A 144,179-nucleotide genomic window follows, 5' to 3' on the forward strand; every position below is an offset into this window, starting at 1 on the left:
TAAAAATAAAAATTGAATGTTCATCAGAGGGGTCCAAGACCCTAGGACTTTTGTCGCACTTGAACCACAAATACACACCAACATTTTTTTTAATGGATTCAAAGAGTTTTGTGGTTGAAATTTTTAAAAAGTAACAAATCCTTCCCTCACGGGTCAATTTGACCCCCTTAGGAATGAATGGAATGCGAGGAATGCTTCAGTACACATAGAAAACCTAAAAATGCTAAAGAACTACCAAAAAAATATTTTATAATGTCTGCATGTGTATCTGTATGTGAATGCATACTGAAGAGAAACTGACTTCAGGACCCAGCGGAACAGCTCATCTGCTCCATATAGAGCTATAAGGCAAGAGTATATATATCATGGCAAGAGTCATGAAATATCATGATATATTATTTTATTTCCACAAGAGGTCGGCAAAGACACCCAATGTAAGATATTTTGAGCTGAATTATTTGGGTTATGTATGAAATGGTGAGGAAAGTGTTTAAATTACTATTTATTTATTGTTTATTGATCAAATCTAGTAATTCTATGGTAAATAGAAAAATAAAAATAGAAACAAATATTATCAAAATGAAATAAAATTCATTTTATAAAAAATAAGTATAATTTTTGGCCTTCGGGTCATTTTGACCCGTGAAAGAAAGAAAGAAAGAAAGAAAGAAAGAAAGAAAGAAAGAAAGAAAGAAAGAAAGAAAGAAAGAAAGAAAGAAAGAAAGAAAGAAAGAAAGAAAGAAAGAAAGAAAGAAAGAAAGAAAGAAAGAAAGAAAGAAAGAAAGAAAATACAAATACCACAATTCTGTTGGCGTTCTATATGAACATATGCATATTATGGGGAATTCTGTAATAATCATGTGGTTAGTTCAAGATTGCTTTATTAATAATCTTCCTGATCAGTTTCATCATCTCAGCATCCCAGATAGCTTAGAAGAACTCGATATTGCGACAGAAACTTTAACTTGATCTTTTCCAGCACTTTAGACACAGTTGCTCCGTTGCGCTTAAAGAAGATTAAAGGAAATAGTCCAACGCTGTGGTACAACGAGCACACTTGGGCCCTTAAGAGAGCAGCCAGAAAAATGGAGCGCAACTGGAAGAAAACAAAACTAGAGGTATTTCGCATCTCATGGAGAGAGAGCTCGATTGCATAGTCTTTCCCCTGTGAAGGCCTCCTTCCCTTCCCTTTACCTCTTCTTTAACAGATAAAACGTTGTCGGGATAATTCCGGTTCACATGGATACGTGGAAGTGATGAATAATTCTTTATTATACATTTTTAAGGCCAGACAAGTAGTTTGTTGAGGGTTGGTTTGTACAGAAGGACTACACGCCTGCGCACATATATATTCAAATGCGCATCCCTAGACTAAACACGTGATGCGCATGTTCACGTCGTCAGCGTTTTCGCGGGTTTGCGTTTCTGAGGTTTGCGCAGAGATAACTTTTTTTGTTTCTCTCAAATTTTTCAAGGCTTGCTCCTTGAAACCTATTTCAGGGTTTGCGTTCTCGAGCCACCAGGCACTGTTGTTGTGCGGATGAGGGGGCCGGAGCGCGTTGAGGGTTTTCTGTTAGAGCGGTGTCCTGTTAGCGGCCCCTAAGTTAACTAATGATCTTCGCAACGGAAGTGAATCAATCAATCAAAACTAACTTTAGTTGGACAATAACTTTATTCTAGAGCTGCTATAAAGCCAAAACAATCTCTGTTACTGTAATTTCCTATTATCACTGTAAAGCTGCTTTGAAACAATCTATTGTAAAAGCGCTATATAAATGAAGATGACTTGACTTGATTTGATTTCATATAGTCTGATATATTGAGCGGTGGTACAGGTTCTAGTTAAGTCTTTGTCATGCTCTCATATTGTTTTCATGGAATTATCTGAAGAGTCATCAGTGAAAAAAAGGTTTTCATTTACATTTATGTGTTTGCCAGCCATTTTTATCCAACGCAACATACAATGCATTATATAAATATTTATGTGGTTTTCTTAGCCGTAAATCATAATCACATCAGATCGAGTCACTTGCTGAATTCAGCAACTGTTCCAGAGTCTGTTTGTGAGTGTTAGTAAAGGCCCAGCAGTGCACTTTGACCTATGCTGTTTTTTTTATATATATATAAAAAATTATAAAATTGATTCAGGGTTTAGACTAAACACGCTGTAAATACCATATATTCTGTGTTGAAGTATAAAATAAAATAAGAATAAAATAGTGAAAAGAGTGAAAAATTCAATGAAGATCATAAAAAATAGGTTAAAGATAAACAGAGAAATTCTGAAAATAAGTCAGTAAGGAAACCGACTTCAGTGCGTTTGTCCAGTGCCAGTAACAGCCAAATCAGACTCCAGGCAAAAGCAATATTACCTGGTCAACAAGCCCATTCAAGCCTATTTAGTCCAGTCATTTTATGAAAAAAAGGTTGAACAAATTGCAACAGAAGCAAACTCAACTGATTTTGTATCCTCAATATGTCCTGAGTAAGGAAAAAAAAGTCCCGAAGAATCCCAATTGGGGGAAAGTTTTTAAAAAGACCCAAATATAGCCTATGCATACGCCTATTCATTCTTTTTCTCACGTGAATAGCGTAAAAAATGTAACCTTTAGATATCACCATGAAAATTACTGAGTTGATTAATTAAAAAAAAATTGAAATTGTTTATTAACATGGACAAACATAATCTAATTACATATGTGCTAATTTGCATAAATACCACAACAGATCTAAACATTGGGTAAAGCCAGGTGAATATGTTTTGTAGAATCTTGATGACTATAACAGTAAAATACTTAATGTTAAGGTCTGAATGGAACCCATTTAGGCTACCCATGAGCATTAATACATACAGCCAGGAAGAAGTACTTTAGAAACCAGCCTTTATTCATTATTATTGCAGAGATGGGGTTTGGGCCTGGGTCCGTGGGACTGTTTCTGGGGGATGAGTCTGAGGGAAGAACAGGAGACAATGGTAAGGAGAATGCAGAAGACAAAAGGTAGGTAAAATAAAAAGTGAATCCCAGAAACAGTCCCACGGACCCAGCCCCAAAAGGCATATTGAGGATACAAAATCAGTTGAGTTTGCTTCTGTTGCAATTTGTTCAAGGTTGACCCCATTTTGGTGTTGACTGGACTAATTCTGGACTAATTCTGGACATGACTGGACTAATTCTGACACAACAGAATGACTGCTTTCAATTTACTGATATCAACAAAAATCTGTTAATTGCATAGCAGAAAATGTAAGGTACATATTTCTATATCATCGTTAGAGTTGCTGAATAAAACGTTACGTCAGGAAATACACTTACATTACCCAACCAAAATTACATAAAATCTATCAAATCTACCCAGAAAAAGGTACAGGATACACCTTATTATAACTATATTATGCAATGTCAAAAGTGATTGAAATGAAGCAGGAGAGTTGTGCCCCAGTTCTTTAACATTTCTAATTAGCTACTCAAACTGCTGTAAAGCCACTTCAAACCGGCAGAATGACAGCATCACTACACTGTGCCTTTAAGGAAACTCGTCACTGTGTTTCAGAATGACGGAAGATCAAGTCCCAGCATGCATCACTCCACTTCGATAGTATAACCTGCGGCGGGTATTTCCATGCGACTGTGTGTATTCAAACAGTATAATTTGTTGCATGCTCCGGTAAAGTTTTTGCCTATTTTACTGACTTGTATTTTTGATATTCGCGTTTTTTGTTCTAATTTGAACACCTGAACCGCTGAGTTTAGAGAGAAGCAATAATGAAAGTAACAGCAGTGACTGTGCAGCTCGCGCGCCGTGAAGTGTGTGAAGTGGAGCGCGTGCTGTAGGATGAGACACACACACTGACTGCACATCATCACTGCTGTCACATTAGTTCGGTTCAGGGGTGTGTGTGAGAGGCATGTGGCGGGAGGCTACTGGAGAAACCGGCACACACTCACTCGGCATCTCGCTACGAATAGTCTCATATCCATAACTTGAAACATCTGTGTGAATAGAAGAGCTGTGAGGATGGTGAACGCTCGTGCTCTCGCGGTGCTCGTGATCCTCACATCTGCGTTCATCTGCAGCTTCACCAACGCTGCCAAACTCAACATACCTAAAGTTTTATTACCTCTTGCCAGAAGCACAAAAATCAATTTTACACTGGAAGCAACTGAAGGATGTTATCGCTGGTAAGTTCATTAAATATAGCATTTGTAAAGTAATAAAGAAATACTGATGCATTTCTAGTGTAATACTATTGAATACCTTGCCCGTTTGTGACATCAAACATGTTTTTGACATGTCAAATGATAAAGAACATTAGACCATATTAGACTTTTTTTTAAAAGAGGAACTAGCCTATAACAATAAATGTATTGTGACTGCAACTATTTTTTACAGTCTATGGACTGCAATGAATGCAGAAAGCTCAAGCACGTGGTGCTGTTGTGATGTGTTTCTTATAGTTGCTCAAATCTCAATTTTTCAATTTGTGTACTTTGTAGATAAGAAAATATTTTAAATCAATGTGATAAATGTCATATGCTAAATACTAAGAGGTGCATTTTATTTTAACATTATTGCACCTTTTTTTTTGCACAGCTATCTCACTCATTTGTATCAGTTCTTTCTTTATATATTTATAAGTTTAGTTTATTATTAATATCAGATTGTACATTGCACTTTGCTTGCTAGGAAAACTCAACTACTGGTAAAATGGCGACACATTACAATAAGGTCAATAAGGTTTTACCTCCTCTTCAGTTTATATTCAACAGAATCATTTTCAAACAGGCAAGGAAAATGACTCTGGACCCTTTCATGCAGAATCCGAACCACTTCCATCTGGTCGGCGTTTTTCTACCTCCAGGATTAGATACAACCGCTATACAAAATCTTTTATTCCTTAGGCAACAAGACTGTTAAACTCTAGTGCGAAGGACACGACTGTGTGATTGTTATTGGTGTGGCTATCTTGTTATGCAGCTTCATTTGTATTGCCCAAAACAAATTTCCCTTAAAAGGGACAAATAAAGTATTATCACGTCTCATTAGATAAGTTTAACTAATGCATTAACTAACATTGTCTCACAAAGAGCAATATTTGTTACAGTATTAATTAATGTTAGTTAATAAAATTACAACTGTTCATTCAGTTCTTGTTAGCTCAGGTCCATTACATAATATTAACAAATACAACTTTTGATTTTAATAATGTATTACTAAATGTTGAAATTAGCTAAGATAAGAAATGCTGAAGAAGTATTTTCATTGTAATTGAAACAATGTAGTAAACATGGAACCTTATTGTAAAGTGTTACCGGTGAAATGTGTGTTACATCCTGTCACAATGCATAGACTTCTAGAACCCTAGGTCCAGGGTTCCCACGGGTCCTTGAAATCCTTGAAAGTTTGTAAATCTGAAAAAGAAAAAAAAAGTCAAGGCCCTGGAAAGTTTTTGAAAATAAACTTACATAGTTTATTACATAGTCGTTGAGGATGATGCTGGTGTGGCGGGAGGGCTGGGTGGAGCGGGCCTGCAGGAAGTGCATTAAGGTCCTTGAAAGTGCTTGAATTTATAATTTGAATTTATAAGTGTTCTGGAAAAAAATCCATATTATTCCCTCTGGACCGCTAATATGTTATTTCATCAACACTTCGTGGCCTATGCACACTAGCTTGCTTAATTTACGTTAGTTAGCTTGCTTAATTTACGTTAGTTACGCACATTTATGTGTTACGTTGTGTTTCCCACATGAGGTACTTTGTGTTGTACGTTGCCATGACGTTCACGCACGCAAAACTGTAACAATGTATCTTACAAGGTAACACGATGTAACCTTGCTCTCACTTGAAGTGTGTCCCCACATTAAGTCCTTGAATTTGAGGGTATTGGACCTGGAAGGTCCTTGAAAGGTCCTTGAATTTGAAGTTAACCAAGGTGTGGGAACCCTGCTAGGTCCCTCTCCGGAGGTGGTGTATTATGTCGGTGTTAATGTGTGTTTTGTCCTCAGGTCCTCCAACCGGCCGGAGGTGGTGTATTATGTCGGTGTTAATGTGTGTTGTGTCCTCAGGTCCTCCAACCGGCCGGAGGTGGTGTATTATCTCGGTGTTAATGTGTGTTGTGTCCTCAGGTCCTCCAACCGGCCGGAGGTGGTGTATTATCTCGGTGTTAATGTGTGTTGTGTCCTCAGGTCCTCCAACCGGCCGGAGGTGGTGTATTATCTCGGTGTTAATGTGTGTTGTGTCCTCAGGTCCTCCAACCGGCCGGAGGTGGCCAGCGTGGAGGCGGTGGAGGTGGACGAGCGTCAGTGCTCTCAGAGGGCCGTCCTGCAGGCCCGCTCCACCCAGCCCTCCCGCCACACCAGCATCATCCTCGCTGAAGACGTCTGTGAGTCACACACACTGGCTTTCTTATTGTTGCTGTAGCTGTGTCATTCCTTGTTAGTTTGTAATCTTATGATTGATAATTACAGAGACAATGTGCTATGCATTCTGCCAGAAACATAATGAACACTGCAATAATGATAAGCTCTTGTCTATTTAAATCCAAACAGTCCGGGCAGTGTAACTTTGTGTGACGCAAATTAAAATAATTAATTATTGATAATCATCCACTGCTATTGGATCATTAGAACTGGATCAGTCTGATTTGTGAGCAACTCCTTCAGGGGTGCGTTTCCATCACAGATTTGCGCAAAGCTTTTGCGATATTTTCTAAATGTCGATAAAAAAACTATTGCAAAATGACGGTGTTTCCATTAACCAATGTTATGCAACTAAAACATCATTTTTTTCCTCTCGCAATAAGTCATCCCAAAAATCATGGCAACGGATGTTAGTAGGTTTACGTACAGTATATCTCAGCCACCGCACTAGCCATTATTATAATGGAAGGAGACATAGACGTGTTATCCAAGCATTAATGGCAAGGAAAGACTCTTATACTGTGAGCGGCTCATATGAGGCGTTTCTGGGTGTTTCTCACCAATGTTGTTTTCGTCAACGATGACGATAACGAAATGATTTCGTTGACGCACCTTTTTTTTATGACGATAACGCGAGGATGACTAGCTAAAAATGGCTCTAAGGTGACTAAAACATGACGAGACGTTTTCGAGTTTTCGTTGACGAGACGAGACGGAACGAAAATGATTATAAGTCTGACGTTCACAATGCATGTCATTTCTGCCTAATTTGTATGAAATCTGTCTGTTTTGAGCTAAAAAAAAAAAAAGTATCAGCAATGCTGCAGCTTCCTATCCTTGTTTTGGGTACGCCCACCACCCGGCTGCCTATGCCGCGCACCAGATTCCACACAACAACAACACACCTGCGGCTGCGGCTAGTCACGAGTCGCCACACATCTTCGATATGAGGCGCCGGACTGGACAAAAGCGAAACGAACTGCGCGAGCGAGCGACAGTGCGCGAGAGAGACCGAAAGTGCGCGCGAGAGACCGAGTGTGTCTGCGCGCGAGAGACCGAGTGTGTCTGCACGCGAGAGAGACCGAGTGTACGCGAGAGAGACCGAGTGTGTCCGAGCATTAGTTTAGTGGGCTAATTGGTACAAAGTAATATATAATTATATAACTTAGATTATAACATAAATTATTATTTAACTAATTATATAAAAAAGCCACAATTGCCAAAGTAAGAATGTTTTTATTCCTGGCTTTTTTTGAGTAAAACAGTGATTCCATGTTACCACTTTATCTGTGTGTAATGTTGTAGTAGCTCAAAGTTTTTTGCTGTTTAAACTGTAAACCATTCCTTTATTACTGTGATTACTGGTGAAAATAGCCAATGTGCTGAAATTTTAGAAGAGCATCAATTCATGGAAAAAATATATCTTGAAATATGGGGATAAAAGGTTTCTGCCCAATGCAACAATGAGGTACAGCTTGGCAGCACTGCATCTCCATCAATGAGAAAGTCTAGTTTATTATGCAAAGGTTTTAAGGTTAACTGTTGTTTTATGAATTGCAACACTTGCTACAGTACAACCTGTCAAACCTAAGCCCATTTCCAATACTTTTTAACCTAAATTAATTTGTTAAAGACTACTTTTTTTTTTCTTTTTTTTTTTTACAAAAATTGACTAAAACTTGACTAAAACCTTTTTGCGTTTTCGTCGACTAAAACTTGACTAAAACTATCAAGTTTATAAGTGACTAAAATGTGACTAAAACTAAAAAGCATTTTCGTCCAAAAGACTAAGACTAAGACTAAAACTAAAAGGGCTGCCAAAAACAACACTGTTTCTCACTCAGATCTGCTTCAAGCTCTTGATAAATTGTGACATTTCTTTGTTGTTTAGAATCCAATTTTCCCATAATACTTTTGTCTTTTATGAGTTTAATAAAGGACTCTGTCTCGTCTCCTGTCCAAACACACCGTGCCTTCTACGTCAGGTGACCTGTAAATGCTCAAAAACTGGTTTGCGAAATATTCCTTTTCCGAATTGCTTGAAAAAAATATGGGAGTTTTTGCCAAATTGACGTGTTTCCATTGTGCGTATTATTCAATACCCAATTTCAATTTGCACAATTTGAAGGGTATTGGAAACACGGCTAGTGTAACTTGCTAATTAACTCTCATATACGACGCATCATTGGATGAAGTAACCAACAAGTAACGACTGTCTCCTGATAACTGTAGTAACATGGTCACACCTCACCAAATTAATGTGTATATATATATATATTAAAAAATAATGAGAGCTATGTAATGTACTGAATGTTAGCTTGATTATTGTGCCCAAGAGCATGATCCATTTAAGTCAACATGTCATTGAACAAGAAACTATTCTTCTAAGCACAGCCTGAGAGCTGTAGTTCCAGCCATTAGTTTGCCTTGCTGTTTGCATTGGGACTATGGTTTTGGGTAAAGCCAAATCATTGAAATGTTGTTAACAACGGAACTTTCAACCATAATTGGTTAACAATAAACGAGACGCTTATCTCATGAGAACGAGAAAAGATGAGATTTTTGCACAATATTTTATAGAAATCCTCAATGACAAAATTCATGTCTGGAAAAATAGTCTGCAGGTGCATTTTGAAATGTTTTACCTAATAATCTTGTAATTAATGTAATTTGTGATGGGAGGAGCCAACGACAGAGGCAGTGGGTGTATAAATGGGGAATCTGGTGTCCTCGCTGTGCTGGGGCGCGTGAAGGAAAGGGAGTATTAAGACGGGATGGTCCAGGTAAAGCAGGGGTGGGCAAACTACGGCCCGTGGGCCACATACTAGGCTGTTTAATCCGGCCCGTCGAGTATTTAAAAAATTGTCTTAAGATCGCATTCATTTAGCCTTTTTCTTGCAATACTTTGCGTTATATATATATATATATATATATATATATATATATATATATATAATGCGTTGCATATATTTGACAATCGGAATATCAGATATTTCATGCCATAGCCAACAAATGTAAAAAAGGAAAAATGACATAAAAGCAGATCATCATTCATTCAGCGCTGTTGTGGCTGCGGTGTGTCACGTAACAAGCAATGACGCGTCACCATGGAAACCAAACAGACAGCGACTTAAGCGCATAGACTTGTTGCACGTTAATGTTTTTTCCTTTTTTGGAAACTCACAGAAAAAAAATGTTTGGTAACCGCTTGCACACCTATTTAGTTTCTTTGCTCCTCTGGATTTGTGGATGTATCCTGACTGATTCCGTTTACCGACCTTTATCGCCCGGCTTTCGGCTACGCTCCCCTGTCTGCCATGTAGGCTACAGAACCCGGTTTTGTTCATGAAATGTTCTGATCTGCCTTTGCTTTTTATGTTTTATTTTATTATACTTAAAATAAATTTGTATATTCGTTTATTTCGTTTTTTTTCCACAAATGTATGACTTTTGGAAGTGCAAATTGATTGCCATATGCAGTTTTAATAAAGTTGAATTAACGTCACCTTCTGTAATTTTTACTCTTCTAAGTGTACACTTGCAGGTGTTTTGTTTCTAATTTACTGTTAGGCCCATTAAATAATAATACGGATAAACAATATTTAAAAAGTATAGGCTATAATTATATAACATCTAACTAATTAAAAATTAACCTCAAAACATAACATACTAAATGGGGGATATCTAGCATAAAAAATGTATTGTCATAATGTCGTCTCTCAGTTGTTGAATTTCATGCAGACGTTGCCACAACGTAAATGTGTTTGCTCAGCCCGATCTCATGAAAGTGTGAATACCACGAATTGTATTTGTAGTGCTTATGATACGCAGTTTTCGCGTGCATATGATACGCACTTTATGGCGTGTAATAGGCACGCACTCCGCACCCCTAATCCTAACCAAGGGGTTTACAGTTCGTAGCATATGCACGCAAAAAAAAACATTTTTGGCGTATAAATGGCACGAGAAATAAAATTTGTGGTATAGATACGCACTTTCATGAGATCGTGTTTCATAATCTGTACTGGGCCGGCCCTCTGTCAAATTTTAAAACCCAGTGTGGCCCTTGAGCCAAAAAGTTTGCCCACCCCTGAGGTAAAGGGTCCTGGCAGCCGCACGCGCTCGCCTCTCCGGCCCGAGTGGAGTGCAAACAATAAGTGCAACCATAATCAAAGTAGTCTCTATATCAGGGATGGGCAACTTCGGTCCTGGAGGGCCACTGTCCTACAGAGTTTAGCTCCAACCCTGAAAAAATTACCTGCCTGTAATTTTCTAGTAATCCTGAGGACCTTGATTAGCTTGTTCAGGTGTGTTTGATTAGGGTTGAAGCTAAACTCCGTAGGACAGTGGCCCTCCAGGACCGAAGTTGCCCATCCCTGCTCTATATATTAAAAAAGTACAAACAGAGACCAAAACGACAAACAAAAAATCCTCCGATCAGGTTACTCTGAATGGAAATGAGCTGATATAATTTATAGTGCCTAAATAAGAGTTTGTTTTCCTATTACATATTTCTGTTGTTTGACCATATTAGTTTCAGGGTGATTGTCCTCCTGTGTAGAAGGCTCAGTCCTTCTGTTGATCTGTGTTCAGTGACAGGACAGGTGCTACGCTGTGATGCTATAGTGGATGTGATCAGTGAGATCCAGATTGAGTCCACAACGCGCGAGCTTCACTTGGAGGATTCTCCACTGGAGCTGAAGATCCATGCGCTCGATTCAGAGGGTGAGTCTTCATGCACACCGGCTCACTCCTGTTCTTCTTTAGCTTGTATCGCCTAGCAAAAACAACACTTTGTCTGTTTTATAAGGTAATTGTAACTTAACATCTATAAGGATTTAATTTTGTTGCGCTATACCATTCCTGTTTCACTTTTGAATGAAATAGTTTTCATTTTATGATAACTTTACATATCCTAAAGTCCCCCTGTAGTAAATAAAAAATGTTTAAATGTGTCATTTTGGTAATCAAAGACGAGTTTTAAGGATCCATGCCATAAAATATCTTGAATGTAACTCTACACCCTTGCCTTATTTAGTATATGCGGTTCTTTGAATATGCAAATGAGCCCCGCCTCCACTCACTCACAGCAGCTCAGAGATCCACTCGTTGATGATCACACGTTGATCTGATTGGTTACAAGGTCGTTTGTGACGTCAGAAACACCAGCGATTTCAAACCGTGTTTTTGAGACTGTCTTTGGTTCACTGCAGTTTTAAAGGATTAGTTCACTTTCAAAAAAATGTTTGCTGATAATTTACTCACCCCGATGAAATCCAAGATATCCATGTCTTTCTTTCTTCAGTCGAAAAGAAATTAAGGCTTTTGAGGAAAACATTCCAGGATTTTTCTACATAGAATGGACTTTAATGGCAACCTACTATTCCAATGTTCAAAGAAGGTTCAAATGTCCGTCTCAATGCAGCTTCAAAGTCTCGACACAATCCCAGTCGAAAAATAAGGGTCTTATCCAGCTAAATGATCGGCCTTTTTCCAAAAAAAAGATTTATATATACTTTTTAACCACAAATGCCTGTCTTGTACCATCTCTGAGATGCTACAAGATGAGATTTGTGATGACGTATCACGTTGGAAAGGTCACGAATTTTTTTTAAATAATAATAAATTAAAACAAAGATGTCGGACGATTTTGAAGTTGGAGGAGAAAATGAGATGACATTTTTTGCCCTTCCCGACCTTTTTGAACCGGAGTACACAGACAAATAACTTAAATAGATGACGTGACGCGTGACCTTTCCAACGTGATGAAGCAATGCGTCGCACATCTCAGAGATGGTACACGACGGGCATTTGTGGTTAAAAAGTATATCATTTTTTGAAAAAATTTGGAAAATGACAGATCGTTTCGCTGGATAAGACTCTTATTTCTCGACTGGGATCGTGTCGAGACTTTGAAGCTGCATTGAGACGGACATTTGAACCTTCTTTGAACGTTGGTATAGTTGGTTGCCATTGAAGTCCATTCTGTGTAGAAAAATCCTGGAATGTTTTCCTCAAAAACCTTAATTTCTTTTCGACTGAAGAAAGAAAGACATGGATATCTTGGATGACATCGGGGTGAGTAAATTATCAGCAAAACATTTTTTGAAAGTGAACTAATCCTTTAAGGAGAAAATACTCAGCAATGCTGTCGACTTACGAATTTACACATGGTGTGTCTTAAAGCATATTAAAAACACCACATAGACATATAAACAACATTTAAATTTAGATTTTCACCACTGGGGGACTTTAAAGGGATAGTTCACTTTGAAATTAAATTTTGGTATGTTTTAGCTTACCTCAAGGGCATCCAAGATGTAGGTGTCTTTTTTTCCGCAGTAGTTTCAATTTTTATATTTTTAGGTCAAACCGTTCTTGTCTGTCAGTCATTTAATGCAGGTCTATGGTCACTGCCTCAAAGAGCATGCACAGAGTCCAAATTAAAACAATTCCCCATCGTCCAAATTAAACAATTCCCCATCGTAAGTACACATTGATGGCCCAAGACACGAAACAAGCCGTTTGTGTGAGAAAACGAACAGTATTTATATCGTTTTTACCTCTTGTACACAGCCACGTCCAAGTGATCTGAGAGCGCGGGCGGGTATAGATATATACAATAGAAGTCGCCTTGGCTGCAGTTTATTGGAACGAAACCGTAGCCAATGCGACATTACGATGGGGAATTGTTTAATTTGGACGATGGGGAATTGTTTTAATTTGGACTCTGTGCATGCTCTTTGAGACAGTGACCATCGACCTGCATTATATGACTGACAGACAAGAACGGTTTGACCTAAAAATATAAAAATTAACTACTGCGGAAAAAAAGACACCTACATCTTGGATGCCCTTGAGGTAAGCTAAAACATACCAAAATTTAATTTCAAAGTGAACTATCCCTTTAAAATCAAGTGTGCATTGTAATAATACATCTGTCTGGATCTGATGAATGATTTTATTGCTTTCAAATTGTTGGAGGATTTAAGATTTTACAGACCAAACCTTTTTCCAAACCGACCCAGGTCAAACCTCAAGCTTTCCAAGCTGTACATTTACTTATCATTTGTATTCATCCTATTTAAGTTAAAGATGTGAACAAGTTGATTACAAAACTAACTAATTCAAGATGTGTTTTTTTCTGTATGTAAATTAGGTGCAATCTACAGTAGCTGAAACAAGATGATTAAGTCTAACATACGAATTATATAAATATTTAAGACTAATTGTGATACACTTACAGTATCATTGTTTTTGGCATGACTTGTTTATTTAAAAATACTTGTAAATGTAATTTATACATATAATGATTGGAATATACCAATTCTATGGTTAGCATGCTTAATATTTCTTAAATTAAAATTCAAACTTGTTTTGATATCATAATGGAAAAGTGCATCATTATAAGAATAAAACATCTGAAAACAAAATCTTACGTAGTTTGGTATAATAGTCATAATAACACTAATTCGTCATTGACCACTATACTACACTTGCATCGTTGTTAACTACTGCAAACATAAACTATTTGAAGCTTCCAGGATCACTCTTACAGTGAAGAAGGACTGTCCTCGTGTCATTCATGTGCAGTCTGGGTAAAAGTGTTCCTCATTCTGTCTTCAGGAAACACCTTCAGTACTCTAGCCAGTCTGTTGTTCGACTGGACTATCGTGAAGGACGCTGAAATGGCAGGTTTCCCTGATTCCTACAACACCCTACAGTAAGAGCTCACGTCTTTTACTTCGTAGTCCTGTTTTATCCCATTTCCTCATGTTGGAATATTTCAAATTGAATTTTCTTAAGCATCACAAAACAAAAACATGAATTTCATTATAAGCTCTGAAGAGTGTTTTTAATCCCTTAGCTGGGGTAAACACAATATTTATATGGATAGTTCATCCAAAAAAATAAAAATAATAATTTACTCATCCTCAACTTCTATATTAGATATTTTAAAGAATGTGTGAACTGTTTTTGTCCACACAGTGGAATTTAGTGGGGACTTCATTAACACTCATTGTATAGACAAAAAAACACCAAAATATATATTTTTTCTTTTCTTTTATGGAACAAAGAAAGTCATAAAGATTTGGTACGACACGAGGCTGGGGAAATTATGAATGATCAATTCTTAGTGAACTATCCTTATAATTATATGTGAATGAAAACAGCCTGTTCTGTCTGGATTGTAATCTGTAAAAACATTCCTTGTAACAAATCATTAGACAACCAAAAGATAGCACCATTTATTGAAGTGAAGGATCTATCCTTCACATCCTCATTTTACATTCATTAAAATGTTATATGTCGTCTTCCACGACTGCGCTCTGTTCAAGCTTGCCTGCGCGTGTAATGTTGCCGTGTGTGTGTGTGTGTGCAGGGTCCTGAGGTTTGCGGAGTCAGCGTACACTCCTCCAGCGTATATCTCTGAGATGGAGCGAGTGGGACATCAGGGCGATATCATCCTCGTTTCAGGAATCAAAACCGGCCACGCCAAACTCAAAGCCAAAATACAAGAGACAATCTATAAGGTCCCATGTCATTTTATACTTCATATGAATAGTTTTGGGAATAAAGATGTTACGGCATAGATATGAATATGTTAGCAATAGTCCTGTTGTCCGCATGAGTGTGTTTTTCTGATCGTGGCACACTTCTGGTTGACTGTTCTCAGGATGTTGGTGCTGCCGAGGTCAGATTGCTGATTCTGGAAAACATTCTCTTGAGTCCTGCGTATGATGTTTATCTGCTGGCTGGCACCTCCATCACATACAAAGTCCAGAAAATCCGGCAAGGAAAGATTACAGGTAAGCTTATATTGCTTTATCAATAAATTATTTTGTCTTTGGTAGGGGTGTAACGATTCCCTTATGTCATGATTCGATACATATCACAATATTGAACTCACAATACAATATTATTGCGATACTGCAAGACATAAAAAAAAGGTAAACAAAAAATGGACTGTTGATTAAAATACAAAATTTGGTATTACATTGAGTGTGTAAATTAACAGGCTTGGACTTGCTGGAAACCCAAAGCACAGGATAATAGTGACACCAGAATAACAATATTCATGATTATGAAGCTGGAAATACAGAATTATTTTAGATGAATATGCTTGGACTCTGTCACTGACTAGATATATTTAAAATAATGTAGGCCACTTTTAGACATTTGACATTATCAGGACCCACAAATATTCCCCCATTGTTTTATTATACATTATATTCAACATTATATATAGCAGTTTAATGTAGTACTGATACTAAAACAAAGTAATTCTTATTTTGGGTGAACTATACACAATACACTATCAATGTCACTATCCACGAATTGTTGCATTTTTGTATTACGATATATTGTGCCCCTACTCTTTGGTTATTACAGCGTGTTTGAGATTTTTGGCCAAAAATAACAAACGAATCAGGCTATAATCCATTACCATTGTATAATAATGGGTCTAATAATGTAAGTTAAAACTGCACTATGGCCTCTGTGTTGCCATCTAAACCCTGTAGGAAGGCATTACACATGCTCTCTCTCTAATTATCAATACATTGATAATCACTATAGTTTTAACTTAAATATTGGGAAAAAATCTAATGGACCCAAAATGTCCATATGGGTTGTCCATGTTGGGTTTTACACCAGTGTCTGTGGCTGAGTGTGTCGTCCTCACTTCCAGAGCTGTCCATGCCCTGTGATCAGTATGAGCTTCAGCTTCAGAACGGTGTGGTCACCCCTAATGGAAACCCTGAGGCTCCTGTCGCATACCTGGACCAGAGCAGCTCGACAGTCTTTGCCCTTCAGCATGGACACACCAACATTGTGCTGGACCACAAGAGTATCCTTAACACTGACCAGAACACAGGAATCTGTAGCATGTCATGTTTAGAGATGATGGATTGTGTTTGCTGCAGTTGATTTGATCAGTTTACTCTGAGGTTTCCTTGATTCTGGACGCCAAGGTCTCGGGATGCAGGGCGTTTCCCGACTTCCCAACAGCACCATCTATGTTGTGGAGCCTGGATACTTGGGTTTGTCTCTTCATTAGCTTTGCATGGAGAAAAATGTCAGGAATTTTGACAACTTGTAAATTGATAAGTAATTTAATATAATGTTTTAGTATAGTTGATTGACTATGATTGACTATAATTGATTGAAATTTTTTTTTTAATTGTCTTCTCTGCTAGCATTCAAAATTCATCCTGAGGATCGCTGGGTCCTTGAGACAGGGAGGCAATATGAGATCTTCATTGAAGTGTTTGATAAGTCAGGACACAAGATTTATCTGTCTGATGTAAGTTGAGTTTGGACTTTTAAAATATGTCTTGTTTTTTATTCTTTTCAATATCACTAAATGCATCTGCTCATTATGAGTAGAGGGATATCTGAAAAGTTCATAAACAATTACTAAATCACTACACTTGCTTAAAGGGTTAGTTACCCAGAAATAAAAGCATTGTTCTCGCCTGACACACAAGCACGTTCGAGCTTCTGTTTGCCGTATTTGATGTGCTTTAAGTACATTTGCTGATCGGTGTTTATATGATAATAAAAGCCTGAATTACATCTGTTCATCGCATAAAGTTATCAGAAGACTTTTCAATGTTTTTTTTGTACTTTTTAATGCATGAAAGTTTTGGTTGCGTTGACTTGTGGGTTTGGAACGACTTTAGGGTGAATGACAGAATTAAAATTTTAGGTAAACTAACCCTTTAAGGTGGATCAATGTTTTATTTATTATTAAAAGATGCACATAAACTTTGATGAAAACATAACTACAGAATAAAGTACAGCTGCGCATCAAAAAGCTCATTTGACTTCGACTCAAGTCAGTGGACTAATTAACTCAGATGATTGGCTGCTATGGCAAGTAACTTTGGCCGCGGGCCAATATTTTTTTTAGCCAGTCGATGGCGGGCCAGCTACACGGAGTAGGCCTATGGTAGGGCTGGGTACAGAGTTCGATACTTTTTAGGTACCGACTGAATTGCCTCGATACTATCGAGTATCGAAAAATGACTTGTTTTTCGGTACCAGATTTCGATACCTAAGGGGTTAACTCGTCAACGTCAGTGCTCAAACAAATACATATGAAATGCACAACGACACGCCTAAAGTCGCTCACGCACATACACGCAAACTCTACACACACGAGACGCGCGGAACTCTCCGCGCACATACTCATGAGACGCGCGCGCGCGCACACAAACTGTCCACGCACACATTCTCATATGAGACGCGAGCACACACACACAAACTCGCGCACATACTCAATGAGACGCGAGCACACACACTCACAATTCCTTAAAGATGTGGAAAAGCCGATCAAAAGTGTGGCTACATTTCTCCATTCTCGATGCCAAGCGTGCGATGCAGTATTTGTGGTAAAATAATTGCTGCAAAGACCGGTACCGCGACAGATATGATGAAGCCCTTGACAGTGCACGGAGTAAACATAAGAGCAGAAAGTTGCTCCGTCTTCGACTGGTAACTGAAGAGATACCTGTTGATCACTCTGACAGTGTTTATATTGCAATAATGACCTACTGAATGTACACTGCCGTTCAAAAATGTGTTGGTCAGAATTTATTTTCAGTAAGGATGCATTAAAGTTATCAAAAATGACCTTAAAACATGTGTAATGTTACTAAAGATTTCTTTTTCAAATAAATGCTGTTCTTTTGAATTTTTTTATTCATCAAAGAATCATGAAAAAATGTATCATAGTTTCCAAAAACTGTTTTCATATTTCTGAAGGATCATGTGACACTGGAGTAATGATTTTGAAAATTCAGCTTTGACAACACAGGAATAAATTACATTTTGAAATATATTCAAATACTATTTTAAATTGTAATACTATTCCACAATATTACAAGTTTTACTGTATTTTTGATCAAACAAATTCAGGTTTGGTGAGCATGAGCTCTTTATAAAAAAATATTTTGTTCCTTTGTGCTTTTTTTTTGTTCCTTTCTGGACTGACTAAGGAGCATGAGTCAAACTGAAAAAATAAAACCAAAGTTTTTCTGAGGTAATGTGTTATGTAATCTTGTTAAAATGGATTTCATAAAATTGGTATCGAAAAAAGTATTGTTCAGGAACCGGTATCGAAATCAAGGTATCGGTATTGGTATCGAAATTTTTTGAACGATACCCAGCCCTAGCCTATGGATACAAATTAAATACTCTTAATGAACTCTGTCTCACCTCCCATTTCAATGTTGTGAATAATAAATTTGTAGCTTACAATATTTTGGCCAATCATGCCTCATTCGCTTACAGTCCGACTTTCGAACTTTATTCCTTTTTTAAATTATTATTATTTATTTGGAACTCACACATACACACCTAAGGTTTAAGGAGGTCTGCGCAGGACTGTTTTTTTTTTTTCTTCGTCCCGCTCCCACAAGGTTCTATTCAGCAACCGCTTAAAATACACTGTGTTCACCCGCTTTATTTCCCGACCTGACGGGTCCGCAAAATTTAGATCTCGTTTCCAGAATCTCACATTCAAATGTCTCTAACTGAAAGAGAGAGATTAAGTAGCCTATAACAATTATAAATGCTATACAAAAATTGTGTTCGTGTCAATATAAATATTATTTTAACATTGTACTGTCAGCAGAGAAAAAAATGTCACAGAAAAAATTTATGAAATATAAATAACATAAATTAACAAAAGCCTATCACTCAAATTTCTAAGCAACATAAAAAAAAGCATGATTGCTATTCATACACTTATTAAAATGGCTGTAATCTGTTACCACAATAGTAGGCTACTTGATCTGTTTAAAATGATTTCATTGGTAGCCCAGCGGTCCCCAACCTTTTTTGCGCCACGGACCGGTTTAATATCAGACAATATTTTCACGGACTGGCCTTTAAGGTGTGGCGGATAAATACAACAAAATAAAATGATACGACCGGCATAAAAACTGGGGTATTTTTTAAATATAATAATAAACGTGAATCCAATGTGTAGGCCTACTCGCAACTTTATTAGCAGGGTCCTCGTAACATCGCGCCTAAAGACAACTGAGAAAGCCTGAACACAAACAAAAATGCCCCCCAAAAGAAAAAATCGACATGTTTTCGGTGGTGACGCGTTCATGTAACATGTAAGGCTGGCGCTGCCAATAAAGCACCTAAAATCTGTTACAGGCAGCGAACCGGCAAAATGAATGATTATGAATATGTTAAATACAGCAGGAGACATTTTTACTGTTTACTAATAAACCAGTATTTTTATGTCAGTGTCGGCTGGAAAGATGAAGTTGACGATGCTGACTCGCGATCTTCGCAGTAGTGAATGCGCAATGAGAGAAATGCACATTTCATACGGATTACATAAGCAGAGAACAGTCTGTTTTCTTTCGTTTTGAATTGTTCTGTTTAAAAGTAGACATTTCAAGCTTTATATATGTCTCAGGTCTGTGAGGCAAGTAGGCTACCTTATACGCTGAGTTTCGGTTCATTAATGAGACGAGCTCCAGGTTCACACGCCGGCGCCTCCGTGTCGTGATTATCTATTTTCTAATATATTTACTTCTTATTTATTAAATCCAGACAATTGGTTGGTGAAACATTGATTAAAATTAAGATACAATTAATACAAAACAAATTAAATTTAAAGACAGGCTTTGTGCTTTCTGTTTGAGGAATCTGTGAAAGTTTTAAAGCAGTCTTTTAGTGCCGCTTTCAGAGCGCTCATGTCCGTAACGGAGAACTGTCCCGTCCGTAACATTTTTTTTTATTTAAAAAAAAAAAAAATTTCTAAATGAATGCGACTTATAGTCCAGTGCGACTTAGGCTATATGTTTTTTCTTCTTCATGGCGCATTTTTTGACTGATGCGACTTATAGTCCGGAAAATACGGTAAGTTATTTATTCTTTCTGTGCGGCCCGGTACCAAATGTCCCACGGACCGGTACCGGTCCGCGGCCCGGGAGTTGGGGACCTCTAAAAAGGTGTTAAATTAAAATTCAAAATTCAAATTTGTCTAAACCCGTTATTTTTTCTATGTTTGATCTGAGCGCACAATCAGAAAATCGGAAAACGAGTCGTTATTCGTTTTTTCATTTTAGTTCAGGAAATAAATAATGGAAAAACAAGTCGTTTTTCTTTTTCTTTTTTTTTTTTTTTTTTTTTTTTTTTGAAAAAACGATTGAACGAATGATACTATTTGTAAACCGTTATTGTAATTTAAAAAAAAGGCTGATTTAAAAAAAAAAAATTGCCAGAAAATATTGCTGCCGGACCAGTTTTGGCCCGCGGGCTGCCTATTGCCGACCCCTGGTTTATGGTATACTCTGTGGTTTTTGAATGTGCAATCTAAACCACATAAGTAATTTATTACATTTAATTTAAAAACAACAACAACAGTGGTTTCCTCAAAGGCTAATAAATGTGAAGTGATGCTTCTATTCTTTTGAACATATGAGATGGAAATGTTTCTTTATTAACCAATTGGTTTTACAATATTTTTTTAGTGTAAATAAAATTCAAAACTATTTTATTAAAACAATTTATGAAAACTCCTATTTTCACAGAATATCCGTATAGAAACCACATTCCCTAGCGAGTACTTTGTGGTTCTGGAGTCGTCTGTGAATGGATCTTACCACCACGTGAAAGCTTTGAAACGAGGTCAGACCGGCATCGATGGAACACTGAAAGCAGTCGTTGATCAAGTAGGTTTTTGTCTTGTTACAAGGTGAACATTTGTTTTCTTAAGCATTTAAAATTGTATAATTTAGCCCAGTTACTAGGTTCTTCCCTGTGTTCAGTGTTGGTTTGTCAACGCTATTCTAGTTTGTTGTACCCTCATGTGTGTCTTCAGGCAGGAAGTGTCCGCGCTCTCTCTGTTCCTGTGCGTAATGAGCAGGACGTGGAGATCTACGACCCCATCGTCCTCGATCCTGCCATCCTCACATTCCCATGGCAGCCTAAAGAGGGAGCGTACCAGTATACCATCCAGGTGTCTTATGGCTCTCTTTTCTTTTGTCAGACATTAATCATTTAGCATTGTAAACTTCAAAAACGCATAAGAGGAAATATAGTTTGAATCTATTCTTATGTGTGTGGTGTGTAGTCTGTGCATTAATGTGATGATGTGTCTGTTTCAGGCGACTGGAGGGAGTGGGAACTTCAGCTGGTCATCCACTAACTCGGCAGTCGCCACGGTTACAGTGAAAGGAGTGATGACCACGGTCAGGGACGTCGGGGTCAGCGCGATCTACGCCCATGACGTGAGAAATCCTCTGCACTACGGAGACATGAAGGTGAGGCCAACGCTCATGCTCGTACAAATCAAGATGTGTTTTAATCACTCTTCTAGATTTATCATTCTTGAATTTATTTATTTTTTATTATTCTTTTTAAATAACTGATTGTGTTTGAGCTTAGAAATTTTGAGCTCTTCTCTTAGATAATCTGCTTTATGTAAATTAAATGATTGTAAACAATGTATCAAAGTAATATTGTAATCATAATTATTTGTAAAAATTGAAATAGTTGATTGCCATGATATAGCCTTCGCTGCTGATATGGCGTTAAATCATTAATTAGTGCTGTGCAACGATTAATCGCATCCAAAATAAAAGTTTGTTTACGTAACGTGTGTAATGTGTATAATTATTTTGTATATATAAATGCACACACATGCATGTATATATTTAAGAAAAATGTTTTATTTACATATAAAATATTTTTATTTATTTATAATATAAATTGTTTAGATATATAAACTGCATATACATGCAAATATTTCTTAAATAAATATATGCATATGTGTGTATTTATATATATATACAAAATAATTATACACAGCACACACACTCATAGGGCCCTATTTTAACGATCTGAAACGCAAGTATCAAGCGCGAAACGCAAGTAACTTTGTGGGCAGATCTTGGGTGCTGTTGCTATTATACCGGCGGGATAAATTACTCTTGCGCCCGACGCAAATCTAAAATGGGTTGGTCTGAAGTAGCTTCTTTACTCATAGGTGTGGTTTGGGCGTAACGTGAAATAAACCAATCAGAGCGTCATCTCACATTCCCTTTAAGAGCAGGCGTGCTTGTTCCATGGCGGGTTGCTATTATAACGGCGGATTTGCCAGGCGCGCGCCAGGAGCGGTTCACAGCCGAGGAGACCGACGTTCTCGTCAGGGCTGTAAAACACTGAGAAGTGACATTGTATGGGGATGGAGAAACATACCCAAATTAGCTTCGGTTAAACAGGCATATAATAATTTTGGTAAATGTGTAAGCTAGATTTATGCCTATTTTTTTCACATCTTCATGGACACAACAATGATTTCCCTCGTGTGTTAATATTTTTCCTTGTAATAATGTATGGTTTTCTAAAAATGAGAACTGATGCGTCTGTGTAGATGAGATAAGCAAAGTGCATGCGCGCTGTGCACACACTACATTTATTATGGACAAGCATGCGTCCTTAAAATAGCATATGAATAACATGCGCAACGCGCCACTGACTTTAGACTAGGTTTTTCATATTCCTATTTAGGAATTGTTTTCTAAACCTGCAAAATAGCACCAGGGAACGTTTGTGCCGGAACACGCCGCCTCTTTGCGCTGAACCGCCCCCGGGAGCGCAAGTTAATTTCCTAATTTACTGACGTGCGTCTGTGGAGGGAAAAGTCCGCTGTGCGCGGGTGCAAAATAGGAATGATGCATGCGTCGGTGTACAAAGTCAATTGCGCTGGTTGCAAGATAGGGGCCATATTATGTAAACACAAACTTTTATTTTGGATGCGATTAATCGTTGCCCAGCACTAAAATAAATGAATAATGGATCTGCTCTGTGTTGTTCCTGCAGGTGTATGTGATCGAGCCGGTGGGCATGGAGTTCAGCCCGTGTGCAGTGGAGGCCCGTGTGGGCTTAAACCTGGACCTGCCGCTGCGAATCTTCGGTCAGCTGGCCGGAGAGAGAGTGACGCTCAGTGACTGCTCACACTTCGACATGCAGGTGGACATGGAGAGTCACGGCGTCTTTCAGCTGCTGGAGGGTGAGTTGAGTTCATGCTAAAAGAATAGATTCTGTGTCTTGCATCGTTCACCCACAAATTAATCTATTACTCTCCCAAACCTGTATGAATTTCTTTCTTCTTCTGAACACAAAAGAAGGTATTTTGAAGAATATGGGTAACCAAACAGTCACTGTTTACTTTCACTTATGACATATATACAACTGTTTACGAGGAGATTTTGACATAATTTTGTGTATCTGTCCGTTCAAGCGCAAGAAGACATGAAAGAGAACTCCATTCAGTATTCATGTACTGAGGCTGCTTTTTGTGAATGTGCTCAGAAAACAGTGCGCGAGTGCCGAATTGAGATCTCTTTCATGTCTTCTTGTGCTTAAATGGTTTAAAACTATGGAGCTATTCTTGTGCCAATAAAAATGAACGTAGCTTTTCAAGAAACTAATGAAAATATAAATTGAAACTAAATAAATTATCTCTAAAACTGAAAAAGAATAAATCGCAGGCAAATTTTTTGACTTCGTTTTTAATACACTGCATGTTTTGCTAACTATTTCTCATATTTCAATCGCTGATCTGAACTTACAAATGCGCTCCCAGAGTTTTCATTTACGCTTCTGAAGTTTTCGTTTACGCTCCCAGAGTTTTCGTTCGCCGTTCTGACACATTTCTCTCGTGGGGGCGGGGCTAGTAGCAGTGTGTTCTCATTGGTTACTGAGCTTTTGATTGATAGCTTCGTGACCTGGAAGTGAAGACGTCAGTGGTGTGTTTATGTGTGGATGTGAGCGTCTGTAATCGCAGCTTTCTATTTCATTTTAGTGATAAGTTATGTTTGTTTTTTAATTTTATCTGTATTTACCTGCTGCTACTACTTAGTTACTACTACTTACTACTACTCACAAGAGATCTATTCAGTCTATTCAGGTGTAATTGCACATTAAAGTACTGTCTGTTTATAATACTTAAAATATTGTAGTGTCCAATGTTTTCGGAGAATATTTGTTTATTCCTGATGATTATTTTGCATGTTAGGCTCTGATTAGGTTCAGCTGTTACAATTTAAACAGAATATTAGCAAACGTGTGTGATATATTCAGCCGTCAAGAAAGTCAAACTTCAACCAGGTAATCAAGGTTGGCAGCCATGGCCATCACACTACTCATTGTTAGCATGATATACGTTTACACCATCAAAATTAATGATCACTTAAATAAGAGGAATTTAAACAATATGAAAATTACAGTCGTGGCCTGCTGTCAGATACAGACCTCAAAGGGCATTTCATTGCATATGTCACACAAAGAATGTTCTTGTTGCCATTTTTTTAAAAATAGATAATTATATTTAGTTATTTCATTTAATTAACATTTTCATTTAATTTAAATATATTTTAACAATCATCAACCGTTTCAATCGTGACTTATACAACCAGTTAAATTAATGTAATTGAAAAAATGAATTCAAATAAATGTACATTCTTTATTGTCTCTAAAGCATACACACAACTATCAGAGTGAAGGTCTTGGATGCAATTATGTTGTGACAGGAAAGACCAGAATCCACAAAACATTAACTGCATAATATACATGTAATGCACAGTATTCTGATGATATACATTACTATACAAAATGCACAATTACAAATACAGAATACATTTTAAAAATTCATATACATTTTAAATGTTGCAATGATTCTTTAAACAGTTCCTGATGCAGTACAAGTAACAAAGCAGTGACTGGACACAAGCAGAACAAGGATAGTCCACCCAAAACATGAGCATTCTCTCATCATTTACTCTCCTTCATGCCATCCCAGATGTATATGACTTTCTTCTTCATATAAACCTGGACAAAGAGTTTTAAGGAAATAATCCTTCTCTGTGAGTCCATAATACAAGTGGATTGTAACCCATGTACGTAAGATTTTTAATAGTTAAAACAGTTTACATTATTATTATTTTATCTAGCCTATTGTTTGACTTCAGAAGGCATTGATTCATCCACTGAGGTCGCATGGATTACCGTCACGCTCACTGTGTGTGGTTTTTAAAGCGTCTTTAGGACTCGCAGAGATGGATTACTTTCCTTACAATCTTAATTCGTGTTTATCTGTAGAAAGAAAGTAAAATGCATCTGGGACAGCATGAGGGTGAGTAAAATAAGAGAGAATTGTATTTTTGGGTGAACTATCCCCTCAACATTCATATGCTGTTGGTATGCTAATCCAAGATCAGCATAGTTTAATAAGAATAAAGTGAAACCTCTTGTGTACTTGCGAACTATGTTTGTTTTAATCTAGAGGAAATTTAAATATTTGCTAGTTTATATTAAAATAAATCAGGTGTCTGAAGATCAAGATCCCAGTCATTCAAAGGTGATGTGTCTGAACAAAGTAAGATTATTGTCTGATGGGGACAGTGGATCTCTGGTACTATCACTCCATCCTCTGTGTCAGCATCAGAATTTTGTTTATGGAAAAGTTGCTCCACTCCCTGGAAAATGAGAGAAGAAATGTATTATAATCTAACAATACAAACTGCTTTGAACTCCCCATACAGTAACAATTTGCAGACTTAAAATATTTATTATATATATATTTAAGGGATTTTACAGTACTAAATATTTACCTCGGAGTCAAGCAGCATTTATCATCTGTAATACTGTTGTGTAACCAGTAGATGGCTGTATTGCCCTATAAACATATGGATGTGTATTCCCTAGTTGCTGGATGTTTTCAGTCATAATTACTTGCATGTATTAAGTTTTTAATGTGGACATATATTTATTATTAAAGACTATTAAAGATTTAACATTTGTCAAAGAAATGTTCATTTGAAGTGCTTTTTTTCATTATTATTAGTCAAATATGGACACAGAAAAAGCAATTTGTTACTCATACTAGATACATATAATAGCTTTATCAGTCATCTTTATCACACAAAAGTAATCAGAATAAATACTGCGACCAGGGCGATACTTCAAAATAATTGAGTGTTTACATATTACGAACAGAGACGTGGTCTGTGGTCAACTCGTGTCTCTCCTCTTTCAAAAACTTTGCATCACAAATTAATCAGCAATTGAGAAATTCAGGTTTAAATAGCTTTATTGGCATGGTAAAAAAGGCTTTAGATTGCCAAAATTGAATCAGGCAGTGATTGACAGCACTCTGGTCCTATGGCATCAGTCATTGACTGATACAGTACAGATAGGCTACTGTACAGTACTCTAGCTCAATGTTGTTTGGGGTGGCTGGGGGGAAATATGATCTAATCGAAGCAAATATGATCTAATCGAAGACTGTAACCGAATGTAGATAAACAAGTCATGTAATGATTGGGCTAACAGTTAAATCAAGACAACACAGCTCAGCTGTATAATGTTATGGGCTCTCACTGAGCTCTAAAATGCCTCTCCACCTGAAAAAAAGCCAGTACTGTATTATAAATAGTATTAGTATAGTATAAAAAAAAAAATCAGTATCCTCCTGATATAGCGACGATGACTAATGATAAATATCATTCGTCTGTAGGCTACTATTCCTTCTATAAGAGATCATCTCAACAATATAGTGTAGCAGCAAATAATTACAGATATAAACTTAATATCACTAAAATGAAATAGAAAGCTGCGATTACAGACGCTCACATCCACACATAAACACACCACTGACGTCTTCACTTCCAGGTCACGAAGCTATCAATCAAAAGCTCAGTAACCAATGAGAACACACTGCTACTAGCCCCGCCCCCACGAGAGAAATGTGTCAGAACGGCGAACGAAAACTCTGGGAGCGTAAACGAAAACTTCAGAAGCGTAAATGAAAACTCTGGAAGCGCATTTGTAAGTTCAGATCAGCGATTGAAATATGAGAAATAGTTAGCAAAACATGCAGTGTATTAAAAACGAAGTCAAAAAATTTGCCTGCGATTTATTCTTTTTCAGTTTTAGAGATAATTTATTTAGTTTCAATTTATATTTTCATTAGTTTCTTGAAAAGCTACGTTCATTTTTATTGGCACAAGAATAGCTCCATATAAAACCACAATAAAATGTGCACACAGGAATCGATGAGAGGATTTGTAATTTTATAACTAGTATCTGATTCCTGACCTTAAAGGGATAGTTCACTTTGAAATTAAATTTTGGTATGTTTTAGCTTACCTCAAGGGCATCCAAGATGTAGGTGTCTTTTTTTCCGCAGTAGTTTCAATTTTGATATTTTTAGGTCAAACTGTTCTTGTCTGTCAGTCATATAATGGTCACTGTCTCAAAGAGCATGCACAGAGTCCAAATTAAAACAATTCCCCATCGTCCAAATTAAACAATTCCCCATCGTAAGTACACATTGATGGCCCAAGACACGAAACGAGCCGTTTGTGTGAGAAAACGAACAGTTTTTATATCGTTTTTACCTCTTGAACACAGCCACGTCCAAGTGATCTGAGAGCGCGGGCGGGTATAGATATATACACAGGGCCGGCGCGTGCACTTCTGCCGCTCTAGGCGAAAAACATTTGTGCCGCCCCTAGGGCTGGTCCGAATACCATTTTTTGAGCTTCGAAGCTTCGGTAGTAATGAACATCGAATATTCAAAGCTTCGAGAGGGTGCTGAACATCTTCTCTAAAAAAGGCAGGAATCTCTATGTGTCTATAGCCTATGTCCGTTTGCATTTTGATTATTTCGAGAACCGTTCATCCAATCGACTTCACAAGGGAGTGCAGTGTAGCATTTGGTGGTGCAATATAGATGGACACGCGAGACACGACACGTTCAGAATTAATAAACTTTTAGTAAACTACAGAACACCGCGAGCGGGAAGCGGCGCGCCTCAAGGGGGCAGGGCTTAAATACTTGACGCGCGCTGCACTAGCAATATAAAACGCACACACACGTCTAAATTAAGCAATACTTTAAGGTAGTCTATATTTTTCTGACTAACAAATTACTGACACAGTAAAGGGTAGATTTAAATTAAGAAAAACAAAATTTCAATAAAGAAAAACAAAATTTCAATAAAGAAAAACAAAATTTCAATAAAGAAAAAAAACATTTAAATAAAGAAAAAACAAAATGTAAAATTTAAATAAAGAAAAAACGAAATTTAAATAAAGTAAAACGAAATTTAAATAAAGAAAAACGAAATTAAGTTAAATTAAAATCGAGATTAATTTAGATTTATAATAACGGGTAAAAAGGCTAATAGCCAGGGGCGTTTCTAGGTTTTAAAAACACCAGGGGCTGAGCCAAAAACATCAGGGGCTGGGTAACAAGATAACATGATTCGATACAGAGAATAATGTATATTTTAGGCCTATATGCAGGGGGCAGACTGGTTAAATTCAGTCCAGGCCATATTACCACACAGACACACACATTCAAATGTGAGGTAGTTAAGGTGGTTCGGGGGCATGCTCCCCCGAGAAAATTTTGATTTCTCAGACCTACATATGTGCATTTTAAGGTGTTTGAAGGCCAACATTTTTTGATAACAATAGCTTTAAAAGCATGTCAGTGGGTCAGTATTTGTCAAGCAGATAACAGATTCTTAAACATGAGAATGAGGATAAATGTTGAAATGAATGATCCACACTATATAATGTAAATGCAAAATGTTTCTGCTTATTGTTGACAATGCCCAATCACATATTCCAAACAGGAATGGCCTTAAATGAGAAATCTTTCAAGAATAATTTTGCATAGATGTAAACAGTAAACTGCATTTGCGTGATTGAAGAGTGCGCGCCGCGAGCAAACGGCTGGCACGACGTAAGTAAGTTCGTTTTTCTGAGTTTTACTGACATATAGCCTGACAACATCTGGTGTGACTGAAGACTGTGCGGCGGTGCCGACTGCGTTATTTTTTTTAAACCGGTGCGGCGCGTGCGCCCCCGAAGTTCATCCGTGAGAAACTTGAAACCGGTGCTTGAACTTGAATTCAGGTGACTCATTAACACTCGCGCTACTGTCCACGCCCTGCTCTCACGGCTCGTGGACTCGTGCTGCTTGCCACTTTGCCTAATAATAATTATCAATAAATAAAAAAAATTGAGATCCGGGGCTATAAAAAAAACATCGTCTAACGACGCGCCTGCTAATAGCCTATATTTTGTTTCTATTGTTATATTTTCCACAATGTCAAAGCAACGCAGCTTAACCCAAAACACAAGCTCAGGCATGCACTTCTGTCCATACAAACTCCGCTGTTCTGCGCTCTAGCCAGAGAACACTCCCGTTGCAGGAACACTTTAGGCCAAGAGGAAGCAAATATATACATATACTATAGGTGGATGTGATCGGGGATTTTGGCTGTGTAACATTTAAAGCCACTTAAATTAACGAAATGACTCAAATAAAGATTTGTTCATTTTTATGAACGAGATCGAACAAGAGAGTCAGTAAAATTATCCGAACTTCCCATCACTCAGTCATGAGTCATGACTCGTGAGAGCAGGGGGCGGGGCGGCGCGGGGCGGCGCAGCGGCAGCTCAGCAAATCATATAGCCTATTTTGTGAATTGTTCATTCCCGATTGGCACACATTTTGCCGCCCTTACAAAAGTGCCGCTCTAGGCAATTGCCTAGTTCGCCTATATGGACGCGCCGGCCCTGTATATACACTAGACGTCGCCTTGGCTACGGTTTCGTTCCAATGAACTGCAGTAGCCAAGGCGACTTCTATTGTATATATCTATACCCGCCCGCGCTCTCAAATCACTTGGACGTGGCTGTGTTCAAGAGGTAACAACGATATAAATACTGTTCGTTTTCTCACACAAACGGCTCGTTTCGTGTCTTGGGCCATCAATGTGTACTTACGATGGGGAATTGTTTAATTTGGACGATGGCGAATTGTTTTAATTTGGACTCTGTGCATGCTCTTTGAGACAGTGACCATAGACCTGCATTATATGTAGGGTTGGGTATTGGTTGGGTTTTATCCGATACCAGTACCTACTCTGTATTTTTCAAACGGTTCCAGTGCTTAAACGGTTCTTAAACCGGTACTTAAGAAAACGAAACCGCACACACTTTATCAAAAAAATAATACCTCTGTGTGTTTATATATATTATATTACATATTATATATTATAGACTTTTACAAAACAGAGAAATATCTGACACTGGGCAGAAATATTTAACACACATAGTATAGCCTCATATAAATATACTTGATATACTTCATACTTGATATGCAAGATTTGCAGTTGGCATTAAAATACTAGACTTACCCGAAGAGGAACACTGCAGCTGAACTTGAACTTTAGTTTTTTTTTTTACAGATTATGCTCATCAGTGGTTGTATATCAAGCAGGGACACTTTGTGTGCATTATATGTTGTGATTTCACCAGAACGAATAGATATGAGGCGCCGTCTAGGGCCTAAATCGAACTTCATTCACGCACACATAAAACGCTTGCATACACATATACTAAGTAGTCACACATACATGTATACTGCTGAATGCTCCAACTATATGAAATGCACAACGTCACATCTAAAGTCGCTCACGCACACACACGCAAACTCTACACACACGAGACGCGCGGAACTCTCCGCGCACATACTCATCTGAGACGCGAGCACACACACACACACAAACTCGCGCACATACTCATCTGAGACGCGAACACGCACACACAAACTCTTCGCGCACATACTCCTATAGACGGCGCCTCATAAATAGATCGATCTCTGCAACGTATTGAAGCGCGCGTCCGAGTGAAGAAAGTGCGGTGTGCGCGAGCCACAAGAGAAAACACTGTATCCGTGCCACTGATCGCAGCAGCAATGAGCACTTTGATCACTTGATTTAAAAAACACAGTTCAGCGCTAGATCGTCTCTTATTTAACAAACGAACTAAATTAATGCTCTGTTGGTTAACTGGATATGTTTTGTTATTGGATCATTCGTGCCGCGAGATGTTTTATAGGGCGGTGAAAAAAGTCAGGCACCGAAAGTTTCGTTCTTATTCGGTCTCGATACTACCGTTTACGTCGGAACCGGTTCCCAACCCTAATTATATGACTGACAGACAAGAACGGTTTGACCTAAAAATATAAAACTTGAAACTACTGCGGAAAAAAAGACACCTACATCTTGGATGCCCTTGAGGTAAGCTAAAACATACCAAAATTTTATTTCAAAGTGAACTATCCCTTTAAGGATCCGATTCCGGGTTTTTGCGTTTAATCACTTGTTTTAATCATGTACATCTCGCTCTTTATTTTCTCATTCGTGCATTTTTTTCGATTTATCACTCTAAAGTGTCAATGATTTTAGTACTGTGCTATGTGGCTATATTTGCATACCACGGTATAAACAATACAGAAAAATCTCTAATGATTATAGATATCGTCATAACTCCCAGCTCTACCTGAAATACAAAGGTCAATTTTTTTTTTTTAAACAAAAAAAGACACACCTAACCTGCATACTAATGAGAACATTTTTCACAGCAGGCGATTTGAAGTCCTGCATTAATGGTCTTCAAATGCGAAAATTACAAATAATGTCTTGATTTCGTTGTATTAATATTGGCAAATTTAACAGAAGCAAGCAAAGTGTTAGTGTGTGTACAGTTGTACTCTTGCAGTATTTTTTGAGTGCGTGTGTTTGTGTGTCTTCAGGTAGACTTGCTCCAGGTCAGGGCCACTGCAGCGGGGTTCGCGTTAAGGCCTTGACACCTGGTTACACCAACCTGTTGGTCAGCTATACCCATAGTAATGTTCATCTCAGTGCAAAGATCACCATTGCTGCCTACCCGCCTCTCAAGGTAAGATGTGTGAATATGCTTTTAAAGATGGAGGAGTGAGCAGTGAACTGTAGATGACCGTGCCTCGTCGTCTTTGGCAGCCGGTTGACCCTGTGGCTGTGGCTGTGGTGACGCTGGGCTCCTCTAAAGACATGTTGTTTGAAGGAGGCCCGAGGCCCTGGGTGCTAGAGCCATCCAAGTTCTTCCGAAACCTGACAGCTGAGGACCACAGCAGCGTTGCGCTGTCTCTGCTGGGCCCCGCCTCGCGATCCTACGCCAGACATCTGGTCAGAGCCACATGCAGAGCTCTGGGAGAACAGGTACAGGTCCCTATAATCTCATGTCCTGCAGGGGTATTCAAATAAAGGTCCAAGGGCTCCGGTCTATATATCTCCTTCCCAGCGGAGGTCCGGACTATAATTTTTTGGAACAGTTATACATTTCCATCAAGGCAGCCGGAGTACTTTGTAAAAGAAAAAAAAACCTTGACACTCAAAATAGTCATCAAAGATGAGAGTCTTGGCCCCAGAGAGCCAAAAGACTGACTTTCTTTTTACCAAAGATTTACCCAAAAGAGTTAATATTTCTTCCAAGTGGATATGAATATAAAAAGGTTAGCTCAGCTGTATGCTATTTTTATTTATTTATTTATTTATTTTACATTTAGACACCTACGTGTATGGCACATAACGAAAACATACTGGGGGTGCAGGGTTTACATCTTAAGAAAAGAATGGGCCATTTTTATATTTTACTCAAAGCAATAAACTATTAGATTACGTACATTGTTTGTTTTTAGTAATCAAAACTCTTATCATGAGGACAAAACAAAGTTAACTAGTAATTTATAAGTTTTTTTGTAAATGCATTTAAAATAGAAAAAAAAATTCTCTAAATCATTTTCCAAATTCTAACATTGTTTATTATGAAATGCTGATTAATAATGCTAAATGTATTAAAAAAAATTTTTAAAGACGCCACTTCAACTTGTCAAACCTTGTTTCGTTAAATGGTCAGAGTAATCTGTGTGACAGATAAAAAACACTTTCTGCAGTGTTTTAGAGACAGTCTCTATTTTGCTGCTCGCCGTGTTTCTGCTACTGTTGTTAAAATAACCGCGTAGCTGCAGCTCTCAATGTGCCCGCTTTACGTTTTTAGCGAGGGAAAGAGAGAAGCAATGTGCACGGAGCGGAGAGGGCTTGAATGAAGCACTTTTGGCTCTAGATAAAAATATTATAGATAAAGCTCCGAAAGATCATTACCATAAACAACCCTGAGTGCTTGTGGTGTGAACCGCTCCAATGTTTTGACACGCTGCTCACTTTAATCTGTAGAAAGTCAAATGGCGCAATTATGTCCCGCAGTCCGTCATTTTGAACATCACTGGTCTTAGATTTTCCACTAGGAATGTAGATTGATATGTTTGAAATGTTTGCAGATCTTGGCAGTGACTGTTGGAAACCAGCCCACCATGACCAACCCCTTCCCTGCTGTGGAACCAGCTGTTGTGAAATTTGTGTGTGCTCCTCCATCACGCCTCACACTGACCCCCATTTACATGAGCCCACAGCTGGACGTGTCCTGTCCTCTGTTGCAGCAGAACAAACAAGTGGTGAGCAGTCCAGTGCTCAGTGTGGTCTTAAAGGGCTCCTATAATGCCCTTTTCACAAGATGTCAAATAAGCCTCTGAAGTCCCCAGAGTGTGTATGTGAAGTTTTAGCTCAAAATACCCCACAGATATTTTTATAGCATGTGAAAATTGGGTTGGGGTTAAAAAAACTTTTTACATTTAAAAAACTTTTAGCCTTTTATGTTCAAACCGGAGTCGGACAATGATGGAGAGACTCAAGAAGAAGTGACAACATTTAGAACGCAACAGGACATTTCTGAATTGTTAGTTGATGAATTTTTGTAGCTGATGTGGAGTTAACTATCTTCTAGTCATTGATTAGCATATGTCTATATGTCATGATAATCTATAAATCGTGTTCCCGGGGGCGGGGTTTATGTAAATATTGGGGTTTGTGATGTCACTAACCCGTGAAGAAGCTCATGTAGTTCCTACCAGCCGTTTGTTGTAGTCCTTAAAAAAACGATTTCTGTAAAAGCAAATATCTCCCTTTGCTTTGAACGTTGAGCATCGTAACTTTGCTGATGTTGTTTATGCTCAAACAGCAACATTACACACTAACTAAAGTTAGAAAAGTGAAATCATAATCAAGCTCCCCTTTAACATGACAGGAAGTTCAGTAGCGTGTGTGCTTGTTCTGCAGGTGCCCGTTTCAAACTATCACAACCCGGAGCTGGATGTGTCTGCGTTCGACCAGCAGGGCAGGAGGTTTGATAACTTCAGCTCTTTGAGTATGATCTGGGAGTCCTCCAGAGTTTCCCTGGCCAGCATCGAACCGACCATGCCCATGAAACTACACGTGCACGAGGACGACAGCAAGCAGAAAAAACTTCACGGTACCTTATAATGAATACTGAGGTCATTGATGATTATGAGGTACAAATATGTATTAGGGAAGGATGGTATGGCAAAAATCCTAACACTGGGTAATTTTATAAATGCATATATTATATGGCATATATCACAATGAATCAATTAAAAAATTTAAACATGAGCATAAGATTAAAGCTGAAACAAATAGTTGATAATATTAACCAAAAATACCCAGAAAGCCCAAAATGTCAAGTTACCTTTTATTTATATAGCACTTTTTACAGTACAGATTGTTTCAAAGCAGCTTTACAGAGATAACAGGAAAAGTGTGTTTCTGCTGTACAGCAGAGCTAGAAGGAAATAGCGTCACAGTCCAGCTTAAGTTAGTTCAGTGATGGTTCATTTTTGTTGTAAAAAAGTTATTAATTGAGTTAATTTATATATAGCTGCTCTGGAGAAAACCGTGATGTCATCGTCCAGCTCAGTTCAGTTCTCTATAATGGTGTCAATGCTGGCAGATCAATATTATTGTTGAGTATTAAGTGTCACCAACTAAGCAAGACAAAAGCCAATGGTGACATGATAGCAGTATCAAAGTATGAGAAAAAGCATAATTGCGTACATAAAGTATACATTTTGACATGCCTATATAGCACATAACCATTATAAAAACAGTAGTACTGAATTCTATTTTTCTACATATTTAATCTACTGGTTCACACACTTCTACTGTCACTATACCGTCATACCGCTCAGCCCTAATGTGTGTGCTGCATATACAGTATGTAATATATGTTTCCCACAGGTCATCAGACAGTGCTGGTGCATCATGAGTCGGGTGTGGCAGCGATCACTGTGAGCGCGGTCGGCTATCAGACGCCTCACCTGGAGCACGCCGCGGTTCCCAGTGGAGTGAGTTACTCTGTGCTCTTCTTTCATATGAACCTCAACCAAATCCACAATAAATCGACTCCATTTACTTCAGATCAAAGCATGGTCAGGAATAGAATTCAAAGATTGTAGTAGTCATTTTTTGTGGAATGACTCGTTTTTAAAAAGTTGAACTTCTTTTTACTTGAGCACCAGGTTTTTAAAATGCTGTGTCATGGGGTAGACGTGAACGCAGAGGTCAAACATCCGTCTGGCTAATGTAACAAGAGAAAAGCTAACAACTTCTTTAATTAATTTATCTAATTATAACTGTCAGGTTCAGGGCACTGAGCGCCCATCATTAGTTCAAAAAGCTGCTTGGACAGCAGAGTTCAAGATAAAAATAATAGCTAATACACACAATGCTTGCTTATTAATGTGTTTATTCTTGTTGGCAAGTTTTTTTTTTAAATTAGGAAAAATTTTGCTAACCAAATTAATATTTATTGTATTAATATTGCATGGGTTAAATTGCAAAGCTGGCAGGGAGGTGTATGTAAAGTGTATGGTGTAAGGTGTATGTTGTGTTTGTTTTTTCTTTGTTTTTTAAGCATAAAAGGATGTGAATATCTGATATCTGGTGGATATAGTCAGCAACTAGAGTCCATTCCTGCGCTAGAGCCGACCCTGAGCTGCCAGAGCCGTTTGGCGGCAGGGGGATGTGGGTTTGGTGGATCTCTGGTTTAGATTGAGCGATCAGCATCAGAGACAATACAATACAATACAATACAATACAATTTTATTTGTATAGCACGTTTAAAAACAACTGGTGTTGACCAAAGTGCTTTACAAGGCCAAGAAGACAAAATTAAGATAGAAAACATATAAAACAGTAAAAAAAAATCAAGATATATTAAAAGTTATTGAAAAAAAAATACGTTTTCAAAGTTGATTTAAAAATTGACAAAGTTTGGCCGGATCTGATGTAAGCCGGTGGGCTAGCTTATAGCTCCATAGTTTAGGGCCGATGACTGCAAAAGCACGATCACCCCTATTTTTAAGTCTAGTTCTAGGGACAGATAGTAAATTAGAGTCCCCCGATCTGAGTGATCTTGACACTGTGGATGTAGTAGTTCAGATAGGTACTGTGGAGCCTGGTTCTGCAAAGGCTTAAAAACAAATAACAAAACTTTAAAATCAATTCTATATTTAACCGGTAGCCAATGAAGCGAGATCAAAACCGGTGTAATGTGTTCATATTTACGCTTCCCTTTGAGAAGCCGTGCAGCAGCATTTTGAACTAATAAAGAGTTACAATAGTCTAATCGGGAAGTTACAAAAGCATGCATAGCAATCTCAAAGTTCTTTGCAGACAAGAATGGCTTAACCTTGGCTAAAAGATAGCACTTATCTGTTTATCATGTCATATTTCATATATCATCAAACCAAACCCCCAGATTTCGAACACAGGTGGTACTGTAAGGTAACAACGTTTGGAGATCAAAATCATGAGTACTGCACTTCTGGAGATCATGAGCTGCCTCGTTTCCTCAGCAGGAAATGACCAGCTCTCTCTAACCACACACATCACCCAACAGCATCGCCACAGTTACCGTTGCCAACAACAGAGCTAACAGCACAGGAAGCTGAAACTGCACTCGCTAGCTCTGTGCTAACGCCTAGCCAGCAGTTTACAGCGACTGGCTTGCTAACTGAAGAGGAGCTTCAGCTTAATTTCAAAGGCTCTTCTTGGCAGCAATAGTCACACATTAGCGCCACACATAGTTTTAATTCTATTCCTGTCCTGATTCTCCTAGCATGTTGCTAAGATAACGATAAGGAAAAGTCCTCTTACTGGTGGTCCACCAATATATCACCAAGACGATATATCAGCTAATTTTTGGTTTTGGCAAGTTTTTCTGTTTGGCCGATTAAATGTTGTGAGCTGGACTTTTATTTTGACAGTGTTGAGAACCAAGACACCAATTCTGTCTTCATTAGTTTGCCATCTTTGTTTAACAGATTTGGCTAATAATAGATAAGCAAACTTTTTATATATACCGTAGCCATTCCGAAAATCAGCATTTATATAATTTAAAGAAGTCTTTAAATACCTGTTAAACATGTAATTCCACATGTACTCCCAGAGCTCATTGTAACCCGTTTACAAACGCATATTCCCTGTCCGTGAGATTGACTGAACCTGTGTGAATCAGATGTGCACAGGAGAGACCGGCTAGGCACTGGACACGCGTTTCTTAATTTTTTAAAATGCCATAGTAAGATTACAGAATCAAGTAGTTGCTATCTAAAGTATAAATCAGAAATCAAACATCTCAGATTGATACATTTTCAAATAAATATTATGCAGTAAATATTAAGTCAAATAAATCTAAATATAATTGCAATGCTTATGTTATTTACTATTGTTAAAATCCCCCTGTGTTAAAATCAAGCTTTTAATGTTGTTTATATGTCTATGTGGTGTTTTTGAGATGCTTTAATTGGCATCAGCCAGCAAAAAAATCCATATCTGTGGATGACTGCCTTTTTGCTCATACATATTGGATCGTTTTGAACTTCAGTGTTAATTGGAGCTCTGATTCATGTGTGTTTTGTTTACATGTGTGTGTGTTAGTTTGATCCTCTGAGCCCCGTCTCGGCCACGCTTGACCTTCTGTTAGTAGAGGACGTGAGGGTGACCCCCGACACTATCACCATATACAACCATCCCGATGTGACGGTGAGATCTCTCTCACACACACACACACACGCACGCTCTGCTGTGCCTGAAAGAGCTTGTCCAGTATGCTGACACACCCCTCTCTGCAGGCGGATCTGACTCTTCAGCAGGGCTCCGGTTATTTCTACATCAATGCGAGCGTCGGTGGAATCGCAGAGGTCACGTTTCAGGAGTCCCAGGGAATTGCTCAGGTAACATTTTACAGGACCGTTCCAGGTTCAGCAGAAGATGAGCTCTGTCAGGGGGCTATTGGTGGTATTGGTGGTATTTTGTATTGCAAAAAACAATTTCAGCTGAACATTAGGGTTGGTTATCGATTATATTCTAGCGATTCCGATTCTGCTCATCGATTACCAGTTTCGATTCCAATATGGTAAAAAATCAGTCAAACATTTAGATATCAAACATACATTGTGTCTTTTTGCAAAACATTCTGGTGCAGCTGAATACCATGAACAAAAATCAGCAGCCTAAAGAACAACTAACTAATAAACTAGACTCAATTTCAAACATTGTTGAAGACAAGTATACAGTCAGTAATACAATAAGAACAAATAAGCAAATTAGCAATAGCGGGATCCAGGATCCAGTACACTGTTACACATTGTTTACATTCACTTAAGACATAACTTGCTGTGTTTATGAGGATATTTTGACATAATTTTGTGTTTTAAATTTGTACATTTGTGTGTTTGTCATAATTTGATATTTGTCCGTCCAAGCGTAAGAAGACGCAAAAGAGAACTCAATTCAGTATTGATGCACTATATTACAAATCACCCTAAGAAAAAGAGGAATTCATATTTGATCCCATGGGTTTAAGATATCATTGACCTGTAACTGTTCCATTCCAATTAAACAAGTATGTTCTTATAAGTGTTATTGACAGTGTCTTAACCAGGAGAGCCTATACTGAACATCTGTGCTCTGGACGACAGCAAAGGTGACTTATTCAGTAGACTCAGGCCTGGTTTCACAGACAGGGCTTAGATTAAGCCAGGATTAGGCCTTCGACACATTTATAAAAGCTACTTAAATGCTCTAATTGAACTTAGATAAAAACATTACTGGTGTGAATATTGAGACAAAACAAAGGCACTGATATATTTTAAGATAGTAATTGTAAAGATAGTAGTTGCTTTCAGTTAAAACAGCTCAAACTGTTCCCATACCAGGGGTACAAGCCTTGAATGGGAACGTCTCAGATTAAATTTCAGCTTGTGAGTTTTGTGACAGTCGCTTTCTGGTATCCTTCACTTGTGAAAAATAAGTGTGTTTTATTGTAATTAATGTGCACTTCAGTGTAGTTAAAGAGAGTACACTTTCATGTTTGTTTCTTAACACACTTAAGTCCACTTTGCAATGTTAAATTAAAACTTTTACCTTAAAGTACATTTTAATTCATTGTTTTATTAATCTTTTGTTGTATTTTGAAGAAGTATACTTATTTTGATGTTGACTAACATACTAAAGCACATGTAAAGTACTTGATTATATTTTTAACTATATTGTGTTGGTGTTTGATATTACATTTAAAGTTGATATATTTTAAATGCACTAAATTGCAACTAAATTGTAACATTTAGCTAGCCTGGCTAACTTCAGACCTCGTCTCATTGAGACGTGGTCTGGGAACCACATGTTAATTTTCTCGTATTTGAGGCGTGGTTTACGAATGCCCAGAGCCGTTTATTGGGCGCTACGAATGTCTATCAAATGCGCCTGTACGTAGCTCATAGCCAATCGTTTCAATTATACCAGATGACGTATGTAGAACGACAGAAATTCGACGAGGAAGAAGACGAAATAAACTTGCGTTCTAAACTACTATCTAAGGCTGAATCAAAAGGTAACTTCGCGTCTGATGCCATTTTGGATCCATAGATATAAAAAAACTGCTTCGGTGTGTCGCATAGACGTCGTCATCGTCTTGCTGCTCCCTCCCCGTTCTGTGATTGGTTCTCTTTTTGAGGGGAAAATCTGGTCCATGGTGTCCAGGCTGCCTAGCAGCGTGAATAAAATCGTACTGCACGCAAGGCAGCATGGGGAAACCCAGGCTAACATTTAGCCTAATACCAAAAACATTACGTTAAGTTTGTAATTAAATATATTCTTTAAAAGTATATTTTTATAACTAGAAAAAAAAGTTTGTTGAGACAAACTTTAAGTTGGCTTGAGAAAGCCGGACCAGAGAGTTTGAAGAAGTTAAAAGTAGTTAGAAGTTTTAAGTAGTTAGAAGTTTTAAGTAGTTAGAAGTAAGTAGTTAGAAGTAGTAGTTAGAAGTTTTAAGTAGTTAGAAGTTTTAAGTAGTTTGAAGTTTAAAGTAGTTTAAATTTGTATTGATAAATTAGTAAGAAAGAAAGAAAGAAAGAAAGATTAGTTAGAAAGAAAGAAAGATTAGTTAGAAAGAAAGAAAGATTAGTTAGAAAGAAAGAAAGATTAGTTAGAAAGATAGATTAGAAAGAAAGATTAGTTAAGAAAGACAGATTAGTTAGAAAGATAGATTAGAAAGAAAGATTAGTTAGAAAGATAGATTAGTTAGAAAGATAGATTAGAAAGAAAGATTAGTTAGAAAGATAGATTAGAAAGAAAGATTAGTTAGAAAGATAGATTAGAAAGAAAGATTAGTTAAGAAAGACAGATTAGTTAGAAAGATAGATTAGAAAGAAAGATTAGTTAAGAAAGACAGATTAGTTAGAAAGATAGATTAGAAAGACAGATTAGTTAGAAAGATTAGTTAGAAAGCAAGAAAGATAGACAGATTAGTTAGAAAGAAAGCAAGATTAGTTAGAAAGAAAGAAAAGTTAGAAAGAAAGAAAGATTAGTTAGAAAGAAAGAAAGAAAGAAAAGTTAGAAAGAAAGAAAGATTAGTTAGAAAGAAAGAAAGAATGAATGAAAAAAGAAAGAAAGAAAGAAAAAAGAAAGATTAGTTAGAAAAAAGAAAGAAATATAGAAAGAAAGAAAGATTAGGTAGAAAGAAAGAAAAGTTAGAAAGAAAGAAAGATTAGTTAGAAAGAAAGAAAGATTAGTTAGAAAGAAAGAGAAAGAAAGAAAGATTAGTTAGAAAGAAAGAGAAAGAAAGAGATTAGTTAGAAAGAAAGAGAAAGAAAGAAGGAAGGAAAGAAAGAAAAGGAAAGAAAGAAAAAGAAAGAAAGATTAGGTAGAAAGAAAGAAAAGTTAGAAAAAGATTAGAAAGAAAGAAAGAAAGATTAGTTAGAAAGAAAAAGAAAGAAAGATTAGTTAGAAAGAAAGAGAAAGAAAGAAGGAAAGAAAGAAAGAAAGAGATTAGTTAGAAAGAAAGAATGAATGAAAAAAGAAAGAAAGATTAGTTAGAAAAAAGAAAGAAAGAAAGAAATATTAGGTAGAAAGAAAGAAAGATTAGTTAGAAAGAAAGAAAGAAAGAAAGATAGATTAGTTAGAAAGAAAGATTAGTTAAAAAGAAAGATTAGTTAGAAAGAAAGATTAGTTAAAAAGAAAGATTAGTTAGAAAGAAAGAAAGAAAGAAAAGTTAGAAAGAAAGAAAGATTAGTTAGAAAGAAAGAAAGAAAGAAAGAAAGAAAGAAAGAAAGAAAGAATGAATGAAAAAAGAAAGAAAGAAAGAAAGAAAAAAGAAAGATTAGTTAGAAAAAAGAAAGAAATATAGAAAGAAAGAAAGATTAGGTAGAAAGAAAGAAAAGTTAGAAAGAAAGAAAGATTAGTTAGAAAGAAAGAGAAAGAAAGAAAGATTAGTTAGAAAGAAAGAGAAAGAAAGAAAGATTAGTTAGAAAGAAAGAGAAAGAAAGAGATTAGTTAGAAAGAAAGAGAAAGAAAGAAGGAAGGAAAGAAAGAAAAGGAAAGAAAGAAAAAGAAAGAAAGATTAGGTAGAAAGAAAGAAAAGTTAGAAAAAGATTAGAAAGAAAGAAAGAAAGAAAGAGAAAGAAAGAAAGATTAGTTAGAAAGAAAGAGAAAGAAAGAAGGAAAGAAAGAAAAAGAAAGAAAGAAGGAAAGAAAGAGAAAGAAAGAAAGAAAGATTAGTTAGAAAGAAAGAATGAATGAAAAAAGAAAGAAAGATTAGTTAGAAAAAAGAAAGAAAGAAAGAAATATTAAGTAGAAAGAAAGAAAGATTAGTTAGAAAGAAAGAAAGAAAGAAAGAAAGAAAGAAAGAAAGAAAGAGAAAGAAAGATAGATTAGTTAGAAAGAAAGATTAGTTAAGAAAGACAGATTAGTTAGAAAGATTAGTTAGAAAGCAAGAAAGATAGACAGATTAGTTAGAAAGAAAGCAAGATTAGTTAGAAAGAAAGAAAAGTTAGAAAGAAAGAAAGATTAGTAAGAAAGAAAGAAAGAAAGAAAGAATGAATAAAGAAAGAAAGAAAAAAGAAAGATTAGTTAGAAAAAAGAAAGAAATATAGAAAGAAAGAGAAAGAAAGAAAGATTAGGTAGAAAGAAAGAAAAGTTAGAAAGAAAGAAAGATTAGTTAGAAAGAAAGAAAGATTAGTTAGAAAGAAAGAAAGAGAAAGAAAGAAAGAAAAAGAAAGAAAGAAACAAAGAAAGAGAAAGAAAGAAAGATTAGGTAGAAAGAAAGAAAGGTTAGAAAGAAAGAAAGATTAGTTAGAAAGAAAGAAAGAAAGATTAGTTAGAAAGAAAGAAAAAGATGGATTAGTTAGTTAAAAATAAAGAAAGATGGATTAGATAGAAAGATAGATTAGTTAGCAAGAAAGATAGATGGATTAGTTAAAAAGAAAGAAAGACTGATTAGTTAGAATGAAAGAAAGAAAGACTGATTAGTTAGAAATAAAGATAAATTAGTAAGAGAGAAAGAAAAAAGATTGATTAGTTAGAAAGAAAAAAAAGAAAGAAAGATGGATTAGTTAGAAAGAAAGAAAGAGATTAGTTAGACAGAAAGATAGATTAGATAGAAGGATAAATAGATAGATTAGTTAGAAAGATGGATTAGTTAGAAAGAAAGAACGATGGATTGGTTAGTTAGAAAGAATGAAAAATGGATTAGTTAGAAAGAAAGATGGATTAGTTGGACACAAACGGTGCGGGACGAGTTACGCGCCAAACTTTGTGTGGAATAATAATAAGAATAAGAAAAATAAGAAAAATAAGAACTAGATGGTAAAGTTCGTAGACAAACTTTAAGTTGGCTTGAAAAAGCCTAGCCAGAAAGTTTGAAAAAGTTTTAAACTGTTCTAGCATGGTTTACCATGATTTTCCATTGTTTCTAGTATGGTTTACCACATTGCTAGCATGATTTACCATGTTTTAACATGACCATGGATGGTTGGATGGATAGATCAAGATTAGTAAGAAAGAAAGAAAGAAAGAGAAAGAAAGAAATATAGATTAGTTAGAAAGAAAGAAAGATAGATTAGTTAGACAGAAAGATCAGTTTGAAAGAAAGAAAGAAAGATTAGAAAGACAGAAAGATTAGTTTGAAAAAAGAAAGAAATAAAGAAAGATTAGTTAGAAATAAATAAAGATTAGTTTGAAAAAAGAAAGAAAAAGAAAAAAGAAAGAAAAGTAAAAAAGAAAGAAAATGTTAGGAGAAAAGAAAGAACAGTAAGAAAGATAGAATAGTTAGAAAGAAAGAAAGAAAGATGGATTAGTTAGAAAGAAAGAAAGAAATAGATAGATAGATAGATTGGTTAGAAAGAAAGAGATTAGCTAGAAAGAAAGAAAAAAGATTCAGAAAGAAAGAAAGATTAGTATGAAAGTAAGAAAGATTAGTTAGAGAGAATGAAAGAAAGATTAGTTAGAAGGAAAATAAGAAAGATAGAAAGATTAGTTAGAAAGAAAGAAAGATACATAGATTAGTTAGAAAGAAAGAAAGAAAGAAAGAAAGAAAGAAAGAAAGATACATAGATTAGTTAGAAAGAAAAAGAAAGAGTAGTTAGAAGGAAGGAAAGAAAGAAAGATAGATTAGTAAGAAAGAAAGAGATTAGTTTGAAAGAAAGAAAGATTAGTTAGAAAAAGAAAGATTAGTTAGAAGGAAAGAAAGAAAGATAGATTAGTAAGAAAGAAAGAAAGAAAGAAAGAAAGAAAGAAAGAAAGAAAGAAAGAGAAAGAAAGAAAGAGAAAGACTGATTGATTAGTTAGAAAGAAAGAGAAAGACAAAGACTGATTAGTTAGAAAGAAAGAAAGAAAGATTGAGTAGAAAGACAGATAGATTAGTTAGAAAGAAAGAAAGGTAGATTAGTTAGAAAGAAAGATAAATTAGTCAGAAAGATAGATTAGTAAGAAAGAAAGATAGATAGATTAGAAAGAAAGATTAGAAAGAAAGAAAGAAAGATTAGGTAGAAGGAAAGAAAGAGAAAGAAAGATAGATTAGTTAGAAAGAAAGAAAGAAAGAAAGAAAGAAAAAGATTAGTTAGAAAGAGAGAAAGATAGATTAGTTAGAAAGATAAATTAGTTAGAAAGATAGATTAGAAAGAAAGAAAGATTAGTTAGAAAGAAAGATAGATTAGTTAGAAAGAAAAAGATTAGTTAGAAGGAAAGAAAGAAAGATAGATAGATTAGTTAGAAAGAAAGAAAGAAAGATTAGTTAGAAGGAAGGAAAGAAAGAAAGAAAGATAGATTAGAAAGAAAGAGAAAGAAAGAAAGAAAGAAAGAAAGAAAGATTAGTTAGAAAGACAGATAGTTAGAAGGAAAGAAAGAAAGATAGATAGATTAGTTAGAAAGAAAGAAAGAAAGATTAGTTAGAAGGAAAGATAGAAAGAAAGAAAGAAAGATTAGTTAGAAAGACATAGTTAGAAGGAAAGAAAGAAAGATAGATAGATTAGTTAGAAAGAAAGAAGGAAAGAAAGATAAATTAGTTAGAAAGAAAGAAAGATGGATAGATTAGTAAGAAAGAAGGAAAGATTAGTTAGATGGATAGATTAGTAAGAAAGAAGGAAAGATTAGTTAGAAGGAAGGAAAGAAAGAAAAGAAAAGAAAGAAAGAAAGCAAGAAAGAAAGATTAGTTAGAAAGATAGATTAGTTAGAAAGAAAGATAGAATAGAAAGAAGGAAATAAAGAAATAAGATAGATAGATTAGTTAGAAAGAAAGATTGATTAGTTAGGAAGAAAGAAATATAGATTAGTTAGAAAGAAAGAAAGAAAGAAAGATAGATTAGTAAGAAAGAAAGATAGAAAGATAGATTAGTAAGAAAGAAAGATAGATTAGTAAATAAGAAAGATAGATTAGTTAGAAAGAAAGATAGATTAGTTATAAAGAAAGAAAGATAGATTAGTAAGAAAGAAAGATAGATTAGTTATAAAGAAAGAAAGAAAGATAGATTAGTTATAAAGAAAGATTAGTTAGAAGGAAGGAAAGAAAGAAAGATAGATAGATAGATAGATAGATAGATTAGTAAGAAAGAAAGATAGATTAGTTAGAAAGAAAGATAGATTAGTTAGAAAGAAAGATAGATTAGTAAGAAAGAAAGATAGATTAGTTATAAAGAAAGAAAGATAGATTAGTTATAAAGAAAGAAAGATTAGTTAGAAGGAAAGAAAGAAAGAAAGAAATATAGATAATAGATTCGTAAGAAAGATAGATTAGTTAGAAAGAATGATATAGTAGTTAGAAAGAAAGGAAAGAAAGATAAATTAGAAAGAAAGAAAGATAGATTAGTTAGAAGGAAAGAAAGATAAATTAGAAAGAAAGAAAGAAAAGAAAGATTAGATAGAAAGAAAGAAAGATTAGTTAGAAGGAAAGAAAGACAGATAAATTAGTTAGAAAGAAAGAAAGAAAGAAAGAAAGATAGATTAGTTAGAAGGAAAGAAAGATAAATTAGAAAGAAAGAAAGAAAGAAAAGAAAGATTAGATAGAAAGAAAGAAAGATTAGTTAGAAGGAAAGAAAGACAAAGCAAGATAGATTAGTTAGAAAGAAAGAAAGATAGATAGATTAGTTTGAAAGAAAGAAAGATTAGTTAGAAGGAAAGAAAGAGAAAGATAGATTAGTTAGAAAGAAAGAAAGATAGATTAGTTAGAAAGAAAGATAAATTAGTTAGAAAGAAAGAAAGAAAGATAGATTAGTTAGAAAGAAAGAACGATTAGTTAGAAAGAAAGATAGATTAGTTAGAAGGAAAGAAAGAAAGAAAGATAGATTAGTTAGAAAGAAAGAAAGATTAGTTAGAAAGAAAGAAAGATTAGTTAGAAAGAAAGATTAGTAAGAAAGAAAGAAAGATAGATAGATTAGTAAGAAAGAAAGAAAGATTAGTTAGAAAGAAAGAAAGATAGATTAGTAAGAAAGAAAGATGGATTAGTTAAAAAGAAAGAAAGATGGATTAGTTAGAAAGAAAGAAAGATGGATTGGTTAGAAAGAAAGATGGATTAGATAGAAAGATAGATTAGTTAGAAAGAAAGAATGAAAGATAGATAGATAGATAGATTAGTTAGAATGAAAGAAAGAAAGAAAGAAAGAAAGAAAGAAAGAAAGAAAGAAAGAAAGAAAGAAAGAAAGAAAGAAAGAAAGAAAGGTGGATTGGTTAGTTAGAAAGAAAGATGGATTAGTAAGAAAGAAAGATGGATTAGTTAAAAAGAAAGAAAGATAGATTAGTTAGAAAGAAAGATGGATTAGATAGAAAGATAGATTAGTTAGAAAGAAAGAATGAAAGATAGATAGATAGATTAGTTAGAATGAAAGAAAGAAAGATATATTAGTTAGAAAGAAAGATATATTAGATCGAAAGATCGTTTAGTTAGAAAGAAAGAAAGATATATTAGTTAGAAAGAAAGATGGATTAGTTAGTTTAAAAGAAAGAAAGATGGATTAGTTAGTTAAAAAAGAAAGATAGATTAGTTAAAAAAGAAAGATAGATTAGTTAGAACAAAAGATGGATTAGTTAGAAAGAAAGATAGATTAGATAGAAGGATAAATAGATAGATTAGTTAGAAAGATAGATTAGTTGGATAGATAAGTTTATAAGTACATTGAATGGTAGTTTAATTGAGTCTAGGGCTTCAGAGAAATTCGATTTGAGTTTTTGGGTTGTGCACGAATGGGCCACCGTAGTCTTGGCTCAATTTGAGCATTCTGCAATGAAAGTCAATGGGGTTTTTATGATTTTTAATATTAATTTTTAAGAAAACCGTAACGCAAACCAATCTGAAAAGATATAGCACACCAAGTCAGAACAGTCTGAAGGTCTGACCCGAGTTTGGTGGTCGTAGCTTTAACGGTCTAGGAGGAGATACGGTCTAAAATTTGGCTCAGAAGAAGAAGAAGAAGAAGAATAACTAGAAAAAAAAAAGTTTGTTGAGACAAACTTTAAGTTGGCTTGAGAAAGCCGGACCAGAGAGTTTGAAGAAGTTAAAAGTAGTTAGAAGTTTTAAGTAGTTTAAATTTTGATTGATAAATTAGTTAGAAAGAAAGAATAGTTAGAAAGAAAGAAAAAAGATTAGTTAGAAAGAAAAAGAAAGAAAGATTAGTTAGAAAGAAAGAAATATTAGAAAGAAAGATTAGTTAGAAAGAAAGATATTAGAAAGAAAGAAGGAAAGAAAAAAAGAAAGAAAGATTAGTTAGAAAGAAAGAAAGAAAAAAGATTAGTTAGAAAGAAAAAGAAAGAAAGATTAGTTAGAAAGAAAGAGAAAGAAAGATAGATTAGTTAGAAAGAAAGAAAGATAAGTTAAAAAGAAAGATTAGTTAGAAAGATAGATTAGAAAGAAAGATTAGTTAGAAAGAAAGAAAGAAAGACAGACATTAGTTAGAAAGCAAGCAAGAAAGAAAGAAATAGTTAGAAAGAAAGAAAAGTTAGAAAGAAAAAAAAGAAAGAAAGATTAGTAAGAAAGAAAGATTAGGTAGAAAGAAAGAAAGAATGAAAGAAAAAAGAAAGAGAGATTAGTTAGAAAGAAAGAATGAAAGAAAGACAGATTAGTTAGAAAGAAAGCAAGAAAGAAAGAAATATTAGTTAGAAAGAAAGAAAGAAATATTAGTTAGAAAGAAAGAAAGATTAGTTAGAAAAAGAAAAGTTAGAAAGAAAGAAAGAAAGAGAAAGAAAAGATTAGGAAGAAAGAAAGAAAGAAAGAAAGAAAGAAAGAAAGAAAGAAAGAAAGAAAGAAAGAAAGAAAGAAAGAAAGAAAGAAAGAAAGAAAGAGAAAGAAAGAAAGAAAGAAAGAATGGTGGATTAGTTATTTAGAAAGAAAGATGGATTAGTTAGAAAGAAAGAAAGATGGATTAGTTAAAAAGAAAGAAAAATAGATTAGTTAGAATGAAAGAAAGAAAGAAGAAAGATTAGTAATAAAGAAAGAAGGAAAGAAAGAAAGATGGATTAGTTAGAAAGAAAGAAAGATAGATTAGCTGGAAAGAAAGAAAGAAAGTTTGAATCTGGATTTGAATTTTTTAGAACTCCCCAATGTAGTCAATGGGAGTTTTTCCGAGTTTTGATCGTCATTTGTAGGAAAACCGTAAGTCCGATCAGTCTGAAAAGATAGAGCAACTCGAGTCAGAACAGTTTGAGTGTCTGAGTTGAGTTTGGAGTATGTAGAGTTAAAGCTCTAGGAGGAGATAGAGTATACATTTTTAGTAAGAAGAATAATAATAATATTAAGTTTAAGTACAATATCAGTAAGTTGGCTCTCTCAAGCCAACTTAATAAGTTTAAATAGGATTTCAGTAAGTTGGCTTTCCCAAGCCAACTTAATAAGTGCTACTGAAAGTATGCTAAAGTGTATTTGCTTGTATGATGTGAAACTCACTGGGCTTTAACATGGTCATAACAGAAGTTGTAACTTTACACAGACAATGTTAATGTGTTTCTGTTATACTTTTTTTACTTTTGTAAACTGAGGAATGAGTACATTTTCGGTGAAATGCCCATTAAAGCTTAACTTGTGTTGAACCTGGAACATTAAAGTATTTCACAAACTCTGTTAAGGAGCTGACTGCACACTATAAACTGGTAATAACTTGTTTCTTCTGCACACTGTAAAATCAATGTAGTCTTGAATCTAATCTAATCTCATGTCATTGTGACTCAGGTTGTCCCAGCTCAGGCGGGGGTCTTGCAGGTGATGGTTCATGACCTTTGTTTGACCTTTCCTTCCCCCGCTACGGCTACAGTTCACATCTCTGATATTCTGGAGGTTTATGTGCGTGTGGTCGACAAGGTTGGTGACATCCACTCAAAAAAAACTTGAATGTGTTTAAAATAGATGAAGGAATTTCACTAACAAATCCGTTTTGAAATTATAAAAGCCTCATGCATGTGCACTTTATGATCTTTTATGAAGTGGTTTTGAAATCAGAGGTTTAATTCAGATTACACAATCATTTTAGGTTGAGATCAGCAAGTCAGTGAAAGCATACGTTCGTGTTTTGGATGGCAACAAGAAGCCTTTCCTGTCCAAGTATTTCTCTGTCATGAACCTGAAGCTGAGAGCCGCGTCGTCCATCATATCTCTGCAGTGAGTAACCGATGCCAGATCTTCTAGTACAGAATGTGCTGGCGTCTGTGAAAGCTAAGAAACTTCTGTTGTTTGTCAGAACTCTGCCCGATTCATCAGAAGAAGATACGGCCATATTTCTGGTCAAAGGTCTGGTGATCGGACAAACCAGTGTGTCTGCTTTCGTCATTGACAAAAACGGCCGGAAAATCACCTCTGCACCCCAACAAATTGAAGTAAGCTTCTTCTGTGCCGTTTCTTCTTACAGCTTTTTGTAAGGATTGCTTCAAACTTTTTTCATAGTTATACTACAGGGCTGTTGAATGCTTGATTCTGATTGGTTACTGAACGTTCTAAGGTTATTTTCCAGTAAACGCACCTTCATGGTGATAACAATTCCTGAAGATTTCTTTCTTGAATGTGTTTTTATGATCTGTAGGTGTTTCCCCCCTTCAGACTGCTGCCCAGGAAAGTCACTCTAATAGTTGGAGCAATGATGCAGGTACGTAATCATTTGTATTTATTCCAGTACATTTCAGTTACTTTCCTCTTGTGTAATGCACTCAGATCTGATGTGTAAATGAGCTGTTGAACACACAACACACAAGCAAATGCTGCACTCTAGAAGCTGCTGCGTTTACATGGACACCTTTTTTTTTTTTTTGTTCAGAATTCATTCATTCTGGTTGATGAAACTGTTTACATGAATGCAAAGTAATCAGATTTATGACTGAATTATTTTTTTCAAATCTGAATTAATCTTTTGAATTGCCTGCAAAATACATGTGCTAGCCATTGGTCCTCAGACACTAACTGTGCATGTGTGAAATTTGTGTACGTTTTCATGAACAAATCATTATTCATGATTAGGAATGTGCCGGTATCACATTTTCATGCTGCGATTAATTGAGTGATCTTTTATCACGGTATACGGCATTATCACGATATTTTAATTGCACATGAGAAACAGATGGATTTGGGGGGGGGGGGGGGGATGTAAAAAATTAAATAAAACTTGCATCACAAGGTGTAATTGTGATTGTCAAAACATTTGGTAACTAAACTGAATTTTATTAAGTTTAGTGACAACATCATGTTACAATGATTACATGGTACAATGACTGGTAGGCTACTGTTTGTATTGCTTAACACAAATTTAACGATTTCAATTCAATACTTGGGATTTGATTTAAATCTTGATTCAATATTGACTTATTTTGGATAAATATTAGGAAGGCTACAGTAGATAGCCCACATGTTATTTTTTTCTCATGAAAAAAAATATCTCACATAATGCTATGTAACCATATAGAGCCCTATCAGCTGGTATTATTAAAGGTTACAAATAACTAATTAAATCAAATATAATGTGGTTTTCATTATAATAACAATTATGTAATGACACAAGTAAAAATATAATAAATATGTAAAAAAGTGCAGTGCACATATTCAGCAAAATACTCCTCTTTATCTATATGTTTTAGTCATCTAACATGCTGCTGGTCATTAAATAGTTTAAATGTAACGTTCTGTGACACAATTGTTCTCCTGTTTCATATCAAAAGTAACCTGCTCTGTCTTGTTTGACGGTCTTCGTGTCCTCTTTGCTCCGCGATTTTTCTCTGCGTGAGAAAACAGATGTGTGGCGTGAGCGTGTGAGGAGTCTCGCGCTGAATGCGTCGAGTTGGCAGCTCTGCTTTTAGAAGCGGGATGGATCCGGATAGATCGGCGGCGGCCATAGACTGTAGGCGGCGGCGTTCCTCCTTCCGCCATGCTGCTTCTCCATGTGAGGACTGTTTACATTAGACTAGAAGTGCGCACCGGCCGCATGCTTATACACGTGGGGATTGTTTATATCAGAGTGCGCACGTGTTTCGCGCAGCATATACGCAGTGTTTGTTTAAGCGGTTGATGGAAAATAAGCTATAATGCGCGTTCTAAAAAATCTAAATTCGGATCTATTATTTTTCACGGTATTTTGAAGTGCCCGCGATAACAATATCGTGCATATTCATTACCGCGATTTATCGCATTACCGAATACCGGCACATGTCTATTCATGGTTCATAACGTTTGTACTCAAATGTATTCTAAATGTACAAAAATATAATGCAAAATAGTAACCTCAAGCATGCAGTCACTAGGGGTGGAACTGTACACGGAAGTCACGATTCGGTTCAGACATCACTGTTCGGTACGAGTTCGGTACAATGGAGGGAAAAGCACAACAAAAATGCAGAAGGCTTGTGCATGTCTCAGGCTGGACCACCAAAGGAAAATAAATTACCTAAGCCTTGTATTTTTTAAGTAAGTTTTATTAATAAAGTAATGGCATAGAACCAGTTTAGTTGTAGTGCAGAGTGCACTGACAATAGTTTTATATAATTAGTTTATTAATTAAATTAATAAAAAGACAAAAAGACCTTGAGATATGTTTGGTAATTGTACCTGAACGAATCAAATTAATTTGCTATATTTCAGATTAATATATTTGTTTTCCTTAATTTTAATTAACAGTAACTTAAACACTTTGCAGTTTGAATGATGTCCTGTATAAACAAAATGACGGAGTATGTTTTCATGTTTCCACTCTTCGATCGCGCCCGCGCCTCTCACACACTCACACACACACACAAATATAAGTAAACACTTTGCGACTTTTCGATCGTGCCCGCGCCCCACTCACTCACTCACTCACTCACTCACTCACTCACTCACTCACTCACTCACTCACTCACTCACTCACTCTCACTCACTCACACACCATATTCCAGCATTGCAATCTTTACATCGCAGCCTGCTTCAGAGCTAAGGCGGGACAGATTAGGTGTCCCTAAAGAACCTGCGTATCTAACAGTAGTTCCGCATTACATTAATTAATTTGCACGCGAGTTTCATTTATTTTTATAGTGTGTATTCTCCGTGTAAATGTATGCACCGAACCGTGACGCCCGTACCGTTTCGGTTCAATACGATGTACCATTCCACCCCTAGCAGTCACTCATGTAGAATATACTGCAAATTCATTAAGAACAAATTGTGAATACCCATGTGTTTTCACATTAAATTTTCCATGAGAAGCTCTCCTGTGCATATAAAAGTGAACAGTCCACAAAATAATTAGTGAATGAGACTGTTTTGTGCTGGATGACTGGATGATGGCCGAAAAGAATGATAACACAATGTTGCCAGAGCCACTGCACTCAAGCGCATCATCAGCCTGAAAGCCAACATTGATGACATGATTTGCGATGTTTGTTTGTCAGTGGTCCTCCAACCATTTTTTTAATCTCTTAATGTTATAGAGCTACATCTGTGCATGCAACATCATGACACCATTACTGCATCAGTGTTGAACATGCACAGAACATCCCCGTTTCAGAGAGTAAAAGAGCCACTTTGTCTCCTCATTTCAGCTTTTCCATTCGCTTTGAGGTGTTTCTTTAACACTTGTTTTCATGTGCCGCCTCAAACAGCACACATCTGTCTGTCATGTACATGTCTATGATCGGTCTTCTGATGTCAGGATGAACTGCATCTGCTCATTTTATAGATCACATCAGAGGGAGGCCCGCAGCCCCAGTCCAACATCCTCTTCTCTCTGTCCCGTGACCACATCGCCTCTGTCAACAGCCTGGGTCACGTGCAGGGCCTGTCAGTGGGCAACATGAGCGTGACCGGCGTGGTTCAGGCGGTCGACACGGAAACAGGCAAACTAGTGGTGGTGTCAAAGGTGAAGCTTCTCCACAAACACGTGTGGAGATTGTTGAAACTATATTGGTCTGTGTGGTGAATGAGTTAAAGGGATAGTTCATCAGTTGTTCTCCCTCATGTCGTTCCACACCCAAAAGACTTTCTTTCAGCTCCAAAACACTAATGAAGATTTATTGTAATCTGGACATTTCTGTCCCTCTATTCACCCAAAACTCTGACGGTTCATAAAGAGATTGTAAAATGAATCTAAAAGAAATGAGCGGTTTAATCCATATCTTCTGAAGAGACCTGATCGCTTTATATGACGAGCAGCGTTTTGGATGGACAGACTTTCAAAGGAGGGACAGAAATCTCTCAGATTTCCTTAAAAATATCTTCATTTGTGTTTCGAAGAGGAACGGACATGAGAGTGAGTGCTTGATGACAGATGTTCAGTTATGTGTGAACTAAGCCTTTAGATATTGTTATTGACAGGATCAAGTGGACATTGAGGTGGTGCAGCTGAAGGCCATAAGAATCCGAGCTCCCATCACCAGGATGAAGACGGGGACATTGGTAAACACACATCATGACTTGCGCAGTGTTTGTCTACAGAGTATTTGGTCTTGTTACACAGCTTTGGTGTTTTGCTGTAGATGCCGGTGTATGTGATGGGCCTGAGCAGCAGTCAGACGCCCTTCTCTTTCGGGAACGCTCTTCCCGGTCTCACCTTCCACTGGTCTGTGACGAAGAGAGACGTTCTGGACGTCCACACACGCCACGCAGAGGTCAGAACAAAACCCTGCCTCTGATGCACACTGCTTGTTTTCACTATTCGTGTGTTGATTTTAACCTCATCACAGTAAGCTGGTATCTCAATATTCTTTTCAAGTATTGACGATGTGTGATATCTCAATATTTTTGCATTTGCTCTCGATAAGTGAAAGGAAAGGAAAAAGACGGTAACACTTTATTTTACAGTGTCCTTGTTACATGTACTTACCGTAGTAATAAGAGTAAATTATGCATAATTACATGCAATTAACCCTAAACTAAAATATAATCCTACCCTAACCCTATAGTAAGTACATGTTGTTAATTATTATTACTCAGTACTTTAATATATAATTACACTGTAACAATGACACCTTAAAATAAAGGGTTACCAAGTGTAACCAAAAAGACATGAACAACTGTTGTTACAATGTACATACAAATTGTTTACTGCAAAACAGTTAAAAAGGACTAGTCTAGACCTTTTAAAAAAAATAAATGAACAATGTACCAATATAAAAAATATACGGTTGCACTTCATTTTAAGGTGTCTTTGTTACATTGTAATAATAGAAAGCAAAGGAAACTTTTAGTTAAATTGATAATCTAGACCTATTATTCAATAATCTAGAATAATATATTTTTTAAATAAATGAATAAAAAAATAACACTGTACCACTTATACTCTATTTTAAGGTGTCTTTGTTACACTGTAATTATACATTTAAGTGCGCTAGTAAATTTTATTTATGCATAAAGTTATTACTATAATACAAAAATGTGTTGTTGTTGCAAGTTATTTGAAGAACAAAACACATGATCTGGTCCAAGTGGCAGGTCTGTTAGTTTGCATTTACACATTTCTGTGGTGACCCTTGCCTCCAGTGTCTGGTGGTGTTGTGCTTCAGTGTAAGCAGTGTGTGTGTGTGTGTGTGTGTGTGTGTGTGTGTGTGTGTGTGTGTGATCTCTCATGCAGGCGTCTGTGCAGCTCAGCGCTGAGCACAACTTTGCCATGAGTGTGTTTGGCAGGAGTAAAGGCCGCACTGGACTGAGGGTGGTGGTGAAGGCCACTGATCCTCTGGCGGGACATCTGGAGGACAATGCCCTTGAACTCCATGATGAGATACAGATTCAGGTAGACGGAAACTCATTCTGTCGTTCGTTTGCTAAACAGAAAGCAAAGACTGACTCTACCATACATCGAATTTCAGGTCTATGAGAAACTGCAGCTTTTGAACCCAGAAGTTCAAGCGGAGGAGATACTGATGTCACCAAACTCCATGCTGAAGCTCCAAACTAACAGGTACTTCAGTTCAGATCTACACGTATAGATACAGCTCAACACGTATAGATACAGAACAATACAGAACAACACGTAGAGACACACAGCTCGACACGTAGAGACACACAGCTCGACACGTAGAGACACACAGCTCGACACGTAGAGACACACAGCTCGACACGTAGAGACACACAGCTCGACACGTAGAGACACACAGCTCGACACGTAGAGACACACAGCTCGACACGTAGAGACACACAGCTCGACACGTAGAGAGACACAGCTCGACACGTAGAGACGGACGGAGCTCGACAGATATAGATACAGGTCAACATGTGTAGAGACGGACGGAGCTCGACAGATATAGATACAGGTCAACATGTGTAGATACAGATATAGAAACAGGTCAACATGTGTAGATACAGATATAGATACAGATATAGATACAGCTCTACATGTGTAGATACAGATATACTGTAGATACAGCTCTACAGATATAGATACAGCTCAACACGTATAGATACTAGGGGTGGAACGTATTGCAGTTGATCCGTGATCTGTACGGATCAGGCCCCACGGTTCGGCACGCATGTGATTCGCGGATTAACTGCTAAATTTAACCATCATAGAGTGAAAGTTTATAATTTGGACGTATTTCGTCTTGCCAATTTACACGTTCAAACAATTTTAAACGCAGAAGAAGAGGTGAAAATCGGGACTCGCGCGTTATCTGTGTGCACAGCCACACATTAGTAAACACATAATGACCAGTCTTCAATTGTCTTCAATTCAAATTCATTATGGATTCACAGTTAAATAGTGTTTTTAACTAAACTAACATAAATGTGTGTGTGTAAAAACTGCGGAAACAGACAACACAGGTTTCCTGGATAATGGTCAGTTATACAGAGTTACCCTGGACAACAGTCATTATTTAGAAATATTTAACCTAAATACATTCCATACAAATCTATTTAATATAGATTTTAAAAGATAAAAACATTTTAAAAGATAATTGCGAGTTTACATTTACATCATACTCAGAATTGCGTGTTATAAAGTCAGAATTGTGTGATACAAAGTCGCAAAATGTGTGATATAAAGTCAGAATTGTCAGAATTAAGAAAAATCAACTTGCATGTTTATATCTTGCAATTCTGACATTCTAACACACAATTGTGTGATATAAAGTCAGAATTGCGAGATATAAACTCACAATTGCAAAAAATAAACTCACAATTCGGACTTTATATCTCCCAATTGTGTGTTAGAATGTCAGAATTGCAAGATATAAACATGCAAGCTTATTTTTCTTAATTCTGACAATTCTGACTTTATAACTCGGAATTGCGACTATATCACTAAATTCTGACAGAATTGTGAGATGTAACCTTTCAATTGTGAGAAAAAAAAGTCAGAATTGAGAGATCCATTGAAAAATATTGAGTAATTTGACAGACAAAATTGGTTCAGTTTGTGTATTTTTTGTTGTGCTCTATTTGTTTGCGTGTCAACTGTGTGTTATTTCCTGTAGAGATGGACAGGGGTCCCTGTCGTACCGTGTGCTGGATTGTCCGGACAGAGCTGCTCTCATTCAAGTGGATGACAAAGGTCTTCTGACGTCTGGATCTCTGACAGGAACAGCATCCCTACAGATTAGCTCGCAGGAAACATTCGGCGTCAATCAAACCATCATCATCGCTGTGAAGGTAACACTACCTGCATGATGCAATACAGTCTTCAAACAGATGATCTTTTTAGCAAATTTTAAGTGCATTTAACAGAATCTAATAAACGTGTCCTTAATGGAGAACAAAATGGAGGGTAAGTAAATTAAATGGAAGATTAATAATATTGCTTATTAACGTTTCGTGATTCATTTTTAGCGACTAATGACTGGCTGACAGTCACTCGCATATTTATATTTAGTAATTCACAGCAGTTCTTAACTGAATGTTTTGGTAATTGTTCTGAATCGGCAGTGTTTGTGTTTTGTTGTTTAAGGTGGTGACCGTATCATACCTGCGTCTGAGCACGAGTCCAGTGATGCACACGTCCAACAGAGAGACTGTGTCCGCCATCCCGCTGGGAGCCGTTCTGACCTTCACTGTTCATTTCCACGACAGCACAGGAGAAACCTTACACAGCCACAACTCACTGCTCAGCTTCTCCACCAACAGGTGCAGCACAATCAGCAAATCAAACCGTCTACATGACATGCAAACACTCACACAGTCCCTACACTGCAAGATCAGTGCTGCCCCCCTCGTCTGCCACGGCCATGTTTATATTTAACATAGAATAATATTTTAATGTCTACAGATATTATCAAGCATGGACTAAATATTTTGCATTAAAATTCAACCGCAACAAACATTTGTTTCACAAGTAAGCATTAATGCAACATATTTCACCATATTTTACTTGACTGTTCTCCCCAGGCCATCACAAACTCTTTAACTCTGTGTAACTCGAAGTAGGAAATCTGATATTTTATGTAGTGCATGTAGTGCACGCCCATATACTGTGATAAAATGATCCTAAGTAATTTAATACTAAAATATATGATCTTTTTATCACACAGAGAAATCAAAAAAGACAAGTTTCACAGGACATTTAATGTTGGCCGATTTAATATATTAATGCAAGACTGTGTCAATGAATTTACACAGGAATTACAATCACAGGAAACTGTTAACTGTTTTTGCAGTTTGTGCTATAAAAAGGTATTTTTCACATTACCTAAATAATGTGCTTTATGTGAGAACATCTAAATTATCTGTTTAATGCACGTCTAAAATGTCATTTAATCTGATTATTAGCCTGACAAAGTGCATCAAAGGAAGTAATTTTTTTATGGGTTAGGTCAGTGGTTCCCAAACTGGGGTACATGAGGTGACAGAAGGGGGTACACGTACAAAATGCTAAGTCTTGCCGTTAATTTAATTCTACCCTACCTTAAATTAATATTAAAACTGAGCATGTATTTCAAACTGGCAAAATACTGTAAATGCATAACATCCAATCAAATTATCTCATCCATTGCAGTGAAAACTGACTGCATCCACACAAGCAGTGTGCATGTTATAGGCTGTGTGCAGAGTATTGCTGCCTTAAGGGATAGTTCACTCAAAATGAAAATTGTGTCATCACTTACTCAACCTCGTGTTGTTCTAAACCTGTATGGGTTTCTCTGTTCTGTTGAACACAAAAGAAGATATTTTGAAGAATGTCGGTAACCAAACAGTTGATGGACCCCATTGACTTCCATAGTGAAAAAAAAAAAAATACTATGTTTATTAATGATTTTAAGCGTCTGTATCGTGTGTGCAGGGATGATTTGGTGCAGGTCGGTAAGGGTTCGAGTAACGGCACGCTGACGGTGCGGACGGTCAATGTGGGTCTGACTCTGCTGGGAGTTTGGGACTCGGAGCAAGCGGGACTCGCTGACTTCATTGCTCTACCCGTCCAACATGCCATTCATCCAGCCGAAGCCCAGCGGCTGCTCGTGGGAGATGTTGTGTGTTTTTCTGCACAGATTATTAATCAGGAGGGTAAGAGAGGACACAGACACCTGAAAATACTACATACTACTTTATTTCAGCCTGTCTCTCTGAGAGTATTTGAGTGTTGTGTTTGTCATGGTCAGGTGCGTCAGGTGTGTGGAGCTCCTCATCCAGTGCTGTGCTGGAGGTTGATCCCAGGACCGGAGCCGCAGTGGCCAGAGACAAGGGCACCATCACTGTCTACTACGACATACCAGGACAACTCCGCACTTACAGAGAGGTGAGCGCTTGTGGGACATCCAAGCTCATCGCAATCAGTTCCTTCCGTTTGGAGATATTCGAAGAAGATGTTTAGGAAAAATCATGAAAAGACAGTGGTCTAAATGGTGATTCCTGTTAAACTGAAGACGGTCATTATTGTAATTGCATTGAAACATTGTGTTTTCTTTAGGTTTTTATTGAAGGTGCAACTCGGACATCTGTCATGTCTCCCTCAGTGAAGAAGGACAGAGACTCTAAAGTCTGGATGTCAACCAGGGACACAGGGAGCAACCTCATTGGTACAGATCACTGCTTGACTTCATGCTTATGTGCTGTCCTGCCTTAATGCACTGACCTTCTGATGTGTATGATCGGTGTGATTAGAATGATCAGTTGTTATATGTGAAAACAGATTTGAATTTACAGTGTTTGTTGCAATTCTCATTAGCTACATTAATCTATATAATTTAAAAAACAATAAATATCATCAACTTAGTGCAGAATAGGGCAGGCAGAGTCCCGATACATTGATTATTGCAATATTATCTCGATAATGTTAAAAGTTTAGCTTGAGTTTCTAAAGACTTTTTTAATCCCACAAGTAAATAGTTTTGACTACTTTTGTGAGAGTGAAGTTTGGATCCGTATTTGTGTGAGAGATTTCTAATTAAAACGTGTTTTTGATGCTTTAGGCATTGTAGTTATTTCAGCCATTCATATGTCTGTTGAAGCTGATTTGTGTTCATTTAGCTAAGCTCATTTATTTCATATTAATTCGAAAATAACTCACTTTAAAGGTGTCCTATTATGGCCTTTTATGAAGTCTTAAATGTGTTTTTTGAACAATCAAGTATGAAAACATATTATAGTACACCCTAAAAACAACATTATTTTTCATATATCTTACATTATTACAGCTCCTCTCTGCCCAGTCTGTGTAGAACGCGTCGTTTTCGATGAAGCCACTCCTTCCGAAATACGAAATGTGCTGTGATTGGTTAGCTGGGCCGGTGTGCTGTGATTGGCAGCACTTAGGGGAATGTCCCGCCCCTTTATATCCTCTAATAAAACTTAAACAACTTAATCAAGGCCTGGTTAAGCAGCATTAATTCAATTGATTAGAGATCTTTTTTGATCATTAAAAATTGAAACCGAAAACGCAGATTTTGGGGGGGAAATAAAACAGAATATGGTAAAAAATAAAATGGATTTCAATGGGACTATCAACACATGGATTTCCTTCCTAAGAATCACAAATTCTGAATACTTGTATTCTGTGAATGAACTGAAAGTGTGTGCTAAATGAACATGCAAATGTAAAAGAATGTTAAAGGACAAGTTCGGTATTTTACACTTAAAGCCCTGTTTTCAGATCGTTTCTGATGAAATAGAACGGTTAAGATTGAAATTTGGACACATGCTGCTGGCCCGAGAATTTTCGGTTTCTGTGGTAGCACCCCCCCACCTCCACAATGGTTACATAGGTGCACTGGAACAATCCTTCCTAAAACGCATTAAACTTTCGTTTACAAAGACGTGAAACTCACCGAGTGGTCAGGGGTGTTCACTGATATGCTCACACAAAAATCGCTGCAAAAGATGCTTTCCAACAGGTGTTTTACCATTCGTTGTAAAACTGTGGACCTATTTTTCCAAACGCCTCACACCCGTACATTCTTCCGTTGAGAGCTTGAATAATAGACGCTCCAGCCCGGCGGCGGAGTAATACCGTACCTCACAGCACATCCAATACAAGTCAATGGAGTTGAACAAAAACTACGATAAAACCTGTTGGAAAGCATCTTTTGCAGCGATTTTTGTGTGAGCATATCAGTGAACACCCCTGACCACTTGGTGAGTTTCACGTCTTTGTAAACGAAAGTTGAATGCGTTTTAGGAAGGATTGTTCCAGTGCACCTATGCAACCATTGTGGAGGTGGGGGGGTGCTACCACAGAAACCGAAAATTCTTAACCGTTCTATTTCAACAAAAACGATCTGAAAACAGGGCTTTAAGTGTAAAATACCCTTGTCCTTTAAACATGTGTTGTGTTGTGTTGTGTTGTGTTGTGTTGTGTTGTATTTGATCATCATAGCATTGATTGTTGTGTCCTCAGGAACCTGCTCCTCGTCCCAGTCGGACAGCATCGCTCTGCTCCACCCGGAGTCCTCCATCAGCTGTCACCTGCGCTTCACCAGCAGCGCTGTGGAGTTCTCTGCTCATGATGTCTACCACACTCGCACCGCGTTTGACCCCAGCACAGGTCTCTCCACCGACCTCTGGCTGCCCTGGACTTCAGCCATTTCAGTGAATAAATCAACGTTTTAACATAAGGTCATCTTTCTCTCCTGTGAACGTCAGGTTTCTACAGCTGTGCGCTGAGCTTCAAGCCCATGAATGAGCAGCAGGTGAAGGTGTTGAGCATGTCCATGACTGACGTGGACGTCACGGCCGGTGTGCAGGGTCACTTCACCGGTCAGCAGATCAGCGCTCGGCTGGCCGTCAATCCAGGCATCTACGCAGATCAGACGGACATCATCCTGAGTAACCAGCACACGTCTGCTGATCTGACCATCTACGGGACGCCGGCCGCTCTGCAGCAGCTGGACGTAATGCTTGCACCGTGCTCTCGCTCTGATATTGGTGTCTGGACAATCATTGTGTTGATGTGTATCTCAAATAACGTGTGCATGTGGATCTGACTGGCTCTGTGACGTTTAGGTGAAGAGCAGCTCTCCTGTAGTTGTGTTGGAGCAGAAGGAGGTTTCCCAGAGCTTTCCGAGCTATATCAGATACACGGTTAGTGTGGTGAAGCCGCAGGGAGCTCTGACGGCATCGGTGTCCGTGAGCAGCGCGTCCAGTGATCAGGTGCTGCTCATCCCAGTGTCCGTCATGCATCTGGCAGCCAGCGGCACTTCTGTGCAAGGTTTGTTACTCCACACCAGTCTGACAGCATAGGAAGAAATGTTTTTAAGGTTAAGACTACACTAACAAGTAGTCTTTTACTGTAGTATCTTATTGGGCACCCAATTGAATGCCCAAAAATCGCTGTTTCAGAAGATGTGGAAAATAAGTATTTGAACACCCTGCTATTTTGCAAGTTCTCCCACTTGGAAATCATGGAGGGGTCTGAAATTGTCATCGTAGGTGCATGTCCACTGTGAGAGACATAATCTAAAAAAAAAAAAAATCCAGAAATCACAATATATGATTTTTTAACTATTTATTTGTATGATACAGCTGCAAATAAGTATTTGAACACCTATCTATCAGCTAGAATTCTGACCCTCAAAGACCTGTTAGTCTGCCTTTAAAATGTCCACCTCCACTCCATTTATTATCCTAAATTAGATGCACCTGTTTGAGGTCGTTAGCTGCATAAAGACACCTGTCCACCCCATACAATCAGTAAGAATCCAACTACTAACATGGCCAAGACCAAAGAGCTGTCCAAAGACACTAGAGACAAAATTGTACACCACCACAAGGCTGGAAAGGGCTACGGGGAAATTGCCAAGCAGCTTGGTGAAAAAAGGTCCACTGTTGGAGCAATCATTAGAAAATGGAAGAAGCTAAACATGACTGTCAATCTCCCTCGGACTGGGGCTCCATGCAAGATCTCAGCTCGTGGGGTCTCAATGATCCTAAGAAAGGTGAGAAATCAGCCCAGAACTACACGGGAGGAGCTGGTCAATGACCTGAAAAGAGCTGGGACCACCGTTTCCAAGGTTACTGTTGGTAATACACTAAGACGTCATGGTTTGAAATCATGCATGGCACGGAAGGTTCCCCTGCTTAAACCAGCACATGTCAAGGCCCGTCTTAAGTTTGCCAATGACCATTTGGATGATCCAGAGGAGTCATGGGAGAAAGTCATGTGGTCAGATGAGACCAAAATAGAACTTTTTGGTCATAATTCCACTAACCGTGTTTGGAGGAAGAAGAATGATGAGTACCATCCCAAGAACACCATCCCTACTGTGAAGCATGGGGGTGGTAGCATCATGCTTTGGGGGTGTTTTTCTGCACATGGGACAGGGCGACTGCACTGTATTAAGGAGAGGATGACCGGGGCCATGTATTGCGAGATTTTGGGGAACAACCTCCTTCCCTCAGTTAGAGCATTGAAGATGGGTCGAGGCTGGGTCTTCCAACATGACAATGACCCGAAGCACACAGCCAGGATAACCAAGGAGTGGCTCTGTAAGAAGCATATCAAGGTTCTGGCGTGGCCTAGCCAGTCTCCACACCTAAACCCAATAGAGAATCTTTGGAGGGAGCTCAAACTCTGTGTTTCTCAGCAACAGCCCAGAAACCTGACTGATCTAGAGAAGATCTGTGTGGAGGAGTGGGCCAAAATCCCTCCTGCAAACCTGGTGAAAAACTACAGGAAACGTTTGACCTCTGTAATTGCAAACAAAGGCTACTGTACCAAATATTAACATTGATTTTCTCAGGTGTTCAAATACTTATTTGCAGCTGTATCATACAAATAAATAGTTAAAAAATCATACATTGTGATTTCTGGATTTTTTTTTTTAGATTATGTCTCTCACAGTGGACATGCACCTACGATGACAATTTCAGACCCCTCCATGATTTCTAAGTGGGAGAACTTGCAAAATAGCAGGGTGTTCAAATACTTATTTTCCTCACTGTAATTATGTAGTAGCCACGTGTTAAAGGGGTCATGACATGAGAAATATGATTATCCTTTAACATTTGCTGGATTTTTTAATAGTGCAAAGACCTTGTATGTTTCTTAGCTTAAGCTCATCCTCCTCAGAAAACAGCATTTATTTAACCAAGCTCCAAAAAATGGCTTATGATGTTGTGGGATTTGTGATGTCACACAAGCAAATTAATTTGCTTATGACTGTCATATTCAGTTAGAGCAGTTATTTATAATGTATAACTATTGATAATGTATAAATGGTTATACATTATCGCACCGTCCACTGGCATTCAGTCTCATAATGGTCATGAAAGCTGTCACCGGTTTACACCAGATTGCTCATAAACGCATGCTTCTTCACCTTTTCTTGTAGCACAAATGGTAGATGGAGCAGACGGGCCCAATATTCTTCAGCAGTTTATTGACTCCTATCAAGTGATGTTCTTCACTTTATTCGCTCTTTTGGCTGCCACTGCTGTTGTCATCATCGGTAAATGCTTCCATATCCTGCAACACTTTCTAATATCACGGATAATGGGTTTTAGGACAGTGATTTATTCCTTCTTTTTTTTTAACAATTATCTATCTTTATTTTATAGTGTGCCATTTGCTGTTTTCTCCAAGAGATCCTGTCAATCATCCTGCATTCATCCAGAAGACTCCGCCTCCCACAGGTACATGCATCTGGAGAATACCCCTGCAAGACTGTAACCAAATATAACCCCAATAAATGCTGCCCGATTAACACCTGACCTGTTTATGCAGTATAACATGTGCAACACAATTCTTTGTGTTAAAGGAAGTTAAAGGTGCGTTGTGTAATATTTAGGAGGATCTGTTGACAGAAATGCAATATCATATTCATAACTATGTATTCAGTGGCGTATAAAGACCTTGCATTATGAACCGTTATGTTTTATTACCTTAGAATGAGCATTTCTCTCTACACACACCGCAGGTCCGCTTACATCGACATGTTTCTGGGGGGGGGGAGATTATGACTTCTGGTGAATATTGTGGAAACTAATTGATGCATTTAGATAAATAAATATATTTCATACATTATAGCATATTATAATACAACTTATTAGGCCTATATATTTATAGAATAGCAAAGTAGGCCTAATCAATATAACGTGCAAGACTGAACCACATAGAAGTGAAATATAAAGGCTATCATGATCATTTTGCCAACAATGAACCATGGATTTGTTTAGTTTATAATACGTTTTATTTTTAACTTAAACAAATACAAAATATATCATTCAAAACTCACTGCATTTGAAGAGAAATAAACACAACAGTTTTCTGTAGCCTTGTGCAAACTTATTCAATAGAATTAGACTTCTAGAATGTTCTTTCCAGTGCAAAAAATTATATTTTTAATTTAATTAGACAACATTTTAAGGAAGAGTAGTGCAAATATCTTTATATAATTATACTTCCATTATAGTTAACTTTCTTTCCAGTGCAAAACAATAATACATAAAAAAAACAGCTAATAAAGAAAATATAAAATATTGCACTCAAATACTGCATTCAAGCAATACAAGACCTGTATGTATATTTTTGTGCTCTTTTCTTTTTCGCCGGCTGCTCGGAGGTAGTCATTTTTACATTTCCCGCTGTTGTCACTTGTCGTCATCGTTGATACGATACGTGACTCACAATGACTGAAACGACCAATTAAAAGGGCATTCTCTGATGATGTTCCAAGATGTTAAAAACGCTATGCTGATCATAGACAAACAGAGGGAGAAATTAATATCTACCGCACCGTCGGGTTTTTTTTTCTTATCATAGCCTACAAATGTCTTTGTTCATAGTCTGACACGTGTCTGTCATGGATTTGCACTGAATTGATTCTCAAAAATACGGAACAAAGTGCGTTCCGTATCAGTTCAATACGGAACAAGACTTTTATGTGTCAAATACGGGACGATTCCGTATTATACGTAACGGTTGGCAACCCTACAGTTAGCCTTCACAGTTAGCCTTCACAGTTAGCTTCACAGTTAACAGTTAGAGTTAGCCTTCACAGTTAGCCTTCACAGTTAGCCTTCACAGTTAGCCTTCACAGTTAGCCTTCACAGTTAGCCTTCACAGTTAGCCTTCACAGTTAGCCTTCACAGTTAGCCTTCACAGTTAGAGTTAGCCTTCACAGTTAGAGTTAGCCTTCACAGTTAGAGTTAGCCTTCACAGTTAGCCTTCACAGTTAACAGTTAGAGTTAGCCTTCACAGTTAGCAGTTAGAGTTAGCCTTTGCAGTTAGCCTTCAGAGTTAGCCTTCAGAGCCCTGAACATCTCCCAGCTCTCGGCTTCACTCTGATACTGATACTGTTCCTCATCGGTCATTGAGCACACTGTCAAAGCCACACTGGTGAAGCTGGTGTGTGTGGTGGGCATTCTGGGGCAATATGGCTGCCGTCGCATCATCTCGGTGATGCTGCACATTAGTGGTGGTTGAGGAGATTCCCCACGCTATGCAAAGCACTTTGAGTGCAGAGAAAAGCAATATATATAAATGTAACGAATGAATTAAATGGATGCTTCTCCAGAGGTCAGGTACGGATGCCCTTTCTATAGGTGGATCTCTCCACGCGATGTTTCAGAGAAACAGTTACGAACAGTAACCTATCGTTTCTTTACATCCACTGACAGAGCAACATCTGAGTTTGACTGTCTTTATCCGGCAGCAGAATCTATCACTCTTGTAGTTCAGAACACAACCTGCACACAGACAGAAGTGGCAACTGATCTGATGGACTTTACCACATTTTGCTTGTATTATTATTATAATTTCTTCTGGTTTAGGAGTATTTGTAACCTTGATTACTCACTGAATTGCTCACAATAAATGCTTGTGTTTTTTCAGGCGTAGCTAAGCTGACTGAGAGCCCCTTCAACAACAGCATGTCTTCAGACATGAAGGGAAGCCCAAGATTACGCTTGTATTCTCCAGACTACAACTCCAGATAAACCTTCTCCACCTGAAGACCGAAGAAAGTGCCTTACCATTGAATACAGGAGTATAAGCGTGCTGGATACTTGCGCAAGAGTATTGCTTACATGCTTAAAACAATAGCTTTTTCATTTGAATCCCAGTTTGTTGAAATGCTGCATCATATCTGATTGAATATGCCAGGGCTGCATGGTTTTGTCTGCTTTTGTTTGATTATTTAAATGTTTGATGTGTGCACTCAGTTATTATTATTGCCATTATTATTTTCAGTAGTTTTCATAGCTTGAGATAGCCTAAGTTTTAGTGAGTTGTGATGTTAAACGTGTCTCTTTTTTCTTTGAAGCTCAGGACAACCTTTGGAAACTAATGTGATCAGTTTAAACATGTTATTGTGTGAATAGTGCAACCACTGATTCCGTCCAAAGTGCTCTTACAAGTGTTTGATCTGCAAAAAAGTAACGGCCAGTCGTTTCATTTCGTGAACAATAATATGTTGAGTTTTAATATTTTGAAGAATTCTTGAGTGCAGCTTCTTTCAGTTATTGATGTGAATGTTCAGATGTTTTAGGGCTTAGTTCAGTTGACTTGCTTTGGCAGTTCAGTTGACTTGCTTTGGCAGATCAAGTGGTTCTGAAAGGACAGAAGTAGCTTTCTCTTGAACCTACAGCAGCATTTTACATGGTCATTGATACTGATACTGATAATTCTGTTACTGTGAGTTTGAGTCTGATTCAACATTGTGACCATTTTTGACAGAATAAATCCTCAGCCTTGTGAAGCCAGTTTAAGTGAGACAGAAATACTGTTTTAATGAATAATTTGTTTTCTTCTAGTATCTGCCTTTGTAAGCAAGAGCCATAATGTGATTCATAGAACTGCTGCACTGAATAACATGAATTGTGATATGTCATAATCTATACACGAGTTTAATCTGTATATGAAACCACTTCTGAGCCTTTGTCATTGTGTTTGATCTTCCGTCTATCATACCTCCCTCAAAAATAATAATAATAGCTTGTGCTTTGAGAACATTGTGCTTTTTTGCAGCATGTGGATCTATAAACATTAAATATGCTCTTTTTCTACTATCACCTGAGTGCATTCTTTTTTAGGTTCTGAAAATCACTTATTGTCCATTTAAATCAATAAAAAGTTTTATTTCATGATGGGTTAGTGTTGCATGAGCAGAGGAAATAACTTTATTACAAGGATGAAATTAAAAGTGAATTTCGAAAACACTTGTTTCTTTTCCAAATGATGTAAACAATTTCCACATTAGATGCATGTCAACCTTTTTCTCACAATACTACAATATTCTTACAATTTTGCAAAAAATTATCCATGTATTGCTTATATCACTATTAAGGTCTGTCTTTGCCACTCTTTTTCATGTATAATTAGTACATAATATTATGAGGGAGTTGTGCATTGACCAACAAAATATAATTAACAGTTACAGATTTATAACTTTCCTTCTGTACTGTACAGCCAACTTTTCTTCATGCAGTTAATTCTTATGTTGGCCTTTAACTGTGCAGTAATTGATTGGCTAAAGCCGAGGAAGCAGTTCAGGTCCTGATAACTGAGGCAGGCACACTGGCAGAAGACGTTTCCATTTTTGTACATGAGGAAAGTAAGGCTAATTTAATAGGTTTATTGAAAGGATAGCCCCTTGAGATGTGACATCTCATTTTCGAGGGGGTCCCAATAACATACAAACTACAATACAAAATACAACACATTTAAAGCAACAACAAAAAAAATCACTTAGACAAACAGCTCACTCCCCTATTCTCCCACCTACAGTCTCCAACTGTATTAAACAAACAGAAGGATGTACACACAAGAGGACATGCATTTTGTGCAAACGTGAAAATCAAAATGTGAGAGATAACAGAAATAAATCAAATGAACATCATAATTGATACGCGTTGGTGTAGAAGCCTTGATTTAGAAACATGAGCAGATTGTTTCAGGTGAGAAAATAGTCCTATAAAGACGGAAAGATGTGATTGATCTGAAAAGAGGAGGGAGATTGTTCCAGTCAGATCGAGCTTTGTGACCGGCAACCGACTTCAGTAAAAATTCTCGTGACACAGAAAAACGGACGCTGGATGTGTCGAAAGATAGGAGGATGTAAATGGAGCCAAAAGCTGTTTTTTTATTTTTACTTTTTTTTTTTACATATTTTATTTAGAACCACAGCATTACACACAATACTCCAAATAGGAGTATGCAAACTATGAAAAAGTATCATGCACCCACAATATTGACAATTGTTCAAACTTAAATATATCGTAGACATTATACAGACAATGAAAACAAATATACCTAGTACTGGGCCCCAGTACTAGGTATATTTGTTTTCATTGTCTGTATAATGTCTACGATATATTTAAGTTTGAACAATGGGGGAGGAAGGCGTGGGAAGAAAAAAAAAGATTATATATATATACACACACATACAGGATATGATAGTATAACTCATGATCACTGGAGTATTAAAGGCATTACAGGAGCCCACCTCTTTAAGAAAACCGTTTTCTGAAGTCGTAATGCAAATGTGATTTGTTCCATTTCGTACAGCTCCCATACTTTTTGAATCCAAGCGTTGTATGATGGAGGGTCAGGTTTTAACCATCTGCATGTAATGCACCATGGCTGCAGCAAGTCAAATTTGTTGTAAATATATTTTAGCTCTTCCCTCTGGACGCCCTCTGGACGCACACCTAGAAGGGCTATTTATGGGGTCTTCTGGGATTTCATAATGGAAGATTTCTTTAAGGGCATCAAATATATCTTTCCAGTAATTTCTTAATTTTGGACATGAACACAAAATATGGCCACAATTTCTCCAGCACTTGTCTGAGCAGGATGGATTCCATCTGTGGAGTTCGAAAAAATCTGGTTATTATCTTCATTTGAATTCCCTCCAGACATTAGAGTTGGTCACGAGATGTCCCTCTCCACAAACTTCCAAGTTTCAAGAGGAACTGTTTCATTCATTTCCTCAACTGAGCTGGCCAGAAGTAAAAGCTAAAGTTTGGGAGTCCCAGCCCGCCATTTGTTTTAGGCGACTGTGTTATTTTAAGCCTTATTCTTGGCCGTTTTCCCTGCCAAACAAATTTAGAAATTATTTTATTCAGCAAATCAAAGATAGATTTTGGCACTTCTATAGGTAACATCTGAAACAAATAGAGTAATCTCGGCAGGACATTCATACGAATAGATTCAACACAGCCAATCAGAGAGAGAGGGAGAGCTGTCCAACGATTTAAATCTTCACTAATATTTTTGTCGTATAACTGGTCCAAAGAGGAGGGAATAAAGATGCCCAAGTATTTAAACCCATTCTTGGGCCGTTTGAACCTGCTTTTAATTTGGATTAGTTTTGAAATTTGACCATTAACATCTATGGCCTCAGTTTTATTCACTTTAAATCCAAAGTAGTACCCATACTTGAGAATTAGCTTTTTTAAATATGGAATTGTTGTCTCAGGTTCTGTTAGGAAAAGTAGGACATCATCGGCGTATAACGACAACTTATGTTCCTCTCCTCCAATTACAATTCCCTTAATTGCACTGTCGTCCCGAATGAGTTGAGCAAGGGGTTCGATGCTGATAGCAAACAGCAAGGGGACAATGGACATCTTAGTCTGCATCATGTTCTAGAGTAAAGCGTCCAGATCTACAGCCGTTAACTCTCACTGAGGCGAGTGGATTTGTGTAGAATGTTTGAACCCACTTTATGAAATTGGGGCCAAATTTAAACCGTTTAAGAGTTTAGATCAGAAACTCCCAAAATACCCGATCAAATGCCTTATGAGCATCAAGTGATAAGAATACTACCTTTGCACCAGTAGATTTTGAATAGATCCTAATATTTAACGCTCTACGAAGATTATCTCCATAATATCTCTCTGGGATAAATCTGGTTTGGTCCGGATGTATAATTTGACTAATTAGTTTATTTACCCTTTTTGCAAGAATGGGAGTTAATGTACGTTAATCACTATTTAACAATGAAATAGGCCGAGGGCGCCACTGTACCAGATTGCAGCGCATAATCATATGCTCTTAATAAGAGCGGATAAACTAGTTCTTTAAAGTTTTTGGGTGGTTCTTCAACTACGGGCACTTTTGGCCTTGTGAATTTGAGTTAAAAAAAAAGTGTTCAAATCAAAATTGTCACAGTCTAACAGTTAAATATAACTAGTCTAGTTTAATGATCCATAAGAGAACGCACTTACATTATAAGACAAATTGGTGTTTTTTGACATATTTTCCGATCCGCACTGAACAAATGTCATTTCCATCACATGTAAATATTTGATTATTATTTAAAATTATTATGATATACATAATTTCTTAACAGTGTAAGAGCACTTTCACACATAGTTTTACCAATTTATACCTATATTGCAATTACCATAGATTTGTGGATTAAGTAAATTAATTGTCATGAGGCCCAAACACAAAGCTTACATCCACCACAACCTGAAATATAATATTGCATTGGTTAGATACATTTCAGAAAAATAACTACTTGTGTTATTACATTAAGTGGAACATTATCCCATAAACTATGCAGACATTTTTAATGAGTGATTCGAATTTTGTACATATTTTCTAAAAAGTTATGAGGTGGTGGAAATGACTGGGTGTTGTGGAAATGACAATGAATGGACGTCCATGTAGAATAACAGAAAACATTTATTTGAAACCCATTTAACAAATCATTATCCATTAGTCTGTTTGGTTCCATAACCAGATGAACAGTTACAGTCTTACTGTAAACAACTTTAACCACAAATAGTCACAAAAAAATTTAAGTTACGCATAAATTGTAATTGTAACATTCTAATTGTAATAAAACTTTATTAAAAAGATAAGTTATTATCTACACTGTAAAAACTGTTACTTAGATTCAACTCAAAAAAATTAAGGCAACATTTTCCAACTACTTTTTGCAAGTTTAGTGAACTAACTGATATTTTGAGTAAGGACAACTTAATAATGTGCATTTCAATGTATGCAAAAATATTAAGTAGCATTTTCAGAAAAAGCCAATAAATTGAGTACAATCAATGTAAAACATATCAGCATATTATACACATTAGACTTAATTAAAATAGGTAACATTTAAATGAAAAAATACTAGTTAATGTCTTCTGATTTATTAATTTTGACCAATTTGCCCTTTGTTTTGGAACGGCTTCAAATAATTAGGTGCTACTATGTCAATTTCCAACATTTATTAAATCATTGCAGCTTATAAACTGCTGGTTAGTAAAACACTTACAGTACAGTGTGTACATAATATTGAAACATTTTAACACTTACATTACAGTTTACAAGCATGATCATCTCCTCAACTTAAAAAGTACAGCTTAGCATAATACCTTTACAGCGTGTGTAAATATTTTTAAACATCTTTAGTTAAACATCTCACTGATCCCACTAACTGACCAGTTTTTAAAGTGCAGCTTCACAGCTGGGCTATTTTGTGTGTATAAAATATAAACTTTTTTCACACCAGAAAGTATGACCTGCAGCATAGTATAAAACATGACAAGGACAAACCATTATAACATCCTGAAAAATTCAATGTTATGTCCAATGTATAATGATGTTGAACAGACAAAGAAAACAGATGTTCACAAGTGCAGAGTGACAGTCTGTCATGTCTGAGTGCCTAGGCAAGGAGCTTGTTTTTCAGAGTCATGAACTTGGGGCTTGGTTTTGGGCACAGTGTGTCAAGTCCCATGAAAAGTCTTTGAAACACCTCAAATGTTTTTGAAACCTTGGATGGATACTCGAGATTAAGTGCATATGTCAACCCAAGCAGCATGCTTTGGCCAGATTTCCAAGATTGGTAAGGACTGGTATTCCCTCAATGATGATTCCTACTGCATCTGGCTCACGGCAGACATAGATGCTCATATCCTTCTTTTTCAGGTCCTCATGAACAGTGGTCTCTGCAGCCCCCTTTGAGATAAAAATGAAGTATTTAAGACAAACAATCTCATTTGTTGATGGAAAACAAATATGTGTTCAAAAAAATCTCTTCATTGTAAAATCCAGGGTTTTGACACAAAATGCAGGTAAATGAAAGACTTACTTGTGGTGAATTAAGGGATTTAGCTTCTGGGTGGTATCTTGAGAGGCGAGAGTGGAAGGTACTCCAGGATTTAAAAGAACATGGGCAATCTATATGAATACAAGGCAAGGCATGGCCGTGTCCAAAGGTCCCCTGATGCAGTATACAATGCTTTAAAGTGTCACTCTTTCCTTGTACCACAGTGCTGCACAATTTACAGGGCCATCCCATCTGGGGAGAGAAAAAAAAAGTTAGTTAGCCTTTTGAATACAAGTGTGATGAAAGCCCTTTAAAAAATACACTTAAAATACAAGTGAAGATTATCCTGCTGAACAAAACAAGAATGATTAACTTTAGTTCATCGCAGAACTTATCTTAGAAAATAATCTGAAACCTCATGTAAAAACCCCACTGAATTTTTGTAATGATATCATCATACAGCGCCTACAGGCATAACTAATTACAATATTGGGAGGAGGGATGTTAATACAAATAAATTAGTCAAAAAAAATATTTTCACTTAAACAAATGGTTTTAAAATGCATTAACAAAATATAAATATATCAAGAGGCAGGAGTTAGACATCTGCCAATAATTACAGAGCAATAGAAATATGAAATTTGGGTTATGAGTTAGGCCTATGCATAGAGTAAGTTACATTGTGAGCGTACACATTTGTGAAAGATGAACTGCCGTATATTTGCCTTAACTATGCTTTACCATAATTAAACAGCTTTGGACTAATTGATAATCACTCAGCTAACGTTAAGTTAGCTGTGGCTTCGTGTGTGTCTGTAACTTACGTCCACTCCTAAACTATGTCGAAGCAACGACAATGTTTTTGAAGTTAGAAACACCTCTGAAACATTAAACTATCACACAAAGACAACATAACTTATACATTGCACACACATGTAGATTTATACAGTATGTGGCTCAAGTTAACGAGCTGTTTGAGATAGAGCCTATTTTTTACAGTCTATGGATAGAGCACATTCAAATTTGGCGGGTCGCAAAAGTTTGTAGGAAACAGAGCTAACGTAACGTTATGCTTTTGCAGATTGCACAACACAAACACGTTAATTAGGGTAAAATCAAACTTTTAACAATACAAAGAGTTACTTACATGGGGTACGTGAAGTATAAATTATCCGGCTCCGTGGAAAACCCTGGTCGAATAAACTCCTGGAACAGACGAGTGAACATTGTTCTTCCGTTGCTGCGGGTGGGCGGGTCGTGTCTTTTTACGTCTGGTATAAACTTTTAAAATGAGTTTTGTAAAATCAATTTATGGTGAAGTCCAATGAAATTAATTTTATTATAGAAAATATTAAGTTACGAAAATATTCACACTTTTTACTTATTGATAACTCAAAAAAACAAAGAAAGAAAAATAAATTAATTTATTGGAATAAATATAGTTTTTAAAATGAAGTCATATGGACGATAGCACTGAACGACTTTTATTCATATGCAGCCACTCAATCTATGAATTGCACCTTGTAAGCATAAATGTCATTTCCACCTCACCTTTGTCATTTCCACCCAAGAAGGTAATGTGGTGGAAATGACGGTGGTGGAAATGACAATCCTACAGTATTTTGTAAAAAAAATCCAAGCTAGTATTACAGATTAGCTATGAATTGGTAGTTAGCATTGCATTGCATGCAAAATACATCTATTTGTGTTAAAAAATCAATTTATTTACAAACTCATTTATTGTTACGCCATGTTTGGAAAGGACATACAATAAAAATATTTTCATTTCAAGCAACATTTACCTTGAGTTTTCTTCTCCAAGTTGCTGAATAAATTTAAAATCTCCTCCATGTCAGACATGTGCTGTGATGTCATTGTTCATCTCCATAGAAACTATCCAAACAATCTTTCAAAAAAACTTTTTAAAGGGACATTACAGCGTTGTGGTGGAAATTACGGCAATACTGTGGGACAACTACATTTTGTATATAAAATCACATTAATAGTTGTCTGACCTTAAATACCTCAATTATGTTTTGATTCTTTTACTGATACTTTATTCAGTCATACTAAAAAAAATAGATAAATATTTTTTTACACTTCTTTTTCATTATTGAAGATCAGAAGTCTGGGTGTGGGACAAGCACAAAACAGCAATATTTGCATGTATAATGATGTTTGAAAAGGTAAAAAATCATCGTAGACTACCGGTAAAAAGTTCCTAAAGTAGCCTACTTTCATTGTAAATTTATTCCCGAACAGTATAACCTACTTATAAAAAATAAGTGAACTATACTCAAAACTGTGAAACAGTTCATTCAACTTAAAACGTTTAAGTTTGTTCAACGATTGGGCTGTTTTAACTTCAAGGAACTCAAATAAAAGAAGTAAACATGACGTCATATTATTACCATAGCCTTATTTTTGCCTCTTGGTGGCGGTAATGAGCTTTATTGCATTCCAATCTGCCAACGAAAAAGAAAAGTCTGCTCGCGCACTTTATTTGCATATTTTTTATAACATAACATAGGCTACTAGGTAAAACCCTCCAAAACACAAAGAGTCAACATGTCATGCCATGTCCGTTTATTTCATGTTTTACACGAATGACTGTAAAAAATAACAACGGAGTAAAAATTATTCCTATAGCGCTCGGATTTGAACTTGGAAGCGCGCGCGCATTTCTTTTGCAAAATAAAACATACTTTCACATACGAAGTTTGAAATTGTCTTCCTTTCTAATGTTTAAGGAATAATATTTTGCTAATGTTAATTTTGAGGTCATATTTCTTGAAAATTAAGTATTGGATTTTAATTATTTTTAAATGTATAACAAAAAATTAGTGTTTTTAATTTCTGATCAATAAAATGTATTGAATTATAAAATACATACAAATAGTTTATTCAAATAAATAATTTTGAGTTAATCTGTTTTGTGGATTTAAGTGTAAATGACTTAAAACCTACATTTTATCAACTTAAAAGTTTTGAGGTAATAAGTTTCCTCAAATTTTTTGAGTTATCTTAACTTATCGGGGTTTACAGTGTATGAAAGTGTTAATTTTTCAAAATTAAATGTTTTTTATAAAATATGATCAAAGGACATGAAAGTGCCCGTAGTCTAAGAATTGCCCTTTTATAGAATTCATTTATATATCCGTCGGGTCCTGGGCTTTTATTCTTCTTCAACGTAGAGATTGTCTCAATTATTTCACTTTATTTAATAGGTTCATCCAGATTCCTTTGCCATTGACTCTGTTAACTCATTCAATTTTAAATTATTTAGGAACGGTGCCAGAATATTATCATCAAGCAAGTTCATTTTTGTAGAGTGATTTGTAGAAATCTGCAAAGGATTCTGCAATTTCATCAGGTTTAATACGGGGATTGATAGAGCTACAAGATTTTATTTTTGTACGATGTTTGAAGATCTTTCCTTTCTTAATCTAATTGCTAACAATCTGCTAAACCTATTGCCATGTTCATAATATCTTTGGTTAATAAATCTTAGATTGCCTTCGATCTTATCAGTGATTAAGCTATTCTCTTCGCGCATCCTTTGTTTTATTTAGTAGTTGTGAGGTTTGTTAATGTTGTTTCTCAAAATTTTTAATATTGTGTTCTAATTCTTGTTGTTTAGCTGCTCTCTCTCTCTCTCTCTCTCTCTCTCTCTCTCTCTCTCTCTCTCTCTCTCTCTCTCTCTCTCTCTCTCTCTCTCTCTCTCTCTCTCTCTTCTTGGCACTTGCGAATGAAATAATCCGACCTCTGAGATATGCTTTTGCACAATCCCATACTATGAGTGGTGATACCTCTGTAGAGTCATTTATACTTAGATATAATTTTTTGGAAGTTTGTCTATGTCCTATGCTCCATATTAGTTCCACAGGTGAATGGTCCGAAATTGTCATTGGTAATATCTTCATATCTACTTTTCTATATAGCTCTTCTTTGGGAGTGAAGTGTCTGTAAGAGTAAAATGTAAAATCTCTACAATTTGGAAATTTACTTCACCACAAGTCCATATTCAGAAGACTGGTATTTTAATATCTTACTCATTCGGGAGAGTGAAGTAGTAGAGCTGGGTTGTCTATCCAAATGTTGTAACATAATACAATTGACTATTGACTAATATTCCAGCGCTATACTGTGTAAATACATTGAAAACTTTTTTAATAAAAGCAGGCCTGTCCTCATTTGGTGCATACACGTTCATAAGTGAAACATTAATGCCATCTATGGAGCCATTTACTAAAATTAATCTTCCCTCTGTGTCCTTATGAGTCTTTGCTAAAGTAAAATTGACCTGCCTATGTATTAGATAGACACTCCTTTCTTTCTCCCTGATGGATGAGAGGAAAAGTACACTTTATCTGCCCATGATCTCTTTAATTTCTCATGTTCTGCGTCAGAGAGATGAGTTTCTTGCAAAAAGGCTATTTGACAGTTAGTTTGTTTTAGCTGATGCAGAATCATTTTTCTCTTCATAGGGCTATGAAGGCCCTTAACATAGCCCTACATAAAATTAACATAACATAAAACATAACATAACATACATTAACATAAAATAAAAGCTTATAACCTTTATAGATCCCATTATTAATTATATAGAGAGAGTGAAATCTATAGTATTCAGTAATGAGATAGTATCACTGATCTATATAGAATGACTGGATAGCTCGTGACGTCATAAACAGTGTGAGCTCACACGTTCTATTGAATCAATAGGAAATTGTATGATTTTAATGAGAAACATTGCCTAATGAGACAACCGTTTTTAAATCTAAAGTCTCCCTGTACATTCTTATAACGCAAACATCCTAAGCATTTAAATGGGTATTTGTTTAAAGTCGGACATTTTTCCTGCTTATTAAAAAATAAAAAACGGCAATTTCTTTGCAAAAGAAATGAAAAGCTGTACGAGAACACTAGTCGGCCTTCACTGAAAATTCATTTACAATGCCCCCAGGATTCAAGATAAGGGGCAAACGCCCCTGTATGTCTTTTATATTCATTTTTTAATATAGTTAACCAATATTACACGAAGATCAGGAAACTCACATGGTAAAAAGTGAAACAATTAGGATTCGTCGGAGATGGCAAGGGCAAGTGTTTGCTGCTTGTCACACTTCTAATGCAAGAGGAGTAATGATTTTAATTCATAAATCAATCCCAATACAGGTTCAGAAAGTAATTAAGGATACACTAGGAAGATATATTGTTTTACAATGTTTATTTTTGTCAGAGAAGATAAATTTAATTAACATTTATGGTCCAAATGATGACAATCCTACATTTTTTAATGATTTGTTTTTGTTAATTGCTAATTTGCCTGGATACTATATTATAGCAGGGGATATTAATTGTGTACTAAATCCTACTAAAGATCGTTCAACAGGGTTTGATAAAACGCATACTAAAGCCAGGAAAGTGATACAGGAATTTATGAAAGACCTTAATTTATTAGATGTTTGGAGGGATCTTAATCCTACAGCAAAATCATATTCCTGTTATTCTGGTATGCATCAAACACACTCACGCATTGATTACTACCTAATTTCCGCACAATTGGTTAACAATATAACAGACTGTAGTTATCACAGTATAGTCATATCTGACCATGCAGCAGTATCTTTATCATACAAAATTACAAAATTTATAAAAAATCCCCCTAAATGGCGTTTTCAGATTGGATGGCTTCATGATTCTGAGTTTGTAGAATATATGAGCAAACAAATTGATTTGTATTTTGAAATTTATAAGTCTGAAACATCTGCTTGTATTAGATGGGAAGCATTCAAAGCTTTTATTCGAGGACATATAATTGGGTTTTGCAGTTCAAAAGCTAGGAAATCTAGACAAGAAATGAAACAGTTAGAAGATCAAATAAAAAAACTAGAAAATAATATTTTTCAGGAAGTCATAGATACAGCAGAAGCAAAGGAGAAACTTTTACTACTTAGGTCCCGATATAATGAATTGTCGGCAAGTAGAGCAGCGTCAAAAGTTTTAAGGTTGAAACAAAAATTCTATGAATATGGAGATAAAACAGGACGGTTACTTGCTTGGCAAATTCGACAACAACAAACAGAGCGTACAATCACAACAATTGAGAGTTCAAATGGAAATATAGTTGACCCAGGAAAGATCAATGAAGCATTTAGAACTTATTATGAAAAATTGTATAGTTCAGAGTGTTCACTAAATGTAGATATCCAGATGCAATTTTTAGATAGTTTAAATATACCTCAGATTTCAGTTAAAGAAAAGAACAAACTAGATGAAGACCTCACATTACAAGAAATTGCAGAAGCCATCGACTCTATGAAATCAGGAAAAGCTGCAGGTCCAGATGGACTTCCTATAGAAATTTATAAGACGTTTAAAGAAAAGTTGCTAACTCCTTTTATGGAAATGATAGTAGAGGCGTATCATCAAGATCTTTTGCCTACATCAATGAGAGGAGCTTTAATTACATTATTACCGAAACCAGGAAAAACAAACACAAAGTGTGAAAATATGCGGCCAATTAGTTTGTTAAATTCAGACACAAAAATATTAAGTAAAGTTCTAGCTAAGAGGTTAGAAGGTACGTTATCAAATTTAATAGGAGAGGATCAAAATGGTTTTATAAAGCATAGGCAGGGATTTCACAATGTTCGGAGAGTCCTAAATATTCTTTATGAACAGAGGGGTGAACAAGATACTGCTCTACTATCATTGGATGCCGAAAAGGCCTTTGATCGGGTTGAATGGTCTTATTTGTTTGATGTATTGGTTAGATTTGGTTTCGGTGAAAGGTATTGTAGGTGGGTTAGATTACTTTATAATAGTTCTACAGCAGAAGTATTGACAAATAATATTGTTTCAAAGCCATTTAGTGTATCAAGAGGGTGTAGACAAGGTTCTCCCCTTTCTCCTCTACTTTTTGCCATCTCCATAGAGCCTTTTGCAATAGCAGTAAAAAACCATGCGGAATTAACAGGTATTAAGATTAGAGAGATAGAACATAAAATTGCGTTATTCGCTGATGATGTCATTCTTTTCCTAAAGCAACTTGATACATCAATACCTGCTTTATTAGATCTTATCAGTACATTTGGAAGAATTTCTGGATACAAAATTAACAATTCTAAAAGTTCTATTCTATATCTAAATGAGATCGACAGACAGCAACCTAGTAATTGTGTTGCAACCTTCAATATTGTTGATTGTTTTACCTACTTGGGTATAAAAATTGTACCAAAACTAGAGGATGTAGTGCAAGTTAATTATGATCCTCTTCTTGAAATTGTTAGTAGATCTATAGAAAGATGGATGCCCTTACACATATCTTTAATTGGTCGAATAAATATTTTAAAAATGAATATTTTGCCAAAATTTTTATATTTATTCCAGATCATTCCTCTGCCTCCCCCTAAGCATCTATTTCAACGACTTAAAAAAACGTTCACCAAATTCATTTGGAATAACAGATGTTCCAGACTCCGTCTAACACTTTTATATTTGCCATATGATAGAGGAGGGTTACAGTGTCCTAATTTTCATTGGTATTATTGGGCTGTGCAACTTAGAACAATTATGTTTTATTTTTTATCTCAGGACTGCCCACCCTGGGTGGATATGGAATCAGCTGCCACTAAGGCTGGCCTGCCTTTAAATTTATGTTTATATTCATCAGAATTGAAAGATCTTAAAAAAAATGTTTCCAATCCCATAGTTATAAATATGATTTCCGTATGGTTTGACGTGAAAAAATATCTAGGTGTCATCTATCCTTTATCTTGTTTTAGTCCCATTTGGGGCAATGAAAAATTTAAACCAGGCAGATTAGATGCAGGCTTCAAGATTTGGGCTGATAAGGGCATTCGAAAGATAGCAGATTTATATGTTAACAATACTCTTATGTCATTTGAGGAAGTAGTTAATACATACAATATTCCTGCAAAACATTTCTTTAAGTATTTACAAATAAGAAACTTTATCCTCAAATCACAAAATAACTCCCTTGATATACCATCATTGTCTATCTTGGAAAAAGAAGTGACAAGAAATTGTTTTAGTAAAGGTTTAATTTCTTCATTATACAATATGCTGATGTCAGGATCAAAGGAGTCTTCAGATTATAAATTGGAAGCTTGGAGATCGGATCTTAAGGTGGATATTTCAATGGAGGACTGGATGGAAGCATGCAAGGAAGCTCAATCACTAATAATGAACACTGCATTATTAGTGATACAATAATGTCTGAAACTGCTACAATATAAGTGGTTGATGAGGATTTACATAACTCCAGTTGTATTACATAAATACAATGAAAATATCCCAGACACTTGCTTAAAATGCAGTGGCTTTAAAGGAACATTATATCACTGTATATGGGAGTGTGAAGAACTTCAGAAGTTTTGGAAAGGTGTGAAAGGAATGATAGAAAATATCCTTGATGTTAACATACCACTGTCACCTTTAATCTTTTTATTTCATTTATACCCTAAGGAGATCAAGTTAAAGAAAACAGAGCATATATTTATAAATATATGTATTCTTCAAGCAAAACGGCTTATTTCTTTAAATTGGAAAAGTACATGTGCACCAAGTATAGGTCGTTGGCTGAAAGAGATGGTAATAAACATGTCAATGGAAAAGATAACCTATATATTAAAAAATAAATATAAACATTTTGATGGAGTTTGGGGACCTTTTAAATTGTTTGTAAAATGTGGTGGAGTTGGAAAGGTTTTGATAGAAGACTAAGAAAAGAGGTGGTATTGTATGGTGTTGTATATTAATGTAAAATACTGAGAAGCTTTTGGTTTTGTTTTGTTTTGTTTGATTGTTTGTTGATTTATGTTTTATCTGGTACATTGAAATGTGTATGTACATGTGTATAGTTAAAATGCAATAAAAAGGAATAAAAAAATAAAAAATATTACACGAAGAGCGGCGTTTTTTCTCCAAATATCAGCATGATTACAAATCTGACATTGATTTTATACAACATACAGTTTAATAAACAAGTTAATATTAAGTGACTTACATTTTAGACATCAAATCGCCTGTTTTGCTCTATTCCGCCAACGAAAATAGTTCCAAACAAAGTCCACAGCACTGTTTTACGTCTCTGAAGAACAACACTGAATGTATCAGTGTATTTGATGGTGTATCTATACACTGGTGTATCTTTACTGAATGAATCAGCTTTTTGAATGAATCAGCTGAATCAATGATTCAATGACTTACTCATTAACACAGTAAAGTGCTTCCTTCCTGTCGGAATGAATCGGTTGAATCTCGATGACTCACTCGTTAACAGTGACTTGCTGCCCCCTCCTGGCGAGTTTAATTTCACATTTAAAGTATCTTTTCATTTTTTAAATAATTTCAAATAACAGTATTTAATGTTTTATTTTTTCAACATTTCAAAACATTATTTATGCATCGTTAACTGTTCTTCACTGATTAACTTTAATAAAGGTTGACCTACAGTTATATAGTTAAACATTACACTGTAAAATCCAACAGTATTAACTGAAGTGTATTAACTAACACTTTTTACTTGAGTAAAAGGTACTTGAACTTTCTATACATGCTCATTGACTCCTTTTAGTGTTTCATCAGCCAGAGAGTATAATTTACCTACTGAAAATATTTCTGGTAAAAGAGTCCTCGGTTTTTAACTTTCTATACAAACTCGTTGACTCCTTTTGCTGTTTCTTCAGCCATAAAGTAGTTCAGATTTAACATGTTGAACATATTTCTGACTGAAGAATCCTTGATCTTGAACTTTCTATTCATCCTAATATACTCTTTCAGATAGCCAGACAATTGTCCATAATGACCATTTTTTTCCTTTTTCTGGCCAACAAGTCTATGTACTTGAACTTTCTATACATGCTCATTGACTCCTTTTAGTGTTTCATCAACCAGAGAGTAGTCCATAATTTACCCACTGAAAATATTTCTGCTAAAAGAGTCCTCGGTTTTTAACTTTCTATACAAACTCATTGACTCCTTCTGATGTTTTATCAGCCAGACAAAAGTCCATATTTGACATACTTGAACATATTTCTAGTAAAAGAGTCCTCAATCTTGAACATTCTATACATGCTCATTGACTCATGCTGTTTCTTCAGCCATACAGTAGTTCAGATTTGACATATTGAACATATTTCTGACCGAAGAGTCCTTTATCTTGAACTTTCTATTCATACTTACAGACTCTTTCAGATAATACATCGGCCAGACAATTGTCTATACTGACTGTTGAACATATTTTTGGCCAACGAGTCTATGAACTTGAACTTTCTGTGCATGCTCATTGACTTTTTCTAGAGTTTCATCAGCCAGACAGTAGTCCATAATTGACCCGCTGAAAATATTTCTGTTAAAAGAGTCCTCGATCTTGAACTTTCTATACATGCTTATTGACTCATGATGATTCATCAGCCAGACAATTGTCCACAATTAATCTACTGAACATATTTCTACCCGAAGAGTCTTTGAACTTGAACTTTCTATTCATAATCGTTGACTTCTGATGTTTCATCAGCCATAAAGCAGTCCATATTTGAACTACTGAACATATTTCTGGCAAAAGAGTCCTCGATCTTGAACTTTTTAAACATACTCATAGATACTCTTTCTGGTGTTTCATCAGCCATACAGTAGTTCTAATTGACACAATGTACATATTTCTGACCGAAGAGTCCTCGATCTTGAACTTTCTATTCATACTTATAGACTCTTTCAGATAGTACATCGGCCAGACAATTGTAGATATTGACTACTGAACACATTTCTGGCCAACGAGTCTGTGTACTTGAACTTTCTATACATGCTCATTGACTCCTTCCGATGTTTCATCAAGCAGACAATAGTCAATAATTTACCTCCTGGACATATTTCTAGTAAAATAGTCCTCGATCTTGAACTTTCTATACATTCTCAGTGACGCCTTATTTTGTTTCTTCAGCCATAAAGTAGTTCATATTTAACATGTTGAACATATTTCTGACCGAAGAGTAATTGATCTTGAACTTTCTATTCATGCTTATTGACTCCTGATGTTTCATCAGCCAGAGAGCCAGAATTGATCTACTGAACATATTAATGGCCAAAGAGTCCTCAATATTGAACTTTCTATATATATTTATAGATTCCTTCTGATGCTTCATAAGCCATATAAAAGTCCAAATCTGACCTATTGAACTTATTTCTTGTAAATGGGTCCTCAAAAGGTTTTAAACTATATAAACTTATAGACTCCTTCTGATGTTAAATCCGCCAGACAGAGGCCCCTTTTTGAACTACTGAACATATTTCATGCCTAAGAGTACTCGAAACTTGACCTTTCTATACATACTCGTTGACTCCATCTGATGTTACATCAGCCATACAGAAGTCCATAATTGACCCAAGGAAAATATTTCTGGCCAAAGAGTCCTCAATCTTGAACTTTCTATATATACTCATAGTCTCCTTCTGACTCTTCATAAGCCATATATATATGTCTATATATGACCTATTATTATTTCTGGTCAAAGGTTCCTCAAAAGTTTTTAAACTATGTAAAATTATAGACTCCTTCTAGTGATAAATCAGACCAAAAGAGGTCAAATTTTGACTCTTGAGTCAATATGTATCGAGAGTTAATGTTCAATGATTCTTTGACTCTATAGGAGGGGGAGGGTCGTCTCCGTGCCAACGGTTTGAAAACGTTTGAGGACTTTTTGACCAGAAATAAGTTCAAAAGGTCAGATATGGATATCTATGAGTATGTGTAGAAAGTCCAAGATCGAGGACTCTTTGGCCAGAAATATTATCCTTGGGTCAAATTGCACTAGCTGTTTCTTTACAATGGACACAATAAAGTAACTCATTTCGTTGTGCAACAATGAGACAACATATTTGCTGTTGCTGTTGATTGCACACAAGATCAAAAATTTTGCATTGCAGAATAACATATAAGCTGTGGAACGTTCTGCACTGAAGAATAACATATATGCTATGCGGTCCGTGTACTTTTTGATCATTTCATTTCCTGTTTGAAATGGAATAACGAGAAATGAAAACTAGCTCGTTTATTCTGTTTTTTTTTTTTTTTGTTTAGTTTAAAAAATGAAAAATAAGATTTTGGCTCGATTGTTCATTTTTCGTTTTTGGTTTACAAATCGGTTTATGGGTTCGATATCTCATTTTGCAAACATGGGCGGCGCTGAAACGCCCCTTTCATCTGATTGGTCAAACCGTTCCGCCTTCAGTACGAGCTTTTTCTGTCAGACAGAATAAGAGTCAGTAGCCAACGAGTGCGGCACTGACTAACTTTAACCCTTTCATGCATGAATTATGATAACCTCAGTCAGGATTTTTTCCTATGTGTTTTTATTGCTCTTAGGGCATGAAAAACAAGAATTGATTTTTATTTAATTTTTTTACACATTTTTCAAAGAGATCTTCAGATGTCCACTTGAGTGGACAGCATGCGGTTATGGTTTAAACTTAAGATATACTATATTAAATATAAGAAAATAATCAAACAGATAAAGTATGTGAATTTAACAAACTAATCAATACAATTATATCAAATCATGTGAAAACTAAAATATATACAAAAAATATAAATGCAAAATATTGCAAAGGCTTCATACAAGTTGCACTTCGCATATCTTTGATATCAGAACATGAGGACGTGATTCCATCAGAATTTTCTACAGCCTGTCAAGGTACAACTGTGGAAACCACTCAGATGCTCCCTCCAGTGCACCAGAGTATGGAGATTTACCCTTATTAGCTGATAATTCTGATTATGTTCAAGATGGACATGCACATTTCTATCATAGCCCTCCTCTGAGAAAACCTAGCGATACGTTTTTTTCAATCTCATCTGAAATGATCAGTGTTGGGGGTAATGCATTACAAGTAACATGCATAACGCATTCAGATTACTTTTTTGATGTTACAAGTAAAGTAATGTGTTACAAGTAACATGCATTACCTAATCAGATTACTTTTTGATCTAACAAGTAATTAGCTACAAGTAATGTGCATTACCTAATCAGATTACTTTTTGATGTAACGAGTAAAGAAACGCATTACAAGTAACATGCATTACGTAATCAGATTACTTTTTGATGTTATGAGTAAAGAAATTCATTACAATAGCGTTATTGTAATGAATTTCTTTACTTTTTTACTATTTCTTTACTTTTACTCTTTACATTACATAATCAGATTACTTTTTGATGTTATGAGTAAAGAAACGCATTACAAGTAACATGCATTACGTAATCAGATTACTTTTTGATGTTATGAGTAAAAAAACGCATTACAATAAAATGCATTATGAAATCAGATTACTTTTTGATCTAACAAGTAAAGTAATGCCTTACAAGTGTCATACATTATGTAATCACATTACTTTTTTCGATGTCAATGAAAATTACATTCTATTAATACAAGTACATTTATTTACAGTAAAAAAAGTCACTGCAGATTAAGTTTTTAAGTTTTAAATTTCAAAAACAATATTCACAATATAATTATGAATTGTAGCTGAAATATAGCAATTGATGCATGACGTCCACTACAGTGGACATGTGGTTAATCAGAGTTTTCTCTCAATCTAAAATCAAAACTTGGAAAATGTTATTGTGATATGACATGCTTGATGCTGCAATATTTTTTTTACCTACAAGAGTCTCCTAGGATAGAAGGAATGGGTGGATATTCCGGAGCAACTTGGCATGTCTGACTGACCCTTGGCCATCTTGGCTTGGAGGGGGAAAAAATCGAAACACAAAGGCTTGCCACTTGGTTGCAATTTATAGGATGATGCACCAGGGTCCAATGAAGAGGCTGATGTGCGACTTTGCCATAAAAACCCGTGCAAATTCAAGAAAATGCTTTTTTAATAGCTGTCCACTGTAGTGACCACTATGCGTGAAAGGGTTAATAAAATAATGTCTGAAACCACCACTCACTATTACGCACAATATTTGAAGCAGAAATATGTTGCTGGTCACGTAATTCGTGCTTGCTGCGACTTGCAAGCGAGCCCATTAATGTGAGCCACAGTAGGCAGTCGCATACATATCACAGATTATTTTAGCGATGTATTTCCCGTTGATAAATACAGTGTAAATAGTTCCGTCTCTTTGGGTGAAAGGGAAGTGGAAATAAAAATCGATAATAGGCTGAACTGTACCATGATAATATGTCCATAACATTTACCACTCCCGTCTTTTGTTTACATCAAGCAGGCGTGTGTGACATGTATAGCCTACATAATTTTGAAAATTGAATAGAAATAAAGTTTATATTTATGAATGTAAGCATGTGTAGCCTACTCAGTTCACATGAAAAGAAAGAGACAGAAAAGAGAGAAGCTAGAGGTTGGCATTAAAATCATGTCGGTTGAAGAGCACGGCAGGCTACCTTTAAAATGTTATTAGTTTTATTATAAAACTAATAAAATTTTATTACATACTGAATTGGTCGATGTTTCTATGAGTTTTCTTTATTATGTTGGCTTGAGAAAGCCATATTTAAACATTATTATTATTTATTATTATGAGAAATTGACTCCGCCTAGAACTTTAATTCTTCACCAAACTCAGCTCAGACCTTCAGACTGGTCTGACTCGCTTATATCTTTTCTAACTGGTCAGACATACTTTCCCAAAAAATTATTTTATCTTTTTTTTTTTTATCTTTGCGTTATCTGAGCAATGAAGGCCGTAATAATTAAATGCTGTCCACTAGAGGGGCTACAGGATAAGTCTTTTCTACTCTCTTTTCCTGTTTGCATCAGTTTAAATGACAAATACATGCATGAATTTAATTAATACATAGGCCATATCTGTGTATAAGAACAAGCTATAGCTACACTTCAAGCTGTACAACTTATTAAAACTCGAACCCTACTTCAAAGTTTGCCACTCTCTAGTTTTCTTTTAAGATATTGTTATTCACACTGGTTTTTGCATTTAGCCTAATGTTTGTCCATCTGAAATTTTATTTGTCATAGTACACTGTAAAAAATGTCTAACCTCTCCAAGTCAACATTTTCTAGTGACTGGTCACATCTGAATTTTTAAATTGGCCCAAGTGCAATTCTTGTTGCAATAGTCTGTTAATATTGGCTCAATGAGAAATAATACGTCAGACTAATTGAAAAATTTAGATGTTATCAGTCACTAGAAATTTTTGACTTGGGGATGTAATTTTTTTTTTACAGTGTATATTATTTTAAGATGTACTAGAAAAAATATGATTCAACAACACAAACTCAGTTTTTACTCAGCAAATTTGTTTTCCTTTCAAGGCTATAGCCTACAAGTTATCCTGCTTTTTGCCATGGCTTGCCATACTGCCCAGAATAAACAATATTTTCTCCACACGAGATGTTTAAAAACCCTGCATGTAGTTTTTGTGAAGACGGGCGCATATCTTAGAAAGGTTCCAGTTCTGTTTAGGCAATTGTAGTTTGTAATGCTTGTTATGTTCTGTCTGTCTGTCTGTCTGTCTGTCTGTCTGTCTGTCTGTCTGTCTGTCTGTCTGTCTGTCTGTCTGTCTGTCTGTCTGTCTGTCTGTCTGTCTGACTGACTGTCTATCTCTATACAAAAAACTTGAATGCAAACATTTATGCACAAATATAGCTTAAATAACAGTTTTAAAAAGGTGGTCTGCTATATTTCAAAGGAAGCCCATTTGTGCGGTCGTTGGCGTTGAAAAGGACATTCTGAATATTAGCCTAAAATTAGCTGGCTTAAAAATGCGGATTGATCATTGCACAGTTATTCCAGACGCCTCGTGCTATTCGTATTGGAATTGTGTAATCACAGATTATGAACAGATGTTTTATACAACAAGGATATATTCCCATTGGGTTGTTGGGTTTTCATGTTTTATGGGAACTTTAGACATAATGATTTTTATACTGTACAAACTGTGTTATCCCCTAACTCTAATGTAACAGTTATGGGTAGGTCATCTACCTATCACAAATCAGGCAACCAACTGGACCTGGTTTACACACGCAACTGTATCACAGACAACATTTTGGTGACACCTCTCCATGTTTCAGTTCATTTCCTCATAACTTTCAGTCTACAACTCTCTACCCCTGCACCACCAATCCTCCCACCAGTCACTTTCAGACGAAACCTGCACTCACTTTCTCCCGCCAATCTTTCCTCTGCCGTGTCATCTTCTCTTCCCTCACCCTCACAATTCTCATCTCTGGATGTGAATACCGCAACGGACACCTTGTTCTCTAACCTCTTCTCTAGACAAAATCTGCCCTATCTCCTCCAGGCCTGCACGCGCTACTCCCTCTAACCCCTGGTTATCTGAGGTTCTTCGTGAACATCGGACCGAACTCAGGGCAGCGGAGAGGAAATGGCGCAAATCAAAAGACACATCTGACCTGAGTATGTATCACTCTCTCCTCTCTTCATTTTCTGTTGATGTTCATGCTGCAAAATCTTCCTACTTCCACAACAAGATCAAAAGCGCCTCTAACTCATGATCACTCTTCAAGACATTCAACTCCCTCCTCTGTCCACCTCCATCACCACCAACCTCCTCTTTAACTGCTGACGATTTTGCTAACTTCTTCACCAACAAAACAACAACTATCAGCAATCAGTTCTCAGCTCCACACACACAGGAACCCAGACCAACCTCTCCCACAGCCAATAACCTTCTCAACTCCTTCTCTCCGCTAACTAAGGAAGAAGAATCCAGGTTACCCGGTTATTATGTCCAGTCATCCTACCACCTGCCCTCTAGACCCTATCCCCTCACACCTTCTACAAGCCATCTCTCCCACACTTCTACGAGCACTCACACATCATCAACTCATCCCTCCATACTGGCACTTTCCCTACTGCATTCAAGCAGGCTCGGGTAACCCCACTGCTTAAAAAAACAACACTAAACACATCATTTGTAGACAATTACAGACCTATCTCTCTCCTACCATTCTTTGCAAAAACACTTGAAAGAGCTGTTTTCAACCAAGTAACATCATTCTTGTCTCTGAACAACCAGCTGGACGCCAACCAATCCGGCTTCAAGAAAGGACACTCAACTGAGACTGCATTACTGTCGGTCACAGAAGCCCTACGGATCGCAAAAGCTGCTTCCAAATCCTCCAATTCTTCTGGATCTGTCTACTGCCTTCGACACTGTGAATCATCAGATCCTTATGTCCAGCCTCTCAGCACTGGGCATCACAGGAACTTCCCTCCACTGGTTTGAGTCCTATCTCACAGGTAGGTCCTTCAGGGTCGCATGGAGAGGCGAGGCATCCAGAGCACATCATCTGACCACAGGGGTTCCTCAGGGTTCAGTTCTTGGTCCCCTCCTCTTCTCCATCTACACCACATCACTGGGACACATCATACAGGCACATGGTTTCTCCTACCACTGCTATGCTGATGACACACAGCTCTTCCTCTCATTTCAACCAGATGATCCCACAGTAGCTGCACGGATCTCAAGCTGTCTGGCGGACATCTCGACATGGATGAAGGAACACCACCTGCAGCTCAACCTGGCAATGACTGAGCTTCTCGTCCTCCCTGTCAATCCGTCTCTGCAACACGACTTCACTATCCAGCTAGACTCATCATCAATCACCCCATCAAGGTCGATCAGAAATCTTGGAGTAACAGTTGATGACCAGCTGACCTTCACAGATCACATATCAAAAGACAGCTCGATCATGCAGGTTTGCACTGCACAACATCAGGAAGATCAGGCCTTTCCTAACTGAGCATGCAACACAACTTCTCGTCCAGGCCCTGGTCATTACTAGGCTTGACTACTGCAATGCTCTTCTGGCTGGACTTCCATCATGTGCAACTAAACCTCTACAAATGATTCAGAACGCTGCAGCTCATCTTGTCTTCAACGAGCCCAAGAGGGCCCACGTCACTCCTTTGTTCATCTCACTGCACTGGCTACCTCTCTCTACTCGCATCAAGTTCAAGGCATTGACGCTTGCTTACAGATCTGTCACAGGCTCAGCTCCCTCCTACTTTCACTCACTCCTACAAGTCTACATCCCTACCAGAAGCCTTCGATCGGTCAACGAGCGACGTCGCGTGGTTCCATCACAGAGAGCCAAAAAATCACTTTCCAGAACATTCTCATTCACAGTTCCATGCTGGTGGAATGATCTCCCCACCCGCATCCGGAATGCAGAATCCATGACAACATTCAAAAAAGAGCTGAAAACTCTTCTCTTCCGTGAGCACTTAACCTCATAAAAAAAAAAAAAATACAAAAAAAAAAATCTTTTCCTGTAAATTCTCGCTTATCGGGCTTATGCTACTCTGAATAATGCCTGAACTTCGTATTTTGAGCACTTCTTGCGTTGTTTTTGCCTCTTCACGATGACTTGCTTAATTTAGTCCCAATTTGTAAGTCGCTTTGGATAAAAGCGTCTGCTAAATGACTAAATGTAAATGTAAATGTAAATGTAAATCTACGGACATCTAACAGATATTATCATGGTAGGCTACAGTTCAGCCTTTCACTTCCCTTTTATCCAAAGAGACGGAACTATTTGCACTGTATTTATCAATGGGATGTATTTAATACATCATAAATAATCTGTCATATACTGTGGCTCACATTAATGAGGTCGCTTGCAAGTCGCAGCAGCACGAATTACGTGACCAGCAAAATATTTCTGCTTCAAATAGCCTACTGTGCGTAGTTAACAGTGAGTGGTGGTTTCAGACATTATTTTATCAAAGTGCAATAATGTTAGTGCCGCACTCGTACTGACTCTTTTCTGCCTGACAGAAAGAAAAGCTCGGAGCTTACTGAAGGCGGAGCGGTTTGTTTGACCAATCAGATGAAAGGGCGTTTCAGCACCGCCCACGCGTGCGAATGAAATATCGAACCCATAAACCGATTTGTAAACCACAAACGAAAAATGAAAAATCGAACCAAAATCTAATTTTTCGTTTTTTAAACTAAACGAAAAAACGAATAAACGAGCTGGTTTTCATTTCTCGTTGTTCCATTCTAAATAGGAAATTAAATTATCAAAAAGTCCGTGTAACGCTTTGCAGTTCTCTGTTCAATTTGCACCATCAAAATTATGGGGGGGGTGGATGCATAGGCATTAGAGCGCTGTATTATGTGTAGGCTATGGCATGTCTGAGTCTGTCCATGATTTATCCATAGGGATTTATCGCAGTGGTGTACAGTCTACGTGATACGCAGGTATACGCCGTATACCCACTAGAAAAGGCCAAGGATTTCCGTATACCCACTTAAAAAAGCGTGAGGATACGTAACAACTTTGTTTTGTGTCAGAACTTTCACACTTTCATTCATAAATTCACCCCGTCTGTGTTTGCGAAGCGACACGGATCGAATCGCGGAATCCAGTCACAAATGGAGCTTGCTAAGCAGAACGTCACGGAATTTGGCTATTTTTGAAGGGTTTTGAATGAATCAATCAAAAGTAGGGCTGCACAATGAATCAAATCTCGATATGGACTAGTGTATATGAATATTAAAGTTAAAAGAGACAGCAATTGTTCTACGCGTCTCTGGGAATGAGCGCTCAATGTGTGCTCCACTACGCACACACACACACACACACACACACACACACACACACACTGAAGCACGCGTGACTCACGCTCGTGGTGTTTTCAGCGTTTCACTGTATTGAGACATGATGTAGGATAGGATACACATGTGCACTTTCATCGCAGAGCTGCTATGATGAGTCACTTCATGCGAATTTCACCATTTCATTTGACAAAACTATCGTCATTCATTCGTTTCATATACAGAAACTGTAATGTCTTTATGACAACCTGTCAAAATAAAAATTCGGTATAACTTGAAGAAATTATAACAGAAATATATTACTATTGCACAGTAGAGTAGGCCCTATACTTCAAGTAGGCCTAGTCCTAATAATAATAATAATAATAATAATAATAATAGTTTATTAAAACACACAGAAACTCAAATGTCTACAACCCACCAAAATAAAAGTTTTATATTACAGTATATACTGCACTACAAAAAACTAGGCACCACTGATTTATCGACATGTCAGACACGCCAGCTTTCAGACACGCCAGCTTTCAGACACCATTCTTCTCTTCTTTAGCTATAGTTCTTTTGAGGCAGTTTCTTTCTATCGTGTAATTTTAATAACGACTGTCAAGAGCATATTATTTTAACACTTGAGTGGTTGTTAATGCGCAAGAGCGAATCTCTTCGCAGGCGAATTTCCTTCTCTATCACACACATGTCGGGTCGCACTTTCAAAATTCGCTCTGTATTCGCTGACTCGCTGAGATATTGCGCGTGCACGCTCAATCTTGGTCCTTTTGACTCAATCTCCATACTTTTTATATAATTATCTAACCTCTTTTATTTAATGTGTTTATAAGTTGTCGACAAACAGAATAAGCCATCACCGATTACATAACATAAGGATTTATTAATAGCTAGGCTAGGCTACTATTATAAGTCATCATTAGGCTATTATTGTTTTAGGTCAGTGATGGAGTAGGCTACTCGAGTCCTGGACTCGGACTCGAGTCCCTATTCTCTGGACTCGAGTCCGACTCGAGACTCTATTCTCTGGACTCGTGACTTGACTTGGACTCGCGGACTGATGACTCGTGCTTGGACTCGGACTTGAGGATAGCCTAAAATCGGACTTGAACATTCATCAAATGAATGACGTTGGATGAAGTTTCTGACCAAATAGGTTATAAAATTTTGATTTAAGATGTTACACTTTTCCTGTTTCGGGCTCCAAGACTGGCCGGGATCTCTTTTTTTTCCCGCACAAGAACGAGCAGAGAGAAAGCCCCGGCCGCGCGCGCACTCACCATCTTCAAACGCTTCAAACGAGAAATGGAAAATCACAGCAATTTTTTTATGTTTGTTCAAAAATCAGACTCGGACGCAACAACCCAGCTTGTAGAATTGAAAATTAAACTGAGAAGCAATTATCCGTTTGTGAATTATTCCAAAGAAATGGAAAATTAAAGTTTGAAGCCAATTTTTCATTTGGTTAATTTTGATGGTGCAAATTGAACAAAGAACTGCAAAGCGTTACACACGGATTTGGCTTGATGTTTAATTTTTCGTTTGTGGTTTACAAATCGGTTTATGGGTTCGATTTCATTTGCACACGTGGGCGGTGCTGAAACGCCCCTTTCATCTGATTGGTCAAACCGCTCCGCCTTCAGTAAGCTACGAGCTTTTCTTTCTGTCAGGCAGAATAAGAGTCAGTACGAGTGCGGCACTGACAAATGCACTTTAATAAAATAATGTCTGAAACCACCACTCACTGTTAACTACGCATAATATTTAAAGCAGAAATATGTTGCTGGTTCACGTAATTCAAGCGACCCCAATAATGTGAGCCACAGTATAGCCTATGACAGATTATTTTAGCATGATGCATTTCCCATTGATAAATACAGTGCAAATGGTTCCGTTTCTTTGGGTAAAAGGGAAGTGGAAATAAAAATAAGGCAATAATAGGCTGAACTGTACCATGATAATATGTCGGTAACATTTAGGCTACCACTCTCGTTTTTTATTGACATCAAAAGGCAGGTAGAGGCTTGTGTGACATGTAGGCTATAAATAATTGTGAACATTTAATAGAAACAAAATGTATATTTATCATAAACATACATTTTGTTTCTATGAAATTTTCAAAATTCGAACATTTTTCGAATTTTAGGAAAGTTCATAGTAGGAATTTTTTTTCCTACTATGGAGGTCAATGGGGTCCATCAACTGTTTGGTTACAGACATTTTTCAAAATATCTTCTTTTGTGTTCAGCAGAAAAAAGAAATTCATACAGGTTTGAAACAACTTGAGGGTGACAGAATTTTCATTTTTGGGTGAACTATCCCTTTAAGAAAGCCAGCATATATTTAAACATTATTATTATTATTATTATTATTATGAGAAATTGACTCCGCCTAGAACTTTAATGCTTCACCAAATTCAGCTCAGACCTTCTAACTGGTCAGACTTACTTTCCCGCTCTTCGGGTAATATATGGAAACTAAATAATAGACTTTTATCAAATGATGGTTTTTGCAAACAAATAAAATCCCTCTGTCTAAAAGTAAAAGGAATGGATATGTCAAATAAAGGGAAGTGGGAATGGTTTAAATTTGAAACAAAGAGCAATTGAAACGGGAAAAAGCATGTCAAAAACAAGTGAACTTAAACAGAAAGAAATACTGAAAAGGATTAACATACTCTGTGGTAAAACTAATGCTTTGGAGGAAGAACTAACGGAGTTGAACTCCCTCCAAAAACAGCTTGATGAAATTTATTTAGAAAAAGCAAGTGGAGCCTTTGTAGGCCTACGATCCAGGGCTAGATGGATCGAAGAATGTGAGAAGAACACAACATATTTCTATGGCTTAGAAAAGTCTAGACAGTCTAAAAAAATAATCTGCAAATGAACAAAAAATGACACAGTCATAGAAGACCCTAGCCAAATACAGGAGGAAGTTCAACTCTTTTACTCTGACTTGTATAGCTCAAATTTCCACAAAGAGGACTGTGAATCCTTTTTGCTCTGATTAAGAGCAATATTAAAAGGATTGGGGAGAATGACAAAAAAAGGTTAGAAGGCTAAATAAATCTGCAAGAAATAGAAAATGCCCTGAAAAAAAAGAAAAATGGGAAGTCACCTGGAATTGATGGGTTGACCTCGGAATTATTTACGTTTTTTTGGGAAGATATCAAAGAATTGTTATTGAATGCATTTATCGAATGTCTTACTCCAACAATGAAAACTGGTAAAATAACCCTACTCCCCAAAACAAAAAAAGATATAACAAATTTAGACAATTGGAGGCCTATTACGTTGCTCTGCAACGATTATAAGTTATTAGCGTTAATATATGCAGAGAGATTGAAAACAGTAATTGATAAAATAGTAGATGAAACTCAGTCTGCGTTTATAAAAGGTATAAGTATACATAATAATGTGAGATTAATATTGGACATGCTGGACTATCGGTCTATTCTGGAATCGGAAAGCCTGATTTTATTTATAGACTATTTCAAAGCTTTCGATTGTATAGAACACGATTTTTTATTTTCTACTTTAGAACATTTTGGATTCGACTAAATGTTTTGTTCAGTGATCAAAATGTTCTATACTGATATTTACAGTTATGTCTCCTTAAACCCAGGACTAACACCTAGAATAAATATAACTTGCGGAATAAGACAAGGATGTCCAATAGTCCCAAGTTGTTCATTTTATGTACACAGCTACTAGCATATCTGATATTAAATCATCCAAATTTTCAGGGTATAAATTTTTTTGATTACGAATTTCGCCTCAGTCAGTTTGTAGTCTATGGTTAGTAATTCATTGCAAATAATTTCAAATTTTTTCCAAAGCTTCAGGTCTTCGTTTAAATATGAAAAAGTGTGAACTACTTGCGTTATATGACTGTATAGATACAGAAAAAATCTTCCAATTATCCTCCTTGAACCTTGTAAAAAATTCTAAACAAACTGTAGAAGCGATTTGTTATGCTGCTGAAATGTTTTTGATCCTGTAATACATATTATTTATTTGAGAACAATGCCTTATTTATTTGTTTTTTATCTTTTTCATTGTCAAATCTGCATTTTGCCTTGCCTTTTTTTTGCTGTTGTCTCCACGAGAGTTTGTAATTCAAAAGACTTACTTTCCCAAAAAAATCCATTGACTTGCAATGAAGGCCGTAATACTTAATGCTGTCCACTAGAGGGGGCGACAGGATAATAAGTGTTTTCTTCTCTCTTTCCCTGTTTGCATCAGTTTAAATGACAAATAAATGCATGGATTTCATTCATAAATAGGCCAAATGTGTGTATCCACACTTCTAGTTTATTTTAAGATATTGTTTTTCACACTGGTTTTTGCAGTTAATGTTTGTCCATCTGGAACTTTTATTTGTCATGAGCTCTATATTTTAAGATGTATCCTACTAGAAAAAAAAAATGATTCAACAACACAAACTCTGTTTTTACTAGGCAAATTTGCATTGCATTGCACACCAGAACTAACTCAATCCCATGTTCATTAAAGAGATAACATATGTGTTGTTGCATTGCATTGCATTGCATTGCATTGCATTGCATTGCATTGCATTGCATTGCATTGCACAAACGATCTAACGTTGTGCATTGAAGAATAACATAGGCTATGCACTTCTTGCATTACATTGCACACCAGATTTAACTAATTCCCATGTTCATTAAAGAGATAACATATGTGTTTTGCATTGCATATTGCACAAACGATCTAACGTTTTGCGTTGAAGAATAACATATAGGCTATACAATTATTGCATTGCATTGCATTGCACACCAGATCTAACTCATTCCCATGTTAATTAAAGAGATAACATATGTATTGTTACATTGCACAAACGATCTAACCTTGTGCATTGAAGAATCATTTAGGCTATGCATTGCATAACATTGCACACCAGAACACAATAAAGAGATAACAAGAAGTGCATTACATTGCACAAACCATCTGACGTTGTGCATTGGAGAATAACATATAGGCTATGCACTTCTTGCATTGCATTGCATTGCATACCAGAACTAACTCAATCCCATGTTCATTAAAGAGATAACATATGTGTTGCATTGCAGTGCATTGCATTGCACAAACGATAACGTTGTGCATTGAAGAATAACATATAGCCTTGCACTTTTTGCATTGCATTGCACAACATATCTAACTCATTCCCATGTTCATTAAAGTAATAGCATATGTATTGTTGCATTGCATTGCACAAACGATCTAACAATGCAATGTAATGCAATGCAACAACAGTAGGAAGTTCTGGCAAGATGTCCATAGCTGGTTAAATAATAAAATTAGTGAACTTGAACAATTTACAATCGAAGATATTCTTATTTATAATTCTAAACTGACGAGGGACATTTCACTTTTGATTAACCTTATCATCATTATGGGTAAATACCACATTCATAAAAATAATTGGAAAAAACAACTGCCAAATGTAAACTCTTTTAAAAATGAATTTCGTATGTTATTATCCTCCTTGAACCTTGTAAAAAATTCTAAACAAACTGTAGAAGCTATTTGTTATGCTGCTGAAATGTTTTTTGATCCTGTAACACATATTATTTATTTGAGAACAATGGCTTATTTATTTTTATCTTTTTCATGGTCAAATCTGCATTTTGCCTTGCCTTTTTTTTTGCTGTTGTCCCCACGAGAGTTTGTAATAAACATTAATAAAAAATAAAAAAATAAAAAAAAGACTTACTTTCCCCAAAAAATCCATTGACTTGCGTTCTCTGAGCAATGAAGGCCGTAATACTTAATGCTGTCCACTAGAGGGGGCGACAGGATAATAAGTGTTTTCTTCTCTCTTTCCCTGTTTGCATCAGTTTAAATGACAAATAAATGCATGGATTTCATTCATAAATAGGCCATATCTGTGTATCCACACTTCTAGTTTATTTTAAGATATTGTTTTTCAAACTGGTTTTTGCAGTTAATGTTTGTCCATCTGGAACTTTTATTTGTCATGAGCTCTATATTTTAAGATGTAGCCTACTAGAAAAAATATATGATTCAACAACACAAACTTGTTTTTACTAGGTAAATTTGCATTGCATTGCATTGCATTGCACACCAGAACTAACTCAATCCCATGTTCATTAAAGAGATAACATGTGTTGTTGCATTGCATATTGCACAAACGATCTAACGTTGTGCATTGAAGAATAACAAAGGCTATGCACTTCTTGCATTGCATTGCACACCAGATCTAACTCATTCCCATGTTCATTAAATAGATAACATATGTATTGTTACATTGCACAAACGATCTAACGTTGTGCATTGAAGAATAACTTTTATTAATAACAATTATTTCATTGCATTGCATTGCACACCAGAACTAACTCCTTCCCATGTTCATTAGATACCATATGTTTTCGCATTGCATTGCATTGCATTGCATTGCATTGCATTGCATTGCATTGCATTGCATTGCATTGCATTGCATTGCATTGCATTGCATTGCACAAACGATCTAACAATGCAATGCAATGCAATTCAACAACACACATATCACCTCTTTAATGAACATGGGAATGATTTAGTTCTGGTGTGCAATGCAATGCAAGAAGTGCATAGCCTATATTTTTCTTCAATGCACAACGTTAGATCGTGCGTGCAATGCAATGCAACAACACATTTGATATCTCTTTAATGAACATGGGAAGGAGTTAGGTCTGGTGTGCAATACAATGCAATGCGAAAAGTGCATAGCTTATATGTTATTCAGTGCACAACGTTAGATCGTTTGTGCAATGCAATGCAATACATCAACACATGTTATCTCTTTAATGAACATGGGAATGAGTTAGTTCTGGTGTGCAATGCAATGCAATGCGAAAATTGCATATGTTATTCTTCAGTGCACAACGTTAGATTGTTAGTGCAATGCAATGCAACAACACACATCATCTTTAATGAACATGGGAATTATTTAGTTCTGGTGTGCAATGCAATGCAATGCAAAAAGTGCATAACCTATTTGTTATTCTTCAGTGCACAACGTTAGATCGTTAGTGCAATGCAAAGCAAAGCAAAGCAATGCAAAGCAATGCAAGCAATGCAAAGCAATGCAAAGCAAAGCAATGCAATGCAATGCAAAGCAAAGCAAAGCAATGCAAAGCAATGCAAAGCAATGCAAAGCAATGCAAGCAAAGCAATGCAAAGCAATGCAAGCAAAGCAATGCAATGCAATGCAATGCAATGCAATGCAATGCAATGCAATGCAAAGCAATGCAAAGCAATGCAAAGCAATGATGCAATGCAAAGCAAAGCAAAGCAATGCAAAGCAATGCAAAGCAATGCAACGCAATGCAACGCAATGCAACGCAATGCAACGCAACGCAACGCAACGCAACGCAACGCATTGCAATGCAATGCAATGCAAAGCAAAGCAATGCAACGCAACGCAACGCAATGCAATGCAACGCAATGCAACGCAACGCAATGCAAAGCAAAGCAATGCAACGCAATGCAGAGCAATGAAACAAAACACATATCTCTTTAATGAACATGGGAATGAGTTAGTTCTCGTGTACAATGCAATGCAATGCGAAAAGTGCATGTTATTCTTCAGTGCACAACGTTAGATCGTTAGTGCAATGCAATGCAATGCAATGCAATGCAACAACACACTTTATGTCTTTAATCAACATAGGAATGAGTTAGTTCTGGTGTGTACCCTAACCCTAACCCAATGCAATGCGAAAAGTGCATAACCTATTTGTTATTCTTCAGTGCACAACGTTAGATCGTTAGTTCAATGCAAAGCAAAGCAATGCAAAGCAATGCAAAGCAATGCAAAGCAATGCAAAGAAATACAAAGCAATGCAATGAAACAAAACACATATCATCTCTTTAATGAACATGGGAATGAGTTAGTATTCGTGTACAATGCAATGCAATGCGAAAAGTGCATGTTATTCTTCAGTGCACAACGTTAGATCGTTAGTGCAATGAAATTGCATTGCAATGCGATGCAGTGCGATGCAGTGCGATGCAGTTAGATCGTTAGTGCAATGCAATGCAACAACACACATATCATCTCTTGAACATGGGAATGATTTAGTTCTGGTGTGCAATGCAATGCAATGCGAAAAGTGCATAACCTATATGTTATTCTTCAGTGCGAAACGTTAGATCGTTTGTACACTGCAATGCAATGCAACAACACATTATCTCTTTACAGTAATGAACATGGGAATTATTTAGTTCTGGTGTGCAATGCAATGCAATAAGTGCATATGTTATTCTTCAATGCAAAACGTTAGATCGTGTGTACACTGCAATGCAATACATCAACACACGTTATCTCTTTAACGTGAGTTCTGGGACTGATTTAGTTCTGGTGTGCAATGCAATGCAATGCAAGAAGTGCATAGCCTATGTTATTCTTCAGTGCAACAACGTTAGATCGTTTGTGCAATGCAATGCAATACATCAACACATGTTATCTCTTTAATGAACATGGGAATGAGTTAGTTGGCAATGCAATGCAATGCGAAAATTGCATATGTTATTCTTCAGTGCACAACTTTAGATTGTTACTAGGGTGTTCTGGATGGTTGCTAGACGGTTGCTAGGGTGTTCCGGGTGGTTGTTATGGTGTTGCTAGGCGGTTGCTATGGTATTTTGGGTTGTTGCTAGGTGGTTGCTAGCGTGTTCTGGGTGGTTGTTATGGTGTTGCTAGGCAGTTGCTAAGGTATGTTGGGTGGTTGCTAGGTGGTTGCTAGGGTGTTCTGGGTGGTTGCTAGGCAGTTGCTAGGGTGTTCTGAGGTATTTTGGGTGGTTGCTAGGGTGTTCTGACTGGTTGCTATGGTGTTCTAAGGTATTTTGGGTGGTTGCTAGGGTGTTGCTAAGCAGTTGCTAAGGTATTTTGGGTGGTTGCTATGGCGTTGCTAGGCTGTTTTGGGTGGTTGCTAGGGTGTTCTGGGTGGTTGCTAGGCGGTTGCTAGGATATTTTGAGTCGTCGCTAAGGTTTTTTGGGTGGTTGCTAGGCGGTTGCTAGGGTGTTTTGGGTGGTTGCTAGGGCATTTTGGGTGGTTGCTAGGGTGTTCTGGGTGGTTCCTAGGGTATTCTGGGTGGTTGCTAGGCGGTTGCTAGAATATTTTGGGTGGTTGCTAGGGTCTTTTGGGTGGTTGCAAGGCTGTTGCTAGGGTATTTTGGGTGGTTGCTAGGCGGTTGCTAGAATATTTTGGGTGGTTGCTTGGGTCTTTTGGGTGGTTGCTAGGGTGTTCTGAGTGGTTGCTAGGGTGTTCTAAGGTATTTTGGGTGGTTGCTAGGGTGTTCTGGGTGGTTGTTAGGCAGGGGAAAATTCGCTTGGCCAGAAAAAATTTCAGTATGTCAAAAATTGACTTTTGTCAGGATGAAATAACATCTTTAAGGACTCTTAGGCCAGAAATATGTTCAGTAGGTCAAAACCGTACCTATGTATAGCTCATTGTTATAACATAATGTGCTTTGCACAAACGATCTAACGTTGAGCATCATTAAAGAAAAATAGGCTATGTACTTCTTGCATTGCATTGCACAAACGATCTAACGTTGTGCAATGAAGAATAACATACAGGTTATGCACTTTTTACATTGCATTAAATTGCACACCAGAACTAACTCATTCCCATGTTGATTAAAGACATAACGTGTGTTGTTGCATTGCATTGCATTGCATTGCATTGCATTGCTTTGCACTGCATTGCATTGCATTGCATTTCATTGCACTAACGATCTAACGTTGTGCACTGAAGAACAATGTACTTTTTGCATTGCATTGCACACCAGAACTAACTCATTCCCATGTTGATTAAAGACATAGAGAGATTTCTCTTTAATGAACATGGCAATGAGTTAGTTCTGGTGTGCAATAAGAAAAAGTGCATGTTATTCTTCAGTGCACAAAGTTAGATCGTTTGTGCAATGCAATACAATGCAACCACACATATATCATCTATTTAATGAACATTGCAATGATTTATGTGCAATGCAATGCGAAAAAAGCCTAACCAATATGTTATTCTTCAGTGCACAACGTTAGATCGTTTTTTCAATGCAATGCAACAACACACGTTATCTCTTTAATGAACACGGGAATGAGTTAGTTCTGGTGTGCAATGTGAAAAGTGCATATGTTATTCTTCAGAGCACAACGTTAGATCGTTAATGCAATGCAATGCAATTCAGTGCAAAACAATGCAATGCAATGCAATGCAATGCCATGCAATGCAATGCAATGCAATGCAACCACACGTTATGTCTTTAATCAACATGGGAATGAGTTAGTTCTGGTGTGCAATGCAATGCAATGCAAAAAGTGCATGACCTATGTTAGTGCAATGCAGTGCAATGCAACAACATACGTTATCTCTTTAATGAACATGGGAATTTTGATCTGGTGTGCAATGCAATGCAGAAAGTGCATAACCTATATGTTATTCTTCAGTGCACAACGTTAGATTGTTAGTGCAATGAAACGCAATGCAGTGCAAAAGCAATGCAATGCAATGCAATGCAATGCAATGCAATACAATGCAATGCAATACAACAACACAAGTTATGTCTTTAATCAACATGGGAATGAGTTAGTTCTGGTGTGCAATGCAATGCAATGCGAAAAGTGCATATTGTTATTCAGTGCACAACGTCAGATCGTTAGTGCAGTGCAATGCCATGCAATGCAATGCAATGCAATGCAATGCAATGCAATGCGAAAAGTACATGTGTTATTTTTCAGTTCACAAAGTTAGACCGTTAGTGCAATGCAATACAATGCAATGCAACAACACACGTTATGTCTTTAATCAACATGGGAATGAGTGAGTTCTGGTGTGCAATGCAATGCAAAAAGTGCATGACCTATGTTAGCGCAATGCAGTGCAATGCAACAACACACGTTATCTCTTTAATGAACATGGGAATTTTGATCTGGTGTGCAATGCAATGCAAAAAGTGCATAACGTATATGTTATTCTTCAGTGCACAACGTTAGATTGTTAGTGCAATGAAATGCAATGCAATGCAATGCAATGCAATGCAATCCAATCCAATGCAATGCAATGCAATGCAATGCGAAAAGTACATGTGTTATTTTTCAGTTCACAAAGTTAGACCGTTAGTGCAATGCAATACAATGCAATGCAACAACACACGTTATGTCTTTAATCAACATGGGAATGAGTTAGTTCTGGTGTGCAATGTAATCAAGGCCGCCTTAATGTACGGGCTTACCTGGGCTGAAGCCCAGGGGCCTCCCAAGTTCAGGGGCCTCCCATGTTCAGGTTCATGATGAGCTGAAAAGGTCATTTTGTTTTAACTTGTCAGATTTTGTCGCTGTATGTCGCTAGTCGCTTGTGGGCGTTGGTAGTGCTGTCGCTCTAATGTTATTGTTAAGGTGCGTTCACACCAAACGCGAATAGAGCGTCTGGCGCGAGTGATTTCAGTGTTGTAAAGACGCGTTTACGCGCGTCTAGAGGTCCCGCGGCGCGAATGAGGCGAGACTGCTCGTCTGGCCACATCTATACAAAACACCACCACAAGTGATATTATACAACTATATCATTTTAATTTGACTAGGAATTAGGCTCAAAAGAAACAGTATGCTGTTGGGAGAGTGTTTTTATATTACACACAGCAGTGTTCAGGGATTAAATCATTTACTAGATTAACGATCGATCAATCTACAAATTAAACTCACTCATACTGTCATCAATTACTAAAACGTCATCCGAATTTGACAAATAGGCTAATACATTTTCTTGTCCCTATAGTCAACATAATGCACTGTAAAATGAACTGCAGCAGTGCTAAACTTGCATCATAAAACTACAACACTCGAACTATAAATGTATGAATTAAACTCACTGAGACTGTCGACAGTTTCTTTTCCATGCATAAATTTATTATATCCATGTTTGTGGTTAGTTACAGTAAATCATATAAAACAGTGAAATCGCCCTCGAACTCCTCTGTCTTGCCTGCACTGCACTCGAGAAGGTGACGGGAGCTGAGCTCCACTGAAAGGCTTCTTTCCTATTGGTCGTCGCTCGCGAAAATCGCTTCTCATTTGCATAAAGTTGAAATTTAGTTGCTGTGTGTGGTTGTTAAATAAAGTGTCTTGTGTTTATGTGCTCAGTGATATGTTAATAACAATATTAAAATGAAAAACAATATTTAAAAAAATCACTGTTGTAGGTCTCAAAAGAAACTAATGCATTTTGTGATGTAGATTACCTAGATAGGCTATTACACTTTTTTAAAATGAGACTCTTTAAATTGAGGGGATGGGGGGCCTACAAAACCTCTCAGCCCCGGGGCCTAACATTAGGTTAAGGCGGCTCTGAATGTAATGCAATGCGAAAAGTGCATATTGTTATTCAGTGCACAACGTCAGATCGTGTGTTGTGTGTCAGATCAACACACGTTATGTCTTTAATGAACATGGGAATGAGTTTGTTCCGGTGTGCAATGCAATGCAATGTAAGAAGTGCATAACCTATATGTTATTCTTCAGTGCACAACGTTAGATCGTTAGTGCAATGCAATGCAACAGCACACTTTATCTCTTCTTTGAACATGGGAATGAGTTAGTTCTGGTGTGCAATTTAATGCAATGTAAAAAGTGCATAACCTGTATGTTATGCTTCAAGTGCACAACGTTAGATCGTTAGTGCAATGCAATGCAAGATTAGCCTATGTTTCTTTAATGATGCTCAACGTTAGATCGTTTGTGCAAAGCACATAATGTTATTACAACAAAAATGTTATTGTAAAAAAAATTCAATTAGTCTGACGTATTTCTCATTGAGCCAATGTTAACAGACTATTGCAACAAGAATCGCACTTGGGCCATTTTAAAAAATTAGATGTGACCCGTCACTTGAACATTCTGACGGAGAGGTTAGACATATTTATCATCAGATGGAGTCTATAATTTTACATAGTTTAAAAACTTTTTAGGGAACCTTTGACCAGAAAAAATAATAGAATTATTAAGATAATAATAGTAATAATAATTAGATGCGAAAGTTCATCGAGACAAACTTTAAGTTGGCTTGAGAAAGTTTGGACCAGAATGTTTTTTGCTAGGCAGTTGCTAGAATGTTATGGGTGGTCGTTATGGTGTTGCTAGGCGGTTGCTACGGTATTCTGGGTGGTTTCTAGGCGGTTGCCTGGGTGTTCTGGGTGGTTGCTATGTTGTTGCTAGGCAGTTGCTAAGGCATTTTGGGTGGTTGCTAGGTGGTTGCTAGGGTGTTGCTAGGGTGTTCTGGGTGGTTGCTATGGTGTTGTTAGGCGGTTGCTAAGGTACTCTGGGTGGTTGCAAGGCGGTTGCTAGGGTCTTTTGGGTGGTTGCTAGGGTCTTTTGGGTGGTTGCTAGGTGGTTGCTAGGCTGTTCTGGGTGGTTGCTATGGTGTTGCTAGGTGGTTGCTAAGGTATTCTTGGTGGTTGCTAGGCGGTTGCTATGGTGTTCTGGGTGGTTGCTAGGATATTTTCAGTGGTTGCTATGGTCTTTTGGGTGGTTGAGGCGGTTGCTAGTGTGTTTTGGGTGGTTGCTAGGATATCATGGGTGGTTAGCAGGGTCTTTTGGGTGGTTGCTAGGTGGTTGCTAGGGTGTTCTTGGTGGTTGCTAGGTGGTTGCAATGGTGTTCTGGGTGGTTGCTAGGATATTTTCAGTGGTTGCTAGGGTGTTTATAGGCGGTTGCTAGGCTGTTCTGGGTGGTTGCTATGGTGTTGCTAGGCGGTTGCTAGGCGGTTGCAATGGTGTTCTGGGTGGTTGGTAGGATATTTTCAGTGGTTGCTAGGGTGTTTATAGGCGGTTGCTAGGCTGTTCTGGGTGGTTGCTATGGATTTGCTAGGCGGTTGCTAATGTATTCTTGGTGGTTGCTAGGCGGTTGCAATGGAGTTTTGGGTGGTTGCTAGGGTATTTTGGGTGGTTGCTAGGGTGTTCTGGGTGGTTGCTAGGATGTTATGGGTGGTTACGGTTGCTAGGCGGTTGCTAGGATATTTTTGGTGGTTGCTAGGCGGTTGCTAGGGTCTTTTGGGTGGTTGCTAGGGTGTTATGGATGGTTACTAGGGTGTTCGGGGTGGTTGCTATGGTGTTGCTAGGCGGTTGCTAAGATATTTTGGGTGGTTGCTAGGGTGTTGCTAGGTGGTTGCTAGGCGGTTGCTAGGGTGTTTTGGGTGGTTGCTTAGGCGGTTGCTAGGGTGTTCTGGGTGGTTGCTAGACGGTTGCTAGGGTGTTCTGGGTGGTTGTTATGGTGTTGCTAGGCGGTTGCTAAGGTATTTTGGGTGGTTGCTAGGGTGTTCTAGGTGGTTGCTATGGTGTTGCTAGATGGTTGCTAGGGTGTTCTGGGTGGTTGCTAGGGTGTTGCTAGGTGGTTGCTAGGCGTTTGCTAGGGTGTTTTGGGTGGTTGCTTGGCGGTTGCTAGGGTGGTTGTTATGGTGTTGCTAGGCGGTTGTTAAGGTATTTTGGGTGGTTGCTAGGTGGTTGCTAGGGTGTTGCTAGGCGGTTGCTAAGGTATTTTGGGTGGTTGCTAGGTTGTTGCTAAGATATTATGGGTGGTTGCCAGGGTCTTTTGGGTGGTTGCTAGGTGGTTGCTAGGTTGTTCTGGGTGGTTGCTAGGCGGTTGCTATGGTGTTGCTAAGCAGTTGCTAAGGTATTTTGGGTGGTTGCTAGGTTGTTTCTAGGCGGTTGCTAGGCTGTTCTGGGTGGTTGCTATGGTGTTGCTAGGCGGTTGCTAATGTATTCTTGGCGGTTGCTAGGCGGTTGCAATGGAGTTCTGGGTGGTTGCTAGGATATTTTCAGTGGTTGCTATGGTCTTTTGGGTGGTTGAGGCGGTTGCTAGGGTGTTATGGGTGGTTACTAAGGTGTTCTGGATGGTTGCTAGGCGGTTGCTAGGATATTTTTGGTGGTTGCTAGGCGATTGCTAGGGTCTTTTGGGTGGTTGCTAGGGTGTTCTGGGTGGTTGCTATGGTGTTATGGATGGTTACTAGGGAGTTCGGGTGGTTGCTATGGTGTTGCTAGGCGGTTGCTAAGATATTTTGGTTGGTAGGGTGTTGCTAGGTGGTTGCTAGGGTGTTCTGGGTGGTTGCTAGGCGGTTGCTATGGTGTTGCTAAGCAGTTGCTAAGGTATTTTGGGTGGTTGCTAGGGTGTTTCTAGGCGGTTGCTAGGCTGTTCTGGGTGGTTGCTATGGTGTTGCCAGGCGGTTGCTAATGTATTCTTGGTGGTTGCTATGCGGTTGCAATGATGTTCTGGGTGGTTGCTAGGATATTTTCAGTGGTTGCTAGGGTGTTTATAGGCGGTTGCTAGGCTGTTCTGGGTGGTTGCTATGGTGTTGCTAGGCGGTTGCAATGGAGTTCTGGGTGGTTGCTAGGCGGTTGCAATGGAGTTCTGGGTGGTTGCTAGGATATTTTCAGTGGTTGCTATGGTCTTTTGGGTGGTTGAGGCGGTTGCAAGGGTGTTATGGGTGGTTACTAGGGTGTTCTGGATGGTTGCTAGGCGGTTGCTAGGATATTTTTGGTGGTTGCTAGACGGTTGCTAGGGTGTTCTGGGTGGTTGTTATGGTGTTGCTAGGCGGTTGCTAAGGTATTTTGGGTTGTTGCTAGGTGGTTGCTAGGGTGTTCTGGGTGGTTGTTATGATGTTGCTAGGCGGTTGCTAAGGTATTTTGGGTGGTTGCTAGGGTGTTCTGGGTGGTTGCTAGGCGGTTGCTAGGATATTTTGAGTGGTTGTTAAGGTCTTTTGGGTGGTTGCTAGGCAGTTGCTAGGGTGTTCTGAGGTATTTTGGGTGGTTGCTAGGGTATTCTGGGTGGTTGCTAGGCGGTGGCTAGGATATTTTGAGTGGTTGTTAAGGTCTTTTGGGTGGTTGCTAGGCAGTTGCTAGGGTGTTCTGAGGTATTTTGGGTGGTTGCTAGGGTGTTCTGACTGGTTAGGGTTAGGGTTAGGGTTAGGGTTAGCATCAATACAATGCAATGCAAGCAAACAACACACGTTATGTCTTTAATCAACATGGGAATGAGTTAGTTCTGGTGTGCAATGCAATGCAATGCGAAAATTGCATATTGTTATTCAGTGCACAACGTCAGATCGTTAGTGCAGTGCAATGCAATGCAACCACACGTTATGTCTTTAATCAACATGGGAATGAGTTAGTTCTGGTGTGCAATGCAATGCAAAAAGTGCATGACCTATGTTAGTGCAATGCAGTGCAATGCAACAACACACGTTATCTCTTTAATGAACATGGGAATTTTTATCTGGTGTGCAATGCAATGCAAAAAGTGCATAACCTATATGTTATTCTTCAGTGCACAACGTTAGATTGTTAGTGCAATGAAATGCAATGCAATGCAATGCAATGCAATCCAGTGCAATGCAATGCAATACAATGCAATGCAATGCAACAACACACGTTATGTCTTTAATCAACATGGGAATGAGTTAGTTCTGGTGTGCAATGCAATGCAATGCGAAAATTGCATATTGTTATTCAGTGCACAACGTCAGATCGTTAGTGCAGTGCAATGCAATGCAATGCAATGCAATGCAACCACACGTTATGTCTTTAATCAACATGGGAATGAGTTAGTTCTGGTGTGCAATGCAATGCAATGCAAAAAGTGCATGACCTATGTTAAATGCAGTGCAATGCAACAACAAACGTTATCTCTTTAATGAACATGGGAATTTTGATCTGGTGTGCAATGCAATGCAAAAATTGCATAACCTATATGTTATTCTTCAGTGCACAACGTTAGATTGTTAGTGCAATACAATGCAATGCAATGCAACAACACACGTTATGTCTTTAATCAACATGGGAATGAGTTAGTTCTGGTGTGCAATGCAATGCAATGCGAAAAGTGCATATTGTTATTCAGTCCACAACGTCAGATCGTTAGTGCAGTGCAATGCCATGCAATGCAATGCAATGCAATGCGAAAAGTACATGTGTTATTTTTCAGTTCACAAAGTTAGACCGTTAGTGCAATGCAATACAATGCAATGCAACAACACACGTTATGTCTTTAATCAACATGGAATGAGTTAGTTCTGGTGTGCAATGCAATGCAATGCAAAAAGTGCATGACCTATGTTAGTGCAATGCAGTGCAAAGCAACAACACACGTTATCTCTTTAATGAACATGGCAATTTTGATCTGGTGTGCAATGCAATGCAAAAAGTGCATAACCTATATGTTATTCTTCAGTGCACGACGTTAGATTGTTAGTGCAATGAAATGCAATGCAGTGCAAAAGCAATGCAATGCAATGCAATGCAATGCAATGCAATGCAATGCAATGCAATGCAATGCAATGCAATGCAATGCAATGCAATCCAATGCAATGCAATGCAATGCAATACAATGCAATGCAATGCAACAACACACGTTATGTCTTTAATCAACATGGGAATGAGTTAGTTATGGTGTGCAATGCAATGCAATGCGAAAATTGCATATTGTTATTCAGTGCACACGTTATGTCTTTAATCAACATGGAATGAGTTAGTTCTGGTGTGCAATGCAATGCAATGCAATTCTTCAGTGCACGACGTTAGATTGTTAGTGCAATGAAATGCAATGCAGTGCAAAGGCAATGCAATGCAATGCAATGCAATGCAATGCAATGCAATCCAATCCAATGCAATGCAATGCAATGCAATACAATGCAATGCAATGCAACAGCACACGTTATTTAATCAACATGGGAATGAGTTAGTTCTGGTGTGCAATGCAATGCAATGCGAAAATTGCATACTGTTATTCAGTGCACAACGTCAGATCGTTAGTGCAGTGCAATGCAATGCAATGCAACCACACGTTATGTCTTTAATCAACATGGGAATGAGTTAGTTCTGGTGTGCAATGCAATGCAAAAAGTGCATGACCTATGTAAGTGCAATGCAGTGCAATGCAACAACACACGTTATCTCTTTAATGAACATGGGAATTTTTATCTGGTGTGCAATGCAATGCAAAAAGTGCATAACCTATATGTTATTCTTCAGTGCACAACGTTAGATTGTTAGTGCAATGAAATGCAATGCAGTGCAAAAGCAATGCAATGCAATGCAATGCAATGCAATGCAATGCAATCCAATGCAATGCAATGCAATGCAATGCAATGCAATGCATTGCAATGCAATACAATGCAATGCAATGCAACAACACACGTTATGTCTTTAATCAACATGGGAATTAGTTAGTTCTGGTGTGCAACGCAATGCAATGCGAAAATTGCATAATGTTATTCAGTGCACAACGTCAGATCGTTAGTGCAGTGCAATGCAATGCAATGCAATGCAATGCAATGCAACCACACGTTATGTCTTTAATCAACATGGGAATGAGTTAGTTCTGGTGTGCAATGCAATGCAATGCAAAAAGTGCATGACCTATGTTAGTGCAATGCAGTGCAATGCAACAACACACATCTCTTTAATGAACATGGGAATTTTGATCTGGTGTGCAATGCAATGCAAAAAGTGCATAACCTATATGTTATTCTTCAGTGCACAACGTTAGATTGTTAGTGCAATGAAACGCAATGCAGTGCAAAAGCAATGCAATGCAATGCAATGCAATGCAATGCAATGCAATGCAATGCAATGCAATGCAATGCAATGCAATGCAATGCAATGCAATCCAATGCAATGCAATGCAATGCAATACAATGCAATGCAACAACAAACGTTATGTCTTTAATCAACATGGGAATGAGTTAGTTCTGTTGTGCAATGCAATGCAAAAAGTGCATAACCTATATTTTATTCTTCAGTGCACAACGTTAGATTGTTAGTGCAATGAAATGCAGTGAGGTGCAAAAGCAATGCAATGCAATGCAATGCAATGCAATGCAATGCAATGCAATCCAATGCAATGCAATGCAATGCAATGCAATGCAATGCAACAACACACGTTATGTCTTTAATCAACATGGGAATGAGTTAGTTCTGGTGTACAATGCAATGCAAAAAGTGCATGACCTATGTTAGTGCAATATTGTTATTCAGTGCACAACGTCAGATCGTTAGTGCAGTGCAATGCAATGCAATGCAATGCAACCACACGTTATGTCTTTAATCAACATGGGAATGAGTTAGTTCTGGTGTGCAATGCAATGCAATGCAAAAAGTGCATGACCTATGTTAGTGCAATGCAATGCAATCCAATGCAATGCAATGCAATGCAATACAATGCAATGCAATGCAATGCAACAACACACGTTATGTCTTTAATCAACATGGGAATGAGTTAGTTCTGGTGTGCAATGCAATGCAAAAAGTGCATGACCTATGTTAGTGCAATGCAATCCAATGCAACAACACACGTTATCTCTTTAATGAACATGGGAATTTTTATCTAGTGTGCAATGCAATGCAAAAAGTGCATAACCTTGTTTTTCTTCAGTGCACAACGTTAGATTGTTAGTGCAATGAAATGCAATGCAATGCAATGAAATGCAATGCAATGCAATGCAATGCAATGCAATGCAATGCAATGCAATGCAATGCAATACAATGCAATGCAACAACAAACGTTATGTCTTTAATCAACATGGGAATGAGTTAGTTCTGTTGTGCAATGCAATGCAAAAAGTGCATAACCTATATGTTATTCTTCAGTGCACAACGTTAGATTGTTAGTGCAATGAAATGCAATGCAGTGCAAAAGCAATGCAATGCAATGCAATGCAATGCAATCCAATGCAATGCAATGCAATGCAATGCAATGCAACAACACACGTTATGTCTTTAATCAACATGGGAATGAGTTAGTTCTGGTGTACAATGCAATGCAAAAAGTGCATGACCTATGTTAGTGCAATATTGTTATTCAGTGCACAACGTCAGATCGTTAGTGCAGTGCAATGCAATGCAATGCAATGCAACCACACGTTATGTCTTTAATCAATATGGGAATGAGTTAGTTCTGGTGTGCAATGCAATGCAATGCAAAAAGTGCATGACCTATGTTAGTGCAATGCAATGCAATCCAATGCAATGCAATGCAATGCAATACAATGCAATGCAATGCAATGCAACAACACACGTTATGTCTTTAATCAACATGGGAATGAGTTAGTTCTGGTGTGCAATGCAATGCAAAAAGTGCATGACCTATGTTAGTGCAATGCAATCCAATGCAATGCAATGCAATGCAATACAATGCAATGCAATGCAATGCAATGCAATGCAATGCAACCACACGTTATGTCTTTAATCAACATGGGAATGAGTTAGTTCTGGTGTGCAATGCAATGCAAAAAGTGCATGACCTATGTTAGTGCAATGCAGTGCAATGCAACAACACACGTTATCTCTTTAATGAACATGGGAATTTTTATCTGGTGTGCAATGCAATGCAAAAAGTGCATAACCTTGTTTTTCTTCAGTGCACAACGTTAGATTGTTAGTGCAATGAAATGCAATGCAATGCAATGCAATGCAATGCAATGCAATGCAATGCAATCAGTGCAATGCAATGCAATGCAATGCAATGCAATGCAATGCAATGCAATGCAACCACACGTTATGTCTTTAATCAACATGGGAATGAGTTAGTTCTGGTGTGCAATGCAATGCAATGCAAAAAGTGCATGACCTATGTTAGTGCAATGCAGTGCAATGCAACAACACACATCTCTTTAATGAACATGGGAATTTTGATCTGGTGTGCAATGCAATGCAAAAAGTGCATAACCTATATGTTATTCTTCAGTGCACAACGTTAGATTGTTAGTGCAATGAAACGCAATGCAGTGCAAAAGCAATGCAATGCAATGCAATGCAATGCAATGCAATGCAATGCAATGCAATGCAATGCAATGCAATGCAATGCAATCCAATGCAATGCAATGCAATGCAATACAATGCAATGCAACAACAAACGTTATGTCTTTAATCAACATGGGAATGAGTTAGTTCTGTTGTGCAATGCAATGCAAAAAGTGCATAACCTATATGTTATTCTTCAGTGCACAACGTTAGATTGTTAGTGCAATGAAATGCAATGCAGTGCAAAAGCAATGCAATGCAATGCAATGCAATGCAATGCAATGCAATCCAATGCAATGCAATGCAATGCAATGCAATGCAATGCAACAACACACGTTATGTCTTTAATCAACATGGGAATGAGTTAGTTCTGGTGTACAATGCAATGCAAAAAGTGCATGACCTCTGTTAGTGCAATATTGTTATTCAGTGCACAACGTCAGATCGTTAGTGCAGTGCAATGCAATGCAATGCAATGCAATGCAACCACACGTTATGTCTTTAATCAACATGGGAATGAGTTAGTTCTGGTGTGCAATGCAATGCAATGCAAAAAGTGCATGACCTATGTTAGTGCAATGCAATGCAATCCAATGCAATGCAATGCAATACAATGCAATGCAATGCAATGCAATGCAACAACACACGTTATGTCTTTAATCAACATGGGAATGAGTTAGTTCTGGTGTGCAATGCAATTCAAAAAGTGCATGACCTATGTTAGTGCAATGCAATCCAATGCAATGCAATGCAATGCAATACAATGCAATGCAATGCAATGCAACCACACGTTATGTCTTTAATCAACATGGGAATGAGTTAGTTCTGGTGTGCAATGCAATGCAAAAAGTGCATGACCTATGTTAGTGCAATGCAGTGCAATGCAACAACACACGTTATCTCTTTAATGAACATGGGAATTTTTATCTGGTGTGCAATGCAATGCAAAAAGTGCATAACCTTGTTTTTCTTCAGTGCACAACGTTAGATTGTTAGTGCAATGCAATGCAATGCAATGCAATGCAATGCAATGCAATGCAATGCAATGCAATGCAATGCAATACAATGCAATCCAGTGCAATGCAATGCAATACAATGCAATGCAACAACACACGTTATGTCTTTAATCAACATGGGAATTAGTTAGTTCTGGTGTGCAACGCAATGCAATGCGAAAATTGCATATTGTTATTCAGTGCACACGTCAGATCGTTAGTGCAGTGCAATGCAATGCAATGCAATGCAATGCAATGCAACCACACGTTATGTCTTTAATCAACATGGGAATGAGTTAGTTCTGGTGTGCAATGCAATGCAATGCAAAAAGTGCATAACCTATATGTTATTCTTCAGTGCACAACGTTAGATTGTTAGTGCAATGAAACGCAATGCAGTGCAAAAGCAATGCAATGCAATGCAATGCAATGCAATGCAATGCAATGCAATGCAATGCAATCCAATGCAATGCAATGCAATGCAATGCAATACAATGCAATGCAATGCAACAACACACGTTATGTCTTTAATCAACATGGGAATGAGTTAGTTCTGTTGTGCAATGCAATGCAAAAAGTGCATAACCTATATGTTATTCTTCAGTGCACAACGTTAGATTGTTAGTGCAATGAAATGCAATGCAGTGCAAAAGCAATGCAATGCAATGCAATGCAATGCAATGCAATGCAATCCAATGCAATGCAATGCAATGCAATGCAACAACACACGTTATGTCTTTAATCAACATCGGAATGAGTTAGTTCTGGTGTACAATGCAATGCAAAAAGTGCATGACCTATGTTAGTGCAATATTGTTATTCAGTGCACAACGTCAGATCGTTAGTGCAGTGCAATGCAATGCAATGCAATGCAACCACACGTTATGTCTTTAATCAACATGGGAATGAGTTAGTTCTGGTGTGCAATGCAATGCAATGCAAAAAGTGCATGACCTATGTTAGTGCAATGCAATCCAATGCAATGCAATGCAATGCAATACAATGCAATGCAATGCAACCACACGTTATGTCTTTAATCAACATGGGAATGAGTTAGTTCTGGTGTGCAATGCAATGCAAAAAGTGCATGACCTATGTTAGTGCAATGCAGTGCAATGCAACAACACACGTTATCTCTTTAATGAACATGGGAATTTTTATCTGGTGTGCAATGCAATGCAAAAAGTGCATAACCTTATGTTATTCTTCAGTGCACAACGTTAGATTGTTAGTGCAATGAAATGCAATTCAGTGCACAACGTTAGATTGTTAGTGCAATGAAACGCAATGCAGTGCAAAAGCAATGCAATGCAATGCAATGCAATCCAATGCAATGCAATGCAATGCAATGCAACAACACACGTTATGTCTTTAATCAACATCGGAATGAGTTAGTTCTGGTGTACAATGCAATGCAAAAAGTGCATGACCTATGTTAGTGCAATATTGTTATTCAGTGCACAACGTCAGATCGTTAGTGCAGTGCAATGCAATGCAATGCAATGCAACCACACGTTATGTCTTTAATCAACATGGGAATGAGTTAGTTCTGGTGTGCAATGCAATGCAATGCAAAAAGTGCATGACCTATGTTAGTGCAATGCAATGCAATCCAATGCAATGAAATGCAATGCAATACAATGCAATGCAATGCAATGCAATGCAATGCAACAACACATGTTATGTCTTTAATCAACATGGGAATGAGTTAGTTCTGGTGTGCAATGCAATGCAAAAAGTGCATGACCTATGTTAGTGCAATGCAATCCAATGCAATGCAATGCAATGCAATGCAATACAATGCAATGCAATGCAACCACACGTTATGTCTTTAATCAACATGGGAATGAGTTAGTTCTGGTGTGCAATGCAATGCAAAAAGTGCATGACCTATGTTAGTGCAATGCAGTGCAATGCAACAACACACGTTATCTCTTTAATGAACATGGGAATTTTTATCTGGTGTGCAATGCAATGCAAAAAGTGCATAACCTTATGTTATTCTTCAGTGCACAACGTTAGATTGTTAGTGCAATGAAATGCAATGCAATGCAATGCAATGCAATGCAATGCAATGCAATGCAATGCAATGCAATGCAATGCAATCCAGTGCAATGCAATGCAATACAATGCAATGCAATGCAACAACACACGTTATGTCTTTAATCAACATGGGAATTAGTTAGTTCTGGTGTGCAACGCAATGCAATATGAAAATTGCATATTGTTATTCTGTGCACAACGTCAGATCGTTAGTGCAGTGCAATGCAATGCAATGCAATGCAATGCAACCACACGTTATGTCTTTAATCAACATGGGAATGAGTTAGTTCTGGTGTGCAATGCAATGCAATGCAAAAAGTGCATGACCTATGTTAGTGCAATGCAGTGCAATGCAACAACACACATCTCTTTAATGAACATGGGAATTTTGATCTGGTGTGCAATGCAATGCAAAAAGTGCATAACCTATATGTTATTCTTCAGTGCACAAAGTTAGATTGTTAGTGCAATGAAACGCAATGCAGTGCAAAAGCAATGCAATGCAATGCAATGCAATGCAATGCAATGCAATCCAATGCAATGCAATGCAACAACACACGTTATGTCTTTAATCAACATCGGAATGAGTTAGTTCTGGTGTACAATGCAATGCAAAAAGTGCATGACCTATGTTAGTGCAATATTGTTATTCAGTGCACAACGTCAGATCGTTAGTGCAGTGCAATGCAATGCAATGCAATGCAACCACACGTTATGTCTTTAATCAACATGGGAATGAGTTAGTTCTGGTGTGCAATGCAATGCAATGCAAAAAGTGCATGACCTATGTTAGTGCAATGCAATGCAATCCAATGCAATGAAATGCAATGCAATACAATGCAATGCAATGCAATGCAATGCAATGCAATGCAACAACACATGTTATGTCTTTAATCAACATGGGAATGAGTTAGTTCTGGTGTGCAATGCAATGCAAAAAGTGCATGACCTATGTTAGTGCAATGCAATCCAATGCAATGCAATGCAATGCAATACAATGCAATGCAATGCAACCACACGTTATGTCTTTAATCAACATGGGAATGAGTTAGTTCTGGTGTGCAATGCAATGCAAAAAGTGCATGACCTATGTTAGTGCAATGCAGTGCAATGCAACAACACACGTTATCTCTTTAATGAACATGGGAATTTTTATCTGGTGTGCAATGCAATGCAAAAAGTGCATAACCTTATGTTATTCTTCAGTGCACAACGTTAGATTGTTAGTGCAATGAAATGCAATGCAATGCAATGCAATGCAATGCAATGCAATGCAATGCAATGCAATGCAATGCAATGCAATGCAATGCAATGCAATGCAATGCAATGCAATCCAGTGCAATGCAATGCAATACAATGCAATGCAATGCAACAACACACGTTATGTCTTTAATCAACATGGGAATTAGTTAGTTCTGGTGTGCAACGCAATGCAATATGAAAATTGCATATTGTTATTCTGTGCACAACGTCAGATCGTTAGTGCAGTGCAATGCAATGCAATGCAATGCAATGCAACCACACGTTATGTCTTTAATCAACATGGGAATGAGTTAGTTCTGGTGTGCAATGCAATGCAATGCAAAAAGTGCATGACCTATGTTAGTGCAATGCAGTGCAATGCAACAACACACATCTCTTTAATGAACATGGGAATTTTGATCTGGTGTGCAATGCAATGCAAAAAGTGCATAACCTATATGTTATTCTTCAGTGCACAACGTTAGATTGTTAGTGCAATGAAACGCAATGCAGTGCAAAAGCAATGCAATGCAATGCAATGCAATGCAATGCAATGCAATGCAATGCAATGCAATGCAATGCAATGCAATGCAATGCAATGCAATGCTATGCAATGCAATGCAATGCAATGCAATGCAATGCAATGCAATCCAATGCAATGCAATGCAATGCAATACAATGCAATGCAATGCAACAACACACGTTATGTCTTTAATCAACATGGGAATGAGTTAGTTCTGGTGTGCAATGCAATGCAATGCGAAAAGTACATGTGTTATTTTTCAGTTCACAAATTTAGACCGTTAGTGCAATGCAATACAATGCAATGCAACAACACACGCTATATCTTTAATCAACATTACATAAACATAAACATTAAGAATGAGTTAGTTCTGGTGTGCAATGCAATGCAAAAAGTGCATGACCTATGTTAGTGCAATGCAATCCAATGCAATGCAATGCAATACAATGCAATGCAATGCAATGCAACAACACACGTTATGTCTTTAATCAACATGGGAATGAGTTAGTTCTGGTGTGCAATGCAATGCAAAAAGTGCATAACCTATGTTAGTGCAATGCAATGCAATCCAATGCAATGCAATGCAATGCAATGCAATGCAATACAATGCAATGCAATGCAACCACACGTTATGTCTTTAATCAACATGGGAATGAGTTAGTTCTGGTGTGCAATGCAATGCAAAAAGTGCATTACCGATGTTAGTGCAATGCAGTGCAATGCAACAACACACGTTATCTCTTTAATGAACATGGGAATTTTTATCTGGTGTGCAATGCAATGCAGAAAGTGCATAACCTATATGTTATTCTTCAGTGCACAACGTGCAATGCAATGCAATGCAATGCAATGCAATGCAATGCAATGCAATGCAATGCAATGCAATGCAATGCAATGCAATGCAATGCAATGCAATGCAATGCAATGCAATCCAATGCAATGCAATGCAATGCAATGCAATACAATGCAATGCAATGCAACAACACACGTTGTGTCTTTAATCAACATGGGAATGAGTTAGTTCTGGTGTGCAATGCAATGCAATGCGAAAAGTGCATATTGTTATTCAGTGCACAACCGTCAGATCGTTAGTGCAGTGCAATGCCATGCAATGCAATGCAATGCAATGCGAAAAGTACATGTGTTATTTTTCAGTTCACAAAGTTAGACCGTTAGTGCAATGCAATACAATGCAATGCAAAAACACACGTTATGTCTTTAATCAACATGGGAATGAGTTAGTTCTGGTGTGCAATGTAATGCAATGCGAAAAGTGGATATTGTTATTCAGTGCACAACGTCAGATCGTGTGTTGTGTGTCAGATCAACACACGTTATGTCTTTAATGAACATGGGAATGAGTTTGTTCCGGTGTGCAATGCAATGCAATGTAAGAAGTGCATAACCATATGTTATTCTTCAGTGCACAACGTTAGATCGTTAGTGCAATGCAATGCAACAGCACACTTTATCTCTTCTTTGAACATGGGAATGAGTTAGTTCTGGTGCAAGATTAGCCTATGTTTCTTTAATGATGCTCAACGTTAGATCGTTTGTTTAAAGCACATAATGTTATTACAACAAAAATATTTTTGTAAAAAAAATTCAATTAGTCTGACGTATTTCTCATTGAGCCAATGAATCGCACTTGGGCCATTTTAAAAAATTAGATGTGACCCGTCACTTGAACATTTTGACGGAGAGGTTAGACATATTTATCATCAGATGGAGTCTATAATTTTACATAGTTTAAAAACTTTTTAGGGAACCTTTGACCAGAAAAAATTATAGAATTATTAAGATAATAATAGTAATAATAATTAGATGCGAAAGTTCGTCGAGACAAACTTTAAGTTGGCTTGAGAAAGTTTGGACCAGAATGTTTTTTGCTAGGCAGTTGCTAGAATGTTATGGGTGGTCGTTATGGTGTTGCTAGGTGGTTGCTAGGGTATTCTGGGTGGTTTCTAGGCGGTTGCCTGGGTGTTCTGGGTGGTTGCTATGTTGTTGCTAGGCAGTTGCTAAGGCATTTTGGGTGGTTGCTAGGCGGTTGCTAGGGTATTGCTTGGGTGTTCTGGGTGGTTGCTATGGTGTTGCTAGGCGGTTGCTAAGGTACTCTGGGTGGTTGCAAGGTGGTTGCTAGGGTCTTTTGGGTGGTTGCTAGGGTCTTTTGGGTGGTTGCTAGGTGGTTGCTAGGCTGTTCTGGGTGGTTGCTATGGTGTTGCTAGGCGGTTGCTAAGGTACTCTGGGTGGTTGCAAGGTGGTTGCTAGGGTCTTTTGGGTGGTTGCTAGGGTCTTTTGGGTGGTTGCTAGGTGGTTGCTAGGCTGTTCTGGGTGGTTGCTATGGTGTTGCTAGGTGGTTGCTAAGGTATTCTGGGTGGTTGCTAGGCGGTTGCTATGGTGTTCTGGGTGGTTGCTAGGATATTTTCAGTGGTTGCTATGGTCTTTTGGGTGGTTGAGGCGGTTGCTAATGTGTTTTGGGTGGTTGCTAGGATATTATGGGTGGTTAGCAGGGTCTTTTGGGTGGTTGCTAGGTGGTTGCTATGGTGTTGCTAGGCGGTTGCTAGGCGGTTGCAATGGTGTTCTGGGATGTTGGTAGGATATTTTCAGTGGTTGCTAGGGTGTTTATAGGCGGTTGCTAGGCTGTTCTGGGTGGTTGCTATGGATTTGCTAGGCGGTTGCTAATGTATTCTTGGTGGTTGCTAGGCGGTTGCAATGGAGTTCTGGGTAGTTGCTAGGGTATTTTGGGTGGTTGCTAGGGTGTTCTGGGTGGTTGTTAGGATGTTATGGGTGGTTACTAAGGTTTTCTGGATGGTTGCTAGGCAGTTGCTGGGATATTTTTGGTGGTTGCTAGGCGGTTGCTAGGGTCTTTTGGGTGGTTGCTAGGGTGTTATGGATGGTTACTAGGGTGTTCTGGGTGGTTGCTATGGTGTTGCTAGGCGGTTGCTAAGATATTTTGGTTGGTTGCTAGGGTGTTGCTAGGTGGTTGCTAGGGTGTTCTGGGTGGTTGCTAGGCGGTTGCTATGGTGTTGCTAAGCAGTTGCTAAGGTATTTTGGGTGGTTGCTAGGGTGTTTCTAGGCGGTTGCTAGGCTGTTCTGGGTGATTGCTATGGTGTTGCTAGGCGGTTGCTAATGTATTCTTGGTGGTTGCTAGGCGGTTGCAATGATGTTCTGGGTGGTTGCTAGGATATTTTCAGTGGTTTCTAGGGTGTTTATAGGCGGTTGCTAGGCTGTTCTGGGTGGTTGCTATGGTGTTGCTAGGCGGTTGCAATTGAGTTCTGGGTGGTTGCTAGGCGGTTGCAATGGAGTTCTGGGTGGTTGCTAGGATATTTTCAGTGGTTGCTATGGTCTTTTGGGTGGTTGAGGCGGTTGCTAGGGTGTTATGGGTGGTTACTAGGGTGTTCTGGATGGTTGCTAGGCGGTGGCTAGGATATTTTTGGTGGTTGCTAGACGGTTGCTAGGGTCTTCTGGGTGGTTGTTATGGTTTTGCTAGGCGGTTGCTAAGGTATTTTGGGTTGTTGCTAGGTGGTTGCTAGGGTGTTCTGGGTGGTTGTTATGGTGTTGCTAGGCGGTTGCTAAGGTATTTTGGGTGGTTGCTAGGGTGTTCTGGGTGGTTGCTAGGCGGTTGCTAGGATATTTTGAGTGTTTTTTAAGGTCTTTTGGGTGGTTGCTAGGTAGTTGCTAGGGTGTTCTGAGGTATTTTTGGTGGTTGCTAGGGTGTTCTGACTGGTTGCAATGGAGTTAATAGGGTTTTCTAAGGTATTTTGGGTGGTTGCTAGGGTGTTCTGGGTGGTTGCTAGGCGGTGGCTAGGATATTTTGAGTGGTTGTTAAGGTCTTTTAGGTGGTTGCTAGGCAGTTGCTAGGGTGTTCTAAGGTATTTTGGGTGGTTGCTAGGGTGTTCTGACTGGTTGCTATGGAGTTACTATGGTGTTCTAAGGTATTGCTAAGCAGTTGCTAAGGTATTTTGGGTGGTTGCTATGGCGTTGCTAGGATGTTTTGGGTGGTTGCTAGGGTGTTCAGGGTGGTTGCTAGGCGGTTGCTATGATATTTTTAGTCGTTGCTAATGTTTTTTGGCTGGTTGCTAGGTGGTTGCTAGGGTATTTTGGGTGGTTGCTAGGTGGTTGCTAGGGCATTTTGGGTGGTTGCTAGGGTGTTCTGGGTGGTTGCTAGGCGGTTGCTAGAATATTTTGGGTGGTTGCTAGGGTCTTTTGGGTGGTTGCAAGGCTGTTGCTAGGGTATTTTGGGTGGTTGCTAGGCAGTTGCTAGAATATTTTGGGTGGTTGCTAGGGTCTTTTGGGTGGTTGCTAGGGTGTTCTGAGTGGTTGCCAGGGTGTTCTAAGGTATTATAGGTGGTTGCTAGGGTGTTCTGGGTGGTTGTTAGGCAGTTGCTAGGGTGTTCTGAATGGTTGAAATGGTGTTGCTAGGGTGTTCTAAGTTATTCTGGGTGGTTGCTAGGGTGTTCTGGGTGGTTGCTAGTGGTTGCTAGGTGGTTGCAAAGGTATTTTGGGTGGTTGCTAGGGTGTTCTGGGTGGTTGCTAGGCGGTTGCTAGGGTGTTCTCAGTGGTTGCTATTGTGTTCTAGGCGGTTACACACACACACACACACACACACACATTAACTCACATACATATACACACACACACACACATTAACTCACATACATACACACACACACACACACACACATTAACTCACATACATATACATATACACACACACACACACACACACACACACTAACTCGATAACACTTACACACTCAGAGTTTATATGCGTTACAGTTGATAAGTTAAAATGAAGTAAATTTAGTAGTTTGAAGTTTAAATTATCTTAAAGTTTATATGTTTGACATTTAAAAAGTTTAAATTAGTTTGAAGTTTAAAGTAGTTTGAAGTTTAAAATAGTTTGAAGTAGATAGATAGATATATCAACCACCCAAAAGACCATAGCAACCACTGAAAATATCCTAGCAACCACCCAGAACAACATAGCAACCGCCTAGCAACCACCCAGAATACCTTAGCAACCACCTAGCAACACCCTAGCAACCACCCAAAATATCTTAGCAACCACCTAGCAACCACCCAGAATACCTTAGCAACCGCCTAGCAACCACCTAGAAACCACCCAAAAGACCCTAGCAACCACCCAAAATACCCTAGCAACCGCCTTGCAACCACCCAGAATACCTTAGCAACCGCCTAGCAACACCTAAGCAACCACCCAGAATACCCTAGCAAACACCATAGCAATACCCTAGCAACCACCCAAAATACCTTAGCAACCGCTAGCAAAACCCTAGCAACCGCCCAAAATATCTTAGCAACCACCTAGCAACACATAGCAACCACCCAGAACACCCTAGCAACCGCCTAGCAACCACCCAGAACACCCTAGCAACCGCCTAGCAACACCATAGCAACCACCCAGAACACCCTAGCAACCATCTAGCAACACCCTAGCAACCACCCAAAACACCCTAGTAACCATCCATAAAACCATAGCAACCACCCAGAACACCCTAACAACCACCCAAAATACCCTAGCAACCGCCTAGCAACCACCCAAAAGACCATAGCAACCACTGAAAATATCCTAGCAACACCATAGCAACCGCCCAGCAACCACCCAGAATACCTAGCAACCGCCTAGCAACACCATAACGACCACCCATAACATCCTAGCAACCGCCTAGAAACACCCTAGCAACCACCCAAAAGACCATAGCAACCACTGAAAATATCCTAGCAACACCATAGCAACCGCCCAGCAACCACCCAGAATACTTTAGCAACCGCCTAGCAACACCATAGCAACCACCCAAAATACCTTAGCAACCGCTTAGCAACACCCTAGCAACCACCCAAAAGACCCTAGCAACCACCCAAAATACCCTAGCAACCGCTTTGTAACCACCCAGAATACCTTAGCAACCGCCTAGCAACACCATAGCAACCGCCCAGAATACCTTAGCAACCGCCTAGCAACACCCTAGCAACCACCCAAAATACCTTAGCAACTGCCTAGCAACAACATAGCAACCACCCAGAACATCCTAGCAACCACCCAGAATACCCTAGCAACCGCTTAGCAACACCATAGAAACCACCCAGAATACCCTAGCAACCGCCTAGCAACACCATAACGACCACCCATAACATCCTAGCAACTGCCTAGCAAAAAACATTCTGGTCCAAACTTTCTCAAGCCAACTTAAAGTTTGTCTCGACGAACTTTCGCATCTAGTTATTATTACTATAATTATCTTAATAATTCTATTATTATTTCTGGTCAAAGGTTTCTCAAAAGTTTTTAAACTATGTAAATTATAGACTCCATCTGATGATAAATATGTCTAACCTCTCCAGGTCCAAAATTTCTAGTGACTGGTCACATCTAAATTTTTTAATTGGCCCAAGTGCAATTCTTGTTGCAATAGTCTGTTAACATTGGCTCAATGAGAAATAATACGTCAGACTAATTGAAAAATTTTGATGTGACCAGTCACTAGAAATTTTTGACTTGGGGATGTAATTTTTTTTTACAGTGTAACATAAGAAAGAGTCCACTAGTAATATAGAAAGGTCAAGTTTCGAGTACTCCTTGGCCAGAAAAAATTTCAGTATGTCAAAAATTGACTTTTGTCAGGATGAAATAACATCTTTAAGGACTCTTTGGCCAGAAATATGTTCAGTAGGTCAAAACCGTACCTATGTATAGCTCATTGTTATAACATTATGTGCTTTGCACAAACGATCTAACGTTGAGCATCATTAAAGAAAAATAGGCTATGCACTTCTTGCATTGCATTGCACAAACGATCTGACGTTGTGCAATGAAGAATAACATACAGGTTATGCACTTTTTACATTGCATTAAATTGCACACCAGAACTAACTCATTCCCATGTTGATTAAAGACATAACGTGTGTTGTTGCATTGCATTGCATTGTATTGATTTGCACTGTATTGCATTGCATTGCACTAACGATCTGACGTTGTGCACTGAATAACAATATGCACTTTTCGCATTGCAAAAAGCATTGCGTTATAAAGACATAACGTGTGTTGTTGCATTGCATTGCATTGTATTGCATTGCATTGCATTGCATTGCATTGCTTTGCACTGCATTGCATTTCATTGCACTAACGATCTAACGTTGTGCACTGAAGAACAACATATAGGTTATGTACTTTTTGCATTGCATTGCACACCAGAACTAACTCATTCCCATGTTGATTAAAGACATAGAGAGATTTCTCTTTAATGAACATGGCAATGAGTTAGTTCTGGTGTGCAATGCGAAAAGTGCATGTTATTCTTCAGTGCACATAATTATTCTTCAGTGCTCTATAATGAACATGGGATTTATTTTGTTCTGGTGTGCAATACAATGCAATGCGAAAAGTGCCTAAAATATATGTTGTTCTTCAGTGCACAACGTTAGATCGTTTGTGCAATGCAATGCAATACAACAACACATATATTATCTCTTTAATGAACATGGGAATGAGTTAGTGCATATGTTATTCTTCAGTGCACAACGTTCGATCGTTAAGGCAATGCAATGCAACAACACATGTTATGTCTTTAATCAACATGGGATTGAGTTAGTTCTGGTGTGCAATGCACTGCAATGCGAAGAGTGCATAACCTATATGTTAGTTTTTAGTGCACAAAGTTAGATCGTTAGTGCAATGCAATGCAATGCAATGCAACAACACACGTTATTTCTTGAACATTGGAATGTGCAATGCAATGCAAGAAGTGCATAGCCTGGTATTCTTCAATGCACAACGTTAGATCGTTAGTGCAATGCAATACAATGCAACCACACACATATCATCTATTTAATGAACATTGCAATGATTTAGTTCTGGTGTGCAATGCAATGCGAAAAAAGCATAACCAATATGTTATTCTTCAGTGCACAACGTTAGATCGTTTTTTCAATGCAATGCAACAACACACGTTATCTCTTTAATGAACACGGGAATGAGTTAGTTCTGGTGTGCAATGCAATGCAATGTGAAAAGTGCATATATGTTATTCTTCAGTGCACAACGTTAGATCGTTAATGCAATGCAATGCAATGCAATGCAATGCAATGCAATGCAATGCAATGCAATGCAATGCAATGCAATCCAATGCAATGCAATGCAATGCAATGCAATGCAATGCAATGCAATACAATGCAATGCAATGCAACAACACATGTTATGTCTTTAATCAACATGGGAATGAGTTAGTTCTGGTGTGCAATGCAATGCAATGCGAAAAGTGCATATTGTTATTCAGTGCACAACGTCAGATCGTGTGTTGTGTGTCAGATCAACACACGTTATGTCTTTAATGAACATGGGAATGAGTTTGTTCCGGTGTGCAATGCAATGCAATGTAAGAAGTGCATAACCTATATGTCATTCTTCAGTGCACAACGTTAGATCGTTAGTGCAATGCAATGCAACAGCACACTTTATCTCTTCTTTGAACATGGGAATGAGTTAGTTCTGGTGTGCAATGCAATGCAATTTGAAAAGTGCATATATGTTATTCTTCAGTGCACAACGTTAGATCGTTAATGCAATGCAATGCAATGCAATGCAATGCAATGCAACCACACGTTATGTCTTTAATCAACATGGGAATGAGTTAGTTCTGGTGTGCAATGCAATGCGAAAAGTGCATATTGTTATTCAGTGCACAACGTCAGATCGTTAGTGAAGTGCAATGCCATGCAATGCAATGCAATGCGAATGCAATGCAATGCAATGCAATGCAATGCAATGCAATGCAATGCAATGCAATGCAATGCAATGCAATGCAATGCAATGCAATGCAATGCAATACAATGCAATTCAATGCAATGCAACAACACACGTTATGTCTTTAATCAACATGGGAATGAGATAGTTCTGGTGTGCAATGCATTGCAATGCAAAAAGTGCATGACCTATGTTAGTGCAATGCAGTGCAATGCAACAACACACGTTATCTCTTTAATGAACATGGGAATTTTGATCTGGTGTGCAATGCAATGCAAAAAGTGCATAACCTATATGTTATTCTTCAGTGCACAATGTTAGATTGTTAGTGCAATGAAATGCAATGCAGTGCAAAAGCAATGCAATGCCATGCAATGCAATGCAATGCAATGCAATGCAATGCAATGCAATCCAATGCAATGCAATGCAATGCAATGCAATGCAATGCAAAAACACACGTTATGTCTTTAATCAACATGGGAATGAGTTAGTTCTGGTGTGCAATGCAATGCAATACGAAAAGTGCATATTGTTATTCAGTGCACAACGTCAGATCGTGTGTTGTGTGTCAGATCAACACACGTTATGTCTTTAATGAACATGGGAATGAGTTTGTTCGGTGTGCAATGCAATGCAATGTAAGAAGTTTATAACCTATATGTTATGCTTCAAGTGCACAACGTTAGATCGTTAGTGCAATGCAATGCAAGATTAGCCTATGTTTCTTTAATGATGCTCAACGTTAGATCGTTTGTGCAAAGCCCATAATGTTATTACAACAAAAATGTTATTGTAAAAAAAATTCAATTAGTCTGACGTATTTCTCATTGAGCCAATGTTAACAGACTATTGCAACAAGAATCGCACTTGGGCCATTTTAAAAATTTAGATGTGACCCGTCACTAGAAAATTTTGACGGAGAGGTTAGACATATTTATCATCAGATGGAGTCTATAATTTTACATAGTTTAAAAACTTTTTAGGGAACCTTTGACCAGAAATAATAATATAATTATTAAGATAATAATAGTAATAATAATTAGATGCGAAAGTTCGTCGAGACAAACTTTAAGTTGGCTTGAGAAAGTTTGGACCAGAATGTTTTTTGCTAGGCAGTTGCTAGAATGTTATGGGTGGTCGTTATGGTGTTGCTAGGCGGTTGCTAGGGTATTCTGGGTGGTTTCTAGGCGGTTGCCTTAGTGTGGTTGGTTGCTATGTTGTTGCTAGGCAGTTGCTAAGGCATTTTGGGTGGTTGCTAGGCGGTTGCTAGGGTGTTGCTAGGGTGTTCTGGGTGGTTGCTATGGTGTTGCTAGGCGGTTGCTAAGGTACTCTGGGTGGTTGCAAGGCGGTTGCTAGGGTCTTTTGGGTGGTTGCTAGGGTCTTTTGGGTGGTTGCTAGGTGGTTGCTAGGCTGTTCTGGGTGGTTGCTATGGTGTTTCTAGGTGGTTGCTAAGGTATTCTGGGTATTTTTTAGGCGGTTGCTATGGTGTTCTGGGTGGTTGCTAGGATATTTTCAGTGGTTGCTATGGTCTTTTGGGTGGTTGAGGCGGTTGCTAGTGTGTTCTGGGTGGTTGCTAGGATATTATGGTTGGTTAGCAGGGTCTTTTGGGTGGTTTCTAGGTGGTTGCTAGGGTGTTCTTGGTGGTTGCTAGGTGGCTGCAATGGTGTTCTGGGTGGTTGGTAGGATATTTTCAGTGGTTGCTAAGGTGTTTATAGGCGGTTGCTAGGCTGTTCTGGGTGGTTGCTATGGTGTTGCTAGGCGGTTGCTAATGTATTCTTGGTGGTTGCTAGGCGGTTGCAATGGAGTTCTGGGTGGTTGCTAGGGTATTTTGGGTGGTTGCTAGGGTGTTGCTAAGCGGTTGCTAAGGTATTTTGGGTGGTTGCTATGGTGTTGCTAGGCGGTTGCTAGGTATTCTGGGTGGTTGCTGGGCGGTTGCTATGGTGTTGCTAGGATATTTTCAGTGGTTGCTATGGTCTTTTGGGTGGTTGAGGGTGTGTTTTGGGTGGTTGCTTGGCGGTTGCTAGGGTGTTCTGGGTGCTTGTTATGGTGTTGCTAGGCGGTTGTTAAGGTATTTTGGGTGGTTGCTAGGTGGTTGCTAGGGTGTTGCTAGGCGGTTGCTAAGGTATTTTGGGTGGTTGCTAGGTGGTTGCTAGTGTGTTCTGGGTGGTTGCTAGGATATTATGGGTGGTTGCCAGGGTCTTTTGGGTGGTTGCTAGGTGGTTGCTAGGGTGTTCTGGGTGGTTGCTAGGCGGTTGCTATGGTGTTGCTAAGCAGTTGCTAAGGTATTTTGGGTGGTTGCTAGGTTGTTTCTAGGCGGTTGCTAGGCTGTTCTGGGTGGTTGCTATGGTGTTGCTAGGCGGTTGCTAATGTATTCTTGGTGGTTGGTAGGCGGTTGCAATGGAGTTCTGGGTGGTTGCTAGGATATTTTCAGTGGTTGCTATGGTCTTTTGGGTGGTTGAGGCGGTTGCTAGGGTGTTATGGGTGGTTACTAGGGTGTTCTGGATGGTTGCTAGGCGGTTGCTAGGATATTTTTGGTGGTTGCTAGGCGATTGCTAGGGTCTTTTGGGTGGTTTCTAGGGTGTTCTGGGTGGTTGCTATGGTATTATGGATGGTTACTAGGGTGTTCTGGGTGGTTGCTATGGTGTTGCTAGGCGGTTGCTAAGATATTTTGGTTGGTTGCTAGCAACCGCCTAGAAACCACCCAAAAGACCCTAGCAACCACCCAAAATATCTTTGCAACCGCCTTGCAACCACCCAGAATACCTTAGCAACCGCCTAGCAACACCTAAGCAACCACCCAGAATACCCTAGCAACACCATAGCAATACCCTAGCAACCACCCAAAATACCTTAGCAACCGCTAGCAAAACCCTAGCAACCGCCCAAAATATCTTAGCAACCACCTAGCAACACCATAGCAACCACCCAGAACACCCTAGCAACGGCCTAGCAACCACCCAGAACACCCTAGCAACCGCCTAGCAACACCATAGCAACCACCCAGAACACCCTAGCAACCATCTAGCAACACCATAGCAACCACCCAAAACACCCTAGTAACCATCCATAAAACCATAGCCAACCACCCAGAAGAACCTAGCAACCGCCTAGCAACCACCCAGAACACCCTAGTAATCAACCATAACATCCTAGCAACCACCCAGAACACCCTAACAACCACCCAAAATACCCTAGCAACCGCCTAGCAACCACCCAAAAGACCATAGCAACCACTGAAAATATCCTAGCAACACCATAGCAACCGCCCAGCAACCACCCAGAATACCTAGCAACCGCCTAGCAACACCATAACGACCACCCATAACATCCTAGCAACCGCCTAGAAACACCCTAGCAACCACCCAAAAGACCATAGCAACCACTGAAAATATCCTAGCAACACCATAGCAACCGCCCAGCAACCACCCAGAATACTTTAGCAACCGCCTAGCAACACCATAGCAACCACCCAAAATACCTTAGCAACCGCTTAGCAACACCCTAGCAACCACCCAAAAGACCCTAGCAACCACCCAAAATACCCTAGCAACCGCTTTGTAACCACCCAGAATACCTTAGCAACCGCCTAGCAACACCATAGCAACCGCCCAGAATACCTTAGCAACCGCCTAGCAACACCCTAGCAACCACCCAAAATACCTTAGCAACTGCCTAGCAACAACATAGCAACCACCCAGAACATCCTAGCAACCACCCAGAATACCCTAGCAACCGCTTAGCAACACCATAGAAACCACCCAGAATACCCTAGCAACCGCCTAGCAACACCATAACGACCACCCATAACATCCTAGCAACTGCCTAGCAAAAAACATTCTGGTCCAAACTTTCTCAAGCCAACTTAAAGTTTGTCTCGACGAACTTTCGCATCTAGTTATTATTACTATTATTATCTTAATAATTCTATTATTATTTCTGGTCAAAGGTTTCGCAAAAGTTTTTAAACTATGTAAAATTATAGACTCCATCTGATGATAAATATGTCTAACCTCTCCAAGTCAAAAATTTCTAGTGACTGGTCACATCTAAATTTTTTAATTGGCCCAAGTGCAATTCTTGTTGCAATAGTCTGTTAACATTGGCTCAATGAGAAATAATACGTCAGACTAATTGAAAAATTTTGATGTGACCAGTCACTAGAAATTTTTGACTTGGGGATGTAATTTTTTTTTACAGTGTAACATAAGAAAGAGTCCACTAGTAATATAGAAAGGTCAAGTTTCGAGTACTCCTTGGCCAGAAAAAATTTCAGTATGTCAAAAATTGACTTTTGTCAGGATGAAATAACATCTTTAAGGACTCTTTGGCCAGAAATATGTTCAGTAGGTCAAAACCGTACCTATGTATAGCTCATTGTTATAACATTATGTGCTTTGCACAAACGATCTAACGTTGAGCATCATTAAAGAAAAATAGGCTATGTACTTCTTGCATTGCATTGCACAAACGATCTAACGTTGTGCAATGAAGAATAACATACAGGTTATGCACTTTTTACATTGCATTAAATTGCACACCAGAACTAACTCATTCCCATGTTGATTAAAGACATAACGTGTGTTGTTGCATTGCATTGCATTGTATTGCATTGCATTGCATTGCATTGCATTGCATTGCATTGCATTGCATTGCATTGCATTGCATTGCATTGCATTGCATTGCATTGCATTGCTTTGCACTGCATTGCATTTCATTGCACTAACGATCTAACGTTGTGCACTGAAGAACAACATATAGGTTATGTACTTTTTGCATTGCATTGCACACCAGAACTAACTCATTCCCATGTTGATTAAAGACATAGAGAGATTTCTCTTTAATGAACATGGCAATGAGTTAGTTCTGGTGTGCAATGCGAAAAGTGCATGTTATTCTTCAGTGCACATAATTATTCTTCAGTGCTCTATAATGAACATGGGATTTATTTTGTTCTGGTGTGCAATACAATGCAATGCGAAAAGTGCCTAAAATATATGTTATTCTTCAGTGCACAACGTTAGATCGTTTGTGCAATGCAATGCAATACAACAACACATATATTATCTCTTTAATGAACATGGGAATGAGTTAGTGCATATGTTATTCTTCAGTGCACAACGTTCGATCGTTAATGCAATGCAATGCAGTGTAATGTAATGTAATGCAATGCAATGCAACAACACATGTTATGTCTTTAATCAACATGGGATTGAGTTAGTTCTGGTGTGCAATGCACTGCAATGCGATGCAACAACACACGTTATTTCTTGAACATTGGAATGTGCAATGCAATGCAAGAAGTGCATAGCCTGGTATTCTTCAATGCACAACGTTAGATCGTTAGTGCAATGCAATACAATGCAACCACACACATATCATCTATTTAATGAACATTGCAATGATTTAGTTCTGGTGTGCAATGCGAAAAAAGCATAACCAATATGTTATTCTTCAGTCCACAAAGTTAGATCGTTTTTTCAATGCAATGCAACAACACACGTTATGTCTTTAATCAACATGGGAATTAGTTAGTTCTGGTGTGCAATGCAATGCAATGCGAAAAGTGCATATTGTTATTCAGTGCACAACGTCAGATCGTTAGTGAAGTGCAATGCCATGCAATGCAATGCAATGCGAATGCAATGCGAATGCAATGCAATGCAATGCAATGCAATGCAATGCAATGCAATGCAATGCAACAACACGTTATGTCTTTAATCAACATGGGAATGAGTTAGTTCTGGTGTGCAATGCAATGCAATGCAAAAAGTGCATGACCTATGTTAGTGCAATGCAGTGCAATGCAACAACACACGTTATCTCTTTAATGAACATGGGAATTTTGATCTGGTGTGCAATGCAATGCAAAAAGTGCATAAACTATATGTTATTCTTCAGTGCACAACGTTAGATTGTTAGTGCAATGAAATGCAATGCAGTGCAAAAGCAATGCAATGCAATGCAATGCAATGCAATGCAATGCAATGCAATGCAATCCAATGCAATGCAATGCAATGCAATGCAATGCAATGCAATGCAATGCAATACAATGCAATGCAATGCAATGCAATGCAACAACACACGTTATGTCTTTAATCAACATGGGAATGAGTTAGTTCTGGTGTGCAATGCAATGCAATGCGAAAAGTGCATATTGTTATTCAGTGCACAACGTCAGATCGTGTGTTGTGTGTCAGATCAACACACGTTACGTCTTTAATGAACATGGGAATGAGTTTGTTCCGGTGTGCAATGTAATGCAATGTAAGAAGTTTATAACCTATATGTTATTCTTCAGTGCACAACGTTAGATCGTTAGTGCAATGCAATGCAACAGCACACTTTATCTCTTCTTTGAACATGGGAATGAGTTAGTTCTGGTGTGCAATTTAATGCAATGTAAAAAGTGCATAACCTGTATGTTATGCTTCAAGTGCACAACGTTAGATCGTTAGTGCAATGCAATGCAAGATTAGCCTATGTTTCTTTAATGATGCTCAACGTTAGATCGTTTGTGCAAAGCCCATAATGTTATTACAACAAAAATGTTATTGTAAAAAAAATTCAATTAGTCTGACGTATTTCTCATTGAGCCAATGTTAACAGACTATTGCAACAAGAATCGCACTTGGGCCATTTTAAAAATTTAGATGTGACCCGTCACTAGAAAATTTTGACGGAGAGGTTTGACATATTTATCATCAGATGGAGTCTATAATTTTACATAGTTTAAAAACTTTTTAGGGAACCTTTGACCAGAAATAATAATATAATTATTAAGATAATAATAGTAATAATAATTAGATGCGAAAGTTCGTCGAGACAAACTTTAAGTTGGCTTGAGAAAGTTTGGACCAGAATGTTTTTTGCTAGGCAGTTGCTAGAATGTTATGGGTGGTCGTTATGGTGTTGCTAGGCGGTTGCTAGGGTATTCTGGGTGGTTTCTAGGCGGTTGCCTGAGTGTTCTGGGTGGTTGCTATGTTGTTGCTAGGCAGTTGCTAAGGCATTTTGGGTGGTTGCTAGGCGGTTGCTAGGGTGTTGCTAAGGTACTCTGGGTGGTTGCAAGGCGGTTGCTAGGGTCTTTTGGGTGGTTGCTAGGGTCTTTTGGGTGGTTGCTAGGTGGTTGCTAGGCTGTTCTGGGTGGTTGCTATGGTGTTTCTAGGTGGTTGCTAAGGTATTCTGGGTATTTTTTAGGCGGTTGCTATGGTGTTCTGGGTGGTTGCTAGGATATTTTCAGTGGTTGCTATGGTCTTTTGGGTGGTTGAGGCGGTTGCTAGTGTGTTCTGGGTGGTTGCTAGGATATTATGGGTGGTTAGCAGGGTCTTTTGGGTGGTTTCTAGGTGGTTGCTAGGGTGTTCTTGGTGGTTGCTAGGTGGCTGCAATGGTGTTCTGGGTGGTTGGTAGGATATTTTCAGTGGTTGCTAGGGTGTTTATAGGCGGTTGCTAGGCTGTTCTGGGTGGTTGCTATGGTGTTGCTAGGCGGTTGCTAATGTATTCTTGGTGGTTGCTAGGCGGTTGCAATGGAGTTCTGGGTGGTTGCTAGGGTATTTTGGGTGGTTGCTAGGGTGTTGCTAAGCGGTTGCTAAGGTATTTTGGGTGGTTGCTATGGTGTTGCTAGGCGGTTGCTAGGTATTCTGGGTGGTTGCTGGGCGGTTGCTATGGTGTTGCTAGGATATTTTCAGTGGTTGCTATGGTCTTTTGGGTGGTTGAGGCGGTTGCTAGTGTGTTTTGGGTGGTTGCTTGGCGGTTGCTAGGGTGTTCTGGGTGGTTGTTATGGTGTTGCTAGGCGGTTGTTAAGGTATTTTGGGTGGTTGCTAGGTGGTTGCTAGGGTGTTGCTAGGCGGTTGCTAAGGTATTTTGGGTGGTTGCTAGGTGGTTGCTAGTGTGTTCTGGGTGGTTGCTAGGATATTATGGGTGGTTGCCAGGGTCTTTTGGGTGGTTGCTAGGTGGTTGCTAGGGTGTTCTGGGTGGTTGCTAGGCGGTTGCTATGGTGTTGCTAAGCAGTTGCTAAGGTATTTTGGGTGGTTGCTAGGTTGTTTCTAGGCGGTTGCTAGGCTGTTCTGGGTGGTTGCTATGGTGTTGCTAGGCGGTTGCTAATGTATTCTTGGTGGTTGGTAGGCGGTTGCAATGGAGTTCTGGGTGGTTGCTAGGATATTTTCAGTGGTTGCTATGGTCTTTTGGGTGGTTGAGGCGGTTGCTAGGGTGTTATGGGTGGTTACTAGGGTGTTCTGGATGGTTGCTAGGCGGTTGCTAGGATATTTTTGGTGGTTGCTAGGCGATTGCTAGGGTCTTTTGGGTGGTTGCTAGGGTGTTCTGGGTGGTTGCTATGGTATTATGGATGGTTACTAGGGTGTTCTGGGTGGTTGCTATGGTGTTGCTAGGCGGTTGCTAAGATATTTTGGTTGGTTGCTAGGGTGTTGCTAGGTGGTTGCTAGGGTGTTCTGGGTGGTTGCTAGGCGGTTGCTATGGTGTTGCTAAGCAGTTGCTAAGGTATTTTGGGTGGTTGCTAGGGTGTTTCTAGGCGGTTGCTAGGCTGTTCTGGGTGGTTGCTATGGTGTTGCTAGGCGGTTGCAATGGAGTTCTGGGTGGTTGCTAGGCGGTTGCAATGGAGTTCTGGGTGGTTGCTAGGATATTTTCAGTGTTTGCTATGGTCTTTTGGGTGGTTGAGGCGGTTGCTAGGGTATTATGGGTGGTTCCTAGGGTGTTCTGGATGGTTGCTAGGCGGTGGCTAGGATATTTTTGGTGGTTGCTAGACGGTTGCTAGGGTGTTCTGGGTGGTTGTTATGGTGTTGCTAGGCGGTTGCTAAGGCATTTTGGGTTGTTGCTAGGTGGTTGCTAGGGTGTTCTGGGTGGTTGTTATGGTGTTGCTAGGCGGTTGCTAAGGTATTTTGGGTGGTTGCTAGGTGGTTGCTAGGGTGTTCTGGGTGGTTTTTATGGTGTTGCTAGGCGGTTGCTACGGTATTTTGGGTGGTTGCTAGGGTGTTCTGGGTGGTTGCTAGGCGGTTGCTAGGATATTTTGAGTGGTTGTTAAGGTCTTTTGGGTGGTTGCTAGGTAGTTGCTAGGGTGTTCTGAGGTATTTTGGGTGGTTGCTAGGGTGTTCTGACTGGTTGCTATGGAGTTACTAGGGTTTTCTAAGGTATTTTGGTTGGTTGCTAGGGTGTTCTGGGTGGTTGCTAGGCGGTGGCTAGGATATTTTGAGTGGTTGTTAAGGTCTTTTGGGTGGTTGCTAGGCAGTTGCTAGGGTGTTCTGAGGTATTTTGGGTGGTTGCTAGGGTGTTCTGACTGGTTGCTAAGGAGTTACTATGGTGTTCTAAGGTATTTTGGGTGGTTGCTATGGTGTTGCTAAGCAGTTGCTAAGGTATTTTGGGTGGTTGCTATGGCGTTGCTAGGCTGTTTTGGGTGGTTGCTAGGGTGTTCAGGGTGGTTGCTAGGCGGTTGCTATGATATTTTGAGTCGTTGCTAAGGTTTTTTGGCTGGTTGCTAGGCGGTTTCTAGGGTATTTTGGGTGGTTGCTAGGTGGTTGCTAGGGCATTTTGGGTGGTTGCTAGGGTGTTCTGGGTGGTTGCTAGGCGGTTGCTAGAATATTTTGGGTGGTTGCTAGGGTCTTTTGGGTGGTTGCAAGGCTGTTGCTAGGGTATTTTGGGTGGTTGCTAGGTGGTTGCTAGAATATTTTGGGTGGTTGCTAGGGTCTTTTGGGTGGTTGCTAGGGTGTTCTGAGTGGTTGCCAGGGTGTTCTAAGGTATTATAGGTGGTTGCTAGGGTGTTCTGGGTGGTTGTTAGGCAGTTGCTAGGGTGTTCTGAGTGGTTGAAATGGTGTTGCTAAGGTGTTCTAAGTTATTCTGGGTGGTTGCTAGGGTGTTCTGGGTGGTTGCTAGTGGTTGCTAGGTGGTTGCAAAGGTATTTTGGGTGGTTGCTAGGGTGTTCTGGGTGGTTGCTAGGCGGTTGCTAGGGTGTTCTCAGTGGTTGCTATTGTGTTCTAGGCGGTTACACACACACACACACACACACACACACACACACACACATTAACTCACATACATATACACACACACACACACACACACACACACACACACACACACACACACACACACACACACACACACACACACACATTAACTCACATACATATACACACACACACACACATTAACTCACATACATATACATATACACACACACACACACACACAAACTAACTCGATAACACTTACACACTCAGAGTTTATATGCGTTACAGTTGATAAGTTAAAATGAAGTAAATTTAGTAGTTTGAAGTTTAAATTATCTTAAAGTTTATATAAGTTTGACGTTTAAAAAGTTTAAAGTAGTTTGAAGTTTAAAGTAGTTTGAAGTTTAAAATAGTTTGAAGTAGATAGATAGATATATCAACCACCCAAAAGACCATAGCAACCACTGAAAATATCCTAGCAACCACCCAGAACAACATAGCAACCGCCTAGCAACCACCCAGAATACCTTAGCAACCACCTAGCAACACCCTAGCAACCACCCAAAATATCTTAGCAACCGCCTAGCAACCACCCAGAATACCTTAGCAACCGCCTAGCAACCGCCTAGAAACCACCCAAAAGACCCTAGCAACCACCCAAAATATCTTAGCAACCGCCTTGCAACCACCCAGAATACCTTAGCAACCGCCTAGCAACACCTAAGCAACCACCCAGAATACCCTAGCAACACCATAGCAATACCCTAGCAACCACCCAAAATACCTTAGCAACCGCTAGCAAAACCCTAGCAACCGCCCAAAATATCTTAGCAACCACCTAGCAACACCATAGCAACCACCCAGAACACCCTAGCAACCGCCTAGCAACCACCCAGAACACCCTAGCAACCACCTAGCAACACCATAGCAACCACCCAGAACACCCTAGCAACCATCTAGCAACACCCTAGCAACCACCCAAAACACCCTAGTAACCATCCATAAAACCATAGCCAACCACCCAGAAGAACCTAGCAACCGCCTAGCAACCACCCAGAACACCCTAGTAATCAACCATAACATCCTAGCAACCACCCAGAACACCCTAACAACCACCCAAAATACCCTAGCAACCGCCTAGCAACCACCCAAAAGACCATAGCAACCACTGAAAATATCCTAGCAACACCATAGCAACCGCCCAGCAACCACCCAGAATACCTAGCAACCGCCTAGCAACACCATAACGACCACCCATAACATCCTAGCAACCGCCTAGAAACACCCTAGCAACCACCCAAAAGACCATAGCAACCACTGAAAATATCCTAGCAACACCATAGCAACCGCCCAGCAACCACCCAGAATACTTTAGCAACCGCCTAGCAACACCATAGCAACCACCCAAAATACCTTAGCAACCGCTTAGCAACACCCTAGCAACCACCCAAAAGACCCTAGCAACCACCCAAAATACCCTAGCAACCGCTTTGTAACCACCCAGAATACCTTAGCAACCGCCTAGCAACACCATAGCAACCGCCCAGAATACCTTAGCAACCGCCTAGCAACACCCTAGCAACCACCCAAAATACCTTAGCAACTGCCTAGCAACAACATAGCAACCACCCAGAACATCCTAGCAACCACCCAGAATACCCTAGCAACCGCTTAGCAACACCATAGAAACCACCCAGAATACCCTAGCAACCGCCTAGCAACACCATAACGACCACCCATAACATCCTAGCAACTGCCTAGCAAAAAACATTCTGGTCCAAACTTTCTCAAGCCAACTTAAAGTTTGTCTCGACGAACTTTCGCATCTAGTTATTATTACTATTATTATCTTAATAATTCTATTATTATTTCTGGTCAAAGGTTTCGCAAAAGTTTTTAAACTATGTAAAATTATAGACTCCATCTGATGATAAATATGTCTAACCTCTCCAAGTCAAAAATTTCTAGTGACTCGTCACATCTAAATTTTTTAATTGGCCCAAGTGCAATTCTTGTTGCAATAGTCTGTTAACATTGGCTCAATGAGAAATAATACGTCAGACTAATTGAAAAATTTTGATGTGACCAGTCACTAGAAATTTTTGACTTGGGGATGTAATTTTTTTTTACAGTGTAACATAAGAAAGAGTCCACTAGTAATATAGAAAGGTCAAGTTTCGAGTACTCCTTGGCCAGAAAAAATTTCAGTATTTAAAAAAATTGACTTTTGTCAGGATGAAATAACATCTTTAAGGACTCTTTGGCCAGAAATATGTTCAGTAGGTCAAAACCGTACCTATGTATAGCTCATTGTTATAACATTATGTGCTTTGCACAAACGATCTAACGTTGAGCATCATTAAAGAAAAATAGGCTATGCACTTCTTGCATTGCATTGCACAAACGATCTAACGTTGTGCAATGAAGAATAACATACAGGTTATGCACTTTTTACATTGCATTAAATTGCACACCAGAACTAACTCATTCCCATGTTGATTAAAGACATAACGTGTGTTGTTGCATTGCATTGCATTGTATTGATTTGCACTGTATTGCATTGCATTGCACTAACGATCTGACGTTGTGCACTGAATAACAATATGCACTTTTCGCATTGCATTACATTGCACATTGTTGATTAAAGACATAACGTGTGTTGTTGCATTGCATTGCATTGTATTGCATCGCATTGCATTGCATTGCATTGCATTGCATTGCATTGCATTGCATTGCATTGCATTGCATTGCATTGCATTGCTTTGCACTGCATTGCATTTCATTGCACTAACGATCTAACGTTGTGCACTGAAGAACAACATATAGGTTATGTACTTTTTGCATTGCATTGCACACCAGAACTAACTCATTCCCATGTTGATTAAAGACATAGAGAGATTTCTCTTTAATGAACATGGCAATGAGTTAGTTCTGGTGTGCAATGCGAAAAGTGCATGTTATTCTTCAGTGCACATAATTATTCTTCAGTGCTCTATAATGAACATGGGATTTATTTTGTTCTGGTGTGCAATACAATGCAATGCGAAAAGTGCCTAAAATATATGTTATTCTTCAGTGCACAACGTTAGATCGTTTGTGCAATGCAATGCAATACAACAACACATATATTATCTCTTTAATGAACATGGGAATGAGTTAGTGCATATGTTATTCTTCAGTGCACAACGTTCGATCGTTAAGGCAATGCAATGCAGTGTAATGTAATGTAATGCAATGCAATGCAACAACACATGTTATGTCTTTAATCAACATGGGATTGAGTTAGTTCTGGTGTGCAAATGCACTGCAATGCGAAGAGTGCATAACCTATATGTTAGTTTTTAGTGCACAAAGTTAGATCGTTAGTGCAATGCAATGCAACAACACAAGTTATTTCTTGAACATTGGAATGTGCAATGCAATGCAAGAAGTGCATAGCCTGGTATTCTTCAATGCACAACGTTAGATCGTTAGTGCAATGCAATACAATGCAACCACACACATATCATCTATTTAATGAACATTGCAATGATTTAGTTCTGGTGTGCAATGCAATGCGAAAAAAGCATAACCAATATGTTATTCTTCAGTGCACAACGTTAGATCGTTTTTTCAATGCAATGCATCAACACACGTTATCTCTTTAATGAACACGGGAATGAGTTAGTTCTGGTGTGCAATGCAATGCAATGTGAAAAGTGCATATATGTTATTCTTCAGTGCACAACGTTAGATCGTTAATGCAATGCAATGCAATGCAATGCAATGCAATGCAATGCAATGCAATGCAACAACACGTTATGTCTTTAATCAACATGGGAATTAGTTAGTTGTGGTGTGCAATGCAATGCAATGCGAAAAGTGCATATTGTTATTCAGTGCACAACGTCAGATCGTTAGTGAAGTGCAATGCCATGCAATGCAATGCAATGCAATGCAATGCGAATGCAATGCGAATGCGAATGCGAATGCGAATGCAATGCAATGCAATGCAATGCAATGCAATGCAATGCAATGCAATGCAATGCAATCCAATGCAATGCAATGCAATGCAATGCAATGCAATGCAATGCAATGCAATGCAATGCAATGCAATACAATGCAATGCAATGCAACAACACACGTTATGTCTTTAATCAACATTGGAATGAGTTAGTTCTGGTGTGCAATGCAATGCAATGCAAAAAGTGCATGACCTATGTTAGTGCAATGCAGTGCAATGCAACAACACACGTTATCTCTTTAATGAACATGGGAAATTTGATCTGGTGTGCAATGCAATGCAAAAAGTGCATAACCTATATGTTATTCTTCAGTGCACAACGTTAGATTGTTAGTGCAATGAAATGCAATGCAGTGCAAAAGCAATGCAATGCAATGCAATGCAATGCAATGCAATGCAATGCAATGCAATCCAATGCAATGCAATGCAATGCAACAACACACGTTATGTCTTTAATCAACATGGGAATGAGTTAGTTCTGGTGTGCAATGCAATGTGAAAAGTGCATATATGTAATTCTTCAGTGCACAACGTTAGATCGTTAATGCAATGCAATGCAATTCAGTGTTATTTTAGTGCAATAGCAGTTGTTATTCAGTGCACAACGTCAGATCGTTAGTGAAGTGCAATGCCATGCAATGCAATGCAATGCAATGCAATGCGAATGCAATGCAATGCAATGCAATCCAATGCAATGCAATGCAATGCAATGCAATGCAATGCAATGCAATGCAATGCAATGCAATGCAATGCAACAACACACGTTATGTCTTTAATCAACATGGGAATGAGTTAGTTCTGGTGTGCAATGCAATGCAATGCAAAAAGTGCATGACCTATGTTAGTGCAATGCAGTGCAATGCAACAACACACGTTATCTCTTTAATGAACATGGGAATTTTGATCTGGTGTGCAATGCAATGCAAAAAGTGCATAACCTATATGTTATTCTTCAGTGCACAACGTTAGATTGTTAGTGCAATGAAATGCAATGCAGTGCAAAAGCAATGCAATGCAATGCAATGCAATCCAATGCAATGCAATGCAATGCAATGCAATACAATGCAATGCAACAACACACGTTATGTCTTTAATCAACATGGGAATGAGTTAGTTCTGGTGTGCAATGCAATGCAATGCGAAAAGTGCATATTGTTATTCAGTGCACAACGTCAGATCGTGTGTTGTGTGTCAGATCAACACACGTTATGTCTTTAATGAACATGGGAATGAGTTTGTTCCGGTGTGCAATGCAATGCAATGTAAGAAGTTTATAACCTATATGTTATTCTTCAGTGCACAACGTTAGATCGTTAGTGCAATGCAATGCAACAGCACACTTTATCTCTTCTTTGAACATGGGAATGAGTTAGTTCTGGTGTGCAATTTAATGCAATGTAAAAAGTGCATAACCTGTATGTTATGCTTCAAGTGCACAACGTTAGATCGTTAGTGCAATGCAATGCAAGATTAGCCTATGTTTCTTTAATGATGCTCAACGTTAGATCGTTTGTGCAAAGCCCATAATATTATTACAACAAAAATGTTATTGTAAAAAAAATTAAATTAGTCTGACGTATTTCTCATTGAGCCAATGTTAACAGACTATTGCAACAAGAATCGCACTTGGGCCATTTTAAAAATTTAGATGTGACCCGTCACTAGAAAATTTTGACGGAGAGGTTTGACATATTTATCATCAGATGGAGTCTATAATTTTACATAGTTTAAAAACTTTTTAGGGAACCTTTGACCAGAAATAATAATATAATTATTAAGATAATAATAGTAATAATAATTAGATGCGAAAGTTCGTCGAGACAAACTTTAAGTTGGCTTGAGAAAGTTTGGACCAGACTGTTTTTTGCTAGGCAGTTGCTAGAATGTTATGGGTGGTCGTTATGATGTTGCTAGGCGGTTGCTAGGGTATTCTGGGTGGTTTCTAGGCGGTTGCCTGAGTGTTCTGGGTGGTTGCTATGTTGTTGCTAGGCAGTTGCTAAGGCATTTTGGGTGGTTGCTAGGCGGTTGCTAGGGTGTTGCTAAGGTACTCTGGGTGGTTGCAAGGCGGTTGCTAGGGTCTTTTGGGTGGTTGCTAGGTGGTTGCTAGGCTGTTCTGGGTGGTTGCTATGGTGTTTCTAGGTGGTTGCTAAGGTATTCTGGGTATTTTTTTAGGCGGTTGCTATGGTGTTCTGGGTGGTTGCTAGGATATTTTCAGTGGTTGCTATGGTCTTTTGGGTGGTTGAGGCGGTTGCTAGTGTGTTCTGGGTGGTTGCTAGGATATTATGGGTGGTTAGCAGGGTCTTTTGGGTGGTTTCTAGGTGGTTGCTAGGGTGTTCTTGGTGGTTGCTAGGTGGTTGCAATGGTGTTCTGGGTGGTTGGTAGGATATTTTCAGTGGTTGCTAGGGTGTTTATAGGCGGTTGCTAGGCTGTTCTGGGTGTTTGCTATGGTGTTGCTAGGCGGTTGCTAATGTATTCTTGGTGGTTGCTAGGCGGTTGCAATGGAGTTCTAGGTGGTTGCTAGGGTATTTTGGGTGGTTGCTAGGGTGTTGCTAAGCGGTTGCTAAGGTATTTTGGGTGGTTGCTATGGTGTTGCTAGGCGGTTGCTAGGTATTCTGGGTGGTTGCTGGGCGGTTGCTATGGTGTTGCTAGGATATTTTCAGTGGTTGCTATGGTCTTTTGGGTGGTTGAGGCGGTTGCTAGTGTGTTTTGGGTGGTTGCTTGGCGGTTGCTAGGGTGTTCTGGGTGGTTGTTATGGTGTTGCTAGGCGGTTGTTAAGGTATTTTGGGTGGTTGCTAGGTGGTTGCTAGGGTGTTGCTAGGCGGTTGCTAAGGTATTTTGGGTGGTTGCTAGGTGGTTGCTAGTGTGTTCTGGGTGGTTGCTAGGATATTATGGGTGGTTGCCAGGGTCTTTTGGGTGGTTGCTAGGTGGTTGCTAGGGTGTTCTGGGTGGTTGCTAGGCGGTTGCTATGGTGTTGCTAAGCTGTTGCTAAGGTATTTTGGGTGGTTGCTAGGTTGTTTCTAGGCGGTTGCTAGGCTGTTCTGGGTGGTTGCTATGGTGTTGCTAGGCGGTTGCTAATGTATTCTTGGTGGTTGCTAGGCGGTTGCAATGGAGTTCTGGGTGGTTGCTAGGGTATTTTGGGTGGTTGCTAGGGTGTTGCTAAGCGGTTGCTAAGGTATTTTGGGTGGTTGCTATGGTGTTGCTAGGCGGTTGCTAGGTATTCTGGGTGGTTGCTGGGCGGTTGCTATGGTGTTGCTAGGATATTTTCAGTGGTTGCTATGGTCTTTTGGGTGGTTGAGGGTGTGTTTTGGGTGGTTGCTTGGCGGTTGCTAGGGTGTTCTGGGTGCTTGTTATGGTGTTGCTAGGCGGTTGTTAAGGTATTTTGGGTGGTTGCTAGGTGGTTGCTAGGGTGTTGCTAGGCGG

General features: G+C 38.1%; 1 protein-coding gene and 2 long non-coding RNA genes across 3 annotated transcripts; all 3 read left to right on the plus strand.

Moving 5' to 3' along the window:
* Positions 1 to 3,565: 3,565 nt before the first annotated feature.
* On the plus strand, positions 3,566 to 67,844 carry nup210 (nucleoporin 210). Its single transcript, XM_082146062.1, has 40 exons — positions 3,566 to 4,181; positions 6,246 to 6,382; positions 11,013 to 11,144; positions 14,046 to 14,142; positions 14,803 to 14,953; positions 15,097 to 15,229; positions 16,111 to 16,269; positions 16,394 to 16,462; positions 16,619 to 16,725; positions 20,984 to 21,124; positions 21,274 to 21,411; positions 21,560 to 21,715; positions 23,277 to 23,466; positions 32,074 to 32,219; positions 32,300 to 32,518; positions 33,637 to 33,810; positions 34,472 to 34,664; positions 35,447 to 35,553; positions 38,150 to 38,254; positions 38,344 to 38,445; positions 49,200 to 49,328; positions 49,498 to 49,625; positions 49,705 to 49,840; positions 50,044 to 50,106; positions 53,158 to 53,337; positions 53,793 to 53,873; positions 53,954 to 54,085; positions 55,048 to 55,206; positions 55,283 to 55,374; positions 56,888 to 57,062; positions 57,358 to 57,533; positions 58,687 to 58,907; positions 59,003 to 59,139; positions 59,311 to 59,419; positions 61,237 to 61,383; positions 61,482 to 61,729; positions 61,842 to 62,046; positions 64,169 to 64,285; positions 64,395 to 64,469; positions 66,670 to 67,844. The coding sequence occupies exons 1-40, from the start codon at positions 4,018 to 4,020 to the stop codon at positions 66,771 to 66,773; spliced, it is 5,634 nt and encodes a 1,877-aa protein (XP_082002188.1). The 5' UTR covers positions 3,566 to 4,017; the 3' UTR covers positions 66,774 to 67,844.
* Positions 6,393 to 10,997, plus strand: LOC309481228. The gene is made up of 3 exons (XR_014199954.1): positions 6,393 to 6,983; positions 8,264 to 9,202; positions 10,515 to 10,997. It is a non-coding gene; the product is annotated as an uncharacterized lncRNA (long non-coding RNA).
* LOC309481223 lies at positions 40,532 to 45,938 on the plus strand. The gene is made up of 5 exons (XR_014199949.1): positions 40,532 to 40,990; positions 42,406 to 44,201; positions 44,844 to 45,079; positions 45,114 to 45,467; positions 45,889 to 45,938. It is a non-coding gene; the product is annotated as an uncharacterized lncRNA (long non-coding RNA).
* Positions 67,845 to 144,179: the final 76,335 nt, after the last annotated feature.

Source organism: Leuciscus leuciscus (assembly GCF_965113295.1).
Source record: "Leuciscus leuciscus genome assembly, chromosome: 18".
NCBI classification, from domain to species: Eukaryota; Metazoa; Chordata; class Actinopteri; order Cypriniformes; family Leuciscidae; genus Leuciscus; species Leuciscus leuciscus.

Excerpts from the sequence above, each read along its gene's own strand:
- nup210 (XM_082146062.1), top strand. The coding sequence starts at position 4,018 with ATGGTGAACGCTCGTGCTCTCGCGGTGCTCGTGATCCTCACATCTGCG. Across the intron at positions 49,841-50,043 it reads CTGCACCCCAACAAATTGAA|GTGTTTCCCCCCTTCAGACT; the intron begins GTAAGCTTCTTC and ends TATGATCTGTAG. Across the intron at positions 59,420-61,236 it reads CACAGGGAGCAACCTCATTG|GAACCTGCTCCTCGTCCCAG; the intron begins GTACAGATCACT and ends TTGTGTCCTCAG.